The 141,676-nt window shown below is 41.4% G+C and overlaps 4 protein-coding genes across 13 annotated transcripts; 3 read left to right on the top strand and 1 right to left on the bottom strand.

The window, feature by feature from the left end:
- Positions 1-9,240: 9,240 nt before the first annotated feature.
- Positions 9,241-27,679, top strand: sh3rf2 (SH3 domain containing ring finger 2). 3 transcript variants are annotated; one of them, XM_039617022.1, is made up of 12 exons: positions 9,246-9,560; positions 9,656-9,762; positions 9,909-10,335; positions 12,183-12,464; positions 14,585-14,680; positions 15,718-16,101; positions 25,196-25,317; positions 25,465-25,635; positions 25,868-26,142; positions 26,227-26,486; positions 26,704-27,005; positions 27,088-27,679. In XM_039617022.1, exons 3-12 carry the CDS (start codon positions 9,910-9,912, stop codon positions 27,266-27,268), a joined length of 2,499 nt encoding a protein of 832 aa, XP_039472956.1. In that variant the 5' UTR covers positions 9,246-9,560; positions 9,656-9,762; position 9,909; the 3' UTR covers positions 27,269-27,679. The 3 variants fall into 3 exon arrangements, with proteins under 3 accessions (XP_031601159.1, XP_031601158.1, XP_039472956.1); XM_031745299.2 differs by lacking the exon at positions 9,656-9,762 and having other exon boundaries at positions 9,241-9,560; positions 26,704-27,001; positions 27,088-27,264; XM_031745298.2 differs by lacking the exon at positions 9,656-9,762 and having other exon boundaries at positions 9,245-9,560.
- A 4,995-nt stretch (positions 27,680-32,674) lies between these two features.
- Positions 32,675-51,750, top strand: kif3a (kinesin family member 3A). Of its 5 annotated transcripts, none has more exons than XM_039616997.1 (19): positions 32,675-32,851; positions 33,323-33,596; positions 33,749-33,893; positions 38,101-38,185; positions 38,476-38,581; positions 38,872-39,011; positions 39,136-39,333; positions 39,617-39,791; positions 39,890-39,988; positions 40,534-40,611; positions 42,122-42,127; positions 42,640-42,796; positions 42,893-43,073; positions 43,870-43,980; positions 44,199-44,324; positions 49,418-49,471; positions 49,578-49,646; positions 49,760-49,890; positions 50,891-51,750. In XM_039616997.1, the coding sequence occupies exons 1-19, from the start codon at positions 32,846-32,848 to the stop codon at positions 50,937-50,939; spliced, it is 2,190 nt and encodes a 729-aa protein (XP_039472931.1). In that variant the 5' UTR covers positions 32,675-32,845; the 3' UTR covers positions 50,940-51,750. The 5 variants fall into 5 exon arrangements, with proteins under 5 accessions (XP_039472931.1, XP_031601062.1, XP_031601063.1 ...); XM_031745202.2 differs by having other exon boundaries at positions 42,119-42,127; XM_031745203.2 differs by lacking the exon at positions 40,534-40,611 and having other exon boundaries at positions 42,119-42,127.
- Positions 51,751-56,213: 4,463 nt separating this feature from the next.
- Positions 56,214-91,227, top strand: atrx (ATRX chromatin remodeler). Of its 4 annotated transcripts, none has more exons than XM_039616967.1 (34): positions 56,214-56,464; positions 58,616-58,677; positions 58,769-58,818; positions 58,944-59,065; positions 59,152-59,232; positions 59,777-59,886; positions 59,994-60,061; positions 60,173-62,103; positions 62,664-62,733; positions 63,159-63,301; positions 63,406-63,570; positions 63,684-63,798; positions 63,890-63,989; positions 64,289-64,465; positions 66,791-66,932; positions 67,053-67,162; positions 67,416-67,562; positions 67,647-67,824; positions 68,183-68,320; positions 68,418-68,593; positions 68,698-68,815; positions 72,496-72,626; positions 72,890-72,984; positions 73,103-73,242; positions 75,020-75,170; positions 75,255-75,355; positions 76,250-76,358; positions 76,504-76,681; positions 78,066-78,257; positions 85,659-85,808; positions 87,469-87,585; positions 88,714-88,809; positions 88,891-89,019; positions 89,526-91,227. In XM_039616967.1, exons 1-34 carry the CDS (start codon positions 56,449-56,451, stop codon positions 89,748-89,750), a joined length of 6,033 nt encoding a protein of 2,010 aa, XP_039472901.1. In that variant the 5' UTR covers positions 56,214-56,448; the 3' UTR covers positions 89,751-91,227. The 4 variants fall into 4 exon arrangements, with proteins under 4 accessions (XP_039472901.1, XP_039472908.1, XP_039472917.1 ...); XM_039616974.1 differs by having other exon boundaries at positions 56,214-56,468; positions 89,526-89,750; XM_039616983.1 differs by lacking the exon at positions 56,214-56,464 and adding an exon at positions 56,831-57,121 and having other exon boundaries at positions 89,526-89,750.
- Positions 91,228-93,584: 2,357 nt separating this feature from the next.
- On the bottom strand, positions 93,585-99,294 carry fgf16 (fibroblast growth factor 16). Its single transcript, XM_031745294.2, has 3 exons — positions 98,376-99,294; positions 96,881-96,984; positions 93,585-95,080 (listed from the first exon to the last, which is right to left on the bottom strand). The coding sequence occupies exons 1-3, from the start codon at positions 98,647-98,649 to the stop codon at positions 94,835-94,837; spliced, it is 624 nt and encodes a 207-aa protein (XP_031601154.1). The 5' UTR covers positions 98,650-99,294; the 3' UTR covers positions 93,585-94,834.
- Positions 99,295-141,676: the final 42,382 nt, after the last annotated feature.

Below are 141,676 nucleotides of genomic sequence, written 5' to 3'. Positions count from 1 at the left end.
GTGTTTTTACATCCTTCCTACGTCTTCCCGCCCTCATTAGTATCCAAATGAGTCAACCTGTGATTTTCCACCCATTACCCACGTGTGTACCACTCTGTGGCACAGACTTGGAGCTAAATTCCCACTAGGGCCATCCCACTGTGAGGACTGACAAGTGTGTGTGTGGGCTCTCTGCCATATTGGCCCAGTTCCAGTCTGGCACCTAAACCAATACTCATGTGGAGAGTCCACCACAAAAAAATTGCTGTTTCAAAACCCTAGCCTTGAGTTGAAGTGCTTTATAAAGTTCTCAAACACAGAGCCTGCACTAGTGAGGGCTTATAAATCCCAGTCAGCAAAATGTGCGGCACATGTTTGTGTCCAGCATGGAGGAAACTGAAGCTAAAGGAAATAGCATTTATGGAAATTTTGTACGTGATTTCTAATGTTCTTGAAAAGTTCTCCATAATTTAATTTATTGATTTGTTAAAAATGCTGATAGGATAAGAATGAAGTAAAATCAGCTGCAACCACCCTCGATGCAAATGAATGATACAGAGAGGGTTAGCGTCACTCCACGTTGTGCTGTCTGACTTTAATTCAGTTTAAAGCTCTACATAAGGTAAATTTTCAAAGATTACATTTAGAAAACAGTTAACACAAGTAATGCATGCAACATATTCCTGCTGTCACCGGCTAGTCATGCACATACGTTCTTCTCCTGTCCTAGACCAAGTTCATGTTGGACCTCTATCTTCGTACTCTCAAACGATGTAAACAGACTTGTAGTAGTGCCTGAAAAAATTACACATTTCACCAACAGGAGAAGGTAATAATATTGTTTAGTATAAGTAATATAAGTAAGAAATATAAGTAATATATTAGTATTTGGATTTAATGTTGTTTCTACACTTAAAACACTAAGTATAGTATCAGGGTTACATAAATAAAGCATGATTAACTTGGGATTTGTGTATTGGGACAGGGAACATCACATGTGTGGTGTCACTAAGGAAAAAAGTGTGGGATAAACATATCTCTCCTGTGTGAGTGTGTATTTTGAATTGATAACCCAATAAAGATATATATGGAAAACAAACCTGACTTGGTCCATTTTCTAATAAGTGATAACCTTTAATACATGAAACTGACAGCTGTACAAATAGAGACGCTGATTACAAGTTTCTTTTTCCACTGCAGAAAGGCAAAGTTATCCCAAAGCTTGCTGTGTTATTTTCCACTCTGCCCTTAATTAAGAGACCCTTCAGCAGCTGCAAATGTGACTCCACATGGAGTTACATTCACCGTGGAGTTGGAGGGTGTAGGACACGGATTGGAATTGGGCCTTTGAGCCCTTTATGCACACTGTCAGTAAGTCGACATTTCTGTCGACTTGTGCCAAAGGGAAGTACCCACATTTCACAGCACTGTGATGTTAAATATGTTGCAGGGGATGCCTTAGAAAAAAGGCATGAGGAAAAAATGGTAAACAAACGAGGACAGGAGAAGAAAACAACTTAAAAGTTAGAAAACCAAAAAAAAAAGTCACATGAAAGGTTTTTTTTATTACATAGTTTATTTTAAGGCTCATTTTTATTTTATTTTATTTTATTTGTCAGGGACAAAACACTGAAACAATGATCTCATGCTAATTTCCATCTGCAGTCCCTAGGCAGGCAGTAATACTTAAGGCATAAAACAGAAATACATATTCAAGACACAAGATACAACTAGATATAAATATAATGTGATATGCATTTAAAGACTAAAAATCCTCCTGGATTTTAGCCCTACCCATTCATATGTACAGTACTTCCACATATGTGCATAAAGAGCATAGAAATGTTGCATTTCATTTACTTGTTTCAGAATTTCCCTAATGATGATGTTTTGACCACAAAAAAAAGAAACAGATTATTTTAACTTTCATCCTCGCGGTAGAGCGAGAGCCTGGAAGATTAGCCCTTTAAGTTATTGGGTGCTGATGGAAGTACCAAAATAAAGTTAAATAAATGATCTGAAAGCTGCAATAAGCTGGAAACCTTACAATTACATCACTTCATAAGTCATAAAGTGGAGTCCACTTTCTGTTTATACCATTCCAGTCCATACCAGCTCAAACTCAACCTGCACACACAGGTGATGTCATTTAAGCCTTAGAGTGAACACTGGGATCATATTTTGTGCTATTATTTGCCCGTGTTTGTCTGTGCTGGAGGTTGCTGGAGGTTCCTGCTACCCTCCCATATATCCTGTATGTTTTTCAGCTGCTCACTAAACATCCTATTATTTCACTTCCTTCTTGTCACTTTACCTCTGTGAGCTTCATTCGGGCCCATTACCCTAAAAAACCTGACAAAGCCACTCTCCCATGATGTATTATTTATTTTTAGATTAATAACACACATGGGCTGAATAGAAATGTATGATTCAGTCTGATGGTGGGCTACCATTCAGAACTCTTGGTAAATCAGAGTGAAAAACACTCAAACCATGACAGAAAGTGGGTCTGACAAAATGCTATTCTGCTGGTGTGTGTGTGTGTGTGTGTGTGTGTGTGTGTGTGTGTGTGTGTGTGTGTGTGTGGAAGAGCCTTGAGCAAATACATAAACCGCTTCGAGGGACTGGTGATATTTCTCGGTTTTCTGCACCATACAAATTATTTCCTTGGTTTAACAGGAGCCGTGCTCCGGCCTCTAGATGGCATTCAGTGTCACCTTAATCACTGGTGACACACTTGTCATACACCACTTATCCAAGACTGTCACAGGACAGAGGATCCCGACGTGTTTTTTAATATTTTTTACACAGACTTCACTTTTTTTTTTTTTTTAATGGTATCTTCAACTCTCTTTTCGCCAATCATCCACTTAAGGTCAGCCCAGCAGGTAATACCCTGAACAAGTGTTTGATTTGAGGGCTGCATCCCAGATATGTTTGTGATGAACATGCATGAATAATGATGAGGCAGAGGGGAGAAAGGAAAAGGGTTGCGTAACCTATTTTGAAAGCTCCCAGTCTTTCTCCAAAATTGATACCAAGCAAACAGTGTGACACATGTATCTGCCTACTGAATGGGAATTAGACACACACAGAAGCACATCAAAGGGTGTGATTGAGGGGGTTTGTTCCACGGGAGATGAGTGAAAGAAACTCAGCCAGTCATTTCAGATGTGAATTACTTTCATCACCCGCGCACACAGGGCAGGCCATAATAATCATGTTACAGCGTTTACTCGGTGAAAGAGAGTTTTCCCGTTCATGGAGTCTGCAGGGACAATAAACAGAGGCTACTTCTTTTCTTATTCATAGCCCGAGGAACATGCATGCACACAAACCTGCTCGATTTCTGCACTTCGCGGAGCGAAAGGAAAATCTCGTCTCTTACGCTGCTTCACCTTTGAACTGAGAGAACAAAAGCTTTTTGCGTGTCAGTCTACTTAAAGGATAAGGCCGGCATTTTTTTTTAAACAAAAACCAACAGTGTGCTAATCCATTTCCTAATACTTTCCAACTTCTCTTTTGTCTCAGCCCAAAGCCATTTGTTCAATTTAAAAATGTAAATCTTTTTAAAAATAGGTCACAAATATACGCGCCACGTTGTGAAATTCACCGAGTTTCAAAGACGGCCTGGAACTGAAGGTTTTAGCAAACATCACTCAGTTGTTGGGGTTTATTTTACTTTCTTTCCCAGTTTAATACTTTTTTATATTCATTAAGTATAAGGGCTAGAATTCTTACATCCTGCTACAACAGCATGAGCTGTGCAACAAGAATAAAAAGAAACAATAATAAAAAAGGGAAACAGATTTTTACTGCACACCATAGCATACATGATGCAAATGGTCTGGTACTTATGTAGCACTTTTCAACTATTTAAGCACTCACACTGATGCATCAGGAGCAGCTCTCAGTATCCTGCCCAAGGATGCTTCAACTTGCAGACTGTAAAAGCTGGGGATCGAACTATCATCCTTCAGATTAGTAGGTAACTCACTCCTACTCTCTCCTGAGCCATAGCTGCCCTGAGCACACACACACATACTGTATTATTCCTGCAAAGTATATCTCCCTTTAGCAACTTTTAGCTTGAATGGCTTTGCTAAACTTATCTTTGGGGATCTTCTTATGGGTTTTTTGTTTGTTTGTTTGTTTGTTTTTGCTATAACTAACTAAAGTAGGTGTGGAAGAACTAATATAACCAGGGCCTATAGGTCAAAAGTTATTGCCCTTCTTTGCTGTGGGCATTAGACAATTCTGTTATGCTGTTGGGTACATTTGACTGTCATGCTTATGGGCCATTTGGCTCCATTTTGGAGAAGAGTAACAGCAAATCTATTGACATTCATTCATCATTATCCTCTTGAAGCATTTACAGTTGTGTAAGTAATAAGTTGAAGTAATCATTTTCTTAATGATTTCATCAGTCTCACTTTGTTGTGAGGAATTTTGGCCCACTCTGCTGTACAGTGTTGCTTCATTTCATTGAGGTTTGCAGGCATTTGTTTATGCATCACTCTCTTTAGGTCCCACCTCAGCATTTCAATCAGATTCCTGTCCTGACTGTGTCATTGCAACTCCTTGATTCTTTTCATTTTCAGCAATTCTGTTGTAGATTTGCTGCTGTGCTTTGGATTGTTGACCAATTGACACGATTTAGGCCAAGCCAACTGCACGTGCCCTGGTCCTGTGGCTGCTAACAAGCATAAATCATCAGCTGTCCATGAGGTGTATGTTCTGATATGCTCTTTTAGGTTTTCTTTGAATGTGGCGCTGTGCATTAGGGCCAAACATCTCTGCTTTGGTCTCATCAGACCAAAAGACATTATTAATAAAATCTTGTGGTTTGTTCAGATGCAACTGCACTCCTAAGTAGTGCTCCCACATTCCTTCTGCCAGCCTTGCAAAACAGAGCATCTCTGGTCTGTCGTTTTCTATTTGTATTGTCATGAGCGTTAACCTTTAACATGCTAACTGAGGCCTGTAGACTCTCAGATGAGCTCTTGGGTTTCTTGCAGCTCCTGAGCACTACACAGTCTGACCTTGGGGTGAATCTTCTGGGACATCCACTACTGGGAAGATTGTGGCTCTGTGTCAACACACATATGAACGCACCAGACTGAAAAACTGCCCAAACCTCTGCTTTAAAGAAGTATTTACGCCTGCTGATGATCAGTTAATCAAGTGCATTTGATTAGCAGCACATGGCTGCTACTTACCCTCTTAATTCCTATAGAAGCAGTATAGGTGTACTTAGTTTTTCACAGGGACGTCCATGGGCACCAGATCTCAGCCCAGCTAAAGAGCCACAGATATTATTTACCAACATTTTAGGCAGCATTCTCCACCAGCAGCATCAAAACACCAATAGAGGGAATATTTCTCAGCAAACTGCAGCTCTTTTCTTCCAGTACATTTCCAGGGACTTGCATAATCAATGCCAACATGCACTGCAGCTGTTCTAGCAGCATGTGGTTGCACAACAGCATAAAAAAAAAACTTCATGCTTTCTGGAATCTGTTATGTCTTTATTTTGATGATTGACTGTTTCCAAGAAATCACACCTATGCATGATCAGTCATGAAAACTATAGCAGTATGATACGTGAATTTAGGCCTCAATATAACTCAGGGTCTTGCAAAATTGTCCACAAACAATGTATCTGCCTGGAAAACGTCTGCTGAGAAGTGCTGAGAAGTTTTTCAGCAAGAGGGAAAAAGCTCAGGCTTTAGCTAGTTTACAGAAATGCATTGCCAGCATTTTTTCTTTTACATCAAAAAAAAGCCATGAAAATGCCAAAACCAAAATTTGTCACATGCGAGATAAGAAGTTTCTCTGTAGGAAAGAAGTGTTATTAAGGAGGAATGGAGAATAAAGCTGCAGCTCCAACTGCACCAAAGCATGCTTCATGTCCTGCCAGTCTTGGAATACAAGTATAAATGTTTTCGAGTTTTCCAGGATCCTTCTCAAACACACAGTTTCTGATATACCTGCAGATCTTTATTTAGGGGTTTAAATTTACTGGTGCTTCTCGGAGACTCATGGGACCGAGACTTCATATTTTCAGTACTGATTCACGTGTTCTAGTTTCTCTTCGGATTGAATAATGGCCCACAGTGAGGGGGAGGCAGTGTCCTGTTTCAGCTCTTTCATGCCAGCTCAGGACTGGCCGGGAACACAAGGCCTTTTTAGGGACAAAGAAAAGTGGGAAAATAGAGATGAACGGGGGAACAGAGAGCTACTCAGAGAGAAGGAGGCAAGCAAGAGGAGAGAGAGAGGGGAGACGCAAAGGCAGTCCCAAAGGCAGAGAAGAGGCAGCTGGCTCAGAGGTGTGTGCGTCCTATTTTTAGTTTCCCTCATGCACATCTCAAACTCCACACAGCTGCTGGAGCATTTGCACACGCATAAAAAACAAAAACTTCAGCACACCTCCTGCACATCCACGCAACAGGAAGACTCGAACTTCAGGCTGGCTCAGGTGTTTCAGCTGTTACTGGCTTAGAGCTTAAAATCCCGCCAGCATCCCTCGATTTGCGCTTCTGTTAAGTGTTACACGCGAACCCAAAGGTGGGGTGCAGGGTAGAGTCACATGACCCAGAGAGCGCGGCTGATACATACCGCCTGCAGCCTGAGAAGCAAGACAGCCGTAAATAGCCTGTGTCCCATGTGAGTAATGTATGGAGGGGCATGACAGGCTGAGAAAACAGCCAAAGGGGGTCATTAATGACAGAAGTAGCTGGGATGTCACTCAGGGATATCAATAGTGTATTTGTTGTGTCCCCTGCATGCACAAAATATAACACAAGAAAACATTTCATTGATGAAATGCTGTAGGATATCTAAAATTTCCACCTTAATAACGGCTTCAGACTGAGACAAAAACTATTTGCGTAGTTCCCAGCAGAATGGGTGCATGTTCATTTCAAAAATAAAGCAAAACATCCCTGAGCAGAGCCTCGTTTTGACAGTGACTGAAACAATGTCAGAGCAGCAGTAATAAGCCCGCGCATACGTAGGTAGGAGAGCAACTTAGTGCGCTACCCAGAAGTAAGAAAAGAGGTTGTTTCATTTATTTATCAAATGTAAAATATTTATAGGATTCAATCTGCTGGTAGAGGAAGACCAGGCAGAACAAACTGTGGGAGGAACTGTTGTGAAGTTGCTTTGCAGATGGATGTTAAAAATAAAAAATAAAAACATCTGGTGGAGGGCTGCCTGCTGTTCTGCATACATTTGCGTCCTCAATTACATTCCTGGGCTTTCAAGCATTCACGGCTGAGTCAGTCCCAGACCGAGAGTGACAACGCACTGCGGGCCAAAAACATCTCACTCTTTTGTCAGCTGGACTTTCTCTCTCAGACAACTGAAGGGAGCACCTGAATAAAAGAAGGGGGATGTGTCTGTGTGCCATACACAGAAACGCAGACTCGGAAAAAACTGCAGATATTCTGGTTGAGCCAGTCTGACTGGAGTACTGTGTTTTTCCTCCAAACACAGCCGGCGGCCTAATCTCACATCTCACATGTTACTCCGTGGGAAAAAGAGCCGGTTCACTCCCTGTCCGTGGATCTTTCATTAAAGAGTGGAAAAACAGCAAAAAATAAGTCATCAAATCAGCACCTGAGGACTGCCGCAGCTAAGAGAGCCACTAGGTTTTGGGTGGAGGATTAGTTCCCCTCTGAAAGGAAGAAGTTAATTATGTGGCTGTGACGCACCTAAAGTGCTGTTCGATTTGTGGCTAATCCTCACCGAACTGCTGCGCGAGGATTATGCAGTTTCGCTGGTGCCTCATTTCGAGTGAAACTGCTGAAACACATCCTCGTGCATTTGGAAGCACATCTGCACACGTACCACACCGAAATGATCAAACACAGCGGCAGACAGAGGAGGAGAAAGAGCCCTGAAAGAAAGAAACAAAGAAAAAAGTCGAGAGGGTGAAGGCAATGCTGAGGCAGATCACACTCAGTGAGTTAGCAGCACTCTCTGAGCAAGACAGCTTTTTAAATAAAACATGAAAGCTGGAGAAGAAGTCACTACTTTATATACAGCAACTCGTGGCAAGGCATGATATTCTGAGAGACAGGGCAGCCAGCTCAGAGCTGTCCCCGGGGGAGATCCTTCAACTCTCCATCAGATAGACTATATATCAGAACCATCAGACATGATTTCCAGTCCTGCAACATGCAAGGCTCCGCAGTGGAGGCCAGACTGACCGTCGGCTGTAAGGAGCTGATAAGCACTTATGTACTGACTCCCTCTGAACAACTAAACATCTCCTCCATCTTTCAAAGGATTACAGGAGATCAATCACTCACACTTGGGAGTGTTACAGTCATCAGGAGGTTAAGTTTCAGCCCAAGAAAGGAAAAAAGAAAGACCTAAAAATAAACTAAAATCAAGTGCAGTTCTGCATCCCTCATGTCTACACTTATGAGGTTCTTAGGGGGAAGGCCCTGTATCAACACTGAGGTGAGCATGTAAATAAGTCATGGCTAATCTCTCTCCCTCACTTTCTCCTCTTCTCTCTCTCTGTAAAAGCCATATGTACATTTTTAGAATTCCCCGAGTTCTGCTGACGTGAGGAAAGAGATGAAAGATTCATGTTTGTTTAAAAAATTCAAACTGATGTCCTGAACTTTCAGTACACAGCCCACACGGGTGAATTATTTAACACTTTGATGCAAGAAAGGGAATTTGGGGATTTGGGCTGTGCTGCTGTAATCCGAGCAACAATTAAAAGTGGTGACATGTTAACTGTGAACTGCTTCAAATGCCTTTTGGCAAAACTGTGGTGGAGGAAGGGAGTGCCGGTGAATGTCAGATATGCTTGATATTCCCTTTACTCAACTCAAACTGATGTGCACTGCTGTGGCGCTTTATAAACTGCTGCGGAGTGCGGTGAGTGTATGCACCAGCAGAGGGAGCCAAAGTCACACGACTGCGCTGTAAACGATGCCCAGCATTTCCCCTGTTTTGTTTCATCCATGTTTTAATCAATAAAGATGGGCATGCTCAGACGGTTAATTTGAAGAAGAAGAAAAATAATTAAAAGCTTCAATGTCTGCCATGTTTAATTTTAGTGTTTTTAAGGATTTGTTTGAGGCTATGCAAAACATATACAGTTAAAAAAAAACTAAAATAAATATTTTTTTAAATGTAGGAATTGCAAAAGCATTTGTCTTAAAGGAGATTTGATTTTGAACGTCCATTTGAACCCTTTGCATGACATCACCTTGAAATATTCCTTGTCATTACCATGAACGGTGTGCAGAGCTGATCAGCTGTAAAGGGTTAAACTTCAACACTTAGTCATGACACTGAAACCCGAGACTGTTCCTGATGGATGCGCCCGAAGGCGGCTGAGACCTTTTTAGGAGTTTGTTTTGAGTAGAATTCTTCCAGGTGGGGTTTTTTTTTTTAAATGTCGTCATGATATTTGGCACGGGTTTAAGGTAAAGCTGATGCGCCCTTTGTGTCCCGTGCTCGGCGCACCGCGTCTCGGCGACAGCGGGGAAGAAGTTACGCATTTCCAAATAGTCGAAGTTTATGGATTGTCCCTCTGATTGGCAGGAAGCAAACGTGTAAGTACCACATGTGTTTTTATATTCTTTAAAGGGTTTTCTTGATAAAATATGGAAGAACTGTGTTATTTCCTGGTTCTGTCTTACCTGTGGAGTCAGGTGAGCCGACATGACACCTGTGTAAAGCACAGAACACCGGCGAGCAGCTGCGCGTGGGGTGCTCTATTAAGTTGTAGTTCGACCTTATCAAAGCTGTCTGGAGGTATGTGGTGGGACATGGAGTTCTATTGGCTGTCATGTGCGAGGACTTTGGTCACTCGTGTTTTAACTGCTTCACTGTGTTTTGTCTGGCAGTAACTTATTTCACTACGTCATCTTTTCATTCCTTTCTCTGTGTCTCCGTCTCAGAATGGTGGATTACAGTGTTTCCGATGTACCAGAAGCCCTATTCTCAAAGAACAGTTTTAAAATGGAGGAGCTGGCTCTAATGGCCTTGCTGGAGTGCCCTCTGTGTCTGGAGCAGCTGGATGCGTCAGCCAAGGTCCTTCCCTGCCAGCACACTTTCTGCCTGCCCTGCCTGCAGAGGCACGAGGCTGACCAGTACCAGCTATTTTGCCCAGAGTGCCGCGCTCCTGTCCCGGCCAGGACCGCAGAGGAGCTGCCGACAAACCTCCTGCTGGTGCGGCTCCTGGAGGGGCTCAACGGTCCCTCGGGCCCCAGCAAGAACACACAGAAATCCCGCTATGCAGTGCCCGTGTCCCGGGAAAGCTTAACAGCCAGGGACGATAAGCAGCACCAGGAGAGTCCAAACAGAGAGAAGCAGGGGAACAATGAGGTGAGTAAGGCCTCAGCCCAGTCATCTGCAGCTCTATGAGAAACAAAGTGGCACTGTAAAAACAAATATGTTGAAACCCAAACCCAAGTGTTGCACATCACTACTGACAAGTATAATTATTTGTTATTAACACTACACTACACTACAGCCTAAAGGGTTTTACACAGTAGTAAAAATGCAAGTGTTTGCCCTTTCACTTTTACTACCTAACTTTTGAACTTTGGGGATTTTTAATATGATGAAATATCAATCTTGGCTGTAGATAAGATCCTTTATGCAAACTATAGAAAATACTATAATTATCAAGTGATGGAAAAAAAAATAGCACTTTATGCCATTAATCAATAGAAGTGCTGCTGAGTGATACACCCACACACATGCAGGGCAACACGAGGGAAAAACCAACCAGATGATAATATGTGTGTCAACCACATGGAGAGCTGTGCTTGCTTTACTGCTTAGGTATATTTCCAACAGTAAGCAATATTTTTCAACTAATCTCCATACATCTGAAAGTTTGTGGCTCATGCAAAACGGAGTGGGGTCTGACTCATCAAAATGTTTCTTTTGGTGAAATGTGAGTGTTTCTTTGGATCCCTTCATACCTGTGCACATGTTAATGCTGAGATACAGAAACACCAATCCTCCTGATACACAGGAGCTCTGTCATAACTTCTGTCATAACCTCCAACTTTGGCTCTATGGCAGTGATGCAGACTTTGGGGTGCCACCCAAAAAAATTGGATGACAGTTTTATTTGTGTGCAAAATGAAAAACAAAAAAACAAATTCAGCATACAGATTTAGAGATTGCAATAGGCACAAGAAGATGATGAAGAGGAAATTATACAAAGCCCTGTGAACTGACTGTTTCTTATGCATTTTTAAAAAATTAGTAGTATTATATGCATCTCTGCACCACATTTGACACTGTCATGTAATTCAAGTCTGTGAGGATCACAAAGACTTTACAGTCCACAAATCTGCGTTCTCACATGTGTGAGCTATACAGGAAGAGTTCAGTATTCTACCTGAAACCTGATTTGAGTTCAGTTACAGTTAAGAAAGCTGAGCCTGTTTCATTAAACCGAGTTAGTGATCATTTTGGCTTCTTCCGCATGCTGTCATGGTTACAGTATGGGTCAGTCTGATTAACTGTAACCTGATGCTACGATGATTGGGCATAAAGTGGATGTAAACACTTTATCTACAGACTTGATACAAAATCCCCAAACCATCAATTCAAATTACACATATGACATTTTCCACTGGTAATAATCAGTGAAGCTCAGGGTGTAGCCTGCATTTAGTGCGTCCAGAAGTCACAAGGAGACTTGTGAAATTGTTACTTTAAGTATGACTTGAATTCCATATTAATCAGATTTTGTGCCCTCTCAGGCAGCGTAACCGCTTTTGTGCTGTTTTGAAAAAGTCCAAACCCGAGTGTAAACTTGATACAATCTTGAAAGGGGGAAAAAAAGAAAAAGAAAGGATGTGTCATATCAAAGTCATCTGTATATCTTAGTGGTGCATCAGTGCCGGTTCAGCGCAAAATCGTTTTGTCATCCCACAATCTAACTCCTATTAGAAGATGAAGCACAAATTAAATGCAGAGTGTTTGTGAAGCAGACACACCAACTGTCACTTATTTTCTTAAAATGTGTCAGAGCCGGGGATTTTTACAGATGGTTTTTCCATCATGTTAACCACAAAAAAGTAGCTGTTCCCAAAAAAATCATGTTTAAATGAAATTGCAGAGTGCGGGATCTTGAAAACCTTACATTTTGTAAGAAATCTTAATTATTTAAACGTAAAGCAGCTAATATTTGACTTTCTTCCACACTTTAGGCTGCTCACAGAGCATCAGTGTATAGCCACAGAGGTGATCTGTCAGGAGAGCTGGTCCTCACGGCTGGTAACGCTATCACACCAAAACACAAAGAGGATGACAACTGGCACGCCGGCGACAGTAGCAGTGCGTCTGTCAGTGCGCAGCAGGCCGTCAGCCAGACACCTCAGCTGCAGCCCCTCCAGCAGCTCCAAGCGCCAGCTCTGTGCAGAGCACTGTGTGACTTTAAACCAGAAGAAATGAATCTGGAAGACAGCAAATATTTTCTCAGCTTCCTCAAGGTGAGCCACTCAGACTACTGAGTTAGTGCAGAAGGGAAAGATAGTGTTCATTGGGTCATTGTGTGGGCACAATTTTAAACCTTTTAAATAGCATCGGGTTTTACTTCAGTGAACCTCTAGAGTAAAAAAGTATATAGGTTCTGCTGCAAAAACTATGCTATAAGCCTCCGTTTTTAGACATGCAGTTATCACACATGCACTGAAGTTTACAGATCACCATGGCGGTACAAATGGACCAAACTTCACATATTTACTGTGGCTAAAAAGCACCTGTATTTTATTTCTTTATGATTTCAGTAAGCTTCCCAGTAATGTGAAAAAGACAGTTTTCAACGGAGTCTATGCAGTCGGTAATGCTTCCATAGGAATTAAGGGCCAGATTTACTAAAAAGGGCAAAGTAGCGTTTGAGCTCGATCCCCAGACAGTGCTGATGGGTGTGTGCTGTTTTCTAAACACAAGCACAGTTGATTCATTTCAATATCAACTGGTAAAAATGAGACATGCTTTAAATATCTGCAGAATTAGCAGTAAATTGTGTCGCAAATATCAGTAAATGTTTTTGTGCTTGATTTAAATAGTCCCCTCCTTACATTTTGCACCTTATGAGGTCACCTCGTGACCGACATGTTTAACAGCGTCAGTTGCAAATCTCTCTGAGTCCCCCTCTTACAAACAATCATGTTACTGCGCTCTCCCTGTAAACACAGACAGCACCTTTTTTACACCAAAACCCAGTTTATGGAGCAACATATTAGTAAATCTGGTCCAGAGAGCGTAAGCAGCAGCCCTTTGCTGATACTCAAATGTTCTTTATTCATTGATCGACAGCCAGTGTGCACACTGATGCTAGTCTGATATATTCAGGTGTGTGGTAACAGAAAGCCACAATCTTTCCAGGACTTTACACCCAAGGTCAGATGCTCAGAGAAACTACTAAAAAAAAACCCCAAGAGCTAAATCTCAGACTCCACAATGCAATTAGAAAAAGACTGAACAAGTTAGGCTTGTTTGGTAGGGTTGCCAAAAGAACCCTACCAAACAGTTCAGGTTTGCAAAGTTTTATCTGAACAAAGCATAAGACTTTATGCTTTGTTCAGGAGACCAGTGTGCGGATGTTTGGTCATAGTGCACAACACCGTGTTTGGAAACCAAGCACAACATATCAACACAAACACCTCATACCAGCTGTCAAGATGATGGTGGAGAGGTAATGAGAGGCCATGTGGCTGACTGCTAAAGTTTGGCTGAAAATGGGACAGTGATCCCAACCACAGCAGCAAATCTACAACAGAGTAACTGAAAAGAAAAAGAATCAGCGGTGTAGTACAAACTCCAGACTTCAACCTGATTGAAATGCTGTGATGGGAGCTGTGCATAAACAAAGAGTGGGCCAAAACTCCTCTACAATGATGTGAGACACCGATAAAGTCATACAGTCATAGTTTTAGCTGCTGGTTTGACTAGTTGCTTCGGTTTAGATTTCATAGATGCATAAAGGACAGATCTGTCAGTTAGCCGTCTGCTAAGATGTTAGAAGCCTTTTAACTGGTGTATTTACTTCCCTGCTGTCATGGCAGGGAAACAGCAGTTTTGATTTAATGCTTAACCCTTTGAACTTAATCCTGCTTTCTTTTATATTAAACCTGAGTTTGTAGCAATCTATGAATACAAAGAGCGCAGGAAGTCCCCAGCAAAGACTGCTACATAAGGATCACCGCTTTTGTTCTTTTCACTGTTTTCAGAGACTGAAAACTGAGACTTGTGGAAACTGAGGCTCAGACCTCCGTTGCAGCAGTTCTTACTTACCCTGGATTTCTGAGGCAGTTATATAAGGGCCTCGGTGCTTTTGTGCTCTCCATTAAAGCACCCTCGAGCTAGCCTCTTTTTTTTTTTTTAATGCAGGTGTTCAAATGGTTTTTTTAGAGGCTGGCCACAGAAAAGGACAAGGCCTGCAGACACAAAGGGAGCTGATGTCACATGTGGAGAAACACAGGGCTCAGAGAGTTTCCGAGCTGAGTGCTCAGTCTCCGGGGGCAAGCTCACTCTGTTAAATCCATCTTGTGTCCCGTCTTGTGTGTGGTTTTCAGTCTATCTGTTATTTATTTTGTGCTTCATACAGGGAGACATTCTTACTTTCATCAGGCGGGTGGATGAAGACTGGATCGAGGCCAAGCTGGGGGAGAAAGTGGGATTCTGCCCTGAGCAGTTTACAGAGGTGAGTTGCTTTTCTTCCTTGGATGTGGGTTGTGACCTTTTCAGCGCGATCGAGGTCGACACCTGCCGTTAGCCACTTTTCTCCGGTAGTGTAATCAATTGAACTGCAGATGTCGTCGCCGGATGCCATTAATTCCAGGTCACTGCTGGGACGCTAACTTGCTTTTCATTCAAATCTCTGATTTGTCAGTAAATGTCACTCCTGCTCTGTAAAGTGCTGAGGCAGAAAGCTAATCTGCGAAGCCCTGCTGTGTCTGCAGCTGCTCATTAGTTTGTGACTATGCGGCTTACTCAGGGTTGCGGGGATTGCTTAGCTGGCTGACTGTCATTTGTTTTCCTCTGCACTTTCTGCCTCCAGGAATTTACTTCACCCATGCTGGGGGGGGGGGGGCTTGTTCATTCAGTCACTGGGGTCAATGCCTCATTCACTTCCTGTTTACTTTCCTAACTTGAACTTGTCATCTGCTTTGCTGTGATTTCTTCACTAATAAACCCCCTCTTCATATTAGTCCTCTCTTTACATGCATACTTTTATCTCCCACTCACCCGTGTCTTCTCCTCGAGCCCTGCTTCAGTGATGCTCTTTATCTTTCTCCTTTCCACTTTCCTCCTCTCCTCTCCTTTCTGAGCCAGCCTCTTCCTGTGTCGTGCAGCCAGGCGTAAAGACACAGTAATGCTTTCTCTGCTTGGGTGGCATAACAGCACATCACTGTGGGGAGTGAAAGCATTAACCCTGCCAGTGCCTGTCTGACTGCCTGTCTGTCTGCGCAGCTCATTTCTCAGCAGTAGCCAACCCTGCCTGGCTTATTGGCTGGTACTTATCACGCTCTCTGCTGCCTGCCTGTCCAACAAGTTGTAGGGGTGAGTCTAGCGGTGATAAGTGGGTGTATTTAGACAGATGTTTAGCTGGTCAGCAGGAGCAGAGGTTGGCAGGCGCAGGTTAGAGCAAGTTTGAGAGGAATTGTTTTTCTTCACTGAGGATTTTTCTGTGTTACGTTTCTTATTGTGGTTCCTTTTTATGCATTCATCCTATTCCAGCCAAACTCTGTGGCTGCCAAATTGCTGAAGGGAAAGAGTCGGAGGGGGGGGGATCCAGCAGAATTTCACCATCAGACTTCGAGCGGGGGCAAAGACAAGGCCACTGACGCGTCCAATAGGACCGCCCGTTACGGAGTACCTCAAGCCCCAGCTAAGACGCCCGTCATCAACGCGTTGCCCCTCTCCAACCAGCGGAAACAGCCCGCAGCCGGAGGAGGCAACTTTTATCAGACAGGAGACAGCAACAACACCTTCAACAGCTACAACCGTCAGGGTCAGACGCAGCACCTCTCTGTGCCCACTGCCACCCGGGGCCACTCTCATTCTTCCAGAGTGAACTCTCAGCGAAGACGGCGCTCTGATTCGCACAGACACCTGTTACAAGTGAGTCACATAACTCTCTTATTATTCTGTTTTTAATTTTTTTTTCTCCACCTCTGCTGTAATCTTTTAATTAAAGCTGGGTTTGGCTTTGCTCGCAGTGATTTGCTAAAACAGAAAACATGTGGTTGGCAAGAAGGTGAAATGGTTTTCTGTGCGGTAATAAGAAGTGTTTATTTGAGTCACTGATCAAGTTGGCCTCTGGTTAAGGGAGGGGAACCGTGACACTGTAAGCTGCAGGAATGAGTGAGAAAGAGAGATCGACCTTGTGATTAAGTGGTTCTCATTAAGACGAGACACATGTGGGAAAGGGAAACAAAAGAAGTGAGGAGTGGAGGTGAGTGGACCGTAACTTTCGAGAGGTCTTTAATCATGAGTCCTGGGACAAAAGCCAGGATTTTCCCTCTGAGATGAATTATAGTTCCACAGGGTGGGTTTTCGTTTTCTTCTCTCTTCATCTCAGGGACATATGGTTTGTGATGTTGTGCGAGTTTGAATCCTCACAGGGAGAAATGTCAGGCAGGAGAGAAAAGAGGAAATCTCCTCTGATTTGATGGGATTGTTAAAGCGACTCATTAAGTTCTTTTTTTTTTTTTAACTCTGAGGGAGCATAGAAGAAAGCAGGTCAATTTTACTGTCTAAATTAATTATTACCTCTAGAAGACTAAAAGTCATTAACAGTCTTGAAACTGGAGATTTTTGCTGTTTCATTGTTTAGTGAGGCTGGAGTTTGGGAATGTTAGTGTTTCAGGCTATCAGGTTCATAGCTTTTCCGGCACTAACATGATATCTGCTGCATACTTTATGAAGAATGTGTAGCAATATCAGAACGAGGCATGATTGGTAAACATGTCCCTGCACATAGCTTTAACCAAGACAAGAAGAGTTCATTTCTGAGAAAGCTTGTGATAACCTTACTCGGGAAATGACCCAAAAGCTCCTATAAATCATCAGCACGTTGGAGTAAATAACCGGACATAATGCTGTTATTTCACATTAGAAAACAGCGGTGATGTGGCACCAAGTCACGGGGCCTGAGAGTACAGTGCTGGCATGAAACCCTCTGGAAGGCTTAATAATGTAACGCGCTGCCAAATTCCCTGCCCTTCAGAATAGCGATTTCCTTTGATTCCTTTCAAACGTCTCGGCTCTGCCCTGCAATTACACATGTCAGAGCGCAGAAATGCTCAACCTCATGCAGGTTGGAGAGAAACAGGAGAGGAAGGGAGGCGGAGGGGAACGATAAGAAATGAGGAAACGGGGCAATAAGGCAGGAAGAGGAAAAGCTGAGCGGCGGAGAAAATGGTATGGAGCGAGGGAGAGAAACGCGACACATTTTCAGGCTGCGAAAACAAAAAACACATGAAGTGGGAAGAAGGAGGAGGAAAAAATGAGAAATAGATGTGGAGAGTGGGAGGCTCAGAGAGTCCCTCAGTGTGTCTGCTTATCGCTCTCATGCTGATGATGATGATGAGTCACTACTGAAGTTGCTTACATAACAGACCCCTCTCCCTCTCTGCCCTTCCTTCAAACTCCTTCCTCTTCACTAAGCAGGTAACGCTCCCTTTCACATCAGCGAGCCTGTAATGGCAGACGAGCCACGCACTCCCCCCTTTTTGAGGGAGCGGAGGGCCCGTGTCCCTAAAGCTGAGGCTGAGCTCTCCGGTGACCAAGACAGCATGTTTGTGCTATTCTTGGTGCCGCTTCCCATCAGCTCTTACCTCTGGCTCTCGCCTGTTTCTCTCTTCTTCTTCTTTTTTGCAGCTTCCCTCCCACTGTGGATGAAATAATGCATATTAGTGTGAATATCAGCACGGTTATGTAAGAGCAAAATTTAGGATTAATTTTAAAAAAAAGTTCACTCCCCTATCATACTTCACCAGAATATCTTACATCATTGTTATTGTTATCAGCGGTTATGCAGTCAGCCTGCAAAGTGACTGCATAAAAGAGCAGAAATAATTAGGCTGAGTTATTTATACAGCAGCTTTCAAGTGCAGAGAGTCACAAAGTGCTTCCGAAAACATAAAACATAGATTTAAAAGTAAAAACAAGATAAGTGGCAGACGGTTCTCTTCAAACCTCAAGCTTAATCGGAGATAGAAGATAGACAGATAAAAGTTTAGGTAAACACAGATCAGAAGAGCTGAGGCTTTGTGTTTGTGTAGGACTGCAGTCGATCTGTAATCTAGTTCAGTTTGACTGTGCAGAGGTACAAAACAGGAACCCAGAATGAATTCAGATTTTGATTAGTCACACATGATGGATTGTAGGTGACCTGGTCAAAAGCTTAGCAGCATTTTAGGTAAAGTAGATTGTTAAGCTAATGCAGCGAGGAGGGAATTACCTTAGCTTAGATGAAGTTACATGAAAGTATGAATTAATTATTTTAATGCTTAATTTTTACATAAAATCTATTTTTTAGCTTCTTAAATTTACAGCTTTGCTTCTATTTTATTACTCATTCAAGGAAATGAAGGGGAACTGAATATACATTTAAAAATAACCTTCAGTTTACATTTAAGTACATTAGAGAAACACTACGCTTCATTGACATGTGGTTTATGTGTAAGAAAGTTGAAAGGATACTGATAGACATACATTATTATTAGCTACTTGCGCACATCCGAAGCCACTTAAGTAAGGCTTTCCTAAAAGTCAGTTTCTTAGATTGCGACAAATGTGCAAAACCACAGAGGACTTTATTGAAAGAGTAAGAGAGATAAAATCTAAATTCTTACAAGGGGTAGAGAAATGACCTGTAACTACCTATTCTTCCGTGAGTGAGGTCAGGTTTTTGGGGTTTTTTAAGCACTGCCAAATTTTGAAATCAGATCCCATTTTGAGTCTCCCACCTTTGTTTTTATATAAATGAGGAGGAAATTTAAAGGACAACTTGGTTCCATTAAAACTCGAGATAGTCAGCCGTTATTCTGAGAAACCGTCCTACTTTGGCAAATCGTCCTACCCGCATTATAATTTGACGGTGACTTCTGACTAATACAAACCCTAACCAAAACCCTAACCAAAACCATAAGAAATATTGGCAATGGGTTAAAAAAATGAAGTAAATTTGGATTTTGTGTTGTGCATGTGCACATGCGCAGAAACAACGGGTAGGATAGATTCCCAGAACACCGTGTCAGACTCCTTTGAATCCCCTTGCAAATGGAAATTACTGGTGTGGACACTGGGTCCACTGTCACAACACTAGTAAAACTACATACTTTTTTCAGTCGCATACCGGAAAAAAATTTCCGATAAGAAGCGTGATTACATGTGCATCTACTGAAGTTATATATAAATGATACATTGCCCTTGTGGTTTTGCATATATCAGCAAAACCACATGGAGAGTAAATGAACATAAAAGTGTGATTCACTGATGCGATAAAAAATATTCAGTAGAAGCGCATTTTTTAATGATATGAAACATGATCTCTGCATCTTTACGATTTTGTGACACTGAACATGTTCCAGTACCTCCAAGGGGTGGAAACCATGACTTGTTACTGAAGAGAAGTGAGGCATTCTGGATATTCACCTCGCAGATATTGTCACCTAAAGGACTGAATGATGAACTTGCACTCAATGTTATGTGGTAGCTTTTCCGTGATCTTATTTTTGGGGGTTTATGAGGTTTGAATTGTGATGTTTGCATTTCCTAAAAACACTGTGCATCACTCAATTGACTAAAGAATACATGGAGGAGTCCCTAATTGGCTTAATCTCTCTGAATGTGCATATATGTGCAAATGTTTGCATCAACATTGTTTCGCTGTACCTGACGAAGGTCGCACAGACTGACACGTTGCAGTTAAATAAAAAGTAATGGTAAGCGGGACAGTGCTTGGAAGTTATACTATTTTTCTCCACAAATATTTTTTTCCCTCTTCCCTCTTTTTTCCTGTCATTGATTTCCTAAATCTGTTGCTCTATTATTCAGAAATCTTTGACCAAAACAAATTGTACATTTGTAAGAGGCTTTTTTCCCCCTTTTTTTTTTAGCTTATTACAAACCAAAGCATTAATTGGTTACTAAAAAGGGAGATTAGTCAATAATATAAATCATCCTCATCCTCACCCTCTAACTGGCTGTTTTAAATTCAGCTCACGCGTCCCTCTGCACAGCTAATTTACGTTGTCTGATTGGAGTTTTCATTAAACACATCCATGGCTCACACATCCTCAAGCCTGTGTGGCCATGTGCATCTGTTAGGGTGGAGACATAAGCTTAAAAACTGAATAAAAGAATAAAATCCTGAACCTGTAAAGTGGATGAGAGCTAGTGAGTACACTAGGGTGGGGGACAAAAGCTGCGGTCAAGGTTATTCTTCTTTTCACCTAATGTAAAAACTTTTCCATAACAATAAATATGTAAGAGAACATATCCATGATAATGAGTTGACAGGGTTTATACATAACTTCATAAACAAACACTCAAAATAAGATCCAAAGACCTATAAATCAATCTATCAATCAAATGAGGTTTTAAATCAGTCTGCACAGATCTTATGTCTTCACATGTTTAAACAACAGTTCTATGTCTCTTTAAATTAATTATAAATTGCAGTTGTTTTGAATCTTTTTTGGCCTCGTTAATAATTTTTAGCAGGAAAAAAATAGACTTGAATAGTGCAGTTTTAACAAATAAAATGTTAATATTGAAAATGACGCAGAAGACGTAACGGCGTCACACATCTGAGCTGGTTGGATGAGGGAAAAGCCTCGTGTCTTCTATCGTGCCCTTGGCGGGGGGTTGCAGTGAGTGGAGAGCAACCTCAGAAAAGTGCAGCTGCAAGTGATCCCGCGAGGTAATTCCTGATGATGTCGGCGTGATGCCACGGTGACTCGAGATCAAGCTGGATAGAAGTCAAACGTGTCATGTGCTGTTTGGTGGTTTTTGATTCTGTGCAGGCCTAGCACCTTTTGATCACAGTTAAGCATCATGTAATATCCAGCACCGCTAACCAGCTTCAGCTTGACTAGAAGCCTTAATTATCCATAATAACTGGAAACACCTGCCCGGTCAGAGCTTTGTGAATGTTTTCACCTCATATCATAATTTTTAAACACACATTATGACGTGGTGTTGGTAGTGTTTGCTTTTATGGCGCTAAAATGATCATTTCAGAAGATACAGGTTGTAGTTATAACATCATGTGAAATGGGAAAAAAAGTCTTCAAAAAGCCCTTTTTTAATATAATAAAATATATTGTTTTAAAGGCTCCAGAAGTGATTTCCTCATTATTCTTACTAAGCGACCTGGAGTTCAGGCATTTCCATAGTAACAGCACTATTTCAATGCAGAGCTGAGTGCAGAGTAGTTCTTTTCCACAACATGGCAATAAAATGTGCTTTTGTTAGAACAAGGCTGATGACTTTACTGACATTATTTCACAAAGTCACACAGTAGCTCATACTAAGTTCACTTTGGACGGTCATGAGATTAAAGCTCATTATCCTGTGGAAAATATGAATGTGATTTCTACGTCTGGAACCTCACTGCTGAACTATATTTGTAGTATTTACATTTATTCATTATATTAAATCACAAGAGCTCATTAATTTATTTAGGTTTGTACTTTTTGGGCATCCATACAAACTGTCTCACTTCATGTGAGGTCAAAGGATGTTGGCAAAAAGCTGCAGATTAATATCCTGTTAAATTAATACGCTTGTTTGTGCTAGCAGGATTCAGACTGTAGGAGCAAGCCAACCTTTCACTCTAAATAAGACTTTATTTGCTGCCTGACTAATATCAGAGTTAGTCTCTCTGTGTAAGTATCCTTCAATATCCCTCAGCCACTGCAGCTACTGGGTCAGTGCACCTGGCCATAGTGTGACTGCAGTATAAATAAAGCCAGTTCTTTGTGGCTAAAATAAAAACCTAACAATAGAAATAGGACACAAAGTCATGAAAGAGCTGAATAATTTTAGACATTAAGTTATTCTTTGTTGTCAGTGTTTTGCATCTTTCTTTCTTTTTGTCCAAATATAATGTATACTGCTTCTTCATTCATTTAAAAACATGGTTGTTTTCTTTATGACAGAGATGCTCATTCATGGCCTCTCACATATGATGTAAGTCTGTCGCGTCCTCGGGAATCGGTGCACGTAACCTTACTTTCACACTTTTTACTTCTGCCTCGCAGAGCTGCCTTTGAAAAGCGAGACTGTGGTTACAGAGCTGGATGCGTCTGTCAGATGCATCTGTCTTTGTGCTGTTGAGTTACAGTGCAAATGCAGCGCAGAGTGTGAGAGCGCTGCAACATCCAGCCGCATACTGTAATAACAGGAACTCTGAGCCCAAAGGCTATCGTTAAAGCTTCGAGCAGCAGTAGTTTAGTGGTGATGCTGTAAATAGCAGCAGGAATCAGCAGAGAAGATGGGCGCAGCAATGTTATTTCTGCATCTTTGTTTTAAGTAAGAAAGACTAATGTGTTTGATTAAAGGGGGAAAAAAGCAGCACACAGGCCAGGCTTTATAAAGGTTAACCTAACGCACCTTATTAGAGTCATGTTTGACTCACATCCTGCTGACTTCATCACTGTAAAATATCCTTTGCTCTGAGCTTTAAGTAAACAAGCTTTGATCTGTAAAGATACACTGCAAAAGAAGTCTATGTTTACATTTTTCAAAATATGACTAAGAATTTCAGAGGAAAATCCAATGAATCATTTCTTATGTACAAACGTGTGACAGATTTAAAGAGAAACTTAAAGAAATGAGGAGAAATGTAGAGACTGAATGCACTGCATTCTTGGAATGCACCGATTGTGAAATTCTGGCAACATACCAAAGCCATGAATGATTTAGCTTTTAATCACACTCTCTTTGAACACTTGGCACAAACTGATTTGACACAAGAGATAAACATCCACCACTGATATGCCAAATGTCAACTTATTTACCAATGTCCAAGCAAATGAGTTGACATTTAGTTAACACAGCCGGCTTATTGGTGTATTAGATACAAACCAGCAATTTACTATACACAACAACAGGTAAATTAGTGTTAGGAGTGTCAGCTCGCAGAAGGAGAGTAGCAGCTTGGCTGTCAGTCGGAAGAAAGCTCAACACGTCCTCGGCTCCTGTTGTGCACTCAACTTTTGTGATGCAGATCTACTTTTTTTCCCACTGAGTGAAAAGTGCCTGAGTAAAAGGTTCTCAGCTGATAGCCACCTTCCCTTCCTGCTTCCGTGCATGCTCTCATATCTTCAGCTTTTTTACATCGGTCCCCTGCTGCAGAGCCTTGTGTGTGGTGAGCTATGGCAGCAGGTCTTTGTTAATGCACCTTCACACCCTCTCATCCATATTACGTAGTGTCCAAAGATGAGGCGTTGGAGGCGTAAAAGTTACATAATACTATTATACTATACTATTATAATATTATCAGAAGGCTCACGTGCCATTATGCCTGTCTTAAAGGCATAACAAGCAAAGTGCGTAGGCCGCTGTTTAACAACACAACAACATTTAAACCTCTCCTCCCTGGCTCAACGGGGGAGCGAGCGAAAGAGGGAGCGGTGTTGAGCAGAACAAAGCAGTGAATCAGAAAAATCAAACGTTATTTTCTGATTGTATCGCGGCTGTAACGTTCTAAAGCATGAAGAAATAAATGGGCCCACACCTCTGCACACCTCTGCACACCTCTGCACAGCCCTGCGGGAAGGCACTACCTTGGAAAATTTTGTGTGAATGCAGCCAACGTGTGTGTGGCCAGTCAAACAAACACGCTGATGTGCACCTCTTGAGTCCATTATTTTATACGTCCGTGACACAGATTAGCAGAGCAGAGAGCTGGAGACAGAGATGTAGCCCGATTGCTATGTTTTTATAAACTCCAGCTGTTATTAGTCAGGATTACACACTGAGCACAACAAAATAAGAAGAAATTAAAACAATACATTCAGAGATCAGGGTCTCTCCAGATAAAAACTTGTTATTCTTTTAAAAGTGTTTGTTTGCTTTTCATGTTACATGTTTGCCATTGTTCATAAAAAATCAACATCCTGAAGTTTCTGTACTGTTAATAAACATTCTAAAATAGTAAATTATCCTTCTTCTGATCAGTTTACCACATTTGTCGACATTAAACTGTTTTGTGAATTAAAATTGCATTTGGTATAGACAACCATCCCAGCAAGCGGCCCTCTTTGGTGCCTATGTGAGGGGGGTGCTGTGGGCAAACCCACACATCCACAGTATCAGTGTGAAATTTGGCAAAGAGAGGCTCACAGTGGGACCCATTGTGAGCCTGATCATACCCACAGTATGTCCACACAGAGTGGGCTGTCCTACTGGGGCCCAGATGTGCTCTGTGATACATTATTAGCAGAATGTTGCTACTTTTAGTGACTTCTTTATCACAAGGGGTCACCGCATAGACGATTTAGCCAGATTCCCTCACTAGCTTTCCAAGCCCAAATCAGAGACCTTTTGCTTTTTAGTCACAGCACATAACCCACTTTACTATGGAGCCACTTGCTGCAATAAAAGACAAAAAAATCAAATTCTACCAAACATTTAGGCTGTCTTAGAAAATGGAATATGTCCTGATTTCTTTCACTAATTGACTTCTTTTGCAGTATTTTAACAGGATCAGTTTAACTTCCAATTTGAATCGGCCGTTTTTTCTCAGGCTCATATTTCTGACCGCATAATAGAATATGTTCTGTCGTTTAAGTATCTCCATAACGGTCACATTTCCTTGTATGATATTTCCTTATTAATGTGCCAACAAACATGCCTATGCGGGCTCACAATGGGTAGGTGTGGGTGAACTGTGGGGCTGTGTGGGCAGGGCAAGCCCACACTTATCCCAAGCAGGCCCCAACTGGGAGTGCCTAATCATCGCCGACAGCATTTCTAGCCCTATGGAGTCATTATATAGGATTTCTAGGTTGCCCATAGAAATCCTATGAAAGGACCCTATTACAGGTTGCCCCCAGCCCCACTGTTCACCCACACTTGCCCACTGTTGGCCCACACTGTTATGTTTGCTGGGATTGTGATTACAGGATGAATAATAAACGATGTACCATGAGGTGTCCTTTGCTTCCTATATGATAATTTTGAATTTATCCCATTTTAGAGCGAGAAGAAAATGACCAGCGAGACTCCGCCCACAATCTCTATGGCTCTGATGAACCCCCAGATGCCCTCTGCCTCTGCAGACGGCAAAACCTCCTCCACACAGCAGCTCTCCATCAGTGTGTGAGTCACTGTTTTGAAACGTCACGTTGTGTTAATGGTATTATAATGTAGCAGCACATCTATGAGGTGTGAATAAAATAAGAAACAGTTATATATGGCCAAAAAAGGGCTGAATAATCTGGATGTATATTGTTTTTGACTTCTCAGGTGTGCTGTCCTCTACTCCTACAAACCACGCCGACCGGAGGAGCTGGAGCTGAGGAAAGGGGAAATGGTGGGCGTGTACGGAAAGTTCAAAGAAGGCTGGCTGCGTGGGTTATCGCTGAGAACAGGCAAAGTGGGCATTCTTCCCAGCAACTACGTCACTCCTGTGCTCAGGTGAGAGGTTGTGATCTCTGACCCCAGGAAATGGGAGCTAAATTCTATTTGGGTTCAGATAGTAACATAGTGTGGGCATGAAGATGAGCTATTTTGTACACCCATTTATGAATCAGAAATATAAAGCTGCATGTCATGGCCTGCTGCTGTTTTCTTTGTCATATATAGCAAAAATGTGAAAGCAGACATTCATTAATATCACTATCCTAATATTTTTGTTCCCAAACTACAGAACCTCGGCCAGACTGCTGGAGACCAAAGCGCCTAATGTGCCCTCGCAGTACAGCACTTTATCTGCAAAGAAACACACAGCTGCCAAGAACCCTACTGTGGTCCTTGCTCTTGATAAGGTGAATGGTGATGGAGCGATATACTCACCAGGACAGATCCCATCTGTGCCAAACGGAGCACACCATGCAGTGTCGTCCGCTGGGATTGGAAAACCTACCTTCTACAGGGATTCACAGGGTTGGGAGACTGTAAGGCGCATTTTTCACCCACATAGAGGCGAGTGTCAAACAACCACACTCTCTTGGCTTGATTGAATTATGCACTTTGTCAGGTATGTGACGATCTTTTATTTTTTTTCAGGCTCAAATCGCGCGTCCCACATGGGCAGTTCCCACGTTCCCTCCAACTTGCAGCACTTTGCACAACATCAGGCATCTGGCTACTCGCCTGCTCTGCAGAGGAAGAAGGGCAGCAGCTTTGTATCCAATGCTAACATACCGCTGGGTTGGATGACTGATCCAGCAGCGCCCTCTTCTGCTGTATTCATGAAGGACAGGGACATCACTTCCCCTCAGTCAATTCTAGTAAAGCCTGACATGCACAAGACCAGTGCAGAGAAGGTAATGCCATTCTTGTGAAATCAGTGTCATTAAAGTTGATCTTGCTTTTGTATATATATATATATATATATATACTGCATAGGCATGTTTGTTGGCAAATTAATAAGGAAACAGCATACGGGGAAATGTGGCCATATATATGTATATGTGTGTTTGTATATATATACTTAAATCTCGATTCTTTTCATGTGATTTACAGTTTGTTTTATTTCCATAGTCGGCAAAGTCAGTGCGGTTTGTCACAAATGAAGACTCCCCTCCCCCAAGACATCGGACCGCCTCTTGGTCATCAGGAAATCAGGTTCTCTCCAACAGCCGACCCGGGCCCCTTCCTTTAGAAGTGTGGGCCCCATCGCTCACACTGGGAAGGGACGGACCTGGGATTATCCTCAAAGATGGAAAAGGTCCTATTCTCCGGAAAGGGCTTGAAACAGCCATGACAGATTTTTATACCAACCAGAAGCCGACAACCTCACAGCCGACGTTGTCAGCTATGTCAGCACAGTTCAGCCCAAGTAGGTATGTTGGATTTATGGGTTTGGAGCAGTGATTGATCATACAGACTTGAAAGTCATTACTGACTTTTTTTTTTCTCCCACAGACACAGAGTTACCACGACACATTTAGCCAGAACAGACTCAGAGCTCAGTCTGCTTCAAGGAGAGCTTGTCCTCGTCCACAGACCGCGACCTGATGGGCGGGTTCTCGTTACTCAGGAGAGCAGCGGGCAGACAGGATTATTCCAGAGCAGTATTCTTCAATCCCTCGAACGCCTCAGCTGACCGTCCATTCCTTCTGTAGTTCTGTATATTTCTAAATACCATGTTTTAAAACTGCCAAGTGACTTGATAGACCTGGTGATGCGTCTAGAGCTGCAAAGGTTAATCCTGCCAAACGACAATTGGAAGGTGGAAGGTGTTTATTTTTGTTCTGATTTAGAGTATGGGTAAATTCTCTGGAAATATTTGTTGCGTCCTTTAATGTCCGTGCATGTTTGTTTACACATGTACTATTACGAGATTTTGCACACAAAAAAAAAACACTTAACGACTGTTCCTCGTTTTATACCCATGTTACACGCATTTGTGAGTGCCTTTGTCAAAACCCATTAAGAAAGTATTAACTATATTTGTACATAATTAGAGAAATTATGAGGTGAAATACCTTTCTGGTAATAAAGTATACTTCCTTGACATCAGTAGTTTCATGTCGTCTTTCAGATATAGAACTGAAACCAACAATACAAAACAAGAGTAGCATATTGTAGCATGTTAGTTTGGTATATAGTGACCTTGTTCTATTTGTAAACCTTGCTTTGCAGCCTGGATTTTTTTTTAATTTTAGGTGAGCCGGACCAGTTAAATTCTCCTTTCTGTCCTTGTGCAGAGGTTTAACGGTACATTTCATCCTGGAGCTATATCAATACAAGAAAATTTTAAGTAAGCTTTTGTTAATTAACAAAAAAAGTACCTTTAAAAAAAAAACAACAACAACAACTTTGAACCCATTGTCAAAAATCAACAAAAACTGAAATTTGCATAGTATACAGTGAAAAAACAGGAACTTCATTTAACTGTTTCACTTTTTGTGTATGAATGGAAGAGGTCTCTAATAGTAGTAAAAGCTGTAAAACCTGTGAAAAAAAATTTATGCCTTTCTTGACATTTTCCAGAGCAGTCCAGTGGACTGGCTTGGAGCCATTGTTGTGCTTAATCTGACCCCCGTGCTCTGGCAGGTCCTGTTAGGCAGAGAGGAAAGAGCAGAGACAAGCCCCTTTCTTAATTTTTCAGATTCTTCTCCTTGCTTCTGAGATTTTGCACAGCAACACTATAAACTGTATTATAGACTGATAAAATAAAATAAAAAATTCTGGTCTCAGATGTAACACTGGTTAAGATGCTTATAAGTAAACTCAAAACTAAGGTCGCCAGCCTGTTGCAGGGCTAACACAGAAAACGACCTCAACAACCTCTGCAATCTGAGTTTGAGCAACAAAAATGAGAACACAGGTACATATTAGGCCCCGGAAGGTTCTTATCTATATCAGATATTAGGACCTCGTGTTCCCTAGCAACCACTTACTTATGGGGTAAAATGACCTATTTGTAGGAACATTATAAAAGCATCATATCATGCTAACAATTTACACCAAGAAACTTTCATCATGCCTGATTGAAGCTGACATCTATGATAATGCTGCCCATCCTCTGACATCATCACACTCCCTAGCAGTAGTAACTCCCTAGTAGTAACCCAACATATGAGTTAAATCTCTGACTAACCAATAGAGCAGCATGCATATGTACTCATATAGTAAATGCACACAATTTTCCATTTTATAGTTGAAGGTAATGCCCATTTTGACCCATGATATAATGGAAATATACCAGTTAACCTAACCCCACAAGCTGTATGTCTGGATTGTGGGAGGAAGACTCACACAGACACAAGGAGAACATGCAAAAACCAGATAGGGCCCAGCCAGATGGTGGATTCAAACCTCTTGCTTTGAGGCAAGAGCAGCACACCGCCGTGCTGCTCAAGCTTTAAAAGGCATTTTAAAAAGCTATTCGCAGCCCTTTCATAAATTTCCTATATATTTACTGTTTTAAAAATATGGCAACAGCACAGGCTAACAAACCATCTGCTCCTGCAGCAGGTCCTCATGATCATTGTTGCTGTGCAGGTTTCTTTTATGACTGAATTTTACGGGCAAGGGAGGTGGATCTTTGTTCTTAGTTTAAGTCAATTTAAATGCACTCACTTCATATTCACTACCTGGGTAACCATTAGAAAGCAGCAACAGAAATTCTTGTTCTCTACTTTTTTCTATCGCTGTGCTGCAGCACAGAAGAGGTCTTGCAGAAGATATACCCATGTACCGAGCGCAAGTTATCACTGAATTTTCATTTTTGATCGATAGACAGTGCTTAGCAGATACATAAAAGACAGTTATGTTGAGAGTGAGGTGAACAGAAACATGATGATAAGCATTTCGATAGACAAAAAAAAGAGGTCAGGCGGAAAAGATGAGGTGGTGTTTAACAGATTGTTTTATTTATTTATTTTTCAAAATTTATCTGACTCTGAAAAATAAAAAGCAAATACTGACTTGATGAGCAAATATTTCAACAGTTTACTATTTTAATACAGCTAAAAATGTGATATCTGTACAAAAAACATACATGTAGAGTTCAGGAGCAATGATTTGGACAGTGTTTTCTAGTATCAGTGTCCAGGACTTTAAACAGTTGATTAAAAATAAACACGGACCTCACATAAAACACTGATTCCAGAAGATATGCACAGACACCTAGCAGTCTGTGGCGACAAACAGTAATAACGAAACTGCATTTCTCTGAACAGAAATGTGCTAGAGGTCAGACGAAATAGATTATATATACACATCACACTGACTTCACAGCAGAAGGCTGGTGGTGAGCTGCAGCATCGAACGTGCACTTTTTGTGTTCCTTCTGAGTTTTATTTTCTTCAAAGTTTAAAGTCTGATCATTTTTGAGCAAAAACAAAACAAAACACCGCAGGGTTTAAACCACGGTGGAGGCAAAATGCATGTCAGTTCTTGCAACAACAGCTAGAGCAACCACAAAAGAGATGAAAATAGAGATAAAAAATAAAAAACAAGAACCTCTGAACTTTATTCAAATAATGTGAAATGTGTGTGTGTGTGAAAAAATAATGTGTGAAAAATAATGTGAGGGACTTCACTTAGTGACACAAGGCTAATGAAGTAAGCCTATGACTGTCAAATGATGTCAGCAAACAGAAAAGGTGTATTTACTTTTTAGTCATAGTAGTTTTTATAGACTGCTGACTGATTTTGGCTCAGAACACACAGTTGTGTAAAATGCTCCAACAGTGCCTAATTTTTATTTATTTACTTATTAATTCATTTAAAATGGTTCTGAATCTTGAAACTTTTCATTGATTTTACATTTGAAATGTTGACCACTCTATTGTGAAACATCTTATCCGTAAAGGTACAACACTCTTAAGTAAATGTGGTTTCACTCGAATGAAGACTTGATCTTGAATGTAGATTTTTTTTTTTTTTTTTATGTTTAAAAAGGTCCACATAACTATGTTTAAGCCATTTTGATGAATCCAAATTTTAGGAATATCTCTGGGAAATGTAAAACAAATGGCTTGACTGCTATAACAACCACACTGCGACACATTAAATTGCACATTAAATGAAATGTATTTCAGTTTTTGTCACTTATCCTGTTTTATGGAAACAAAAAATACACATTAACACATTTACTTGTGAACAAACTAATGTCGCGTAAACGAAGCTGTTCAAATTTTATAGAATCTAAATGTATTTCTTCGTGTTGGTGTAGCAGTTGTTTACTCATTTTTACCACACAAAGCATTGCACTAGTGTCAAAATGACACAAATGCTGAGGATATGATGTAATCAGAAATTTCTGCTCTGGGATTTACATCAGTCTCAGTGAATTTCATCTAGGGTAAACTAAACATAATGTTAATTAAGGTAATTTTCCATTTTAGGACTGAGCAAAGTGTCAGTTTATGACAGTTAGATCACAGTTCAGATGATACCACACAAAATCTCGATTTGTTTGTCGGTAACAATACCTACACAATCAGTAATCCATCCATTTTTTCTTCTTCTCTAGTTCAGGCTCTTGGGGAAACTGAAGTGCATCCCAGCTGTCAAAAGGTAAGAGGTGGGGTACACCGCAGACAGTTCACCAGTGTGTTGCAGAGCTCACATAGAAAGACAACCTCCACAATCTGAGTTTGAGCAACAAAGATGGGAACACAGATATTAAGACCTGAAGTTGTTTTTTTTAAAATCTATATCAGAGATTAGGTTCTCATGTTCCCTAGCTGTGCACCTAAGACCTTATAAAAGCATCATATCATGTTAGCAATTTTCACCAAGAAACTTTCATTATGCCTGATTGAAGCTGACATCTATGATAATGCTGCTCATCCTTTGACATCATCACATTCCCTAGCAAATGTAGTAACCCAATATATGAGTAAAATCTCTGACTAAACAATTGCATGGACATGTACGCATACACTAAATGAATGGAATTTTATATTTTATAATTGAAGGAAATGTCAAATTTGACCCAGGATGTAGTGGGAATCTACAGTACAAATTATAAAAATATACATATATATATATATGTATATATATATTTCTTTATTTAGCATTTAGAATTTATCCACATTACAAAAATACGGAACAAGAGTTCATTGGATAAGGCAAGAGTCTAATCAGGATTGCATATTTTGAAGGAGAAACAAATACATTCTACATATGGACATGAAAAGGTTACTCTCCAAAGTGTTAAGAGTCCTCAAGGCCAAAATATACTTATCCAATAAGGAAGTATCCAGGAAGTATCCAGAAAACACATTATATGCTGCGATGAATGCACTGCTCAAGTGTCCCCTCTCCCCACTGCCTTTCAGCAGCAAACAGGTCGTCAGAGGAGGCCGAGATGATGATTAAGTTGATTAAGCTTAAAGTGCCAACGCACTTTAAGCACAAGCACTTTTTCAGTAACTTATCTTTCTTGTAGAACTGTGCTCCAAATAAAGAACTTTGTGTTGACAAGATTGTTAGTTAATCATTTACAAATGAATATTGTCTGTATGGACAGCAATTTCCCCTCCAAAAAATGTGCACATGTAAAACTGCAGTGTTAAGCGATGGGATGCGGTTGAAAAATTTGTCTAGAGCCCTGGACAAATACAAACACCAAACAGGGCTGACGCCAAGTGGCATGTAAGATAGATCCAGGAGCAGTTTATCTGGACCTGCTTTTATAGCCTGGCCGGCCTATCTCAGTACCCACCATTGACTACTTATTATCCTCCAACACAGTGAGGACATTACTGCACAAAGGGAAATTTATGCACTATTTGCCCAAATATATGTATACAATGTAGCCAGTTCCTTCCATAGATGAAGTGTAAGCTGATACTGGGCAAGCAGATGGTATTATTCAAAGATATAAAGACGTGTGTGTGTGTGTGTGTGTGTGTGTGTGTGTAGTGAATCACTCTACAACAAAATATTTCCTTATACTTTGCACCTGTACTTGTCTCCGTAACATTAAATTCCCGATGTCATTTAATATTAAACTGATGCAGTTGCTGACTGAACCAGTGACGACCGGTTAGCGCATGCGCAAGCAGACCTGACAACAAGCGATTGGTTGTGAGGTTCTGGTAATATGGGCATAGCTTTGGTATTTTAATGCTTCGGATAACGTAGAGTCAAATGAACAAAGGCTTGAAAAGATTTCATTGTTACTATACGTGCACTGTAATTGCATTTCGGCCTTGTCACTATGCCGGTAAGTCCCCACGCATGTTTGCATTTTTGTTTTGTTTGCAAACTGGGTTCCTCCCTTCCTCTGCTGATGTGATGCTAACCGGTTAGCACAGCTAGCCTAGCCGTTGTTGTTGCTGCAGGATACAAAAACCCCCCGTAGACTCTTCTGACGTTGGCTTTTGCTGGTCACCTCAGATTAGGTGTCCTTAAGTGGTGCTTGCCAGCTAGCATTGTCATTTATATTACCAGTCTTAGCGTATTCCTGCATAGCAAAAAAGCTAGCGGCAAATGCAAAGCAGGTAACTCAAGGATAACCTCACCGTTAGCTAGCTTCTACAAATGTTACCCTCAGATTTAGTCCAAACTAATAAGCTAGCTCCACTGAATCGACCTGACAGCTCTGCCCTTATATCTGTGTTCGTGAAATAAACATTATTGCTGCATAGTAGAAATAACTGTCTTTATTGTGGTATTGTGGTACTTCATTTTTCAGAGCCATAAGCTTGAGAAGCAGGAGGTCAGCGATAATGTTAAGGTCGTGGTGAGATGTCGTCCCCTCAACCAGAAAGAGACGACGATGGGCCACAAACAGGCCGTCATAGTGGACGAGATGCGTGGGACCATCACAGTCAACAAGCTGGAGAACCCCCACGAACCTCCGAAGACCTTTACTTTTGACACTGTGTTTGGTCCTGACAGTAAACAGCTGGATGTCTACAATCTCACAGCCCGCCCCATCATTGACTCAGTGTTAGAGGGTTACAATGGTATATTTAATGACTATTCTCATTGCTTTTTCAAATTAGGAAACCATTGCTGTTCTCTTTATTTGATTGTAAACTTTGCATTTTGGCTTCTTTCTTATTTTCCACATGCATTATTTGAAGTAATGATTTTTATTTTCTGCTGTCCATTTCAGGCACAATCTTTGCATATGGACAGACTGGCACAGGAAAAACTTTCACAATGGAGGGTGTGAGAGCGGTGCCAGGGCTCAGAGGGATAATCCCAAATTCCTTTGCTCATATTTTTGGGCACATTGCCAAGGCAGAGGGTGACACAAGGTAAGACCACATAGGGCTGCTCGATTATGGCAAAAATGATAATCACGATTATTTTCACTGAAATTGAGATCTCGATTATTTGACGATATTTATTTAACAATAACAATGTATTGAATAATGGCTTTAAAGATTGTCAAAAAATAATATAAAATAGTGTGCAAATACTGATTACAGTGCAAATGTTTGCAATATAAAAAATAAATGAAAAATGTAAACATCTATGTTTAGTGAACTTCAAAATACTGCACAATATTTGATCCACGTCTGACTCCGTGAACCCATAATGTTTCCACCAATGTTCCCTCAAATTTTTCATGTGTCTGAGCGAACACACAAACTCCCTGAGCGGTCCCTTGGACCACTGTGAGCGACAGCAGACATGTGCACTGTGGTCACACCAGCATCTAATCCATCCAAGTTACATGGTTTATTAAAATAATCAAATTACAGCATTTACATTTATGTTAGACTACTTTAAAATAACTGCTTTAGCCCACTTACAATGAAAATTTAAAAAATCCTGTTCATGACCTGTGTAGTGTGTTAACACTATTGGAAGTAAAAATAACTTGAACTCCAATTTTGAAAACACAACTTTCTTTCTTTTTTTTTCTTTTTTTTCATAAAGCTCTGACTGGAATTATGAGTCTGTGGTCTGGGAGAGAGTCTGTAACTCTCTGTCTGCAAAATACAGTATATAATGACCAATGTTGGGCAATTAATTATATAGTTACTACTTCAAAAAAGTAACTCAGTTTGGCAAACAACAAAGTTTTTTGCAGCTATTTATTTTTTTTAATGCAGCCAAGGCGTTTTTTTTAAATAAACATTTCAAACTATTTACAGAACAATCAGCTGTTCTGCATCAAATCTGATGCCACACAAATTATTTTTGCCACTCCAAAAAATAATTTCTGTCCACTATGAGATAAAGGAGAACAACAGCCTGATACCTGCAGGCCTGACAACAGATGTATCACTCCTGTAACATTCAGCAGTCGCCTCATTGTTCTGACACACACAACAAAACTATTGACTACACTACACACTAACTACACAAGATTTGCGCTAAACGTCTCAAATCTCTCACATCTCAGAACACCGCCGTCACTCCTAAAACTTCCCCCAGTTTCTTAACAACTAGATGCCACGTTGCCACATCATTTTTTGATTGGTCGACATGGTACTTTTTCCGACCAATAGGAAAGGGTGGGGGGTTTTGGTTTTGTTTTTGCTCACAGGTGGAGAGCGCTTTCAAGCGGTTTCCTTATAAAACGCAGTTTTTACCGTTTCTTCCCACAGTAAATATAAACAACGATAGTATTCAGGAAGAAAACCAAACATTGCATATATTTTTATCATAACTCTGGTTTTACGTGGCCCATCAACACAATTTAAAAACTGGTATAAAGTCCACACTTTTTCCATCAATTGTTCCGTCTGTCCTGCTCACATCTCCAATGGTTGTACACGTTGTCATTAATGTGGCTTCACTGCACATCAGTCACACTGCTTTGCTAGCTAAAACACCGGTGTCGGCACATAAGGACGCTGTCATAGCCTGTCAACGACGTTGATTGGCTGCGATATATCTGAATGTGAATCGCATTATTGGCTGGACTATAGGATAAGGTGGCATCGTTCTAATCCCATACAGGAGCAGCCAGTCACTTACTGACTAACACTGCAAAACAGAATTGTTAAAGTTTTAATTTTAATTTCAATTCAGGTTAGATTTTTTTTGTGCGCAACGCAGATTTTCTGTGCGCAGAGACCGTGCCAGCAGTGCGCAATTGCGCACGCGCGCAGCTTAGAGGAACATTGGTTTCCACACCACTGAAGTCGTTTACCTCTCTTTTCAACCAACGACATTCTTTCTTCAGCAGCCATTATCCTCTCCTCTCCAAATAACTTCTGCTTAGCTTTCCGAGCTTCCCTCGGGTCCTCTTAATTGCTGTGACGCGTGTTCGAAACGCAGAGAGGTGCGCTTGATTTGCCACACGGAGCAGCGCGAGAGTAAAGCACGAGGGAGGTGCTAATAATCGGCTCAGTCATTTTTAATGATCGTTGAAAACCCAGATCGTAATCGAGATTAAAATTCGATTAATTGAGCAGCCCTAAGACCACAATCAGTTTCACACAATTGATCCAGTCAGTTGCAGACAACTTGGCAAAGAACAAGTTACATCTTTAGGACTTTTGTTAGTAGCAGCACTGTCACAACAGTGAATAGTTTATTTCCATTCCTTTAGTCTAATCTACGCAAAAGCCTGACACACTGCCCTTTTATTTGATCCATTTATGGTTAGCTGAAGCCTCATTACAAATTGTGGCTGTCAAGAAGCCACGTCAAAGGTGAAATGAGGTTTTTTGTAACTAGCTTCACATAAACTCAGTGTTTGGTGCAGTGTGATGTTTATGCTCAAGTGTTGATGCATGAGTAATGCATGTGTTTAAAAAAAAAAAAAGAAGAAGAAGAAGAAGAAAAAAGCCTGTCGAATGACCCAACAAGAAGGTCATTTCAGAAGAACACGTAAATCTGTTAAATTAAAATGCCATCATCTCATAGTTCTTAAAATTGGTTTATTCAAAAGGACAAAAAAACATAAGATGGCCACTGGCATATAGAGGCACCAAGGCCGTCATTTTGACCCTATAGAAATAAATATAAAGTAACAGTCACGGGATGCTGGGTTGTCCAGCAGCACATATTATTTTCATACATTTTGATGCTGAGGCTGGTTGGTATATTGATGAGTCAATATACAGGGGAGTGTAGTTGGATAAAAGATTAATAATTACTGCAGGGCGGAATGGGTTGTTGAGGTGGGTCAGAGCAGTGAATGTGTGACAGAACGTGTAAAGAACCGGGGGGGTTCCAGAGTGAGGACTATTAATCTGAGTGAAAACTGGGGTTTAGCAATTGATATGGACGTGTGAATGACAGATGCAGATCTCTGTGCAGTTGTGGATGGTGTGATGAACGTTTACTGTTGTACAGTTATTTATTTATTTTTTTCATTTTTATAGCCAACTATGAGGTCAGTTTTATGTCTGTCTCATAGGCTCGAAGGCTCCCTTTATTTATTTTTTTAAAACCATCTTTATTTTAGCATTATAGATACAACATATTATCCAAAATTCATTGTCAGCTTTTCCTTAATGATGTTCTCCTACAATAATGAAATTATTCAGATATGCTAGCTATTGTCTTGTTTGTTGTCATCTTTATTAGTGAATTCTCATATTTATATTATATTTGTTATCTGTAATTATTTTTAAAACTTAAATCCCCAAAATATAGAGACTTAAAAACGTAATTACTTAAAATTAGAAAAGCTTTGACTTTGCTGTTGTCATTATAGGATGGGGTCAAAATCACCACGCTAGCAGTTTTGGTTGTACCATGTTTAACAATTTTTCTTTTTATTTAGCATCAGATGACGTTATACATTTTGATATTTAATCTGAAAACAGTCAAACACCAGAGGTCTGCTAAATTTCTGATATCATTGCTGTTTAAGGGATTTTTCAAAACAATGACATATTTTAGCGTGCAAAAGGGCAAAAGTGATGTGTACTGTAATGTAGAATGTCTGTGCATTAAAGTGACATCTTGCATTGAGACATGCCCCATGTTAAAAGTAATACAAATATCCAACTAGGTTTGACCTAGGAGGATTTTAACTGGAGTTTCACAGAAAAGTGCTGTAGGTGCACATTCAGACTTCAAGCTGAATTGCATGTCTACAAAGGGACTTTGCAATGCTCAGTGACACAGAACTAATCGACAGTATATTGTGTTGTGTGAGACATTGTGTGTTGCTGCTTTGTTTAAATCAGCTTGTGCATATATTAAAAGCAAAAGATATTTGGAAAAAAGCGTTTTAAACAAGTATTTTTATTTCTATGAAATGAATGAAATCATTCCAATAGATAGCATTTTTGCACCAGCAAGGTGATTCCCAAAGAGCTGTTTGCTGAAAACTTGGAAACTGGTATTCCCATAGATGGAATCTGTTACTATGAATGTGTTGCTCATTTAATGTTTTGGTTTTTTTTAATTCAAATTATTTAAAGGCTCCAAACCTGTAAGGACTCTAAACAGAGCTCTTAAAGGTTTTGACCTAAACTGTTACAGGTAAAACATTAACATTTTACAATTTGAAATCTTAGTGAGTGTCTGATTTGCACTTACCTTCCACAGATTTTTAGTTCGTGTTTCATACCTGGAGATTTACAACGAAGAGGTGCGGGATTTGTTGGGAAAGGACCAGATGCAGAGGCTAGAGGTAACACTGCATTTACAATTAGTAACTTTTAGCAAAGCTGTTCGGATAAAGTTGGCATGAAGGACACTATAGTCTTATCCGTATATGACTAGAGTGTATTATTGCATGGTCTGTACCTTGCAATATAAAGTGCCTTGAGGCAACAGTTGTAATTTTTAAATAGAATTGAATTGAACTGAAACCTTCCAGAAGATGGCTAAATTAATTTGATTCTGTTCAGTGTTTTGCTAGTGTAATTCTGACAGCAGCTTCTCAGCATTGTGGTGTTGATTTCTTTTCTTTTATGACAGGTGAAAGAAAGACCAGATGTTGGCGTGTACATAAAAGACCTGTCTGGTTACGTTGTGAACAATGCTGATGATATGGACAGGATCATGACACTGGGCCACAAAAACCGTAAGCAGAACACAGACAGTACTGAAAGTGAAATAGATGCCCACAAAACTAAATGCTGATCTTCATTCCTCCAAACTGAGATATTTATCTCTTGTGATTAAAAACCACACGTCAGAGTAAAAGGCTCTCACCCTACTTGTAGTAAATGGAAAATGGTGACTACTAAAGAGTAAATGGGAAATATGCAAAAATAACATTTTCAAAATTTTAATTTCAGGTTCTGTTTTAATGTTACTGAATCTGTCACCGTAATTATATTGTCTGGTCAAACCCTATTGTGGTATTTTTAGGGTCTGTTGGAGCCACAAACATGAATGAACATAGCTCGCGCTCCCATGCTATCTTCACCATCACCATCGAGTGCAGCGAGAAGGGCGTAGACGGCAACCAGCATGTGCGCATGGGAAAACTTCATCTGGTTGACCTTGCGGTATGTACTCTTGTACTACTAAAGTAAAGGAGATGATATTGATATTGGGTGTATGTACTATATTCTTACAGTCCATGATACACCTCACTGCCATTAATTAAATATAGACTTTCACTCCTTACAGGGCTCAGAAAGACAGGGCAAGACTGGAGCCACAGGTCAGCGTTTAAAGGAAGCAACAAAGATAAATCTATCTCTCTCCACGCTGGGTAATGTCATCTCAGCCCTGGTGGATGGCAAGAGCACTCACGTTCCCTACAGGAACTCAAAACTGACCCGACTACTCCAGGATTCACTTGGTGGAAACTCCAAAACGATGATGGTACTGCTAAATTTGGAAAGCAGTGTGCTGTTGTCTTTGCAAGGATGGAAGGATTTATTATAATTAAAGAAAACTTGAATTCTTGCTGAAACCACAGATGTGTTTTTGAAAAATACTTTGGTTGATCTGTTTTGCTGTAACACCACAAAACAACAACTAACTCCTGACCTAACTAAAAAGCCAACTAAACCTTAAATTGAGGGGGATTTTTAAAGTATTTTAAGTGTTGAATTGAAAGTTTTTGCATTCATTCCTTTAAATGCAATGCTTTAATTCCCTCCAGTGTGCAAATATAGGACCTGCAGACTACAACTATGATGAGACCATCAGTACCCTTCGCTATGCCAATAGGGCTAAAAACATCAAAAACAAAGCCAGGATCAATGAGGATCCTAAAGATGCCCTGCTGCGTCAGTTTCAGAAAGAGATCGAGGAGCTCAAGAAAAAGCTGGAAGAAGGTAAAAAGCCAGAGCTTGAAGAAATCATTGCACTTTTTGATTTGCATATAATTTTTAACGCCACGTCTTTGTGAAATGCCACTTCGTGGCTCATCTAGGTGAAGAGATCTCTGGCTCTGATGGCAGTGCATCAGAGGAGATGGATGAAGGTGACGATGAAGGAGGGGAGGCAGGAGATGGTCGAAGGAGAAGAAGAGGTAAAAACAGTTGTGAATAAGCACACAGATCGTTCAACCTTACATCTGCTTACAGTGATGATCCGCATAGAAGATGTCTTAGGCCTTATCACTGTCATCATTCTATTATGAGTCAGCACTGAGGTTGCTTTGATGTTGCTTGAATGTTCACAGTCTTCCTTAAACATAAAACCTCTTAGTTTCCCTGGTATTCTCACCTTCTTAAAAAGTAGGTGTTAAATACTCATGAATTCGGTATGTGTTGCAGTGCTGGATGTTTTCTTGATGCTTTGTTCTATTTTTTTTTTTTTTTTTTTCTCCAAATTGATGTGTGTGCATATTTTTCAGTTGGGACTTTTCTACTTGAAATAGTATTAAGCTATTCGAAATTAATAGCAGCCAAACTGTCTGGATGCTGTGTTTGTTTATATGCGTATGTGCACATTACAGAGCTGCAGTTGATATACCCGCAAACTGCAAAACAAATGCTGCTAGACCTTATCTCTCACTCTTTATTTCTCATTGTGGGCTTTGTTGGGTATAGTACTTCCTCTTTTCCTTTACAGACACCAGCAACAACATCAGTTCAAATTTTGACTGCACCTCCACAGTGCCACTGTCCACTGAGGACAAACCTCAGAATAGTGAGTTAGAGCAGCACTCTGCTCACCAACCCACCTGCCTACAAATTTAAGCCCTTTTCACACATGAGACAGATACATTTGCTGCATTTTTGCAGTTTATGCCGTGCACTTTTACGCTTTATTGGCTGTTTTCATGAATACTAGACGCAGTTCTTTGACAAGTCTTGTTCCCATTTTAGTTTCCCTGAACAATGTAACCTTTTTAGACAGATGCTGCTAAGCAGTTTCACTGTAAAGTAAATATGATCTGTAATTATATAGTCTACATTTCAAAGTTTTTCAAAGTTTTTTGCCCTCCGTATTTCCTTATTAGCTTGTTGCAACTCTTCGAATGGCGATTAAGATTAAAATAAAGAATAAACAATAGCTTGTACGCTGTTTATAGTTTTTCTTTTTATGCTCTGTAAACGAGCATGAATGAAAGCTGAATACCAACCTGTCATGTGTAATAAAGACATTTTTTTTCTTCATGCCGTGGATGTAGGTGGTTTTCTTTAGGGGATTTCCTGAGGCCTCGATGTCCCGTCAATGACTCAAGTAATTTGCTGCATTTCCTCTTTAGTGGTCAGCTTACCTAGTTACCTGTTACTATTTTTCACTGTGGTTAATGCAGTTGTCTGGGTTCTGAAGAGTTTCTCAGTTTCTATCAATTTTCACAATTTTTAGTGGAAATTAATATATATTTTTTAATGTCCTCTTTGTGTGTTAAAATCCTTGATCAGTTGATGTAATGGAGAAAGCCTTAAACCTATATTTTTTCCTTTGTTATTATATTTACAATTAGCATCAGGATTGCATTGCTGGATTACAAGGAAGGATGCAATTTTTTGGGGGTGTTGATCCTAGTTTGGTAATTCTACATGGTGTTTGTGGATTACAGGACATGTGTGAAAAGGGGCTTTGTACTATCCTTGACACACTGCCACTCCTGTAGGCTCACAACATAATCCCGCTTCCCGACTGCTCCACACACCTTCATTGTCATCTCCCAGGCCTTGTTAGAGTTTCCATAAAACTGATTGTAAGTTTGTCCGTTGAATGAAGGTGCTCGTGCTGCAGATTCCTGAATCCACTCAGTCCATTAATTTGGGGTATCTGCCCAGCTGGACAACTCTTTGTGAAAGGTTGATGTTATCTGAAGAATATTTTCTATTATTCTTCTTTACACATGACCTGAATGATCAGTTTTTGTGCATGACAGTGCAATATCCTCACTTTGTACCTGCTCAAATTGTGATTTCCTTAAGACCTAATTCACCCACATTATGTTTCATTATGTTTTTTTTTCTTTCATGTGTGTCTTATGACTGGCATCACTAAAAGATGCCTCTCATCTCATCAGCATTTTGTCTTCCACCCACTCCTCCATGTCCTGTATTTTTTTTTGTTTCAATTTATAGAGATGTAAGTCTTTCAGAATCACTCTGTAATGTGTTGCTCTTTCTCTTTCTCCTTCTTCTGGTGCAAATGATGCCTGTCTGACTTGCTATACACCTCTTAATTCAAGAAGAAAGAGGTTGGTGTAAGAGTCTACATGGTCAAACTGTCCTTTAGAAACAATGTTTTTTGCTCACTTAAAATGATCAAGATGGCCGACGCGTGCTTTAGTAGCTTTTCACTAACTGATTGGATAACTGCTGATTGTATAAGCACTGCTAGCATTTTTCTGTTTGTCCATTGTCTGACTGCCACCCTTAATACTTACTCTTTTCATAAGCACCATGATATCATCCTCACATTTCTTATAGTTTCCCTTATTTATAGGTTTTGCATATACTAACAGTGATTATTTAATACTGTGCACTAGCAAGCTAGAAACATATGCACCTGGATCCTACTAGCGTTCCCTTGTAAGGACTCATTCAGAAGACCCACAGGTTTGCTCAGAAACTGCACAGATTAAATAATACTAATGCTGATTGTTAAAGAGGAATTAATCTGCCTTTAAATGATTCAATACCTATACAGCGACAAGTGCATGTTAAACAACCACTAAGGCTCTTTGCTGTCCTATGTGCGTCTGTTCAGGAAGGAAGAAGGTTTCCCCAGACAAGATGGTGGAGATGCAGGCAAAGATTGAAGAGGAAAGAAAGGCTTTGGAGGCCAAGCTAGACATGGAGGAGGAGGAGAGGAACAAGGCAAGAGCAGAGCTTGAGAAGAGGGAGAAGGACCTTCTTAAAGCCCAGTGAGTCAATAAAGAGAAAACAAATTCTATTTTTGATTAAAAATCATTTGTGGTATTTGCTCATTTTGGTAATTGGTGGGCCTTTCAAAATGTCAGGCAGGAGCATCACCTCCTGCTAGAGAAATTATCGGCTTTAGAAAAGAAGGTGATTGTGGGTGGGGTGGACCTCTTGGCCAAAGCTGAGGAGCAGGAGAAGCTTTTGGAGGAGTCCAACAATGAACTCGAAGAGCGTCGCAAGAGAGCAGAGCAGCTGCGGAAGGAACTGGAGGAAAAAGAGGTAAGGATAAATAACGTCATTGAATCCACGCATTATCTCATCCTTTTCTAAAGTTGGCAGCTGATTGTCACTTAAATTATTGAGTCACGCTGTTGACGGTAATGTCACAATAATGAATCAGCATTAACACTTGGGAAATTCTTCTTTACCTGTTGTACCACATTGTAACCAAAATAAAGCAACAAATACATTTGAAAATTAAACCTGTAACCCATATCTGTCAGTTACCCTGGAGAGAATATCTCATGTATGTTTGTTTGCTTGCTGACCAGTGGTTTAAAAAAAACCCCAGCTAAATTAATAGTTTTACCATTTGTTTTTTTGTTTGTTTTTGGGCAACATTTTGCTTCAAAAAACTGCGACGCTTTTGCCACTCATAGTTAACCATTATCCTGTCGTGCTTTACTGAGATGACAGGATATGCTGACAGTTACATTGCTTGTTTTTTAGAGAAATTATTGCATCACTGTGGTTGGAAATATGGTTAGAAGTTAATACTACACACTTTGATGTGCAAATTGATTATGATTGGTGTTCAGATAAAAGTTAGCAAAACTCATGTCCTTTTAGTTTAATGTCTGATTTAAAGATGTTTGAAAGCTTCTTTTTTTTTTTTTAATTAAAAGTGATATTTTGATTTTTTGCTGTTTATTTGTGGCTGTTCCTGCTTGCAGCTCGATGGTATAATGTCCTTTACCATACACACAAAATATATATATTTTTGTAAGCCCAAACAAAAGCTTGCAAAAGTACCTCAATTGTGCATAATCACTGAACCTCATCCCTCTTAAAACAGCAAGAACGTTTGGATATAGAAGAGAAGTATACTAGCCTGCAGGAAGAGGCTCAAGGAAAGACCAAGAAGCTGAAGAAAGTATGGACCATGCTGATGGCTGCCAAATCTGAAGTAAGCTTAACAAAAGGGTTGCACCATAAATGATCATTATTCTTTGAATTGTTCCCTGTCGGGACAGCAGGGCGACCATTATGAGACACTAAAGTATTGCTGTTATTGTGTATGCGTCATGTATATTCAGATTTAATCAAATAGTTCTTTGTGGCTAGATGTATTATCAGTTTAGCAGAAACTGATCTGCTACAATTGTTGTTTTTTTCATTGGTTAGATGGCAGATCTGCAGCAAGAGCATCACCGAGAAATCGAGGGCCTCCTCGAGAATATCCGCCAGCTGAGCCGAGAACTCCGGCTCCAGATGCTCATCATAGACAACTTTATTCCCCAGGAATACCAGGTGTGTGTGTGTGCGTGCATGCGCATGTGTGGGCTTTTAAGAGAAGTCCAGATAACGCAATCACAGTAGAAGTACTGTAATATTACGCATCTTTTTAGTTACAAGGCTAATCTGATACTTGTATTTACCTGTTATTTAAACATACACACATTAAGCGTACATCATCTAAATCTGACATGAATTGAGTGGGGTTGTTTTTATATTGTTGTTGGCTTTATTCATTATAGTTCTACTTCTTCTGCTTCCTCTACATCATTTGTTATAGAGACACAGTTCAAACACTTTGTGCATGTGTTTTACTCTTTTTGAATTATTTAATAATTTTTAATTAATAATTTGTTTTGAAAATCTGCCCTTACTCAAAGAAATGGTAGGTCTGAATTGGACTAATTAACTGTCAGATGTTAGAATCAAAACAATTGTCTTTAACCTGCGCACAGTTTTCAATCTTTAGGCATGAATTTTTATCTTGGAGGCTGAGTGTCCCCACCTTTTACTTACAGGAATTAACCAGCATGCTTGAAAATGTCAGTTTTGATAATAATAGCTGCAAATTATTTATTTAAAGTTATCAAGATGCTCCGATTGTGAGATTTTCAAAATAAAAGCCATTAAGTCAGAAAAAATGAAGGATATGCTTAGAAATATCTAATTTTCTAAATAAAAGCCCATTGTTAGTCTAGCATTTATTTATATAAAATGTTAGAATTTCAAGTAAAATCTTTCCATATTTTTTTTCCAATGTTTTTAACAATGATAAAAAAACGTGTCTCACAGTAGCAACAAACCCCTCAGTTTTTTTTTTCCAGAAATTCCACATATTTGATCGAAATAATGAAAGTTCTGATTATTACTGAACTTTTGTAAATCTTTAATCCTGATATGGTATTAACAATTAGTAATGGGAAATAGAGCAGGGCGATAGGCCAAAAATATTTATCATGATATATATTTGAAAATTTGTGATAACGATATAACTGACGATATAATTGATGTGAGACAAAATACAACTCCACAACTTTACTAGCGCAAAAAAACCCCCATCCATTTATTTTCACTTAAACAAGCAGCTGTTTTTTTTTATATGCATTAAAGCTATATAAAAATTTAACAGTGCAAATGCAAATTCCTTGCTGAAAGTTTAACCAAAAGGCATTTCCAGTGGAAATGGGCTGACATATCCTGAGCACATAACCATGTATAATATCCGCTTAAGTTAAAAAGAGGTGCTTTGCAACATTAAATTGCAGTGTGCCAAATAAAAGAGTCAAATACGTATTTTTCAGACCTCAAGGTGCATGGGATTATAAGGCACATTAAGCGAAACAAAGCAGTCAAATAAATCAAACTTTATTCAGCTCATTCTTCTTGCTTCCTCCACTTCTGTACCATTGATTCATTAATGCTGTAGTCTATCACAGCTGCTCTATTCCTGTGTTGTTGCAGTATATTAATGACTAACCTCATATTGTGGATGGATTATCTCAGTTGTTCTCCTGACTGAAGTTTGGTCCGTTTACAGCATCCTGCCATGCGATTACATTTGTCTCTAACCATCAGGAACCTTCATGTTAACTTTTATCGAGTGGAAAAGTGTTAGCTTTCATCCTGCAGCTTCACTGTTTATGTTATGCTAACATAGCTGTGTCGCTAGCGATCACGTAGCACAACATTATATACCAGCTAGCCCAACTTCAGTAACCCTACAAACGTCACTGCTGTTTAGTTTCCTGTCTTCATGTATGTTGGAAGTGATAGCAGAGCTGTACGTTTGAATTTTTTCAGAAATCTCTCAGTCAGAACATGCTATATCATGCTTAGGTAACTAGCAAAACTAGTGAGCTAACTTCCGCTAACTTCCTGCTAACTTCTAACTCCGTTAAATGTAAGCCTGGATGTTAAACTTCATAGTTACACCTGGTAAAGCAGCAATGCTGATCGTTTTATTAAAGATGAAAGAATTTAGACAGTTTTTAACTCTCAGTGATGCTGCAGTGTTCATTTGACTTTGGGACCTGAAGAGAACGGAGTTTAGGACCCAGATTACTCCCAGATTTACGAGCAGCTTAGTCCGACAAATACGGCAATAACGACGGCCCGCTTGCATGTTCTACAAAAAAATGTGCTTTGTTGTGTATCTGACGGACAAACACCAAACCAGTTCCACATAACTGAAGTGGCACCATTTTTACAAACCAATTCTGGTTCATCCGTTTCACTCAACAATCCGCTTTCTCCCTTCTCATTCTCCGTTGCCGCTGTGCTTTTTGGCCATGTGCGTATGAAAACAAAAGCACTGCGCACGCGCGTTTTACCCATATTCTATCGTGATATTTCATTTTCTTATCGTTGTCTAACATTGTACCGGTATTACCGTGAACGGTATAATATGGCCCAGCCCTAATGGGAAATGGTATTTGTAGGAAGATGCCAGTTGTAATGACATGCCACTGACAGTAATAGTAGCATTTTCCTAAAGATCCGTGGCTTTGTTAATAAGAGCGAGGTTTTGTTACTGCTGGACCTTTATGAATTTTGCCAACCAGCAACAGAGTGGTTGTTTGACTAGTGCTGGGCGATATGACGATATATATATCGTGTGGACGACAGAAAAGTTTCTATCGTGCCATTTGTGTTCTATCTTTTCTATCGTTTCTAACCCTAATTTTATAAATTATTATATAAAATATATCATTAACCCTTTACAACCGGTCGGAGCAGGCACACTCCGTATTGCCTAACTATTTTTAAATCCCTGTAGAACTGGAACCACGTAAGGTAGCGCAATAATTTTTTTTGTATATGAAACCGTAGGAGTTGTACTTACATCTTATTCCATTAGCTTGCCCGAGGTCACGGTTTCCTTCCACATATAGCTTTGCAAAAATTGCATAAAAAGCACTTCCAGCAACAAAAACATAATATTCCAGACTTGCAGCAACAAAAACATAATATTCCAGAAACACGCTTTGCCAATCCGATCAGCTGTTCATAACACTTCCTACGTTGGAATATAAGTCAGCGTGAACTATCGCATGTCCGCCATTACCTGTCCGAAACCGGAAGTGACGTCATTTTCGTGGAAAATGTAGTTTTTTACTTTCAAAGCCTATGTTGGTGTTTTTAAAAGTCATGTTTGACTTTATGCTTTTCTGTATCGTTTCAGGGATGCTTAGAAGTCAAATTACACTGTTGGAAATAGTTTATTTTGATGCACATGCTGTTTTTTTGCAAATTTACATTATAATATTTATTTTCATTTTTCCTGTAGTATATAAAAATTAGTGTATCTCAAAAATAAAGACACTATGAAGACACTCAAAATAAATTTCTCGTGGTTGGAAACTATTTTGTGCAACTTTCTTGTATTCACAGTTTTGAGGGATAAGCCTCTTAAATTTCTCTAACTAGAAATATATGTAAAAAACAAAACAAAAACGATTTTCAATTTTTTTGTAGTTTATTGCACTTTTTTGCAATTTATGTAGTTACTATGGACTTAATGCATACATATTATTAAAATTTGGGCTATAACGGTTGTATTGATGTATAGCAACTTAAAATGCTCCCACAAATGGCACTACAGCATGTAAAATGTAAAGATAAGCTCTGGCGGACTTGGTCTCATGGTAGGTCTTAAAGAGTTAAATAGCCTGTGGCAAATATATTAGTGTTGTCTTCTCACTATACATACTCTTAACTTCATGCAAGAGAAAAATAAAGTATAAAAAAATGATATTTTTCACAAAGAAACTCCGTCTTGTGGTTTTACGACATGGTGCTGCTTTACGTGCACCCGGATTTGCGACATGCTTTACGGTAACTCAAAACAAAGACTGCACCCTCTCCACTTGCTGTTTACAGACTGCATACTTTCCAGATGACCACAGGTCAGGTGGTATATCGTGATATATATCGTTATCGTGATATAAAATAATTCATATCGTGATAAATACTTTTTCCATATCGCCCAACACTAGTTGTGACCAAATAATTATTTTTCACATCTACAAACATACATTTTAATTTTGTTTCATATATTCTAGGAAATTAAAAGAAGAGCATCCAAGCAAGATGTCGTAGAGTAGACCGCAAACAGAGTAACGCAGGGTCAGATTTAATCAGCTTTACTTTGGCCAACACACATCCATAGGAGAAGAAGCTATTAAAGTTTATCTACTAATTTAAAACAGGATGTTTGCGTAGTACGATGTTGTTAGAAAGCTATGCTGTTGAAGTGCTGAATGAGATGTTGTGACAGATATACAAGCCAAATTTGTTTTTACCAAAGTACCTAAAAGACATAGATTGTGTGATAGTGCTCTTCACAGTATGTGTGCGCACATCAGCCGGAACACATAAAGCTGCGTTTGTAATTTGACAAACAAATAATTTCTGTAGGTTTGCCTCTGTACACCACAACAGTGAATTTTCAAACAGTCAATATGTGATTGAAGCGCAGACTTTGAGCTTGAATTGGAGGGGTTTATGAAAATGCGGCAGACCAATTAACGTCACAGACCAGGATCGTCAAGTGCTGAAAGGGCACGGCACGCTCTGATGACCCAGTAACTGCAGAGCTCCAAGCCTCCTCTGCCAGTAATAACATCACAGAAATTATAATGTGCCTCTAGCTATATGGCATGGGTTTCCATGGGCGAGCAGCTCTAGTAGGTGTTGTGTGTAGGTGAAGAAGTATTTTGTCCAAGTCGTGTATCTGTGCACAGTAGATATGAAAAGAGATATCAGATTTCAAAAGTGGTTTAAGTACAATTCAAAATCTAGTAGACATACATGCATTTAAACTGGAAAAGCTGCTTCTTTCTTTACTCAAACATTAGTAATACACTTCCTGTACGATGGCCTTTTTACATGGGAAGCAACATCTACTAGCATTAAACATATTTTCATTGAGAAGCAGACAAACAGGAAGGTTGCATGGCCTTCCAAGTAGCCTACAAAACTGTCAGCTGACCAGTTTTTCTTTGACAAGCAGAAAGAAATGTTACTTTTGCTGTTTTCTCACCATGCAACATATCTCATCTTCAACTTCCAGATAGTACTTCTGATAATCTCTCATGTTTTGCTTGTAGGAGATGATAGAGAACTATGTGCACTGGAATGAGGACATTGGAGAGTGGCAGCTGGTGAGCTCACTTTGCACAGCTAATTCACACACTGGTGTACAGTCTGATCAGCATCTGTTTAAAGAGTTGCACTCCTTCTTTCTGGTGATTTGTATGTGTCTTTTAGAAATGTGTGGCTTACACTGGCAACAACATGAGAAAACAGACCCCTGCTCCAGACAAAAAAGAAAAAGATGTGAGTTGTGGAAAGTTGTTTTTATGTAATCATTGATGTTGTGGATTTTTTTTTTCTTTTCTTCTCTTTACATTGTAATTCTGACCTCTTTTCCTTTCTCCTTGTCACTGTAGCCATTTGAGGTGGATCTGTCTCATGTGTATCTAGCCTACACAGAGGAGAGTATGCGGCAGTCACTGATGAAACTAGAGAGGCCCAGGACCTCTAAAAGTAGCAAGAGTGGCCGTACCAAGACTGGGCGAAGGTAGAGAGCTTTCTACACAAATCAGTACCTTGTGTTTTACCTGTGTAATTTACACACATTTTCCTCGACCATCTACATTTGTCATAGCAATATGTAATACACTTCTGTTAACCTCTTAGTTAACAAATATGAATCTTTGCTTTTTGGTACTTACATGTGATTTAACCCAGTTTGGTTTGCATGGGTTGGACTGCATCCTGTCGGCAAGATGAATGACCGAAATGTTAAAAAAGGAAGGAAAAAAAACTTCCACAATAATTTTTTTAACAGGCCAGCTAATAGCTACCATTAACCAACAAAACCAAAATTTAAACTTGCACCTCTTTCTAATGTTGGCCTCTTATTCCCTTAGTGGTGAAGTTGGATCAGATTATTGCTCCTGGCTGACTGTTGCAATCGCGTTCCTGTGCTTGCTTATCATGGAGAGAGATGGTTGATTTCTACTTAATTTTTCTGTTACCCCAGCTGCAGTTATCACAGAGGAAGATCTTCCTCACGTAGTTACACTGAGGCAGAGTTAAAGTACTAATCAGGTCAAAATGATTGTTTTTTTTCTTTGAGTGTAAGCTTAGATGCAAAAACAGATGAAGTGTAAATGCAATCTTTAGATGCAGGGTTCAGAATAATTTGTTAAACCGTGAGCTGGTTATCTCCATGTGTACTTGTAGGTTAAAAAAAAAAAGCTAGATCAGTGACATTTCTACTCATATTTTATCTTTTTATTTGTTCTTGAGTTCGACTGCATGAATATGAAGTACATGCAGTCCAAGTGAAGAACAGGGTGATCAATTTAAATATAGCGTTGAGTTCCTGAATATCGTTTTGGAACTCAAACGTTTAGCAACTCTTCATAATTAGTGTATTTATAGCAGCTTGATATGAGCTGTAAGCATGATGGTATTAGTCAATATCACGATATGCTGCTTTTCTGAGAACTGAGCAGGCTGAAAAGCTCCTTGAAATGCTTGATAACGTTTATCACACACCCATCTCCGCACAGGAAAAGATCTGCAAAGCCAGACGCTGTGATCGAATCCCTTCTGCAGTGATGACAGCACAGAGGAGAGCCCAAGTTCACTGCAACACTCATGTTACCTGAAAGACGCTGTTGGTCCAGTTTATGACCAAACACTATCTAAAAGATTATCTGCATACTTTAAATAACTCATACAGTTTTACATGTAAAGGAGTTGCACCTGTGATAGGTCTTTAGACTTCTTGGCCTGGAGGACCTGTTATATGTATTGTGGTATTTTTATGTTGCTTTGGGACATATTTCAGCTGCACCATAACCATAAAAACACACATTTCTCTTTTGAAAATGTCTTAAAAATCCTGACAGAAGCTGACAGAAACAGAGCTGTGAGCTTCTAAACTGATTTCCTGCGATGTGACCAACTGATTTGTGTTAAATGGCCCGTGCGGATATTAATGTGTTATGATTAATTTCTGATTGCGTGTGCAATTTCACAGAAATCATTTGGGTAAAAGGTTAAAGTATTTAAATAATTATATACATGAAAATTTTGCTTTATACTCGTTCCTGTAGGTGAGGAGCATGCATGTCAGTCAACTCTTACTGCTATTAGCTAAAATAGGAAAGTCATCTTTTTATTGTCAGATGTCAGGACACTGTGTTATATTATTATAACAAGATACTACATGCATATGGTATGCCTTAGTATAATGCACTAGTAGGATTTTTTGTGAAGATGATTTCATTTCATGGTGTTTTATAGCAGAGGCAAAAGGCTTTTATTTTGTATCATACTGTATTATCATCCTGTCAACTGTTTACAAACTTGCTAAACCACTGTTTGTTTGTTTTTTATTTATTAAATTATTCCACGTTTTATCTCACATTCTGGTTGCTCTTTGTGTTCCAGAATTAAAATGTTAGAAACTAGAAGAGATTATCATGATTACAACACCACACCAGAAACAGCTCAGCTGGCTTTCAGAATGAGTTTCTAAACTGACCTAATTGATGTCATATTTGTTTTTTCTTGCTCTTTTGCATAAAACGACTTTTTACTGAACAGTTTTACCCACAAATGCTTTCAGGGTGTGATTGACCAAGGATCCCCACCGCCACCTGCTCTTTTGATCTCTCTGTGGGACAAACCAAAACACAGGTGGAAGTGATCTTGATCCCTCTTTTCATGATGGCACCACACATGAAAGATGATCAGACATGTTAAACACGTCTGATCATCTGCATCAGCATTCCCAGCCCAATGGTCCAACGATAACTTCATTTGTGAGACTTTTTTTGTATTCTTTGTGCAGGCTGTGATCAGCTGATCTGTTCTGTTGTCAGCCTTGAGGTTTACTGCTCTTTGTGGATTTAACCGTCTGAATTCAGGTAGATATGAGCAAGCATTACATGTGCTGTCACAGCTCCTTACCAGCTCACAGACAGTATCAAAGGTACAGTTTTATGAGTAAAACTACATGCCCCATTTCAGAAGGCAAAAAGGTTTGCTCCTACACCTAACAATGAGCAGCTATCTTATTAAAAATAGGAGAATTTGTTTTAAATTAGACTTAAGTGTTTCAGCCTTTCAGCTTTATCTGTTTCCTTGTAAAAATAAATCATATTTATTCACATTATTTTCACATCATATTTATAGATGGTTGTCAGTGCACTTCCAGTGGTGTCCGCCCCACAGTTCAAGAACCACTGATCTAATCAAAAAGTGATCTTAAACACCACATCCTGTTCTACACTAGTCCAATATAGTACTGATACTACACTAAATTTCCACGTATTTTAATACCATTCACATACCATATTTGAATGGCACAAAATGACAGTGATTCAATTTTTTAGGTCATTTCTTAATATGAAATAACTTCAGGGACACATCATGTACAGATCCACTGTCTAATTTAAAAATCTGGATATCACCGGGCAAAACGGGGATGAAAGGGATAAAAGGATGTGCACAGGGTGGAAGTAGAAGCTGGGGATGACATTGCTTTTGAATTTGATGGAGGAATTATCTCCACGCCGTCAGCTGGAAGCAACGCCAGGCTTCAGCACAGAAGAAATGAACTCGCCAAAGAGCATTTTGTATGTAACAGCAGATTTCAACATTCAGTCACTAGCTGAAGGTTCCGGCTCGTCCCAGTTTAACCTCGATCTACATTGCAGCCATGCAGCACGGCTGCTGTATGACATCCTGCTGGAAACCACAGAGGCAGGCATCATTCACTGCATCAAATCAAAAGTTACAACTGCCGGCTCATGATGATGTGAAACGGGTCACATAGCTGAGTCATTGTCATCTATTTATTGACTTTCAAACTGTGAAAGTCTGGTATTTGTGTCAGTAAATGAACCGGGGGTTGCCCTGCAGAGAGGTGGTTCAAACAGGGATGAGGTGCTACAAATGGGCTATTTCTGCTTTCCTGCGTGGGAAGTGGTCATCATCAAAAGACCGCTTTCTCAGGCAGACATAGAAGCCTACGCTCTACTCAGGGAGGCCCTGTTTGTTTATTTATCAATGACATGTTTTAAAAAACATTTAATAATTTCATAATTTATATTGGTAAGAAGCATGAGACTGATGCGCACATTAATTTAATTTTAAATAAAGAGATTAAGATAGGCTATAAATCCAGTGATCACAAGTCTAATTCATGAACATACCTGGCTGAAGTTCATAATTATCCCATAAACGTTACACACTGATGGCAGTAATGAGTAATAAATACACTAACACACACACAAACACACACAAGCACACACGTCAATAGGTGTAAAAATGAAAGCAATGACAAGTGCACCTTTTTTGTTTTAATTTATTTGTATATAAATAGAAAATGTGAAAAAAGTAATAAATATGTCATTAAATAAGTCCATAAATATATTTACAGTTGCAATAAACTTGAGGACAATTCTTCATTTAATATGATGGGGACATATGATGCTCTTGTTGTTCAAGGCGACGTCAACACAACGCACAATTTCATCCAGAAACTTTTTTATATTAAATTGGCTTTGCGTGTGCAGATGACAGTTTTCATCCTGCAACAAAATCAGGTTGACCAGTTATGTTTCGCACATGAAATTTAGTTGAAGACAGAACTAAACACACATACACACACAAATCTTTTATCATGACATCAGCAATTTGTTGTGTTAATTACTAAAACACAGTCAGTTTTTAGAATTACTGCCATACAAATGCATTGAAAGAAATATGCATCTTTACCTTGCTGTACACATGCAGGGAATGCTCGAGTTTTGTTAGATTCTGATTTGAATAATTTTCCATAGTTTTGGTCAGCGCCTTGTCGGCTAAGCAGAAGAATTTTTCCTGCAAAGAGAAAACAGTGATAAGCACTGGTGCCCAGCATGCTGGAGATGAGACTGAATGAAAAACGCGTGGTAACCGCTGTGTGTTATGGAGGTCAAAGGACACCGTGAAGAGTAAAATATGAAACGTTTTCAACTTACCACACATTTGTCTATCTTAGGCACAGTTAAGTCAGGCAGCTGCAAGGATAATTAAATAAAAATGTCAGTATATCAACAAAGAACATATGGCGTACTAACAGAGAAACATAAAGTTTACTTACATTATCTTTTGCCCTGTTGGCATTTTCTCTAATTTGCTTCAGCTTCAGCCTTTTGTCTTCACACGGGTTGGTTGGTGCTGCATAGACCATCACAGCTACCATCAACAGTGTAAGACACTCGATACCAAAGTTCTTCATGTCTTTCAAAGAGCTCCGGAGCTAGCAGTGTCAGCTTGAGTAGAATAAGGTAAATTCCCTAGATAATCTTACTACTGTTGGTACTTATACAACTCACCCATGACTACGTCACAGGGGGAAAGCACCAAATAAGGCGAGACGATTATTACATGTTCCACTAGTTGAACTCTATCGATTACTAAGAAGTTACCTTTCCTGAAAAGTTTCATCAAGAACCTAACCACCTCATACTCACACCTTCAGGTATATTTTTACCACAGAGTCAGCATCTTTGGTGCGTCCTTTAACAACTGGGACTTTGACTTATCCACTTTAAATGTACAAGCAGAGTTTGCGTGTGGTAGCAAGTAGCATTACTAACATTTATTAGTATTTTTATTAGTATTAGTGTGTAGCCATTCATGTAGCCATTCACAGACTGTGGTGTGTGATGTGTAGGCACATGGGAAATATTTTGAGTCAACTTTAGCCAATCCCACACACATTAGGAAGAGGAAAATGTGACTGATAGAGAAAATTCCTAATAGCCCTAATGTCAGTTTTACTCTGTATAGTAATCCCCCCCCCTCCCCAATTATGTCATTATTAGACACAACAGTAGAGGTATGAGTTTTTTAAAAATGTATATTTAGTTAAAACTAATACAGCGTTTAGCTTTCGTTAACGGTAAGACAAAAATACTCGAATTAGTAGAATTAGTCACAGCCTCCAGCAGTCACACCCAGTGCAGCTGAGAGATAGCTGCAACATTTTTGGTTAATTGTGTGATGTTTTTTTTTATATATGCCGAAGCTCAAGCACACACCTTTTCACAGTTTAAACACGCTCACATTTGCACATTTGTACACTTCTACTTGTTATTTCTGCGCCCTTGCACCGGAGAGGCTGACATCCTTTGAGAAAGGGCCCCACCTTTAGGTATTATTTAGTAACTCAGCTTTAAAGATAGTCAGTGTATTGCAGTAGGCATTCACAAGCTGTTGCTGTCTGAACACAGAAACTAAACACCCATGTGCACTTCACAATACTTTGCTTCTCAACCATTCAAGTAGTTCCTGAAAGATGAGAATTATTTAGTGATTTTACAGCCAAGATTACAAAATAAGTCCGTAAGGCCTGCATGAATCTTGGTTATAAATGGCTAAATAGTCAAACAGGACAGACTGCACCAAATGTGCAACACAGTCATGTTTATTTACTTAAACAATTAGATGCTTGTAAAGCTCAACTTAGTACATTGTCACATTCTAACATTGTGTCATATGTCTTTATAATATATAACTTTTCAGTTTTACTGCTGAAGATTAAACAGTGATTTCCACCCTTTTTGTAGCTACATGTCTTATATTACCTTTCCCATTGTAAACTTTTGAGGCGTTGTGTATTTAGATCCTACATGTATATTTACTTGAACTACTGTCGTCCTCGAGAAAGATGTATAGAAATTGTGTACTGTACACCTTTATCAGTAAGTATGCTTCAACAGAAATGACAACCCAGCCGCAAAAGCAGCTGCAGCTCTTGTTTTTTTATGGAGGAAATGTTTGCTTTCGCTCGGAGGATCAATCAGCTCCGGAGAGCCTGGACCATTCAGGGCGCCAAAGCTCACGAGCCGGTCAGCCAATAGGAATCCGCACAGGATTGAGGCGAGATGCGCCATTTTACTGCGTCCACAGCCATCCGGCAAGATGGTCCCCCTGCTTTGTCTCCCCTAACCGGAGTTGTTTCGGTATTCTCTCGCCTCTTCTCGCTTTCACACCAGTGAAAATCTGCATGCTCGACTGAGCTGGGCTGCCTGGGCCAAAGACAAAACCCGTGTTTGTCAGTCAAGAAATGACGACGGCGAGAAGTAGGTACGAACACTTGTCTTGTTTGTTTAGACAAGTCAGTTTTGCATTGATTGCCGTGCTTGCCTTCGCTAGCGGCGAGCCGGGCCATAGGAGCCTATTTGCTAGTTAGCAAGCTAGGCTAGGCTAGCTCGGTTGTAGCCGTTAGCTGCGCAGCCGGCAATGCTAAAGTTCGCGCACACGCGTATTCAGACGCACACATGCGCATACATGGATGTTTGAAAAAGTGATCAAAATCCTAAATGTGATTGGTTTTTTTTTATTGAGCGGTAGTTTTCGTTGTGTTAATTGGAGGCAGCTAAATGTTGCATTGCTAGTCGGGATGCTATACGAGGCAGTGCCAGTCTGCGGGTAGCGCGCGGGTTGGTGTCATGGCATCATCACAGGGAGAAAAAGGCCTGTGCATGCAGCGGTGCATGCCCATGCACTGGAGCTTGTGTTAACGGCCGAGACTGCAAGGTTGCCAGGGCAACACGGGGGCAGTGAAAAGAAGTAGTTCTGTACCAATAGTAAACGGGCTAATATTAGCAGAGCTGAACTTGGCATCCCTGATAGTCGGCACTTTGTGACTTGTCAAAACCCGGAAAGACTTCGCTGAGGATAAAGAAGCTGCAAATACAGATACGTGGGCTCTTTTCTTTCTCCCGCGGAAGAATTGAGTAAGAATCGTACGGCCGGTCGCTGCTAGCAAGCCCGAGTGATTGTTCACCACATCTCGTAGCATCTAATCAGCACGTTATGATGACGCAAAAGGGCAAAATAAACAGCGGCGGCTCTGTCTGCAGAGCTGCATGCTCCAAAGATGTGTCTATAAAGCATGCAGGTCACAGCGGCATATTTAATTGTACGATTGTGCGGACACGCAAAAGCTGCGATTTGGCTTTTGTTTTCATCAAGAGCTCATTTAGCTGCATTTAGTTCAGTTGTGTAGGAGTTTGTTTACGGAAGACCGCCACTGGAGGGACATAAATGCAATAGGATTGTGTGCACATAAATGTTGGCATAGCTTTGTTTTCATGCTGTGGTGTACTGGAAATAATACGTGTGTATGTATATGTGTGTGTGTGTATGTGTATTTTTATATATATATATATATATATATATATATATATATATGTGTGTGTGTGTGTGTGTGTGTGTGTGTGTATAAAATCACCGTTAGAGAAACAGTTGACCTATCAAACAAATAAAGATTGTTTTGGTCTGAGTTGCGCACTTTTGGAGACATCGGCCCTTTTCCGAATATCATAAAGCTAAATGCCACTTTCCACGTGCTTCTTAAAGCCTCATGAATACACTCATGAAGAATAACGACATAGTTATTAAAAGAACAGCTCTGTTGTTCTCTGTGGCTTTATGTGGGAACTCTTTTTTTCTTTCTCTTGTACTTGTCTACATCCGCCAACCACAGGAAGCATGGACCTAGCAACCGTTACATTTCACCTGAAGGACATGAAAGATTACATCCTGTTACCGTGTGAAGAGCTGGAGCCTCTCATCATAGTAGATGCACAGTGAAAACAAAGAAATAGTAACTACTATAAAACAAGGAGTGGGACTATCCTTTTAAAAAAAAAAGTAAATAGATCACATTTTGGTGTTTTGGCACTTTGAGCACCACAATGCAATTAACTCCAGTTTATTCAAGATATAGCTCTCAATAGCTATAAAATTGGGATGGAGACAAAAACATTTAGTTATTTCTTTTTTCGTCACCTAAAGCAGGGACGTCAGAATCAAAGCCCAAAATTCTTGCCCTCCTTAACATTTTCCGAAGCCATCCAATGGGCTGGACACCCTACCTTAAAGAAAAATTTTATGTGTTTGTCTTTTATATCACAATTTTTTCTGCTGCTGTTGATATTCTTGTTATTCTATATTTATATTAGTGATATGCTGTTGGTCTTGGGCTTTATACAGAGCAGCCTGCAGAGCACCATGGTACAATAGAAGGTCTGAAATGTTTAGATTGAAATTAAAGACAAAAGCTCAGTTTAAATCTAGAATGTGAACATAGATTCATACAGTAAATACATGTAGCTGTACGTTTTTTAAATGTGTTTTTTTCCCCTCTAGTTTCTGTTCTGTCAGATGTAATATGGTACCAGAAAGCAAAGTTTTTTTGTAAGTTTTTTTGCAAATGTTTTTTTCAGGTAAAATGAGTCTGACTGCTTCAGAATCACACCTAGACCAAATGGCAGAAAAGGAAGAGGAGGTAAGTTCACCACTCATTTGTTTTAGACTTTTTAAATGTTTGAAACTTGTTCATTCTCAAGCAATTAAAATATATTTTTTATCGTTGCCAGCCTGGTAGCTCAGCAGAAACTATGAAGCCCTCCTCTTCTCGCAACAAGAGGTGCGGAGCAGATTTCTTAAATGTGTCAGCCTTTTGTTGTTGCTTATGCACTTGTATGCTGTCAAAATAGCTCGCAGAGATTATGCAGATTGAAATGTTAAAGTTGATTCCCTGACTTATTGCAGGAAGCCCACCTCTGTAGCTAAGCACACGGACCAGAATGGGTCCGAGTCCTCAGCCGAAAGTGAAAATGAAGGTGCCACTTCTGACAATCCTTCAGACAGTAACACAGGGAGTGTTTCTAAAGGTATGAACTGTACGAAGGTGTTTCTGAATTTTTATTCAAGATGTCGTGGATGTTTGGGTAGCAAACAGAGCTGTTTTGTTCTTCAGGCACTTTAGTGATGAGGCCAGCTGGGAATGAAAACAAAGGTGCTATGAAGCTCAGAGTGGATTTCAAACAGAAAAAAACAGGTAATGATATTTCTGATTAAAAATGTGTGTTTACAGTGTTTCTCACAGAATTAAATTTGAATTTGGCAGATGTGGTACAAAAAGAGGTGTAATAGTAAACGTACATTGTGACAATAAATAAGGTAATAGAAAACAGCTGCTTCTTCAGTGAGTCTAGTGGATTGACTCGTACTCTAAATGTGCAGCTGGCAACAGTAGACCTGATTCTCCTGTTGCCAACTGCAGTCCACAGAGTGCAGCCACGTGACCTCAAACTACCATGAGAGTGATCTGCCTGGCTTGCATTTAAGTAACTGGAGACAGTAATTTAACTGGTTAGTGTAAGAGTGAGGGGATTGGAATTGTGTCATTCTCTCAGACAGAGGAAAACATTAATATATGCTTGGACAGCTGCTAAAAAAAAATGCTGACTTTTTGTAAAGTGTGTGTGGGGGGAACACTGATTTGTTATGTTGACCGTTGAAAGAGAACCTGGATTTTAAAGTAAATGAAGTGGATTGTGAAAGTGATGTTTTTTTTTTTTTTTTCTTCCTTCTTGCTGTAGATGATACCCTGCAGAAGAAGGTAAACTGCACTGCCTGTGGAAAACAAGTGAACCAGTTCCAGCGTAACTCTGTGTTTGTTCATCCTGTGCTCAAAGTACTTATTTGCAAGGTAGAGACTTTCAGATGGACATTTCACATATTTTCATCATATTATTACAAGTTCTACCATTTTCACTATTTACGTTTTTATATTTACGTTTTTTCCTCTTCCTGCAGTCATGCTACAAATACTATACAAGTGATGATATCAGCAGAGACTCTGATGGGATGGATGAGCAGTGCAGGTACACTACACTAACAAAACAGTGAATTTCTTTTAAAGTAATGTTTGGAGCAGTTTTTGAGGACCTCATTTGCTATTTGGCCTCAAACCATGTTAAATATTTTTTCTCCAGGTGGTGCGCTGAAGGCGGCAAACTCATCTGCTGTGACTACTGCAACAACGCCTTTTGCAAGAAGTGCATTCTGCGCAACCTGGGCAGGAAGGAGCTGTCAGGCATTACTGATGAGAACTCAAAGTGGCACTGTTATGTCTGCAGATCAGAGCCCCTCCAGGATCTGGTCTCCAAATGCAGTCGCATCATGGAGAAACAGCAGCGTAAGCAAAAGAAAACGGAGAAGACGGAGGAACGTGAGAGCAAGAAGCATAAGAACAAAGCAGCCAAAGAGCACAAAGCAGTCGTCAATGGAAAAGAACACACAGAAGACTCGGGGACCATGACATTCTCCTACAAAAAACTGCACATACCAAAAGAACTTATAAAGAAAACAAAAAAGCTTGTTGAAACTACAACTGGGTTGAACAATACTTTCATCCAGTTCATTCAACAGGAAGCCGAGGACCAGGGAGAAAAATCTATCAGGTATCGGCATTTGAAAGCCTTCAAGGCCGTGCTTTCTGATTTGAGAAAAGCTCACAGTGCGTTAGAGGAGGCTTTGGAGCCTGAGTTTAGAAACATGGAGTTGCAGAATGGCAATGAAGGCCAGCACGTTGTTAGAAAAAGCACTAATGTTGAGGCAGTTGCAGAAAATGATACCACGGACAACATTGCAGATTTGGTGTGTGAGAGCGATCCCCCTAAAGAGGTGGATGAGGAGACGCTTCAGGAGCAGGATGTGGAAAAAGATCAGGTCTCAGAGCAGAGTGAAATAAACGATCACCAAACGGAAACTGACGCAACCCAAAGGACAATTAAAAAAGAAGTTCGTGAAGATGGGCTGGTGTCTGCTGGTGAAATGTCCTTAGATCACGATATTATGTCTGTGCCGCCTTCGGTTCCTGAAGAGCTTTTTCAGATGGTGGAGAGTCTTGCAGATTCTACAATGCTGTCACAGGCTGACACAACCTCGGTCACCGATGCTGAGTCACAGTCCAATGGAACCCCAACAGACACTGAGCAGCCCCAGCCCAAGGTAAAGAACCTTATAGTGAAACTGACTCCTGTCCCAGTTGTTACAACGTGTGGGTCAAGGCCATCCAGGTCCAAAAACAAAGAAAAGGGCAGCGAGATGCCAAAAAAGTCTGAAGAAGAATGCAAGGAGGAAGAAAATGCCGCTGCTGATGAAGTAGATGGAACCAAGAGCCCACCACCCAGCCGTCGTTCTAGTAGAGTGAAGACCACTCCTTTGAGAAAGCAGACTGAGAATAAGGACAAGAATGTGTCCTCTGACTCGGATTCAGAGTCAGAGGAAGATGACAAAGACAAGGTCAAATCTTCCAAGAAATCCAGGAGCACTAAAAAGGAAGCCGAGAAACAGGCCAAGGCTTCTGATAAAAAGACAGCTGACTCTGACTCGGATGAAGTTCCTGATGTACTGATGGAAAAAGCCGCAGAAGGCAACAGCACTGATGAGGGAATCGCCAATTCTAAAAAGCGTTCACTCAAACTAAACCCATCCACAGAAGACGCAGAGAAATTGTCCAAACGCAAAAGAAAGTCTGAAGGCTCCGATTTGGACCTTGCAAGTAAAGGTAAGAAGACTACCAAGAAGAAGAAACGGAACGGTTCAGACTCCTCAGACTCTGATGAGAAGGACAGTAAAGCGGGTGTAGCGAGGAGGAGATCTACCCGTGTAAAGAAGCAGGATGACACAAAAGAGGAAAGCAAAAACTCACCTGAGCCGAAGCCGAAGAGGTCCTACGAAAAGAAGCACAAGGGAAAGAGCTCTAGAACATCCTCAAAGCTACAGTTGACCTCTAGTGATGAGGACGAGGAGGAAGAGGAGGCTGAAGGTGACTCTGGGGAGGACAGTGACGAGCAAAAGATCAAACCTATTGTGGAGGATAACGTTTTGGCGGGCAGTGCAGCCTTTATTCAATCCTCAGGTACACCTGGAAGTTTTACAACATGAATTAAATAAATTAAATGTGCTGATGAATGCGCTTCAGGAGGACAGAGATGTTTTAAACTTTTCTTGTAATGACCTGCATGGCCTTCAGTTAGCTACACCTGTGTATGGAAAACTACTTTAACATTTAATCTTTAACCACAGCGGAAACAACAGCATCTTTTTGAGATATTACCATCAAAGCCAACAGTTTTGACCCAAGCCAGTTCATCTTAAAGATATCTCCAGTTTATATCTCCTCAGCCAGAATGATTCATATCAGCAATTTATTTCTTACTGGAACTGTCCAGCTGTAGTAACCTAAATAATTGCAACATTTAGCCCTGACTTCTGTTCAAACTCTGTATTATACTTCCATATACATGGGATAATTTTGATTACTCTCTTTATTCTTATTAAAGTCATCTACAAGTTCATGGAAATATAAAAGAAAATTGTGAAGGAATCATTATAATTTAGCAATTATTTATATTCATAATGTCTTTCATCTGTTTAAATGTTGGAGAGGTTTGCAATAATGTGTGGTGTTTTGTACAGGAGATGAAGTGGACACTAAAGAGGGAATTACTGGGATTTGTGATGATGATGACGACGATCCTGAGAACAGGTACTTATAAAAGAAATTGATTCTGCCAACTAGGCATCAAGTGGGTATCAACATCATTCAGTCCCAACAATGAAACGCAAGGTTTAGCGTTAGCAGATCGAACAGCTACATTTGTCATTTTTGTACATTGCAAACAAAAACAGATAGGAAATTGTTCTTCTTTCATTTCAAATAATTGACACTGTCTGTAAGGCTACACTAGTATATCAGTATTTTTTGCAGTGTTTATAATGGTGTTGTAGTACCAGTAGTATTCAGTTGCTACATTGAAACAAAGGAGAAACTGGTGTTTCAAATGCTCTGATTTATATTCTGTTGCACTATTTTTACAAGGTTCCACACACATGTTTTATTTGTTTGTTCATTTTTTGGGGAATGTTTTTGTAAAATCAGGTTTTTATAATTTTATTTCTCTTTACCTGCAGGATTGCGAAGAAAATGCTTCTCGCCCAAATAAAATCGAACTACTCCTCGGGAGCAGAGAGCTCCTCTGACAATGAAGAGGCAGAAAAGGAAGAGAAGTCCTCCAAGAAAGTTAAAAAAGAAAATGAAGAAGATGAGCAGCAAGGTAGAAATTTGTTAAATAATCCTAGGATTTTTTGTTGTTGTTGTTGTTTTTTGAATAATACTCATTTACATGAACATTTTCAAAACATTTTTCTTTCCATGAAGATGATGAGGATACAGAAGACTCTGGCTCTGATGTCGAAGTGAAGAAGAGTGGCAGACGCCATAAACTGCTTCGTCATAAACTCTCACTGAGTGAGGGTGAATCAGGAGAGGAGAAGGCTGTCGGGAAAGAGAAGAAGAAGGGCAAGAAGAAGTCGGGACGGAAAGGTTTGTTCTGAAGTTATAATTCAGTCTCTGTGCCACGTCCTACTTTAGGTTAAAATATTTGAAGAAGCTGTTAGATGACAGGTTTTTGTTTTGTTTTTTTATTTGCATTTCAGTGGACAGCGATGACTCTGCAGACTCAGACTTTGAAAAGTCTGAGTCCAGCGCAGGGTCGGCCATGAGTGAGGTGGTTAGCGACTCAGACAATGAAGACAAGCGTCGAAAGACCAGGTGAGAAGAAAGAACTCCAATCAGTGATGGCGACTTATTTTACTGCTGGTGGATCCGGACAAATCTAGTATTGTTCTTTTTATTCCTGCAGAGCTGCGAAGAAGAAGGATGATGAAAAACAGAGAAGTTACGCTCAGAAGAAGAAGCGACGCAGGATCAAAGTTCAGGATTCCTCTTCAAGCAATGAGAAGGTGTTTTAAATGCAGTGCACTTGGTGCTTCTGAACTGTCCCAAAGCTTCTTTTTTCATAGTAGGATTACTAGGTAGAGGAAATGGAGCCACGTGAAATTTACCAAGTCAAGTCATGCATGATGCTTAAAATGTTATTTAAACTTACCCTGGAGTGTGTTGTGGGGATTATTGAGGCCACAAACCAATCATGGGGCTGCTCAGCTACTGATCATAGGAAGTGCTTTTTTTTTTCTTTTTCTTTTTTTCTGCGCCTAAGGGCAGAACATCAGAGGGCTGAACTTGATTTTAATTTCCACAGAGTGGAGAGGAGGGCGAGGAGGACCAAGATGGAGAAGGACGCAAAGGCCGAAAGAAGATCCGCAAAATCCTGAAGGATGACAAGCTGCGGACGGAGACGAGGGATGCTCTCAAAGAAGAGGAGGAGAGGAGGAAGCGCATAGCTGAGAGAGAGGCACTCAGGGAGAAACTTCGAGAGGTAAAGATGAAATGTGCGGCTGTTATCAGGAATATAGACTCGATATTCAAAGCCCTGAGCTGTTATAGGAAGTGGAAAGAAAATGAAGAGTTTCCACTGAATATTAGTTGTTAGAGGATCTAATGATGAGCAGTATGTTTCATTATTTGCACTTTATACCAAATCAAATCATGTGTCTTAAGTTTTTCAGATCAAGCAGTTGGAGAGTCTGCTTTGGAAGTTGTAGTAATTACCTTAAAACAAATATATGAATCAAAGATTAAGAAAAGTTAGAGTGAAAAGATGGGCTGTCAAGCTGCTAACTAGCTTGTGATTTAGGCTACGTCCACACGTACCCGGGTATTTTTGAAAACGCAGATTTTTCTATGCGTTTGCACCTTTCGTCCACACGTAAACGGCGTTTTCGGTCACTGAAAACGGAGATTTCTAAAAACTCCGGCCAGGGTGGATATTTTCTAAAACTCCGTTTTTGCATTTACGTGTGGACGAGAAAAACGGAGAAAACGCAGAAAACGCAGCGTCAAAGGTGTGCGCCTTTTTTGACGTCACACTGTGCGCCACGTTGTTGTTTCGGTGAAATGAATTTCTACAATACTGTTACTGTTAATTGTACTCTCTGCAGTGTTTAAATGCTTACATATACACACACACAGTACTGTCCCTCTACACATACGACTCGGTTCTGCTTCTATGCCCCATCTTTGTTTACTATTTCCCACCGAGGCTTCTAGACTTCTGATTGGCCAACATTTCTACACGGTTAGGAGTATAGCGCCACCTGCTGCTTTGGCATATTCCTAGCAGCGTTTTCCTTCATTTCTGCCTTTACGTGTGGACGGGATTATTTTTTAAAACGAAAACGGAAAATCTCCGTTTTCAAAAATACCCGTGTACGTGTGGACATAGCCTTACACTGCCGTGAAACTAACAGGGATCCTGCACTTTCACGGTCGGTGTGTATGCCAATGCAAATTTATGTTTAATAGGCCAATAACACATTTCCTGACCAATCTCCCTTTTACTACAAATTTAAACTTGGCACAAATAGTGGTAGGTTAGAACTCATCACACTGTTTTTGAGTTGGTTCTTAGTGGTGGGAATGCTGCTGCAGTGTGGGTGGTAAATGGTTATGAATAAAGAAAAATCCATAGTGGAATCAAGTCGAATGGATATGTTTTTTTGGTAGAGAAAATAAGAATTACAGTAAAGGGATTTGCTAAACTGCCATGTGGACCATTCAGTCACAGAAATTTAATTGTGATAACATTTTTGTTATTGGGATCTATAGTGTATGGGGTAGACTTTTTTTTTTTTTTTTTGTGGTGCATGACATTTGAGAACCACTAAATCTCTTCTTTTTTGGGGGGGGGGGTGTTCAGTCAGTCAGATGAAACTTGCAGAAATTGGCCTGCTAAATAGAGTCTGACTGCTTCCTGTTGTCCTGTATCTCCTGCTTATGATGTAAAATGTTCCTGGTGTTTGTACCAGGACTCTCTGGCAGCTGTGGCCTTTGAACCACTCTGCTCATCCTCTCTTTTGCCTGCAGTGGCACAATTTTTTTTCTTTTTAAACCTTCATCTAAAAGAAGCCCGTAGCAGTCGGCTGATGGCTGCCTCTGGGAGCAGTACTGCCAACAGTAAGTGGGTTGGTGGAGCTGCTGGTCCAAATCAAACATTTGCTGGAGAGAAGCAGATGTTGGGGAGATGAGGGCCACACAGAACCACAGCATGCTCCACAGCTGTCTCCATTTTTGTTTCTTGTTCTCTATTATCTCCCTGTTGTATTATTGGTGGTTGTGTCTTAGCGTTAGCGTTAGCATGGTTTCATAACAGCCTGTATGTATCCAGCATACAAAGTGCCAGTTGTGGTGACTACATTGGTTGCCAATATTAACGACCCATGTAAAAAGTCAGCCATGTGCTCATAATTCAGGGGTAGCTCTGCTGTTAAATACATTTAAACGACATTTTTAGAAAACGAAAGTGTAACGAGCAGCAGGTTGTTTCCGTAAGTACTTTTTTTATTTTATTTTATTTATTTATTTTTTTTATTAAAATGAATAAATTCGCCATGGTTTAGTCAGAATTGCCAAAAGTACATGATGGATTTTTCTCTTACTTTGTGAAATTAACCATGCATTAGGCTAAACAGGCTTCCTTCACATACACAGACGTAAAGAGAGAGATGTATTTTGTTGGAGATACAAAAAGTGAAGTGAGAAATTTAACATACTGGAAGAATTGGTGATAAATTTCTTTTACTTAAGATGTTATGTCCAGATTTTAGAATTAAAATAATCTTTTTGGCTCTTCTTCATGTTGCAGGTGATTGTGGTGGAGGAGTCTTCCCAGGTTGTCTGCCCCATCACTACCAAGCTGGTGCTGGATGAGGACGAAGAAACCAAAGAGCCTATGGTGCAGGTGCACAGGAACCTGGTGACAAAGCTCAAACCTCACCAGGTTGATGGTAAGGACACAATGCACGGAGAATTTTGAAATGGTAGGAGCTCGAGAAAAAATAAGCAAAGCAAGCTTGAGGTGCTCAGCACTGATGTTTCCTATCCTGTGTGTTTTGTGTCCCTGGCAGGAGTGCAGTTTATGTGGGACTGCTGCTGTGAATCGGTGAAAAAAATTGAGAAGTCTGCTGGCTCTGGCTGCATCCTTGCCCACTGTATGGGCCTGGGAAAGACTCTGCAAGTGAGTTACTTGCCTTATATTGGCTGCGTTCATTTTCACTCTTGTGCAAACTACGCCAGTTGTGTAATGCAATGTTTTTAGCTGCCCCAAACCTACAGAAATGAGCTCCTGTGGAACTTTAGAACAACACAGAGAAGCAGTTGTCAAAATCAGTGCTTATATTAAGAGGCAGTCTGATAAAAGCCCAAACTGAATAAAATTGTTCCAAAGCTCTGTGCTGTGTGTGCAACATTTGACTCGTTTTGTCCTGTAGGTGGTGACATTTCTTCACACGTTGCTGCTTTGTGAGAAGCTCGATTTCACCACAGCACTGGTGGTTTGCCCCCTGAACACTGTCCTGAACTGGCTCAATGAATTTGAAAAGTGGCAAGAAGGAATGAAGGATGAAGAGAGTTTAGAGGTAATGAGTTGCCCTTGTGACCTTTCAAGCCTTTTCTGTTTCCAGTGCGTTGCTCAGCATATTTACCTTTGGTGTGCTCAACAGGTAACTGAGCTGGCCACAGTGAAGAGGCCACAGGAGCGAGCGTACGCCCTTCAGCGATGGCATGAGATGGGCGGCGTTATGATCATGGGCTACGAAATGTACCGAAACCTGACGCAGGGCAGGAACATCAAGAGCAAGAAGCTCAAAGAGACTTTTCAGAAGACTCTGGTAGAGCCAGGTAGAGTGATTTTTACGTTACATGTTATGGACTTAGGTCATCTTTCTGTGCTCCTAAAAATCAATCTTGTGGTCCAAATGATCCTTTTTATAAACTGATATAAGCTGAAACGAACCTTCACTTTAAGCGAGTACATCTCTGGCTGACTGTAGACTCAGTCCTGGGGTTGTTTTTTGCACGTTAGCTGTTCTAATGTGGCCACATGTACCAAATTAGCCAAACTGTTTTCATTTTCTTTTGTTTACATCTGAGCCTGTTACTGGTAAACCCCTTTTTTTCGATGTGCGTGCCATTCCAGCGGTGTGACCTGATCTGAAATTGGCCGCATTAAAATGATCCTTGTGTTCATTTTTACTAGGGCCAGACTTGGTGATCTGTGATGAAGGCCACATCTTGAAGAATGAGGCCTCTGCTGTGTCCAAAGCAATGAACTCTATCAGGACGAGGAGGAGGATTGTGCTGACTGGAACGCCGCTGCAAAATAACCTTATTGAATGTGAGACTTCCTGCTATCATCCATGTGAATCATTTATGGATGATTTTTGTTTAGTTTTTAAAAATAACTTTTCTGACTTTTGTCTCCTCCTTACCAGACCACTGCATGGTGAACTTCATTAAGGAAAACCTGCTTGGTTCAGTTAAGGAGTTTAGGAACCGCTTTATTAACCCCATCCAGAACGGTCAGTGTGCCGACTCCACCCTACACGATGTCCGGGTCATGAAGAAGAGAGCTCACATTCTTTATGAGATGCTTGCTGGTTGCGTCCAGGTATATATTTAAAAAAAAAAAAAAAAAAAAAAATTGTGTTTGAAATGATTCACTCAGGCCTCCTTTGACTTCCTGATTAAATAATGCATTTGTGTTTCCTACAGAGAAAAGATTACACTGCACTCACCAAGTTCCTACCTCCCAAGCACGAGTATGTGTTGTCAGTCAGAATGACTCCAATCCAGGCTAAACTTTACAGATACTACCTGGAGCACTTCACAGGTGAGAACCAAGCTTTAGTGCAGTTTGTTTTTTGCTTTGTTGATGTTCCACAACTCTAAGTTTTAGTCACAACCAGAGGAAAACTCTTTGGTACTAAAATTGTGTTAATTTAACTCCCTTCCATATTTTTCCCATGGTTATACACGCCCTGCTGCAGTGGCTCTCTGCCTCACCAGTGTGGGCCCATGGTGCAGTTTGACAACCACTGCTTTAAACTATTTGGATCTTTGGGGGTTATGAACAGCAGGGACTCTTGTGGCTGCTAACAGTGCTTTCCCAGTGACAAGTCTGATCTGATTGCCCAGACAAAGATTTAGCCCACGCTTAGACTAAAACAAAATTAGGGAATTCGACTGGAAAACATGTATAGGCTAGGACTAGGTTAAATCCTACTGCGGGAGTCCTGTTTCTCTTGAAAGTGCTCTCCTTACTGGATTTGCTCAGACAAGGTTTTTAGATAAATGGAGGGTCTTTCTGGTGGTGCATTGTTAAGTCATTTAGTGGACTTTTCCTTTGAGAGTGTGTGTGTGTGTGTGTGTGGCAGCTGGCACAGTGCCGCAGGCAGGGTTTAAGCCCAGTTTCCCACGTCTCCCTAATGAAGAGCTCTGGGAGTGAGGGAACAGAGGGTGTGGGGTAAGAGGGGAGGGATGTGGGGCATAAAGGAAAGGGAAAGAAATTTCTAGGGAGAAGGGGCCAGAGGTTTTACACCAAAAGCAAAAACAAAGAACAGGAGGGCTGTGATGTAAGAACAGGAGTGTTTGGAGGGATTGTTGATATGTGCTGTGGCTCATTAGGCTGGGTTGTCCACAGTGCACAGCGCTGATGTTGTGACAGAGGATTTAGTGTTTTAAAGTGGTGTCTTCAGACTAAAGACCACCAGTGGGTTGTGGTGGGAATGGCCATAAATATTCTCTCCTTTAATTCCACTGCTTATGTAAAACCGGAACTAACTTCTGACGTCTTGGGGTCAGTGCAGGTCAGCATCCTGAATAGGTACAGAGTTTTAGCAACTGCTATTTGCTCTAGGAAGTAGCTGATGGAGCAGATTATAAGGCTGAGAATTAGCTATTAATCATCAGCTTTATTGTGTTTTTGTGGTTTCAGTGTTCATTCCTTGAGAAGAATGAGTTGCACTTATTGCTTGGTTTTAGTTTTGTCTGTATAATTACTTTGTGAATGCGCTGTGCAGTCAAATTCAAGCAAAGTTTTCAGGCCGTTGCACGTTTTCAGACTAATCTAAAATGGATCGAATTAATTTTATTTTCTTGTCTGTCTGCACACAATACTCAATAATATTCAAACAAAAACAGGTCTTTGGGTATTGTGTAAATGTAAGAAAAATAATGAAAGGGCTAATTTGCAAGAATACCGACCTTTGCATTTGTACTTTGTTGTTGAAGCAAGTCTTGGCAGCCGAGCCGTCCTCAAGTCTTATTAAAAGTGATCTCCCATCCTTCTTGGTAGAAAAATGTAAAAAACTCAACCAGGTTTGATGTGCCGATAATGTGCACGGCCATTTTCAGGTCTCTCTGGACATGCTTAAGTATTTTGTTGATGTCTGGACTCTAGCTCTTAGAGGCGATTTTTATCATCTTGACTCAGGTTGATCTAAATGGTGAGGGAGTTTGCCCTTTTAAGAAATAGAGGGGAAAACATGATGCTATGAGATGACGAGAGCAAATAATTGAGTTAAATTTAATTCATATAGTACCAAATGTTAGCAATAGTCAACTCGAGGAGCTTGATATTGTAAGGTAAACACCTTAAAATAATTTAGAAAACACCCCAACAATCAGACGACCCCCCCCTATGCGCAAGCACTTGACAACAGTGGGAAGGAAAAACTCCCTTTTAACAAGGAAAAACCTCTGGCAGAATCAGGCTTAGGGCGGGGCAGCCATCTGCTATAACCAGTTGGGGTTGAGGGGAGGAAGACAGGATAAAATACAGCCTGTGGAAGAGAGTCAGAGATTAATAACTAATGCAGCACAATAGTCCTGATGATAATCTTTTTCATAACTGTTCAAAAACAGAATCATTTCTGGAAAACATTTTTACAGCTCAACCCAAGCCACTTTTTGTATCTATCTGGCAGCACCTTTTAGGTCATTATCTTGTTGACGTGGACACTTTGGATCTCTCAGGATCTCAGAGTAAAGTTAGACTTTTTTTTTTTTTTTTTTTTTAAACCCATTTTTTGTATGCGTCTGTCCAGCTAATCTCCCACATTATGTAACAGAAAAACTGTCACAGTCAGCCACCGCTGTGTTGGCCTGTAGCAACAGTGTCAATGAGGCATTCCTGTATTGTGGTTTCTACGATACATGCTGCTGGATATCATGACCAAATAATTCAGTCTTTGTTTCGTCAGACAAGACGATATTCCTTCTAACTGTTTGAAAGTCATTAAGGTTCCTTTTGGCAAACTCCCAGCAGGCTGTCATGGGTCTTTTAGACAGGAGCGGCTTCCCCCCTGGCTACTCTTACTATAAAGGCCTGATGGGTCGAGCGCTGACCTCTAATCAACTTTTAAAAGCATCTTGAGGATAATTGATAAAATTAGAGCTCAAATGTGAGTCTCACTCCAAATGCTGTTTTTGCTTTGTTGTTTTTTCAGTATTGTGTGTAGGTTTAAAATTAAGAGTTGAATCCTTTTTAAGATGAGTTGGGATTGCTCAGAGTGGCTCTAAAAGCTTGTCCACTAAGAAAAAAAACTCTGAGTACCAATTAAATATTTTGCTATATCCCCCTCTCACACTCTGGCCAGCATTAATCTGTATTAACTGTCAAATTACTGTTTACCTCAGCTGTGTGAAGCTTCCATATCTGTTTACTGTGGAGGAGTCCAAAACTGGTTAGTCAAAGCTCATTTGTTGTTATGGCCGGCTAGTTGTGAGCAGTTCAGTTACTGGGGAGAATTGCATGTTTAATCTGCTGACAGTAACAAACTGTTTAATTATTACGATTATACAATTTATGCACGTTTTAGACGTGTTGGAGTGGAGTTGAGGCACAGGGTGTGGAAGGAAGATGATGAAGTGGATACAAGGGGGAGAGGGAGTAGTGGTGGAAAAGGTAGAGGAAGAGAAAAGAAGCGGATGATGATGTGGAGATTTCAGAAGGAGGTATAAGATCCAAGGAAGAGGCAGTGCAGTGTCAGTGCAGATGGGAGATTTTGAACCACCATGGACTGCCACTCTTACTTCTCCTTCCATTCAGACCCCGTGTGGTTACAGCTTGAAGGGTTGTAGCTACACAGGGTTAATGCTGACAAAGGTGTGAATTGTGTTTCTAACAATCTCTCATGACCAAAATAATTTTTTTTTTAATTATTAAAAACGATTTTATTTATTTATTGTTTTACATTGTTTGATGACAGGCTGCGAAAAAGTGTAAATTGAAAGCTCTTAATGGATCATATGTAGTTTGAAAGAGTGGTTTGTGATCCTTAAAATTAAAACTAAATTATGATTGGTGTTCTCAGAAGTTTCTTAGTTAAGTTTAGCTGTTTCAGTTTGTCAGGTTTCCTCTTCTTGAAATTCTATTAGATTACAGAGAGTTAAACTCAGTTGCTCCTGTTCTTATCGTCTGTATGTATAAAAGGTTTGAGAGCATGCTGTCAGGTACGTAATGCAAACACACATCCATCTTCCCCCTCATATTCTTTCCCTTGCGTGCAGGTGTGGGGAATGCTGTGGAGGGGGGCAGGGGCCGAGCGGGGACCAAACTCTTCCAGGATTTCCAGATGCTCAGCAGAATCTGGACCCATCCCTGGTGCCTTCAGCTGGACTACATCAGTAAAGAAAACAGGGTAGGGCTGGGGAAGACGAGACTAAACCACAGCAAACACCAACTGAAAAACTAGAAATACATTCCCACAAATTGCGCACACTGTAGCAAAACAATAGAAACACATTGCTGACAGGTCATGCTTCGAGCAAGAACACCACATACTGCTACTGCAGCAAAAATTTTCCCCTTATGCATCGTTTCTGCTGCCCAAGATTGAGCCCTGCGTACAGCTGACCTGCATTGCTGCACAGTCGAGCCTCACACAAGTGTACTTTCCCGCAGGGTTTCTTTGACGAGGACAGCATGGACGACTTCATCGCGTCAGAAACAGAAGAATCCTCCATGAGTCTGACCTCTGAAGATGAGAAGATCAAAAAGTAAAGTCATGTTTGTTATTTATTTATTTATTTGTACAGATATGACATAATTAAACTGCCTTTCTACCCGGGACCTTACTCTTGCTAACCCAGTCTCGCTGTGCCTTCTGGCTAATAGGAAAAAGAAGCAGGGAAAAGGGAAAAAGAAGGGATCTGACGATTCGGACAGTGATGATGTTGAGGTCATCAAAGAGTGGAACACCAGCTCTCGTGGCAGGAACGGCGAGGGCCGAAACAGAGCAGAGCCTGTAGATGAACGTGAGTGTGCAATAACATACTGGGAGGACTACGATTGGTTGGCTGGGTTTAAGAGGGTCATGAACTGTACTGCATGGTTGGAAATCTATATAACATTTCAGGCTCTGATTCGGTCCTTCCTACTCACTAAGTAATTAGTTAGTGGAAGGGGAATCTGTTTTATCAGAACTGACTGCAGGGAACCAAGCACACTACCTGCTTGTCTATGAGCCTAGGTAAAAAAATAAATGAAGCCCATATTGCAGTATTTGCAGCCTTTTTATTTTATGCTGAAGTATAACAGGCTCCGGCCAATCCATTTGCCCTTGTCCTTATTCATTCCCACATATTTAGGAATGATGATTATATTGTGATATCCTTCTGTTTTATTTAGAAATTAGGAGGCTTCACATCCAGCTGCTGCTACAGGCAGAAGCTGTTGATGAGTGCGCCTCTCAGTATAAACAAATATGAAATGCACGCATTTCCATCTCATTCTCATGAACCCGATGTCTCCATGGATGTTTTGAATTCTCTCTTTGAATCAAATCATCCTGGATTAAAGGCTTTAAACACATTTTTAGCTATAATGTGAGAATTTTTATGCCTATTAAGAAAAAAATCAATACGCTAATTAAGCAAAAGTTTTAATTAAAGGTCTAATAGAATGAAATGAAAAAAGTGATGACCTTTTGTACCTAAAGGGTCACACCTGAAAATACCTGTATGTAGGCTGGAACTTTACTGGTTGGTAGGGATGTGCAGCTACTTGTGGATTTGAGTGAGAGTCTAAAATCTTCTGTTTCCTTTAAAGTCAAAGATTCATGGAGATACAGTATATGGATCAAAGTACAGAGCCATCTATACATCACACCTACTGATGCTCTGTCATAGAAACCTGTGAAATGAGGCAGTTTCTGTGCTGAGGTTAATACCAGAGGAGTTTTGGAACTCTGCAGTCTTTAAGTCAGAGTCTTGGCGACTTCTGTGCGGCTTAGTGCTCAGTGAACCGGCTCTGTAGCATTTTGTGGTCTGCTGCTTTGTGGCTGACTTGCTGTGGTTCCTAAACCCTTACACTTTGCAGTAACACCACTTACAGCTAATCGTGGAAAACCTAGAAGGGAAAAAAATCACAAGATGTCTTGTTGCGTTGGTGGCATCCTATTACAGTACCACGTTCTTCAGAAGGACCTGTTCTTTCGTAAATGTTGGTAAAGGCAGACTGCATGGTTAAGTGCTTGATTTTGTACACGTGTGGGACTGGCCGTGACTCCAAAGGTACACTATATCATGCACCAGCAGTTGTACTGCATAATACTGAGTGAGCTGTTTAAAGGTAGCTGTAACAGTCATGTAATGGAAGATGGTCTGGGACAAAATTATGACCGTGCCAGAAATGTTAGGATGATCATCTACTACCCAGGTCCACTAATCACTTAGTCAAAATGTATCAATTCAAAATGATCAGCATGATATTGGCATCATTGTGTTATGCAAAAAAAGCAGTTTTGCATTATATGCAGACCTAGCAGAATTGTGGCAGTAGAAGCTTGTTTGTGTTGTTCTCTAGCTGTTACATGAGTTTGAAATCACTAATAGTATCAAAGTATTAAGTGCTTGGTTGAGTTTACAGACATATTAAAACAAAATAAAAAGAATAATTTTCACACACTTTGCAGCTGTAACACAATAGACAACCATGTAATAGTGGGCCTCAGCTTTGGAAGCTCACTGTCTGTTACAGGCTTGTTGTTGTCAGATGCATGTAGGCTAATCTGTAACTTTGTATTATAAACAGCACGGCCCTCTGGCTCCGCACCAGGAAGTCCCACTGCTGACTGGCACAAGGAGTTTGTCACGGAGGCTGACGCTGAGATCCTGGAGCACTCAGGGAAGATGATGCTGCTTTTTGAGATCCTGCGCATGGCTGAGGAAGTAGACGACAAAGTGTAAGTGTGTTTGTACTGTGTGCAAGCGTAGCCTTTGTCAGTTTGCAGTGTCATTGCAAGGGTTGTCTCTGTGTTTGTCTTTAGGTTGGTGTTCAGTCAGTCTCTCATCTCTCTGGATCTGATTGAGGATTTCTTAGAGTTGGCTTGCAGAGCTAAAGATGAAGAGAAAATTTCTCCATACAAAGGTATGTTTTGGGCATTTTTACATAGCATTGCACTATGCAAAAATGAACCTATGCCCTCTTACTGACTTGCTAGACTTAGCCAAGCACTGTTTAGTATTATAAGCGAGATGAGATTGGCAAGCTCCATTTTGTCCCAAGATTCATTTTTGTGGTTTTACACTGCGCTTTTTAAAGTGACACGTGTGTGTGTGTGTGTGTGTGTGTGTGTGTGTGTGTGTGTGTGTGTGTGTGTGTGTGTGTGTGTGTGTGTGTGTGTGTGTGTGTGTGTGTGTGTGTGTGTGTGTGTGTGTGTGTGTGTGTGTGTGTGTGTGTGTGTGTGTGTGTGTGTGTGTATGAGAGAGAGTGTGTTAAAAAATTTTAACATGAGCCTTGGATAAGGATGAAGCATTTCCATAGAAATGCAGGTTTTCGACTCATAAGTCAACCCACATGCAGCATGTATTCTTACACAGGCTGGTGTACTTATTACTCTTAAACACACACCGACACACACACACACACATTGCCGCTGGTGTAAGGTCATGTTCCTAATTAAACTTCAGCAGCTGTTTTTGCTTTCATTTTGAAAATGATTAGACCTTGACTTTTTATTTGACAAAAATGTTTGCTCAAGGGTTTGTAATTTGTAATGAAAAGATCACAGTGCCGTAATTGGAAACATGCTGAAATGTTGGTTATGAAGGCTGGTGGGAGGGGTTGGGTTGGCCATCTTGAAGGCTAAACATGGCTGGCCTCTAACCAACACAGCCATCTATCTGCTGCCTGTTAATACCAAAACTAAGTCCCTTTGACAAGCAAAAGGCAGCACTGACGCAGACGATGTGCTTTTGAAGTTTCTGTTGAACGTAGACGGCAGATGGCAAATCAGATTTCATACCTCTCGTGTTTGTGAAGGTGAAGGCAAGTGGTACAGGAACATTGACTACTATCGTCTGGATGGCTCTACCAATGCCACCACCAGGAAGAAGTGGGCTGAGGAGTTTAATGACACCAGTAACACAAGGTGACGTCTTTGCTGTGTTTACAAAATGCAAAATGATGACAGTGACTTTACAAAAAAAGAGCATGAGAATCTTAAAGCAACATTTTTGCACGTGACACAGGATATAATTGTGATGCGTCTCCTTTTGTTCCCTTTTCATACACAGAGGTCGTTTGTTTCTCATTTCTACAAGAGCTGGTTCACTTGGCATCAACCTGGTGGCAGCAAATCGGGTCATCATCTTCGACGCCTCCTGGAATCCATCCTACGACATCCAGAGTATCTTCAGGGTTTACCGCTTTGGGCAGCTTAAGACTGTCTACGTCTACAGGTTCCTTGCCCAGGTGAAGTTTAATAAAAATCAATACATTCACAGGTAAACTAGCCTCCAATAACCAGCAAGCAGGTAGTTGGTCTTTGTGTATAGATTTTAAGGGTTTCATGAGTATAAACAGTTTCATGCAAAATTCTGGGAAGTTGTGGGTGTGCTGACTTGAGGCATTGAATCTTGTTAACTAGATAAACCATTGCATTAAGTCAGATAACACTGTACACAAGTATTAGTAGTTTGTTTGCATTTCACATAATTTTTATTTGGTGGAATTCTTTACCGTCTTAGTCCATTTCACTCATAGTTAATCACAGCTCATTCTCTCTTTGTTACAAATTTGGCAGTTTTTTTTTTTTTTTTCCTTAGCCATTTACCAACTTTAGGGAAACACACACACCCAGCAACAATTCTGTGCACAATACTTCTCTACAAACCGAGGTCTAGCTCTCTCTTCGTAGCAAAGAAACTCTTTCTCCAACTGATTTCTTTAGTAGCTGATGGAGAGTGGGGAGCAGTGCATAGACAGAGATTGCACCATACAATTCTGGGGGTTGTGTTCGGGCAACTCTGTTTTACTTTTTGAATTTTGGTTTCACTCTGACCGTTTTGAATTTAGCTGAAATATGAGACACTTTTTCTAAAGTCTAGCTAGTGTGTTGTGAGTGTAAGATAGCTTTAAGTGCTTACCTTTCGATCAGCCAAATGCTACGTGCTGACTGAAGAAATCTAGCATGCTAGTTAGTTTCCTGTGATGGCAAATGTATAAGCGATGTTGGCCGAATTTCCAGTATATTGGTCAATTTTTAAGTTTTCCCTTTTCAAACATTCTAAACAGACAGATTTTTGTTACATTTCTTATGTATACTTACTTATTTACAGTTGCAGAGTGCCCTCTGGTGGACAAACTATGAAACATTAAACCAAAACATTGATGAAGGGCATTTCTCCCATCTCTTTAAATGAAGAGCTGGCAATTTTAATGTATTGACTATTAAAAATAAAATAGAAAAGCAAATAAATCTGGTCAGTATTAGTTAATATTTGCTATCAGGCGAAAATCGTTCGGGTTCTAGTTCCAAATAACTCTGCACCAATTTGTGTTGAGCTGTGATTCTAATATACCTCTGTATGGCAGACCATAGAATTGGGTTCATGCTGGGCAAACTATTGATGACCTAAATCATCATTTTACCTAATTAGGAAATGCAGATTGGTAATGAACTCACTAAACTGTACTTGGAATTCTTGCTGCATTGTTTTGATATTGATGCCTCTGTGTTCATCCAGTATAGGGTAGATGTGATGTGCCTGTGTAATTCTGATTGACTCCTGGGTCACTTGATGTTTTTTAAACCTCCGTTTTTTTTTGTTCTTCTCTTTTCATTCTCCTTTTTTAGGGCACAATGGAGGAGAAGATTTATGAGCGGCAGGTAACCAAACAGTCTCTGTCATTCCGGGTTGTGGACCAGCAGCAGATTGAGAGGCACTTTACAATGAACGAGCTGGCCGAACTCTACACCTTTGAGCCGGACTTGCTGGATGATCCCTCTGAAAAGAAGAGCAAGAAAGCCACACCCATGCTTCCTAAGGTGAAGATGCATATATTGTATGTATTTAGATTGAGAAGGTGGGCTTTCAGTACTGATCTAAGAGTCTTTTTAGAAGTTAAATTGACTATAAATCAGACATGTAATTTGGCTTTGATGAATCATGGACTGAGAATTCATGCTTTTCTTTAGTCTGATCTTTGAAGGAAATGCTGAAAGCAGGCTGAAACCTATTAACAGTAGTAAAATAGCTTTTTTTTTTTCTTCTCCTTCAGCAAACATGGCACAGGATGCTATTATAAATGCCAAGCTTGTTTTTCTCCATACTTTCAGCGAGTAGCTTGTTCTTCCTTTTGAAGTTTTGCACTTCAGTGATAAACTGTTATTTAAACCCAATGCCAGCTTGTATCCTGCTTAGCCTCTTTCTGGGATCTCAGTATTTCTTCTCGTTTCCTTTCATAATCCTGCCCTCGCCTCTTCTCTTCTCCTAATGCAGGTGCAGTGTCACTATTTAGGCCCCCTGGGGTTTAATAAGAACACAGCCCTTACATGGGCCATCCAGCCCAGCACAGCTGCACAGATCTGTCTGTTTACTGCTATTTACTAAATAGTCTTCCCATTGCAACACTCCTGCTGCCCTGCTATAAACCTGCACTCCTCTTTTTTTCATTCATTCCTTGCTGCTTTTTACTTCTCTGTTGATCTTTGAATTACTCCCCTCCTTTCCCACTCATTCCCTTTTTTGAACTCTCTGGGTTTATTCAGATCTGTTTCTTAAGTGGTTTTACCTCTTTGTTTTGGTTTGACCCGGGTTACTCTGCAGAAACTTGTAAACAGACGGGTTTAAAAAAAACCACTGTATATACAGCTTGCATGCTCTTTCATTGGAGAGAAGTCCTTACAGTTCACCTTCATTGGAAATTGTTTTTGTTGTTGTTGTTGTTGTTGTTTTTTTTATTGACATTGACATTGACAGAATAATTTGCATTTGCCACTCTCTTGATGAGTGTTATCAGGTAGGAGCAGTGTGAGATCCCCTCAGTGAGCAGCTGCTATAATTTCTCCCACCACATATATTCCTCTAAACCCAGAGTAGCCTACTTAGAGCGCAGCAGAGCACAGTTGGAGATCTGAAGAGGAAAGATGTGTTCACTGAGCTGCGGCCTGTTAGATGTGTATGATCTTTAACGAGCCCAGTGACATTTATATGACACAGTATTAAAGACGGAGAAGCTGACAAGCTCTTATAAAGCCAACCTGTTTTTGGCCAAGGGGTTAACTATGATGTGGCAGCAGGACTGCAGTATTACGGAAGGAATTTGCCATCTGGAATGATGTGAAGATGAGTCAGACACCCTCCATCATTTTCAGCCAAGAACGAGAGAGCTTGTACTTTCTTCCCCCCATTTCTTCACACTGTGAAGTAGAGGGTTTTTTTTCCACGCAGAAAAGACTTGGGTCACAGAGAAGCTGATATTTAGCCCTTTTTTTCGGGGTGGGGGGGTGGGGGGGGCTCTGCAAAGCTTTATGGATATTTATTTAAACTGACCTTACATCAACCCTCATACTGTACCTATAGTTGCACTTTTACTCATGTACCCACTCTCTTCCATCCACGTCATTTCTTTTCTCTGCCATCTTTGTGACCATCTGCTGCTATGACTCGCCTCTCTGCCTCCAAATGTTCAAAGTGAACTCAGTAAAGTTGTTTTTCTTTTTTTGCCCCCTGGCCTCCCCCTGCATGATGAAAGGTCATTATTTAAACCCCACTCTTAAAGATGGCTCTCTAGTCTTCAGAAAAACTAATTGGAGACAAAGGAAGCAGGCGTGCTTCCCGCTAATGACAAAGAAGCCCCTCTCAGCCCAGACAGGAGATTTTTTTACTCTCCACCCATCTCTTTCTGAGACACTCTTGCCTACTTCCTGTTCATCACATACTTCCATCTAACATGCTACCACTTGTACTTAAAGTTATGCTGGTAGTCTTTGAACAATTTTTATAAAAGTCTCCAGCATCTCGTGCAGATGTTCTCTGCATTGTATGCTCTCGGCCCGGCTGGCGTGCTCTCAGCAGGTCATGGCTACAGTGGTCATTAGGCTCTGCTAGGAACACTGAAAGGCTGTGGGCAGGCTGTGCTCAAACTACAGTATAGACAGGAGCAGACTGGAGCTATAAAGCACACCATGCTTGTCTCATTAGAGGTAGGAAGTCACTTTGACCTTGGAGGGGGGGGGGAAAATCTCCCTCAGATAGTCTTTAAGCATTACATGAATGATCGGTAGTTTACAGAGGTCTTTTGTGATGCTGTTGTTGTAAATTACCTGCCCTCAGTTAGGCCGATCTCTCCTTGGATAAACGGTTACTTTTACGTCCCAGAGTGCTTTTTGTCTGCTTTTAGAAAACATGCCTGAGCTTGTACTGGATGTGGAGAGAGCACTAATTATAGTTACAGCAAGAAATTAAGTGGTTGCGGGGGGGGGGGAGGAATCAAAAGTCATCATCAGACCTCTATTGCTATACTCTGATTGTTTGGGACCACCTTTAGAGACACCGACTTATTTGTCTTTTCTATGATCAATCCTTCTCGGTATGATTGATGCAGTAGGTGTTTGTACAGGAAATCATTTTGACTTTGCTTGTGGCATTGCCAGTCAATGGGCAGAATATTCGTCTGTCATTAAAGGCTTGTATTGGTAAAGTGACTCATTTGAGACTGATCAGTCGTTCATAGAGTTGCACTTAATTTCTCATCACTGCACAGCTTACAAATCACTGTGTGAAGCAGCATAAAGTCTTTCTCTGTATTCTAGATTTTGAGACTGAAGCCGTTTGACTAACCTGAGAGCTGCTTGATCGAAGTGCATTGGCATCTTTATTCTGACTGTAGCCAGCCTTTGGAGCCAATGAATGAATCTGAAAAGAGCAGCACTCTGCCTCCTCTCGTCTCCCACCCGTTTCTCACCTCAGGCTTGTTCAGAGACTGATTCCTATTTTTACATTCTCATCTCCCCCCTCTCAACCCTCCGCTCCAGCTGGCTGTCTCCTGTAACGAACCCTTCACTGCTGCTAGCTGAGGCTTGTTTTTATTGGAATGTGGTATGTTTATTGTCTTTTTTTAGCCCTTTATGACATGCATGATTTTTGTTTCTTTGTTAATTGACTGACAGCTAGATAAATCCTCTGACTTGTGTTTAGGCCCCAGAGGGTGTAAAGACAACATGGGTTTTAAGGGCAGGGACGGCCTCCTGATGTCAGGCACAAGAGCTGCAGTTGAGCACATTTGTGCGGAGAAACGGTTTAGTGCAGCTCGGTAGAGTTGTGTGTCACTGACGTGCAGCTGGTGGGGAGAGAGAGTTTTGACTGGACTGAATGTTTAGGTATTAGAAATATCTCATACGTTCACATTCCTGCTGTTGCAATCCTGCTTTAGCCCCCTTAGTTGCTATGGCCGATGCACCTGTGTGTCAAAAGCAGTTTGTGACACACACACACAGCCATGTCAGTGCATTCAAAAACTCGTGCACAACTTGGAAATAGTTGTTGTAACTGAACAACTGAGAATTCCTTTTGGTCTGCTGCTTTCTTTTCTTGTCTAAGTGTTAAACTTTTTCCCTTTTCATCCTGCATATTTTATGGCTTGGTGGAGGCTTACTATTGTGGCAATGACAGGTATAATAGAAACGTCATTGTCAACATATTAACTGGTCGTTTAAGATGCTGGAAATTGAGTTAACATGCTTGAAAATGTTCTCGGTTTCAGAAAGTTGATAACGTGGCCAAAGATTTGCTGCCTGTTATGTAGGCAGCTCTTTAATGGCGTCATACCTCTTTACAGTTAAGCGCCACCTAAAATCTGTTGGTAAAGCATGCGTAGGCTTTTGTGCCAAGTAGTAAAGTCTACATGAGGCCCACTTATATGGACTCCCAAGTCATCTTTGTGATGTGTGAGGCAGCCGCCTTTGAAAGCTCCTTTACATAATTTGTGAACTGTTGGCAGGAGAGCTGTTTTTATACATGTGCAAGAATTTGGTTTAAAGGATGCATGCATTGGGAAACGTTCTCATGCATTGGTAAATTTAGTGAAAGCCTTGTTTGGTAAGTAGAACATGCAGGTTCTTATGAAAGTACTGATTCAGTTTGCATTTACAGACGCTCTTCCTGCACTTGGATTTGAAACATCTGATTGTCAGGATCTTCTCACAATGAAGCAGTTTGTGTCCTAACTGGGGAACATCTAGAGCTCGCCTGCAGACATTACCTGCCACCTCCAGTGATGCGCCTGAGCAAACGCAAACCAAATGTCTCCCCTGTGTTTTTTTGAAAAGGGAGAAAACATTCAAATGGAGTTGAGTTGGCTGATTTACCGCCCACTCTGAGCATCTGCCCACCCGCAGTCTTTCTCCCCCCCCAGTAAATTGATAGTCTTCCCCATGCAGCTCCGTACGGATGACAATAGCATAGGTCAGGTTACCTACAGTCATTAGTGCCGCCTCAGGATACACGCACACATAGCACTAGGATGGGAGATGGACCGGACCACCCCAGAGCCACTGCTGGTAGGGATTACTTGGGTATCCCAGAATGCACCGTGTTCCAGTGGGAGCGTCTGTACTGTCATTTGACCTGCAGCTCCACTGACCCGTTACTCGGCCAGCAGTCAGAAATGCTCCTCTTTCATTCATTTGGATAAAAACACCTCACATTCTCTACACGCTCAGATGGTAGCTTTGTGAGGGGGTTTTCTTCTCGCCACCTAAACATTCAGGGTAATTACAAATGTAAAAATTCAAATTTTCGAAGACATTTAAAATTATGTTTCTGTTCAGCAAAGCAGTAATATTTCTTTTTAAGCAGAGATTGGCTGTTGGTTTTAACTCTTTTAAGGACTGATGCGAAGCTGTCAGCAGTCATCGTGTACCTTTTGCTATCTCCCCTTCAGACAAGGCAGCAGCGAGATAAAAGCTTTACCACTAGACTCAGTTTTGTGTTTAAATCAGTAAAATGCTGCTGTTTGAGCTGTGCATGCTGCATCCCAAGTGTCTGTGGTGGCCTTGATTGTGACCTTTATTTGACCTCATGCTGACTTATTTTGGCAGAACGAACCATGATGGGTGCCTTTTATCCGAGTCAGACCAACGGGCTCTTCTGTGCTTTTATGTCCTAATTAGAGAGTAAAGCAGCAGTTGAATCGCTGCCTGTGCTGCTGCTCTAAAATGTCTGGTTGTTCAGGGGTGGCCTGGTTTGTCCTGATTGAGTGTGATGGCTGGGAAACATAAACACATGTCAATGAGGAGCACAATCAGGTTCAGGATCCAAGTGTTGGAGGCCATGGTGTGTGCGACTGAGAAACTCTGTGTCCCAGTCTGCTTCTACCTGTTTCAGCCACCTGTTTTTTTTACTCTCTGAAGTCAGGGAGGCTCTTGCATATTACTACTCTTCTTTTTATTTTTGAAATGGTTGCAATCGACTCTTATTTTTATAGTTTTTTTCCGTTTTGCCTTTTTTCTTTCTTTCATTTTTTCATTTTTTTTCTTTTACCCTCCTTTTCCTTACTGCTAACTATATCGATGATTAATTTTGTTTGGGTCGTCTCACCCATTGTCACTGTTCAGCTTGAGAGAACGAAGAGCAGGGCAGGAGGGCCAAGCCCCTCTGTGAATTGGCTCACATGGAGCTTAAATGATGCAACTTCTGTATGACGTCTCCAGATTGCAAGGTTCCAGTTTAATGTAAAGCTAAGTTGAGACAAAGAAAAGCAAACATGCTGCACAGAGAGTAATTTAAACCATGTTTGTGTGAGCGAAGCCTGGCCCAACTCTTAATTTTTCACAGGTATTGTTTTCAATAACAGTGTAGCCATGGAAACCTCAAAACACATGTGCTGAAAAAATAAATGTATTTATCTTTTTATTTTGGTATCAAAACTGAATTTTCCACGTTGTCTTGAATTGTGCATTCAGGTAATTGTTGGAGTTGTTTGACGTGCTAATCTGCTTCCAGTGAAGATTTGATGCCTTAAATGTAGTGTTGGTGTTTCTTGCATTTTAGTAACTTAAGAGGTTTCTGCAAAAAAAGCAGATTCAAGGTGCTGTAGAGAAAAATTAGCATTGCATCTGGAACCCTTTCTGTTTTTAAGGGGCTAAAATGTTGATTTAAAAAAAAATTATATTACTGCCTGCTCAAAGTGACATTTAACCATACGTTATTTAGTTTCTAGTCCTTTAACTCTTAATTCTCTCATGAAAAGCACAATTTATGCACATTGCTTTGGGAGTGTGTGTGCAGCAGAATGAATCCACTTTGAGTGGGTCACAGTCAAAACAAGATGGCCAGGCTTCACTTGGAGTTGTCATCTGTAGCCAGTCCTGTGGAAGTTGGGCAACTCACAGCTTTGCACTGTTGTCTACAGGTTGTAGTTGTTTCCTGTCACTAGGGGGCAGTGTCAAAAATCTGTGGGTTACTCTTTTGTTTGAGCTGCTGTTCTTTAAAACTTAGAATTTTAGTTTCAAATCACTTTTTCACATGCATAAAACTTCTGACCCTAATTGAACTCCATATAGCTGTTGCAGTTAAATCATAGGTGACAAATATTCAAAGTCAAATGTGTGACAAACAGAAAAAACACAAAATCGCGTCGCGTAGCAGCAGTTTGCATCGTCAATTTTGGTGTGTGCACTTCTGTACTCAAAGGAACTGGTAGCTGGTAACGCTACTGGCAACATAAGTGCATATGCTAGTCGTTTCCTGTATAAATGCTTCATGGCTTTGAATTGGCTGTGTAAAAAGACCATGTACACTTTGTATCGATGATGGATCTGGTGTAGCCACTTTGAGTCCACATAAGTTTTGTTTTCCAGTTTAACCACAGGGTTAGGAGAAAAGGGTGTTCTTGTTTCCAAAAACAAAGTCAATATTTAATTGCAGACCAGGTCATGGGAATAACTGTAAGGAGTGAGGTGGATGATAATGTTGCTGAGTTTAAAGAAAAGGCCTGAAGATTGACCGTTCAGGAACATCACAGGTCAGTGGATAAAGACAGAAAGATGGAGATCATGGCCAGAAAAAGAGCTTTAGCTCCAGTCACCTTTGAATGTAACAAGTTAACTTGGAGTGAATGTGGAAAAACTGCCAATTAAGCAAAAGATGTTTTTTAAAAAAAAAGAGAGCTGTTTGGAGCTCACAGAACATTTTTATTGAGAAACACATTGTTTTAATCCAGCAAATATGCACCTCTGTTCATGGGTATTCTTGCTGCATTCTTTGCACATCACATGAAATCCTCTGTAATTAAAAAAGGATTTGTACTTTGCGGTCTGAATATAGAGGAACCTTTAGTGCTCAAGAGGTCTGTGGCTCCTCCACAGTAATCTTTCCTTCCCCTCTAATGATGATGATTTCAAACCCACCGTGACCATATTTTTTCTCATCTTTCCTTGATGTAGGATCCCTTCCTGGCTGAGATGCTGCAGAACAATAAGGACCAGATTGTGTGTTACCATGAGCACGACTCCCTGCTGGACCACAAGGAGGAGGAAGCCTTGAGCGAGGAGGAACGCAAGGCTGCTTGGGCTGAATATGAAGCAGAGAAAAAGGTAGGCGCTGAGCAGAAAAGGCATGCATACAGACGCGCACCAGCAGATCCACCAGATCCAAAATCAAAGGGCCACGTGTACAGCACTTAGGCCTCGGGTCTGTCACTCTCCAGAACATTGACATTAATGTGTGAGGTGAACCAGGGCTCCGCTTTTGTTTGTCGAGATGTGCGAGTTAGTGTTGGATCTGTATAATCCTTTCATCACCCAGAGTAAGCAGATGACAGGGGCTCCCCCTTGCTCCGCTGATGGTCATTTTGGCCCACCATCAGGCTAGTGAGCTGCTGTACAAATCACCAAGGCTGTCTAAGCAGTGTCAGCGCTACTTACTGTAAGACCACAGAGGTTTAGGGACTCCTGTCCTCTTCACACACACAACTGTCCCCCCTCTTCCTTCACTTTGTTGTGGGGCAATTAGTGGGGTTTATTTCGAGATGTGTATATTGTAGGAGAACAAGAGCAGGTCACCTCTACGCCCCTCGAGTAATCCTAGATTCTAATTCACACTAATGATTATTTTTCCAACACACTCTCCCTCCTCTGCCCTCTGTGCCTTAAGCTGATTTTCCCTTGGAGCCTCTTCTGCTTTTCAAGAGAACAGAGGGTTCCCAGTCGCAGTAAAGAGAGGGGGAAAAAAAACTGAGCGAGGTCAAATTTGAGGATTTCAAGTCTGTTCCCATCACTTCGATCTGTCTCTCAGCAAAGGAGCAGAAATGGTCACCGTCATGATCAAGAGGTTGTTCGGTATCGTGTTGTATGCCCTGCTTTGCAGGAGAAACAACTGGAACGTAACCCAAGCTCTGCTAATGTCTTCACAACTTAAGGTTTGGCCTGGCGGCGGCTAGAGAGGGCTGCGTGTATGAATATCACATTTGCAACTCAGGGAAATGGGAAAAACTGAGAATGCGATCGGGAGCCCAAAACGAAATTGAACCCAAGAGCCCTGGTTCTCACTGGGATGACTTCAGCTTGGTACAAAGCTTACCGAGGCTCATGCCATAAATTTAGATTTCAGATACTGAATTTTGGAAGCAAAGCCTAGATTTGGTTTCCGTCTGTGTGAAAATGTATGAAAGGCGCAGAGCATCGGAGGATGCTGCTAAAGTTAAAGAGGTGCGTGTGTGTGTGTGTGTGTAGATTAATGTGTGTTGAAAGTTTTGTACTGTTTAGGTTTGCACACCTGTCTCTGACCAGGTCCAAATATCCCTGCTGGCCCCCAACACACACACAAACGCACAGACACACACCCCCCCTTTGCATACCGGATGGCCAGATTACAGGGCACGGGAAAACCATCTGCAGCAGAGACTCAATTACATACAAACATCGGCATCCTGCTGGCCTTTGCTGGGACGAGACTGTTTACTTCAGGTCACTACTTTCACACACATATTTAATACCGCGGGAGCAGGCTGATGTTGGACAGCTTGTTGCTTTTGGAGTTATTTGTGTAGATATGAAAACTTCATGAAAACTCAACGTGAAGTGAAAACCTCATCACATCAAAGTGCGACTGAAGCTGACAGACAAAGCGGACCGTCGTCTCTCGCCGATTGTTTAGTTTTTCCCATCATGGCCTCAGTGGCTCTTAACACCTGCGTAATTAGCCTCTGCTTCCCCCCTCCTCCTCTGTCTCTTCTTCTTGTCTTTCATCTCTCAGGGTATGTCCATGAGGACCAACTACCAGACGGCATACGCTCACACGGACATGAACAACCCCAGCTACTTCACCTACAACATTGGAGCTTTGCCCTCCATGACCAACCAGCAGCTGGAGGTAAGTAATGAGCTCCACATGTCCCCACTGCTGCCTCACACCCGTCCCGCTCCTTCCCCCCGCAACATGGCGACCCACATTCCTCAGACCCCACAGCTAATTGTGACAGCAGTCCTGGTAGCAGATCAGCCCAACTCTGCCCCACGCTGCTCAACGTCTGCACTATTAATGCACAACAACTGAGGGAGAGATCAGAACTTGTTTTTTTTATGGAAGGAAAATAAAATTTAAAACTAGTATATGCTGTCTTTATAAATAAAATAATCATGTATGAGACATGTATGCGGGAAGCAGCAGACTCTGCAGAGCAGGTTTTGGAGGTCAAAAGTGATTTTGCTGACACGTGCTTTCATATCCGGCACACACAGTATCAGGTCATCTGATTAATGAAAATCTAATATTTAGACTACTTTTGGTTTCCACTGCTGCATTAGACTGTCGCGAACTTTATCTGTCTGCTGTGCGGTGCTGGGCACAGCTAATCAGTTACAGCTTTTTTTCTTTTTTTGTTGCTTGTTGCTGGAAGTGGTGAGACTCAACATTACAGTAAATGTGCGGGCTGTAAATACAAATAATAAGCTAGAAGAATTTCTGTGGAGCTGCACAGATGGAGATGATTCACCTTTTGACATTACACATTTTGAAGATTACCATACATAGGATACAATATCTGGCATCTTTTAAATGTTTTTTTTTCACTTTGCCATCTGTTTGGGAGAGTCCCTTTGCTTTTATTTTGAAGTTCTGCTGCTATTAGCCAACTAGCTCAGAGGCTTCCTGTCTTGTTTCCCCAAAGGCAGCCTGATCAGTCATACTGGCGATATTATTTTTATTAAGCTGCCTCTACGTTCAGTCTTTCATGCTGAGGTTGAAGAGACTGTGTTGGTCTTTGCTGTGAGGTCTGCTCCTGAGCAGGTGGAGAACTGATGCTGTCATGGCTGAAAGGGAACGGCTAACACCAACTAAAATTGTGGATGAGTTGTGATGGATGAGAGAGGCTCACTGAAGAGGCAGCTGAATATATTGCTCTGTTGTTTGTCACCAAGTATTCAAGACAGTGAATACAAGCAAATATCACCTGCCTTCGTCTCATGTGTTTTCTCTCTGCCTTGTTTTGTTTTTGCTCAGGAACTAATAAACCAGGGCCGACAGAAAGTCATCGAAGCTACAAATGCTTTGAAGTCTTTATCACGGGAGTCACTGGAAGATATAATCAGTAGAGTGGTGAGATCTTTGAAATAACTTTCCAGTCACAGATCTGCAGGAATCACTGCACATTATAATGACTGTTACCTCTCACCACAGTGGAAAGAGAACCCAGCGCTTACAGAGAACCAGGTCCAGGCTGTCGCTCTGGGGCGACAGGCCACCGTGGAGCTGGAGCTTAAACGCAGGGAAGCGATCTACAGGGATGTCCTCAACAGGCAGCAGTCGGTAAGAGCCGCTCTGTATACGAGACAGAACAGACAACTGAATGACGCCAACAAATCATCACAGTAGTTTAATTTCATTAGCTTTTTGATGGTGGTTAAACAGGGTAATTTGCAAATTAATCCATTATAACCAAACAGTCAAAAGGCCCAAAATTGGCAATAATTTCACTGTGCATCACAACATGTTGTACTGAGAGGGCTGTAGCGGTTTACCTGCACCAGCCAAGAAAAAAGGTCAGTGTGGGAGTAGTATCTCTGTTTACTGTCTGTCTGTGAAAGCATGAGGCAGTTTGACCCCTTAAAAGCTCGGATTCAGCCTTGACTACAGCTCAGAGACACCACTATATGCGACCTCTGATGTCAGCTGTTGTGCTGGGTTTTAACGAGGACAAGGGACCGCCACGCTCACTTCTTCCTATAATTGTTGTCATTGTGCTAAACCATGACAGAGCAAAGTGTACTTTTTATCTTTGAATTGTGTTAATTTTCAGTGTCTGTGTGTTTCAGTTGATGATGTACGTGCAGAAGCTGATTACCAACAGGAAGGTGCAGGAGCAGCAGCTGGCAATGGCCAATCAGGCCAGCTACCTAAACCAGCTGGCCCTGCAGAACGGCATGATGGGAGCCGGCGGGCTCAGTCAGATGGACCTGCTCACTCTTTACCAGCAGCTCCACGGCCTGGGCGGCCATCAGGGTATGGGCAAAAATCCTGGCCCCTCCAAGGGCCTGTAGGTCAAAATGACTCTATATCACCAATCTCCCCTCCCCTCCTCTCGCCCACCAAACACTCAGCTGCCCAGTCCCAGCAAGGCCCAGTTTTCTATACTGCGAGAACCGCCCCCCCACACACACACAAAAAAAAGCTCAAAACACACAGATGCACCGAGCCTGAGGGTCGGTGAGAGACTGAGATTGGACTGCTGTCCACTGGAGCCTCAAGTGAGAGAGACTCTCAGTGCTTTATTCTGTAACTCACTGAGAGGATGTAATGTATAAATGACTGTGTGAAATGTCTGTTCGGAATTTCAACAGAGGAAAAAGAAAAATGTATATACCGCCTTAATGTTATTCAAGTTCTATATCTTCATTTTTCATGTATTTAAAGTTTTACCCCCAATGCTTTAAGGCATTGTATTGATTTGCCCTTTAAAAAAAAAAAGGGTTTCCTTATTATTTCCAGCTCAGTTTTTTTATACTGTTTTAAATGCCTAACTAACTACACCTTAGTGGGACCAGTATTGTTGGTGACAGGACTCTGATGCAAAGCGCTACGCGACGATGAACTCCAGTAGATTCCTCCACCTTTATCTAGCAAAGCAGACAGCTGTTGGTGCTGCAAGTCCTGCTTTTTATTTCTTTCTTTCTTTTTGGAAGATGGGAGAAACTGATAAAATGGGAAAGGGGAGGGGGGGATTGGGGGGGAAAAATATGGCCTTATTGATTTGCTAAACAAAAAAAACAAAAAAAAGCTCTGTAAAGATTTGAGGTTTGTTGAGAATCTTTTCTATTTCGCTTTTAAGTGTTTACATTAGTTGTCGCTGAACATGGTAACGGAATGCTTGTGTTGTTCAGAAACTGCCTGCCAGTTCCTATGACCCTTTTGTAACGTCATCCTCATTGTCACGTGTCGTCTAGCATAGCACCGTGCGTCTCGTTCATTACGTTCCACTTGTGTTGATCCCCGTGCCTGGGTGAGAGGCCGGGTCTCGCAAAGCGGAGGCAGTTCAGCCAGGTGTCACGGAGGGCCCAGAACTTTTACCCTTTCACTTGTCTTTCAGCGTTTGAAATATGCATTTCCAGATGGGATTGACAGACAGAGTAAAGGCTGGAAATCTTATTATAACTGGCTGATTTGTGTCCTCTGCTTTGTGAGAAATGCTCTCCTGGACACTGTAGTCTCACCAGGCAGGCCCCCAGACTACTTGTATTCTACTTTGGCACATTCATGCTTCTAAATGCTTAAACTGGTGTAGCTGTTGAACATGAGGTATATGAACGTTTCTCACGGAGAGACGACCTGCCGTCTCCGATTGACTCCTGTGTTTGCACAAGGTGTATTTCATAAATGTAGAAAACGTTTTTTTGCCCTCGTCTAAGAATGTTCTTACGTTAGCGAATACACCAACATGATTTGCCATGAATCTGATCTGCTATTATCTTGATAAGTATTTAATATAACATTTAATAAAGTGACCAAAAGGATAACCAGTGCATGTGTTGGAGTCTTTTTTTTTAAGGGATTGAAGTACTTGCCACTGATTCACCTCGCTGAGTTTAAAAAGAGGAATGCTGGTTGCACATTTGATCCCTCTGATTAGCTCCACCTTGATGATTGTTGCATGTTATGCCTTATTAGACAGGAGAGTTTGGGTGGAGACTGATGGGGAATAATACACATGAAACAAATGCACAACTAATAGGCAGGAAATGATTTTGATTACATTTTTGTAAAGCGTGCTTATTTGCTCTCTTGCCAAGTGTTACAGAATTGGTACCACTTACATTTGTCTGTTGGAGTACTGTGCAAAAAGTCCAGAGCCACCCGCCATTTCTTTACATTTGGTTTGGAAATGGGTAAAAGAGAGAGAGAAAAATGAGGCAAAGCAGTTTGTACAGTTCTAACAAGGTTTTTTTAATAACAAGGTGTATGTGTTATAAACACCTTTATTCATTAACACAGCCTGAACTCTCTCAGGCAGCTTTCTTGTATATTCTTTAATTCTTTAAGTCGTCTTCAGGAATAGTTCTCCAGGCTGCTTAAAGAACATTCAAAGCTCTTCTTTTAGTGCTGGCTGCCTTTTGTTCCCTCCTCTGCAAAGATGAGACCACACTGCTTCAATAATGTTGAGGTCCGGGCTCTGGGGAGGCCAATCCATGACTGATAGTGTTTCACTGTGTTTTGTAATCCGGGTGTGCTTTTGCTGCATTGTCAAATGCAGCCCCAAACCATGACAAAGCCTCCACTGTGGAGACACTCACTGTTGGACCTCTTTCATACATATTGACAACAATTTGAACTGAACATTTCAAATTTGAATTCATCCTTCCATAAAAATCAGCTGCCACTGGTTTTCAGCCCAATTCTTGTGTAATTTGGCATCTTAAGAATGGCTTCCTGACAGCCACTGAATACATTTCTGATGAGGCTTCAGTGAGCAGTAGATGGATCGACTGAAAGATCAAATACATCTGAGGTCCTGTTTATGCCTGTGGAACTTTGCTACCATTGCCATTCAGCTAAAGAGGTCAAAAGAAACTAAGTGCATAAATATACCATTTAAAATTGATTGCATGCAAAGTTGTGTGCAGATACAACACTGGTAATTTACTTAAAAATTAAAAGAAAACAAAATATTGAAATGGTCAGAGGTCTGGAGTCCAAATGAAAACAAAAAAAGCCAATAATATGCCAAAGAAGAAATTTAAAAAACCTTCAGAAAACCTGGAGAACTATTACTCAAGACCAGAGAAAAATACAAAGTGGTCTGGCTCCTTGAAATGAGGTGTGGCTCAAGACTTTTGCACAGTAGTGTAAATCTGAAGCTACAGTCAGCAGCTACTTACTGTAGCTTATCATAGCAAAAACACTATAAAGGTGCCGGTGGGGCTATAAGGTTGAATATGGTGTAAGACGTCAACTTACTAGGAGGCAAATTTTCAGGCTTTATGCTAAACTAAATGAACTGCCTCCTGGCTTCAGCCTCCTATTTATGACAGATATGAGAGCGGTATTCGTTTTCTTAACTTATTCTTGGCAAGAGAGCAAATCATTTCCCAAAATTTACGACTATTCCTTTAACAGCTGGGACGCTGATTCATCCTGATGCGGCGTCCCTGTATTTCACACCCACAGCAAAGTGCCTTTTGTCCCACTCTCTTCTCCCTTCAATCTTTCATCTATTTTTCCCCTCTGATGGTATTGTTTTCATTTCTCAGCCTGCCAGGGTTTTCCCCCTGCATGTCTTTGACTTTTCCATTCCCTCCCCCCCAGGGGAGCTTGCTCTCCCAGCTTACAGATATCTGCCAGTGGAGAAACATTACAACTATTGCAGATGTTGAAATGTTGATCCCATCCTCACTTAACTCCAGAACCACCACTCCAGGTCTGCAGCACATCCCCGCTGGTTCTCTGCGCGCCACATGCAGCTGTTTCTGTCCATTGAAAAGACCCGTTGTAGGGCCAGACTTGGAGAGCCCGTGAGGCCCCTGCAGTGAACGACCAATCACTGCTCTTAATCCACGCTGATGTGTAAAGCCAATTAGGGATCCGGTTGCATAAGGAATCTGATTTTGTATGGTGGATGTAGGCTGGCTAAGACCTCATGGAGACAGAGAGAGCCTGTGCACATTACTTGATAATGTAACCCTTCACTTGGTAAGGGGTTTACGAGGGCAAATTGGTATGGGAAAGAATCTGACATTTGGTTTTTGTTTTTTTTTAACCATGTATTCCTTCTCTCTTGGCATTAATGTCAGAGAAAATATGTTAAAGTGATACAAGCAGTCCATCTGAAAGTGAAATATTTTGCCACAATAGGCTGAAATAACAGGAAAGACATGCAGGATTCACATATATCTGGTTTTAATTGGTACAGACTTTAATGCAAGCAAAAATGGTCTCTCACAATGATGTCTCGATAGCAGGACAATTTTATTGTCATGTTTCATTGCAGTTCTTCATTTTTTGTTTGCCTTTTTTTTGGTGTCAATTCAGTAGAATCTGCAGTCCAGATAACTTCAAGTTCATTACAAAATAAAGTCTTTGCAATAAATAAATATATAGATTTACATTTATACTTTATATGTAGAAAATAAATATATTGTACATCTCATAAATAGGAACACCCATATGTACACCTCAGCTGCTTGCATTTTTAATAATGTTCCCCGATGCTCTGAACATTACAAGTCATCATCCTTAAGAAGAAAACCCATTTCTTTAGTCTTCACAACCCCAGTCGGAGAAGTGCTTTTAGCCCGAGCTTGACTGCTTTTTTGCATATTAAATTACCGTAGCTTTTTTGTGTTTGTTTGAATTTAATCTGATGTTTAAACTCGGACCAAGCGAGCGTGATGCTGAGACTTGGGATGTGCAGTAAGTGCAGTTCGATTGATCCCAGAGTCAGAGACATTATTCCCATCCTTTGTCTTTTATTTGAAACAAAACTTGCTCGTAGCTAACTCAAAGACAATCTCGTCACATATCCCAAACTACCACTTAACAAACATGTAGCACAAAGTTTGCACGTCTCTGCTGTATATGTGGAATGTGCTTTCCTTCCCTCTCCTTTACATTTAATGTCGCCATAACCGTGTGCACAATGTGACATCATGCAGGGATTTATGTCCTCAGCTCCTAAAAGTCACTTCTCGTTGACTGTTCCTTGTCCCGGCCAAAACCATCAAGAGCGACCACTCCCATTTTGCCTCTTCAGTATCTACACATGAACCTCTGTTATGCATTTATAGAGAAAACACGGCACCTGATTTGATTTTCCTGATTCAGCCACAGCTGGGCAGTCATGAGGGCCTCCTTTGTCCATGATAGCAGTGGTTTTATAAGAGAGTTTTATCTCCTCTCTGAAGTCCGCCGCAGAAGATGCAAAGATGCGACATCCAGGAGAAATGTCCGTGTCACTGCTGCTGGCAGCAGGCTGAGGTGCAAACATGGTAACCTCGGGTGGGGGGGTGAAGGTAAACAGTTCTGTACCAGGTCCAAAATATCCACAATATCCCTCCCCCGCCCCCTCTTTTTTGTCTTTTTCTTTTATCTCTGTTCCTTCAGAAACAACCAGCTCTCCCAGTGTAAGCACTGGTCACCTGTACTGGAATAAATCCCTGAATTCCTGAGGGATCTTTTCAATCTCCACCGGTCTGGGTAAGAAGTGGGTGAGCTTCTGGTGTTTTTTAGTCCTGCCGCCCTCCCTGGGCGAACCATCTTTGTTTAAAGCCACATAGTAGAAGCGCCCCGTGTCCGTGTGCCTGTACCGAGTTGAAGCGTAGGTGTTGTACCAGTTCTCCTCAAACTGCTCCCTGAACACACATTCTTTTGTCAGCTTCTTCTGCAGGAGAGGAAACAACAGGTTTGAAAATGCAGAAAACATGTGCAAAAAACGCAGTCAAGACTGAGCTTCGCATGCAGATTCCTCTCCTCTTGATGCACCAGCTTACGTCTGTCATTAACTATTGTACACTCTGCACTTAGAAGTGGAAATGAACCAGTGGAAACTCATTTAGGCAGGTGCTCATTATGACAAAAGGAGGGAAGTCATTACAAGCGGATTTTCACTTTACGCTCCGAAGACCTGTTAACCTCTCGTTGTGCATGGAGAATTATTCCCCTCCCTGTGATGCAACGACAACGCCAAGCGGACGTCTTCCACCCCCACCTCTCACACACATGCACACACACATATACAGAGCAGCTTTCAAAGCCTCAGCCTTCACTGACAGAACAGCATGAGCGATGGCTGCGGGTTCAGCAGGTGAGAGCATGCTGGCTGGGTGATGGGTGGGAACAATAAGAGACATCAGTGTTTGAGCTGCTTTCCTGCCAAGACCAGTCAGCCTCTGCTGGTCTGTAAAGAGGGTCGAACCCTGTCAAGTAAAAGGGTTTCAGCAGAGGACCACTTCTGAATGTTTGCTTGCTCTTTTCCCTTTTGAGTTTTCTGGGTAGAAAAGACATCTACAGAACATGAAATATTTCTCATTCTCTGCCTTTAACACACTCAGAAGCCTCTGTGCAAGACTGCCGTGTTTTATTCCAGAAGCAATTTTGTTGATTGGCTGTCAGGCTCTGCTTGGCTGCTGCTGTGTGGTGAAGCTGTTGTCTGTAAACAGCCCAGAGGGCACATGACTGGGCCAGCTCCATCCTAATACACACACACAGACACACAGGTGTGCACATCCTCTCTCAGACACACACACGCAAACCCCATCGGATCAAAAGCTCGTCATGGTCTGGTGGTTGTTGGACGGAAGCGCCATTTTACTCGCTACCCTCCCCTCCCTGGCCCCTCAGACTCAGACATGTCTACATGGCTCCCTCTGTCAGTCAGGTGACTCAGTCAGGTGTGCAATTACCCCCAAATCACCGCCTCCCACCACCACCCCAGGTCAAAGCTCCAGGATGGGAGCCAGACTCTGATAGTATGCAGTAACAATATCTGCACTTTCCACATAATGGCCGTGCTTAAAAGTAGCCTCTGTTCGAAATGCTCGGGGGAGGTGCGGGGTAGTCTGAGCCCTGAGAGGCCCTTCAGGTAATGCCCTGGGACACCTGATACAGGTAAAGCCTCACATACTTCCCCTTCATTGTCTTTATCTCTTCCCTTTCCTCTCCCTGTGACTGCAGGTATGCACCTTGTGTCGGTCGGAAAGAGAGGCTGTTGGAAAAACTACCAGATCTCTCTTCTATGTTTTTTACAGCACTGCAGGTCAAACTCAAGAGCAGGGAGGTGCAATCTCCACCAAATTCACACACAGCTCACATCCAGAGTAACGTCAGCCCTTCCCGTCTCCACTTTGGGAAAATATGTAAATATTTCCGCATATCTCAAAACTAAATGAAGTGGTCGGTTTTCGCTCTGAAAGCTGATTCTCCTCGACTCCCCTCACACAGAAAACAAGTGCATGTAATAGGAAACATACTTGTTTTGTCTGACTGTGCTTTTGCCCATCTGCCGCATATGGGAACCTTGTTAAACGTTTTGATAGCTCTGGACTGACATGTGTTGTAGAAAAAAAGAAAGAGACATGAATGAAGGAAAGTTTAATTCCTTGGGAATGACTAGACGATAGTATATTCTTTAAAAGAAGTTGTCAGTGAGGGGTGGAAGTGAAAGGAGGGGTTTTTGACTCACCGACCCATAGAGCTCTCCTTTCTCATTCATGCCGAGGTAGAGTCCAGCGTCCACCCCTCTGATGCTCACCAGACCTACTGCTATACTTATGAACTCCAGGATACCTGAGGTCAAACACATAACATGGAAACACTGGTGAGAGAAGCCCACAAACTCAGTGTGATCACCCCTAAAGGAAGCAAGCAGCTGGCCTCCTTTAATCTGACTGCAGACCAGTCCTCACTGTCATTTTATGCAAAATCCTGCAGCTTTTCCAGACTTCATTTGAAAATTTGCCGTTTTAAGCCCATTAAGCAATCGACGGGCTGCCTCTCCTTCTACCTATGAGATTTTTAATAGCTTATAAATGCGCTCATCCTGTCTTTGGGACTTCCCCCCGCAGGCTGTGAAGTCGCTTTTATGAAGCTGAGACGTGGGTAACTTGTTTAGTGAACCGCTGACTCGGAGGAAGTTACAATAAAGCGAACATCTACATCAAAGGCCGGGAAACAACTGGTAAAATTAAAAGCCACTGTTGATGCGGAGGTTAGTCAGAGAGGATCCAGCTGCCTGTGCTGACTGGCAGAGAGGCCAGCTTACAGCCACCTGGTCCCCATCTCCGCGACTTCATCCCATGCCAGAGGATGACAGAGAAGATCCTTCTCATATTTTTTTGATGAGGGGTGTGTCCCATACCCCTCTAATCAAAACCACGCAGGTCTCACAAAGACCTTTGCTCTTTAAATCTAAGCGAAGCCAGAAACAAACACGCGGACCACCCATGTCTCTAAAACCGGCTCGTTTTGGCTCAAGTTTGAACATTAAACCTTCTCTGAATTCCGCAGTGGTCACGCTTTAATTTAGAGATATTCAGCCTTTTTTTTCTTATCCCTTTTCGCCCGGCCTGCACCTGTGACGAGTCTGAGCGGATATGAGGCGCAAGACATGTGCGAGTCTGCCCTCTGACCTCGTTGAATTCGCGTGTCGCGCGAGCCGCACAGTTTTTCAACGTTTTATTTTTACAGTTAATACAAACATAATAAAAGCAGGCCACGAGACTAGAATTAAATCAAATACTGTTTTTTTTTTAATGCTATCACATACACACCTGCGCTTCCTGCTGTGAAATAACGTCTGTTAACGAGAGAAAACCCTCTGACCTCCGCGCGCGAGAGTCTGCGAGCTTGTTGTTGCTGTCGCCCCAGGACGCGCGCGCTCGCTGCTTGTTTGCGCCTGATTAGAGACACCTGTGCCCCACGCGCAGCGGGGATTGCCAGAAAAAGGTGTGTGCCCTCGCGCCAGGTGACAGTGACGCACGAACGAGTATTCACCGGGGATGCTCAGAAGAAACTTCTTGATAAAACCCCTTCTTTACCGGGTATATAAGTATGGGGGGGAAGTTTACCCCTTCTCATTTACAGTTTTGGACATAAATGGGGCGTTAAAAATAGTTCTGTAAAGATTAAAAAGAAAATCTGTCTCCAAATAATAGATCAAAGAATAAAGAAATACTGACCAAACCTGCTGTGGTCCTGTCTTGTCCCGTGCACTGTGCCATTGGGGAATATCTCTAGCTGAAAGCCGGTCCTGCAGTAGAGCTGCCGCCGCCTCAAGATCCCTTTGAGGTGGCCGAAATCTGTGGGCGACCCGCGCTGCACTCTGCCTTCAATCTGCCCCAGTCGCTCATTCAGCCCTATGGGGGACTCTGTTACGGGCATAGTCCCCACCGAAGAGAGAGTGGTTTGTAAATCCAAGCCGAGCGTCCCCAGAACACTCACGACCTCTGCCATTGTGTGCACAGCTGTCAAATTAAACGAAGGTATTTTGGGATGTAGTCGTTAATTCAGGAAGGAGAGAAAAGTTCACAGAAGTCCGGTCCATGCACGCCAAAAAGCGTACCACGCAGCGCGCCGTTGCTCCTCCAAATCAGCGCAGTCCTCTCAGTTTATTGATGGTGCTTTGCTGCAATCATGAGTTTGATATCTGTGTTTATCAAATAGAAAGACTCTATTATATACATGCTCCCCACGCATTCTCACATTGGATATTCAGACACAAGCCACGCCTGGCTGGCATCCCTTCTTACGCGCATCAGTTTGCTTTACTTAATGTGCACTTTCAGTCCAACTTTTTTTTTTCTCTACTTGTGATGGTGCCGCTGTCCGTGCGTGCGTGTCTCTGCCCTCTCAGAGAGCCGTATCTGATCCTCCGATCAAATAAATCCAGGTCAAGAAGTATCTTCTTCGCGTAGCTCCTCCGTTTTGCGCTCTGTGGCTGTCGGATAAAACCGCACCGCCTGTTTCAGGGCAGCAAAGTCTGGTAAAAGTTTGTGGTGCGGAATCAAAGATCACCATGGCCAAAAGACAAATGACAGCTGGCGTAAAGCCGAAAATGCACCATAAGTTGTGAGAACTACTTCACCACAAAGGCAATCCATAATGTACACTGACTGGGTTTTGAGTCACACCACAGACTCCTGGAAGCCACAAAGGAAAACCGCAAAGAAACATTCACCCCCCCATCCCGTCCCATCCCATCCCACCACACACACACACACACACACACACACACACACACACACACACACACACACACACACACACACACACACACACACACACAAGATTATCAAAATAACCTGTGCATACTTTCGGAGTAATCCAACCTCCCGCACAAGTTTCAGTGCCAACCACTGCAGTTGGAGCTTTTCACGAGAGCATTTTCTCCACCTCCTCTTGGAAGCAGGTGCTTCCTTGCCCCTCTGCACAACGTTTTCAGTGTGCTCCAGCGAAACCAGGAGCTTAACCACTTCTACTACTGGCAAGGAAGGGGTGCGGGTGGAGGGGGGTGTAAAAAAAAAAAAAAGGGAAAATCCAAATGCTGATGACATGTAGCATTAAATGTGACTGGTGCACTGGTGCAGAGTCTTAAACAGTCACTCTAGCAGCACAGAAAACTTCTAAATACATAAAGAGAGTAAGCACCAAACACCACAGATAGCCATTCTTGTGGAGGATTTTTTTCTGCTTCTTACCTAATTAAGTAAAAGTAGCAATAGTCAGAAGCTGTTAGATGTCAGAGTAGTAGAAGTAGTAGAAAATGTATTAAATTATTGCACTTCCTGCACTAAGTTCCTCTAGGCTGTGCCTGGCCAAGACTGTGCATACTTCATCTTCAGTTAAATTAGTCTTAAAGACAGTCGCATGTTTTAGATGTAAAATAACAATCTGAAAAGCAACTAATAACTACAGCTGTCAAATAAATCAAGAGGAGCACAATATTTGATGTGTGCCATCATGCCCGTGAAAAAGAACACAGAGAAAGTCACAGCAGGACTAATGAATAATAGGTGTAATTTATGGCTCTGAATGGGGATTTTTGCATCTCTTCTGGGCACAATGGCACTACAGGTCCTAACGTGTAGCTGGGCGGGGGAAAAAAAAGGAAAAAAAGAAAAACAAAGCTGTTTGGTGAAGACTGTATTCCTGTTCGAAGATCAAAACGAAACTCCGGGAGCGTTTTAATTAGTTCACTGTTCTTGAGATATCAGTGACAGCGGGATGGGTTTGCAGGGAAGGAGAGGGGAGTGATTACATCAATAACATCATTTAACTATTAAGGTGTGTTGTTTTAGACCTCCCTCAAGCTGCTTTCAGAAACCCCCGTCCTGAGGGGGAGTTCTCACCTCAGAGCTGCTCATCACAGGCAGCAGCAGCAGCTTCCCTGTAGAGAAAGGGGATTTATGACAGTGTCTCACTTCCAATGAACAGTGACGAACAGCGTGTTAAAATCACCCAAAGTGTGTATGATTGTTTTGATGTCACTGTCAGGCTTTAGATGGATCTCTTGGCTTCTTGTTTTTTGGGGCTAATTTATCAGCTTTTGTGGCGGTGGCGTAATCTATTTTGAAGCAGATGTTAGCGGCTTTGAGAGTTTCTCGGAGTGGGATACAGTATGATTGACCTTCCAAAGCATGCAGGCCTTTTTCACTGCTACTAATTATGCCTCCATAAATCTTAGGGGTGTGTCACGGCTGCATTGAAGTCAGAGGAGGGACAGTGGCTTTCAGCTGGTGCAGGATATGAAAGGTGGTAGGGGTGATAAATGCCCATGGGCCTCTGCTTGATGAATTGGGCAAAAAGGGGTTGATGAGGAGTCACTGATGGGCAGGCTTTGTGTGAACAGACACCAGGACCCTCGCTGCCGAGGAGGATGAAAGGAGGATTGGTCTCAGCTAAAAGGGTGGAAGGAGAAGGATTAAAGAAAAGGGGGAAGAGGAGAAAGAAAGTGACTGAGCAAGAATAACAGAACATTAAAAGGAAACACACTTTTCCTCCCTCCCCACGGGCCTCCTCTGATTTTCGCTCAGTGTCCATCACCTCTGCGCAAACCTGAAATCAATCTATGTTAGAATAAAAATGTAGTGGTGGTAAATTTTGATTTCTTCTTCTACTTTTTTTTTTCTTTTTTGGTAGCTATTAGAGCTACATCTGTTGCTGGTCAGCCATATTTTATAGTTGACATGGCAGATTTATGGCTGCAGATGAAAAAAAAAAAAAAAAATCCAGAGTCAAAATGTTCCCATATGCTGAGAACCTGCAGAGGATATAGAAATGAAGATAATGACCTCAAGTGCATTAAGCTACAGCTTTGAAGTTGCTCTCCCATGAGTCACAGAGAGAGAGAGAGAGAGTCAGAATTGAAAATGAAGTTACACTTGCACTGGGAACAGGGGGGCTAATAAGCACCTCACCTGTTTATTTGGATTAGAGCAACTTCTTATGTGTCCTCCTCCAAGAGGTGAACAAAGGCCTGCGAGGAAAAGTAATGCACAGACTGAGGTGTGCTTAATTTGATTATGTATCTCTCTGGAGATGCTTGTCAGAGTCATTATTGAAGTTTAAAGTTTTTCTAATGATACACAAGATACACTTACATGCCCAGATTTAGGTGGGAAGACTAAAGCAGGTCTCATAGTAAACAGAATCAAGCAGCTGCTTAGCTTAGCTTAGCTCAGAGCCGGTCTGGTTGCCTAGGAAAGGCCAGGAGATCAGTAACAACATCATCAACAAAAGTAGATTTTTATTTACAATAATAAATCTAGTGCGCTTTTTGAACCGTCAGTCTCATGTGCACAACATGAGTAAACACTGCCTGCTATCGTGATGTGATACGCGAAACCAGTTCCTGATAGCATGTGCGCTATCCTCCATGTCTGCGTCTAATCCCGCCTTTGAATCACATCTGCGAAAGGACTCATGAAAGGGTTTAAAATGATCAGAAGCACAAGGTGCTGAAAGTGGCGCAAAAAAAAAAGAGAGAAAGGGGAGGAAGACAGAAGAGTCAAGTCAAGTAAAAAAAACAACTTTATTTATCCCCAAGGGGCAATTAAGATATGGAATATGGAGGTAAGAATCACTAGATTGTGAATATAACTTTAATTGTGCCATTAGCGCTTGTTGCTTTCTGCTGTTTGTAGGAGTCTTTCTTCTGAGCTTATTAAATACCTGCAGCTTCTTTGGGGTTACCTGCAGCTGTAGGATCCACACGCAGAATGCCAATCTTACAGTCCGATCGTTTGTTACGCAGCGGACATCTTCAGGTTCTGATATGAGCTCATTACAGCTGTTGGGGGCCACTGCTTTCTGATCTTGCCTAGGGCACCAAAACAGCTAGAGTCAGCCCTGGCTCAACATGAAGACTGGAAACAAGGAGAAACAGATCCGCTGGCTCCATTTCCCCCACCATCGCCTCAGTTCCTACCATGTTATGTCTTGTTTGCTTAATCTCTACAAAAACCTGAGTTTCAAAATAACACAGGGTTCACAGGAGGTTACGTGCTGGACTACATCTTGGCCAGAGTCACAGTGGAGCCTCTTTCCTCTGACGGATGCTCAGTTTAGAAGAAGACCTCCAGCTTCTTATGATGGCACACAGATCTAGGATCAGATTCCTCAAACCCCTCTCAACTTTACCCCAGTGAGGGCATTTAAAAAAAAATAGGCTGACTCAGTATAAGACTGAGGCCTCATATCGCATACTGCTCGGCTAACAAGGCCGCTAAAGGGGTCAGGACCTCCCGTCTGCCTGCACGCAGAGCTGGACAACTGTAAGTGTAAAGAAAGGCTGCGAAGCATAAGCCGCAGAGCAGAGCTACAAACATCCAGAGAGAGAGGGGATATCATCTGTTCTTATTTTACCTTTTGTCAAGCAGCATGTGGAAAATGATCTTCACTGTGAGTTATTTGCAGAGCTGGATTCCATGTTATTTCATTCCCTAGCAGAGACATAACAGAGAGGGTCTCCTCTTTCACACAGGTGGTCCTTCAGCCTTGTTCAAGGGCGCTGTGTGCGCTGGGGCAGGGTTGGGAGAGTACACATTTGGGGGGGGGGGACTAGGGCAGGCGCGTGGGGGGCACAGACAGATGCGAATTTAGGTAATGGTGTAACATTTCAGCGCCTGCTTTCCTTGGCCACCCCATGTAAAGATAGTGTTAATTAATTTGTTTGCTTTGCTTTCAAGCACTAACGAATGGAACCCTGTAGGTTTTGAGAAGCCACTTGTATGCAAGGAACACGGTGTAAAACCAACATTTGTTATACAAATTGCTTACATATGTTCTTGGGAGAGGGGGAAAAAAAGATCCTTGTTATGACACCAACAGAGATGTCCCTTTTTTTTTTTTTAAACCGAAGGGAAAACCTTGGTAGGAATACTTCAAGTTTGTCTCCAACATTTTGGTTTAGCAGTTAATTATCCGTACTCCAAACTTGTGGTTTTTCTGTTTTCATCAGAGGCCTGACTTAACTATAAACTGGAACAATAAAAGTTGTGTTTCGTGGAATAAACTTCCTTCTTATCCATGATACAAGGAGTGGAGTTATAAGTTTTTTCCTTCCTTGATGCTCTTTGGCTCAGTCTTCCTTATCACGAGTGGACATTTACAGCATTATACTGGACCTGATTCTTGCTAATTTAATTGTGCTGTTGCTTTGAGCGAGTCCTCGTCACCCAAGTGATGCTCCACCTGTCCACCCGTGCCGAGGTGTGGTGTATGAACACCAATAACAGCGTTTAAGCTGTTTCTCAGCTCTGCAGGGCTGCGGTCTGATGTTAGAGATTGTATATGCGTGCTCATGATCCTGTCTGATGAGGGAACAAGCCCTCAGAGTGAGACTATTATTCTTACTACAACACAGAGCAGGAATCTAGTCTCAAACAGATGTTAGGAGCCCTTTGTAGAGCCTCTGGCACAGAGCCCAACCCTACCTATCTGCACAGCTATTTACATGGCAATCCAGCTGCTCAGTCTCTCTCCTTTTTCTCTGCTGCTCTCAAACCCTCCCTTTCCTTTTGCCCTCTCATTCTGCCCGCGTCTATACATTTCCATCCCCTCGCTTTCCCTGCCCCCCTTCCTCCCCTCCCCTCGCATTTTGAAATCAAATACCTGCCCTCGTATAAACTTTGATCAATCAAACGTACAAATTTGTTTAGCTGAGGAGACAGTGACATACTGACGCAGGTTCACTCACGCAGAGATGAAAAAGGCCAGGCGTCCCATATCTCAGAATATCTCGGGGGTGACGCAAACCTTTACCCACACACTTTATATTTAGTTGGTCGCTTTCACAGAAAAGCCAAATATATCCACCTCCCCGAAAAACTTTACCTGCTATGTTGACTTATAGTCCTCTAGTCCAAGCAGATGTGGGAGAGACGGATTTATAATGAGAATCATTCCTGGAATCGGAGTTTTTGTTTGCTTTCTCACTAATCTTGTGAGGCGATATAAAATGCCTTCCACTTCTTGCATAGCTAGAGGAAAGCCATTTGTAAAGTGAGTTATTCAGCTTAATTTAACTCATCTGTAAAGTTGGAGCTTTTTAAGGGACCGTGCCCAAATGACTGCAGAGAGTGGGGCCTCGATAACTTCTCCTTCAGTTGGAGAAAAAGCGGCAACAAACTCAGTGTCTAAAATAATAGTGCAGCTATCTTCACTACTAATAACCAAAGTAAATGGACTGATTCTTATTGAGTTCTTTTTCTACTTTGCCTTAGCACTCAAAGCGCCCCCAACCTGTCACGTCAGATGGCCCTGCCCCTCCCTGACTCCTGGTTCTGCCATAGGTTTCTTCCTGTTGAAAGGGAGTTTGTCCTTCCCACCGTTTCCAAGTGCTTGGGGCCATCTGATGCTCGGGGTTTTATTGGTGGGGTATTATTCTAGTCTTTAAATTACAATATATAGTGCCTTGAGGCAACTGTTACTGAGGTTTGGGACTATATAAATAAAACTGAGCTAAATTAGACTATATTGCTAAAAGTATTGAATTTAAGTGACGGTCCATTCTTAATCCATAGGGTTTAATATGATGTTAACCCACCCTTTGCAGCTATAGCGGCTTCAACTCTTCTGGGAAGTCTTTCCACAAGGTTTAGCAGTGTGTTTATTTGAATCTTTGACCATTCTTCCAGAAGCACAATCGTGAGGTCAGACACTGGTGTTGGATGAGAAGGCCTGACTCTCAGTCTTTGCTCTAATTCGTCCCACAGGTGTTCTATCAGGTTGAAGTCAGGACTGTGCAGGCCAGTTAAGTTCTTCCACACCAGACTCGCTCATCCATGTCTTTATGGACCTTGCTTTGTGCACTGGTGTGCAGTCATGTTGGAACTGGAAGGGACCATCCCCAAACTGTTCCCACAAAGTTGGGAGTATGAAGTTGCCTAAAATGTCTTGGCATGCTGAAGCATTTAGAGTTCCTTTCACTGGAACTAAAGAGCCTTGTGTATCAGATTGCCAGATGAAGTCTGATTCATCACTCCAGAGAACACGTCTCCACTGCTCTAGAGTCCAGTAGCAGTTTGCTTTACACCACTGCATCCAACCTTTTGCATTGTGTTCAGTGATATGAAACTTGGACTAAGCTGCTCAGCCATGGAAACCCATTCAATGAAGTTCTCTATGCACCGTTCTTGAGCTAATCTGAAGGCCACATGAATTTTGGAGGTCTGTAGCTGTTGACTCTGCAGAAAGTTGGTGATCTCTGCGCACTATGCACCTCAGCATCTGCTGACCTCACTCTGTGATTTTAAGTGGCCTAACACTTCATGGCTGAGTTGATGTTGTTCCCAGTCGCTTCCACTTACCACACTGGAATTCACTGGAGTTCCTGAGAGTGACCCATTCTTTCACAAATGTTTGTAGGAGCACTCTGCATGCCAAGGTGCTTGATTTATACACCAGGGAATAAGTATATGCCACTTATTCATCTATCTATGCCTAAGTGCATTCACACCAAAAAATGCGTAGGGAGGCATGTAGACTGAAGCAGCCACCAACCCTCTGATTGGTAGGTGACCTGCTCTACTTCCTGAGCCACAGCCACCCCGAAATGCATTAGCAGTTGAGGATGGTGACTCAAATCTTAACATATTAGTGAAACAGAAGTTGTCATGCAACAGTTAGCAAAATTTTGACAGGGGTGGAGAAATGGCCAAACTTTCTTTTATGCCTTGTAGCTCACAAGAGTTGAAAAAAAAGAAATCCGTGATGACAAAAGTTTAGAGACACATCCCTGTAATTCAGATGCATAGCCCTCCCTCCTTTCTTCCCCCTTCTTCCCCCCCTCTTATTAGTTGTTCTACAGCCAAACGTTGCGAGACTCAGTGAAACAAGCGTGGACAGATTCCATTCATTCAACCAGAACTGACTCCTAAGTGTGCTTTCTTTGTGTGGCTCTGTCATTTAACTGCATTTATGTCATTTTCTTATTCCTTAAGGTTTAGTAACAGTCACAGTGACTTAAACGATGCAAAACAGCGTAAAGAGGTTTCTCGCTCTGGGAGGGATCCGGTGCTCATTAACATCAGCTCGGTGGCAGCATTATCATAAGATGATAATTAGACAAGCAGCCTTCATGTAAATGAAAGGAAATGAAATCAAAGTCCACCGGGGCCCTGAAGCTGGCCGGCTGGTCAGTAGAGGGTGCTGATGCTTCCCTCCCTCTCAGAGCTTCAGCCAACATCTCAGATTGCCTCAGAATCATGCAATGTCACGCTATGACAAATGGAGATACATTAGTTAATTAAAGTGGGGAGTTCAGAGCAGGGTGATGCAGGTCGTCTCTCTTTTCTCGCTTTCATTCTTAAACATTCCTCCTCCGTGTCACGATGCGAAAGCGGAGCCGGGTCCAACTCTCCGACTCCCCTGGCGTGATTGGTCGAGTTCTTTCTCAGTTTCTGTAATCAAGGCCGCTTCAGTTTCTGACGTAGTTTTCATTGTTATTCTCCCGTCTGTTGTTGGGTTGGTTGTTGACTTAAGCGAACACTTAGATCTGCTATATTAGTAGGGGTAATTTAGTGTCCTGAGTGATTTACAGTTCAGGCTGATTGTGCGAGCCTGCACCTGAGAACGCACCATTTGTGGACCAAATAAGATTATCACAAGGCATGTCTTTTGCGTGCTCATCGACATTAAACAGTTTCTCCCCAAGAGACGTTTTAATTGACTTCAAGTGATTTTTGGCAAGTGAGAAAACGCCAGAGGAACTAATGGGGGCAGCGGGTTCACTGTTGATGATTTGTATTGGGAGGTTAAAATGGAAAAGAGAGCTCGCAAACTCACTGTTTTCATCTGAAGCCTTCAGCTTCTCCGTCTTTGATGTTACGGGGGTGAATAGTTGTTAGGTTGAGACAGTCTCTCCGCTGCCAGAAACAAGGCTGGAGGCTGAGACAGGTGCACCATGTTCATCACATCCTGATGGAGGAGACTGAGGGCCAAGACGTTGTTCTCAACATATTGGAAGTGTTTGTTAACAGATGGAGACATGTGCTGGCAAACGTTACCTCACTTTGACCAGAAAGAGGGGAGAGAGAGCAGGGACGGGGTAGAAAGCAACATCTAATTTCCAACGGCACGAAGGACGCTGGGATACAAAGACGGGGAAAGAGGAAGATAAGAGAGAAATCAATCAAAAATTTAATTTTAGCATTTGTCCAAGCCCTACAGCTGAAGATAATATATAACACTGAGCACACAAAAAACAAATCTTTATGTGCTTCAACTGTCAATCCAGTCTGAGAGAAAATGGTTGAGACTTTGTTTATTCCCAGGTTTCGACCATAATCTCCAGCTGCAAATTGTGCAAAACCACAAGCAGGTTAAAGGATTTTCCCTCAGGAAGTCTTTCTTTTTAATCCAATGTCTGTCATACTTTTCAAGCAATGTTTTAGCCACATATGTTCCTCCACAGCCTACTCCTCTATCTGTGTTTGTATCACAGCTTTATTTCTCTTGTAAGGTCATGCAGCTACAGCTGGCATCAATATGGCAAAGCTTTTTTCTGTCTGAGCCCAGCGCTGGAAAGTTATGTTCATCGGGCTAATCAGTTTAAAAGATAATGAAAACAGAGATTGTTTACAGAGATTAGGCCCTTGGAAATGGAGTAATCAGTGCTTTTGAAAGGGCACTGACAGCGGCGGGGCTGGATTTCTTGTCTGTAGAAAGCGAACAACGCCGCTGTACCTCCCCATCTCTAACAAGCTCTCTGAGCCCTGATGTCATCACAGATAGAAGATAGAGTACCTTATCCTCCGCTGCTCTCCATTTGCTCGTCTTTGCTGGAATGAAATTACTCAACGCTTAACAGACGGGGCACCTGTCAGCCAGATGTGTTTGAGTAATGAATAAAGAATAGGATGAAGTAAGCGTTTTGACAAAAAATGTCCAGAGAAAAATTAATCACGGGCTTAATTTTTTTTTTCTCAGCCCCATTGTTTAATACGCTGTTATGATTTATGTGGCAATAGATTGATTTATTTCAGGGCTGGAGGCTGGATTACTTTAGGAGAGTCACCGATTCGGAGCTGAGCCGAAGCTCTAGAAATAGTTGTAACATTTCACGCTTTTATATGCATATGGATTATGCACTTACGCTGATTTAATCCATGTTAGACTGAGGCCAACTATTGTCATTTTCTTTCTTTCTTTCTTTTTTTTGGCTGAAGTGTTCAGTCCAGTTCGCATTTTATTCATCGGAGAGACACATGGGGCCCTGATTTAATTGGGGAGGGGTTCCCTCATAAGAGGCAAAAGCAATGAAAATAATTATCAGTATCTCAGATCTCATCCAGTGAAGGGGGGGAACATATGTTTAGGATTTGGACTTACAGGGTTGCCCCCTTTACCAGCCAAATACAACTTGTATCCTGGCCACTTAGTGTATGTATTTATCAACATTTTTCTGAGAGAGAGACAAAAAAAAAGATTTACGGGGGAGATACATGGTAGGGGTTTTGTCCAAGAAGATAGTAGGTCTGATGTGCCAGGACAAGAGGTAGAGCAGCTCGTTTTGGCTCAAGATTTAATGCAACATTTGGCTGTTCTCAGGCCTTTCCTCCTGGGAAGAAGAACCAGATCCCCGCTTGAAACCTTACATTTATTTTTTCTTCAGTTTTTATAATTCAGCATCATGGAGGACACAGACAGAAAACACGTGTGTTTGGTGGCTTTCCTCGCCCTGTGACTTATCAGGAAGACTTCAGGGAAAAGATGTTTCTGGAGAGGAGAGGATGGGTGTGAATCTTTTGTCTTAGCCTGAGTCCGCTCTTGGCCACAACAGGCTGTCAGTTAAGCAGCCCGGGGAGGCTAAGCCCTGTTCCTCCGCCTCTGACCAATGGCTCTGGCATCCTCCGCTCTGGCACGGTGACGTCCTGGGGGAATCTTTATTCTGATCAGAATACGTGGCGGAAAGCTCCTACAAAGTCCCACAAAACAGTGAAACAGAGAAACCTTGGACTGAGCTGCAGAGGCGAGGGGGACCGATCACCATAAAAATGCAATTTATCTTTTATTCTGCTCGGTCACATTGTCCTGCTTTCCCTTGAAGTTAGTTTTCTGTACTTCAACAAAGAGCAGGAGTTATCTTTTTTCCTGTTGCTGCTTCTGCTGTCACATTTTGAACCATTTTGGAAGACTAATGTTGGGGGTTTGCAAAGCACTGAATGCATTCTAGTGGTATCCATTAGCGTAATGCTGGCTGTTTGATTCTGAAGGCGACCCTGACAGTGTACTTGACAAACAGTCGGCTGATCCATTTCCTTCGCAAAGGAGAATGACAGGGGGACTGCCTCTGCTGTGAGTGGCCCCACTGTGTGCCTATAAGCGCTGAGAGTTGGGTGGTCTGTCCATCAGCGGCAGATCTGGGGTTAGGCCTGAGAAAAGCAGCTCACCCATATCACTTTCAAAGCATGAAACCCTAAGCGCCGACCGCGCTCTGCTCACTGCAGCCTTTTACACACAAAGACACCTGTTGTTCCACTCTCATACAAAGGCTTAATCAATCTAGGTGTTTGCAGTCAAACAAACACAAATGCCATGTTGCATTTAGTTTGTAAATTTTATGTGATATAAAAAAAAAAGAAGCAAAAAAAAAAGAGCTGTTTTGCACTTGGCTGGCTGAATTGTCTAGATGCCAAAGCACTGATTACTCAAAATCTTTAAGTTCAGGCCTTGTAATCTTACGAAAGTATGTGAAACAGATATGATTTTCTGCGCCCCATCAATCAGAAGCAAAATGAGTGCGAGAGTAAAGCAGTGCTAAGCTGTAGGTGGCCTCTAGTAAGGTAATAAATAAAGCGGAAACGTCACCCTGGAGGACAACAGGATGTACTTGGTGGACTTTGTGCAGCTCCCACTGAAAAGGTCTTTCAAAACCGCCAAGCTTCTCCGCCCCTGCAGTCCAAAGGGATCATACTAAGAATAACAACCTGCACACGTTTTGGATCCCACCGAACGGATCGATTTGACCCATATTTGCTATGACAAACCAAAACGTCTCCAAACAAGCGGAGGAGATATTTGCTCGAGAAACTCTAGGGTGTGCTTCTCTACTGCCAACATTTATGAGAAAGGCTGTTCTGGTAATTTCATCAGTTTTGTTTGGGCAACAGTGATTGATTGTGTTTCTATTCTGAGGAGCAGTAAGTCAGGGCCAGCAATTACATTATTTGATGTAATTTAATGAACTGATTTGGTTCAAATTACATGCTTACACACTATAAATACCACTGTGACTTTTAGGTATTTTGTAGAAACACTTTCTTGCACTGGAAATATTTATCTGAATAAAACAGGAAGTTGTAATTACATGAAGGTACAATTAAACCTTTACTCATATTTTTGCCCCCTTGTGGCTGACATGAATAAGCTCCAAAGAAAACAGCAACGAGAGTGAGGCAGCAACACTGATAACTAAAAAGAGATGAGGTTTTAAATACGAAGCATTAAACAGTTTAAGTAAAATGGACTTGGAGTTTTTCTTGTTTAGTTTACAATGAGAGAGGCTCATTTCACTCCCGCTGGCTGTTTATCTGATGCGATTTAATCTGGTCGTTAAACAGTGGACAATTAAGATTGCTGAAGAAAGATGGGATTGGTCTCTACCTAAATCTTTCCAGTAGGGCAGAGGCAGATATGAATAGCGGTGGTAATTTGATGAGGCACTGCCTCTCTTTGGGATCACACACTGAGAGGAGGCTTTGTTTACGTGCCAAATGGATTTATGGAATCAAATAGAAGTTTTCATTTCCTTGTTTGGGTCGACGTGTAGGGGATTAGAAAGAGAAAGAAAAATGTGGGCAAAGATAAAAGTAGTTATTAGACACACGGTGGTAGAACAATGACTCTTTGGTTTATTCTGATTTTCCATTTCACTTTGAACGGCGTCTTTGTGGTGAACTTCCAGTTTGGTTCGGGCTGGATTTGTTCACAAAGTTTAGTAAAAGCCGTAGGAATCTAAAAAGCTAATTTGTTTTTTGGTTTCTAACTGAAAGTGTAATTTAGTACATTTATTTACACAGGTAAGAAAACAATAAAAGACATAATACATTACAGATTAGGCTGGCAAGAGAGAGGAAAGAACGAAACAAAGTGAGCTTTTCAGGAGATTTTACACAAATAAATACAATGAACAATCAAAGGTTAATGAGAAAATTCACAATATGCTTTCATTTATATTGTTTTCAGAGATATGCATGGTGAGGCAGGAATTCAGCACTGAAACAGAAATTCTAGATTTTGGCTGCTTGTTCATTAACAATGGATCTGCAACCTTTTCTGCCGGACACCCTTCCTGACAAAACGCTCCTAGGGATCTGTGTCTCTTCCTGGTCATAAATGGAGGTGTCTGTCACATGTTAGGTGAATTTGTTAACCACTACACTATATAACACCCCCCAACCCCCCCAACCCCATTTATACCATTAAAATCAATTGTGAAACAAGTGAAAAAAAGCTGCATATAATGATGCATGAATATCTTTCATTGTAACTGCACCGAAATGTCTCTGATACCCATTCGAAAAGCATCTCATCAAAATAAAAATTTTAAATGGATACATTATTTTGCAAATGTTATTGTAATATTGTCATGGTCCTTTGATCTTGAACCCAGAGTTTTGTATTTTTCTTAGAATAGTGTTTCCTGGTTTGCTTCTTTATGTTTATATTTTCAGGTTTTGGTTCTGTTCATGGTTTCGGCTGGAGTTCCTGTGTATTCCTGCCTCTTCTGTGTTTCCATGTCTGGTTCAGTCTCCTTCTCTGAATTTGTTTTTTGTTGTTGCGTCAAGTCTCCATCAGGGATGTTCCTTTGTTTTGTTATTTCCTGTTTTACTTTGGTAACCTTGGTCATGTGTGTCTCGTGGGGTTTTTCACTTTACTTCCCTTGTCTTGTCTTGTCTTTCGTGACTAGCTTTAGTTTCGTTCTCCTTCTGTCTCAGTTTCCCCTTTGTTTGTTGAGTCATCCCAACATAGCTGTGCTTTCTCTGGTGTTTCCCCATCCATCCATCCATCCATCCATCCATCCATCATCCATCCATCCATCCATCCATCCATCCATCCATCCATCCATCCATCCATCCAGCCAGCCAGCCAGCCAGCCATCATTTTCTGCCACTTACCCAGGTCTGGGTCACAGGAGCAACAGTCTAAGCAGAGATGCCCAGAGTTGTCCTACTCCAATGCCCAAGTCACCTCAACTGGACCCTTTCTGATATAGAGACGTATTGGGTCTACTTAAATGAACAACCTTGTCACCCTGTCTCTAAGAGAGACCCCAGCCATCCTACAGAGGAAGCTCATTTTCACACTTGTGTCCACAATTTAATTCTTTGTGTTATTTTCCACAGCTTTTGTCCACAGGTGAGCCTACACAATCTTCAACTCCTTTCTCCCCCTCACTCATGAGCAAGACACTGAGATACCTAAACTCCACTTGGGGCACCAACTTCTCTCCACTTGTGTGCCTGAATGATACCAAGCGGTATGCTGTCAAAGCCAATTTGCTGCTGACAGGAATACTAACCCTGCAAGACGGGCCAGACTAAGACTAATAATACCCCATGAAGAAGATCAGTGTTACCGAAGAACCAAGACTGGCAGAAAACCTGAGGGTCAGCACCTAGCATTCAGGCCTTAACCCATAGGGATCTGGCTGGTCCTACACCAAAACACAGTCTTGCCCTCCTGTAGGCCCACACCTGGAGGAGGGGTTGTAGGCTAGAGACCCTATCAGTCAGATCCCTGGTTGCCAAAAGTAGCTGTAGTGATAGATTAAAAAAGGCCATGATATCTCGTGGTATTTATTCATAGTTTATTCAAGTTCTGCTTTGTTTTTTAAGCCAACTACTACTACTACTTCGGGTGTCTACCAGATTTAGCAAGTGACCAGTATGTCATAAGACTATAGCAGAGGGCTGCTTGAATACAACCCAGGCCGTTTACTGGGTGTCTTCCACAATCCTTTTTCCCCGGTGGTCTCTACCATTCTGTTATAATAAAGGCTAAAAGCTGACTTTATCTGACTGCTGGGTCCAACAACATATTAAAAATGCAGACATGAGGTTGTATTAGTGTTCTCTTTTAACCTAGGCTAGCATATTTTCCCTAAATGTCCAACTATTTAACTTGGATGTGATCAGTCTGGGATTCTAGTAGTCAAATATTTTGGATGGTAAAGTACAGAATATCAGTTTTAAACAGAACTGCCCTCTTGGCCCTGTCTCTGTAGTTCAGTCTTGTTCACATCTTCTTTTGTTTTACAATGCAGCGCTTGAATCAAACCCGGACTCTGTCTGCCCTTTGTGGTTAAGGGTGCACAGGTTCAAATCTGTCAGTGGGATAAGACAGCAGACAGCTTTTTCAAACAATCTCATTCTATTTTGAGCCATAGAGATTAGGTACATGAGTATGTTATCTGCTTTGTGTTTGCTTGTGTGTATGTGTTCATATTGTTTTTCCAAAACTTGAAAAGAGCAGTCAAATCCACAAGTGGTTTGGTCTCTCTCCATCCTTCACTTGTTCTGAAAGTCTGACAGCATCCCTCTAAAATCCTCTGATATCATGAACTTCATTTTACGTTTCCAAAAACCTCAAACAAATCAACACAGAGTACACAACATCAACTCCATGCCAAGCTCTCCACAGTGAATACAAGACACTGCTGGCTATTGCAAACCAAAACAGCAACTTCATGGGTGAAAAATGGAACAATTTGTCATGGCATTGTGTGTATTTTGACTTTAAACTTGCTCGTATTGGCTTTTGCGTGTGAGGCACAAGTGAGGTTATTAATTATCATGGTCCCTCAGCTCTAGTAAAGGCAACAGCTGCATTTCATAGAGGCAGCAGGCAGCTTTGTATATAAAGAGAGAGACAGAAATAGACCTTTGTGCCTCAGAGTGATGTGTTACTCACAAAATGCCGTTTCATCAGAGAGCTCAAGCAACTGAAGAAAAGAGCAAAGTGAATGTGTGCATGGGTGTGTGAGGGTACAGAGTTAATTGTACCGCTTAGAACTAGTAGGATTTTTTTTTAGTTCAGTAGCTAGTTAGCTAATTGAGCTAACAAAGCTCAATATAATAATAGAATGAGTTTTTGCACCATAGACAGCAACTACAAAGCATGGTGGGCTTTATGGTTCTTATTCTGATTTTCTTATTCAGTCAATGCAAGAAAACCTAGAAGACAAACTATTTAGCACAACTTTTATTGAAGTGAGCAGGTGCCATCTTTGCGTTTTGAACTCAGGTCTCTAACACATGAAAACATGTATTAACATGCTCATTTGTTCCTGATATTTTTGCACTTATTCACTGTCAGCAGATTAGACATGCAACCTTCTGATCTCCGGACAGCTGACAGCAAGCTAGCTAAAAACTAATAGCTAGTTATAAGCTAACATTATGCGAGCTAATGTTAGGCTTGAGTGTACGAAAAATCAAACTTTCCCTGTGACAAACAGTTTGGTTACATTCTGACATCATATGACAGTCTGTGTGTCAGGGTCCAACAAAACTACATCCACTTCATAGACAGTTTCACTAACCCCAGCTAACAGTAGCTAACAGGGGCTAGTTAACAGAAACGAAGATAAGCTAACAGCGGCAAAAACAGCAGCACTTGCTGACATTTGAGGATATCAAATGTCAAAGTGTGTCATTGTTTAGAAGTGAGCATCTCTGTTTCCTCTCACAAAGTACAGCCTCCTCAAGAGTAAATAAGAGTAAAGAGTAAACAAGAGTTAATAAAGGTGACACTTCTTACCTAGCATTGACAGCTGAGGTAAACAGTGGACTGACAGTTTTTCACAGATACAGGATAAAAAGAGTCTAAATGTAGTGTTTTTGATCTTTCTTTGCTGACTAAAACATATTTGTCCTATGGTACCCGTTGTAGCTCAAATCATGGACTTGAATTGGAATGGGTAAGAAAACATAACTCAGCTAAGTCCAATGTGCAATACACTAAAATTCAGCAGTGAAAACAATGTAACATTAAAACAAAGAGACAGCTTCTCCATGTACACTATCCAGTCACTTAAATAGGTGTTATTACATGGACTGGTACTTTTGGCGGGATGGATCGATGCTTTCATGTTGTTTATACTAAAGTGAGACTCGACCATCTGAATGTTGCAGCAGAAATTGAGACTTATTAGACCAGGCAACGTCTATTGTCCAGTTTTGGTGAACTGGTGTGAATTGTAGCCTCCTTTTCCTTCATTCCTGCGGACAGAAGTGGCACCCAGTGTGGTCTTCTGCTGCTGTAGCCCATTGCTTCAAGATTCAAATTGTTTTTGCGTTCAGAGATGTTCTTCTGCATACCTTGGTTGCAATGAATGGTTACCATTGCCTTCCTATCATTTCTAATAGTCTATCCATTCTCCTCTGACTTGAGTAAGTGAGTCCCACTCACTGGATATTTTCTCTTTTTTAAGTTGCTGCCATGTGATTGACTGACTAGCTGTACCTTATAAAGTGGGTTTATATTGCAGTCTAGGTTTTTCTTGCATTTACTATTACTACTTGTTCCTGTTTATAAAGGGTTTAGAAGTTACATAATACTAATAATAATGATTTTTGGAGTGTAAAATTTTCCAAAATTCACTAAGCTAGTCTGCCCATAAATACCTAGCAGTGTAGTCGTGATCACATTTTTTTTTACCCACACATAGCCTGTGACCCAAACATAATGTTGGTCAATGATGTGCCCCTTACTGTTAGCAGTAATGCTAAGTAACTTTACTAGTTATCCTAAAATACTAATAAACAGTGGATGACTTTACCAGGCTGTGAGAAACAGAGACATTGGCCTGGTGGTTTCTATTTGTGGTGATAAGTACATTTCCTTCTGTTGAGTTTAATGTTAGGATGATGGAGACAGAACACACACAGCGGTCGCTTCTTCGGAAGATATAAGCATAACCTTTGAAGTGAGTTGTGACAGTAGTTCATATATCTGGCGATGGTTTTGTCAGGTGGACAGCCCTCCATAAACACATTCCAGAGGTCCAGACATGAAACATTTTCCAGAGAAGGTGGAGAGCAGCAAGGTTAAAATCAGCCTTGTTTAGGTTTTGCAGAGTGATCTCCACATTATAATATTTTACATCTCTGACCTTTGGGGTCTGCAGCTACCGACAGACACATGGCTTTTTCATTGTCCTCACAAAAGCCCATCTTTTTGTCTGCCTCCTCTGCCTGTGCCTCAATCAGAGTCTGACACTGTCCTGCGGATGCACCTGGCCCATAAGGTTTCACTCATACGCCCTCTGCCTTGCAATATTAAATGCTGACAAGAAGTTTAAACTGAGAGGTGCTGTCATCTTTGCAGTATACTATTGTCCTGACAGTCGAATTTCAAAACAGCACGGTCTTTATTGGGGATATCATGTTTTGGGGGATGAACTGCAGGTTTATTTGAGCTGGATGGGCTTCGATGAGGGGGCGAAGTGGAAGAAGTCTGAAGGTGGATGTGACTTCTCGCTTTTAAACTTTGTTCTCTCTGCGCAGGGGCACAGGCTGCAGTCGGTGCAGTCATGAGCCTAACAGATGTGGTCCTGTCTCTGTTCCTCGTCCAGGCTGCCATGGCAGTTGTTCAGTTATTCCCTTTCAGGGGTTCAGTGCAGGGAGTGCAGGTTCAGGCTTTGCATGTGTTTACCCTTAATGCTGTCTGCATGGCTGGCTAAAAACAGCCAACAGCTGATGATGATGCCCAGGACTGATAGAAGTATCAGCTTTCATTAAAGAAGACTCTTTTCACCAGTGGTGTGAATTTAACATTCTTTGAGGCCTACTCTCAGATAAATGAAGGGTTATCTATAGCTCTCTTATTAGAACCACCTTGACTTTCTCTTTCTCTTTCTCCCTCCAACCCACTCTGCCTCTCTAGCGAGTGATTTCATGTCTTTTGTCGGTCTGGCGTCACAAGAAACAGATGTGAGCAAGATTCTTGCTGGTTTCTGTTTTCGATCGAAAACCTGGTAGTTGGTCGAATTGATGACATTTTGTTTGCCTGTGAACATGTTCTTCATTGGATTTATGGAGTGTGTCTGTGCTTTCAAATCACCTGCTGCGGATGTCAAATCAAAGTTGATACTCTCGTGTCTTTGGCGTTGCCGTACAGAAGAAAGCCAGATGCAAAAAAAATAAAAAAGGGGATGGAAAGACATGCGGAATGAAAAACTGCTTTTGTTCAGCGTGTGATTTGTGGATATTTTTTAATCCTCATAAAACAGACAAATGTGTGTCATAGATGCTGCGTTATAATTGAAGTAGAAACAGCATCCATCATTAATTTGTACGCAACGAAAAGTATTATCTTGAAAAATGATTCACTTGAATAAACTCCTAAGATGAATATATCATTAATAAACCCTTTTGCTTTATGCTGGCAGTCTTGACCAAGACTGCTTTACTTTCATCTCTTTATGATGTAGCACAGCATCAAGTGTTCAAAGTGCATTTAGCAATGAAATACACTGACGTTTAATCAACTGCAGTTCGGCTTGTCAGGCAGAAAAAAACAACAACGTTGGATCTAAGTGTTTTCTCCGATTTAACCTGTGGTTAACCTGATAACTCTAAGAGCGGCTCTGGAAAGCACAATGAATCCATTCCCAGCTTCAGAGGCCCTGTCACTTCACATTAGCGCTAACAGTCAGCTGCACCCCGGCCTGCTCTGCCTGGCAATCAGCTCGAGAGTCTGAAACACCTGCTCATGTTAGGCAGTTTCCATGGAATAATGCTGTAATTCCATCAGGAATTGATTGGAATTGGTGGGGGGAGGGGAGAGAAAGGGGAAAGAAATATGCGCCTGCACATACGGTAGACTCGATTGGAAAGAATGCCACTGTTTGTTTTTCAAGCAAAGGAAAAAAAAATGTTTTCTTTTACTAAAAGCGAATCAAAGACGTTTCTAGATATGAATCCAACATGGGTTCAACCAGCTTTGGTAAATGTGAAAAATGGAGAGCTGATCGATCTCGTTTGCTTGAGTATCCTTCTTTATTTATGTGAAATAAGTCAGATGTAAGGTTTGGCCCTATGATCACACTGAAATATTTACCTCTTGTTTGAGAATTGGTGCATACATCCAAGAACTTGAACTCAAAAGTGGAGCGTGGACAGGCAGAGCTAATTACACATGAAGCCTCTCAACTCCTCACACAACTTTATGTCTTTGTGGTATTTCCTGGATCATACACTTAGCTGTTTTTGGAGGACTTGGGACTCTTAGAATTTCTCCCAAAGCCCGAGGAACTCCCTTCTTTTTCAGACACTTTTACAGTCGTCAGGATTTGTTTTGACTTTTCCACAGACGCTAACTGGTTTTCATCAGTTATATCTTTATCGACACACAATTACACATGCGCCATTGTGTCCAGTTTTAGCTCCTGCAGGCCTGTTGCTTCCAGGTTGCACCTCAGATCTGTGGGAAAAGTCTTTCTCTGGCTTGCAAAGTTTTTTTTCCTACCATTTTGACAAATACAAATATTCCCACTCCTTCCAGAGGGGAGGATAAGTGTTGGTGTTCCTGCCAGGGTCGGACACGCTGCAGGGAAGTCGTGATATCAAAGGTTTCGGAGAGCGAGGAAGCACACCTCTCGGGCTCTGGAGAAACACAAGTCTTTACACATTCATCATCCCACAAGAGCACCATTAACATCATCATTCTTCATCCAAGCGACGGACAGAGCTGGATCTCTTTCTCTTTCAGAACATGCAATCTGAATTCCTTCATTCCTTTCAGAGCATCCTTCTCATAACCTCATCCACTGGGCGTTTGTATTTTGTTTTGACAAATTGTCCTTCCGAGCGAATGACAGCCTCAAGTGGTTACCAGAAAAAACAATTTGACATGTGATTTAAAAGATGAAAGATGTCTTCTCAGCCATTATGTGGAGAAGAAGAAGAAGAAAAAGAAGGTTTTTCCATTCTGTAATTTGGTTTGCAGCTGATTTTCTCATGCTATGCATCTTCCATATCAAACGGAACGATAATGAGTCAAATGTGATCTATTCTGATAGCACAATTACTGACGGAAAACAATGCGTGCGCAGTGGAACTTTCCGCCTGATCGAGGCACAGCATGTCATGTTCCCACTGTGCTTGCTTGCTGTTTACTTTGTCTCCTCGACCTGCAAAGACATGAGACACTGTCTTGCTGCTAATACTTAGGCATTCTACGAGCTGTCTCTCTTGAGCCTGTGCACATGGGCGCATGCACAAACAATTTCCCCCCTATGTTGATGGCTGAGCGAGAAAAACATTCCTCAATCAGGAGGTGGAGGAGCCCTGAGGGATTCTGTGTGTGTGTGTGTGTGTGTGTGAATGACAGAGGGAGAGAGACAGGGAACAAGGAGATAAAGGAGTTCACAGTGAGCAAGATAGTGGACACAATCAGGTGTAATCCCTCTGATTGTGGTGCCTATCACACACAGACACACTGTCAAACTCAGAGAGAGAAATAAGAGCTCTTCATTTCCACACCTACATACACACACAAGCAGAAGAGGCATACTTGTGCTGCAGAGCGAGGCCAGGTGGATTACATCAGGACTTGGGTATTACTTCAGGTGATGCCTTGTCATCTGCAGGGTGTTGGTGTTGTACATGGACTTAGGTGAGAAGCATTTTGTCGGGGCGAAGGTAAAACAGCAAAGAAATAAAGATGTTGCCAAGGCAATATCAAGCATGTTCTCTCACGCCTGCGACGGCGTGTGCGGCGGGACTATTTCTGAGGCTCTGCCGCTGTTTCTGCACTGAAACACCTGTGACACACAAAGTGAGCACAGCCTGGGAAAAGCGTGGTTGTGGTTCCCTTGGGCGAGTTGGAGACGAGGGTTGGGGTGTGTGTGTGTGTTTGCCAGCGCAGTGCGGCGTGTGGAGCTGAGAGCTGCTGGGGACCTTGCTATGGGTTCAGCTGGACCTGCAGGATGTTTTTGTAAGGGAGGCGTTCTCCTCCTTTAAAGTCCAAACACACACACACATACACAGGTGCTCACAGGCTTTAGTTCTGATGGCGCAGGGTTACGTGGTCAATGCTGCATGCGTCACTGCGCAATATGTTCGGTATGCAGAGAGCAGGCAAGTCTCAGAGCAGTGAGAAGGCCTTTCCTGTGGCCTCTGTCTGATGTCTGCTTCATGGCAACCAGTCCCACATGCCTTCCCCTCTTTGCTGTAAGTCTGTCTGACGGCCTGTTCAAAAATTCTGGAGGTTTGGTGTGTCCCGCCAGGCCTCAGAGGGACCTCCACTCGCAGGTTTCCCACAGGCGGCGGGAGGAGGTGGAGATCTGACGCTCACAGCCAGTTTTGTGTAGCTACAATAACTGTCTGGCTGTTTCCACCGCCAGGAGGAATAAATAAATAAATAAAGCGAACTGCACTTCATAACATTTTAATTGGCTTTGGAGGCTTAGCTGTGGCTCGCCTGTGGTTACCGCGGTCAGGCAAATATGGAGCGCAGCAGCCACTGGATGTTTTAGGCTCTAAAGCACACAAACCTTCTCTAAGTAACACACACACAGCAGCTACACTCTCTCTGCCTCTCACTTTCTAAAGGCCAGTAGTGTTACACCACAGAAGTTGGCATTTCCTTTGACATAACCACAAATTCAACTCCTTTTTTTCACACTGTGTAAGATTTACTGCACACTGCAGTGAAACATCCATACAAAGCCTCCAATAGCCTGAATTTCTCACACCGAAAAGTCAAATCGGATTTTAAACATGCCCAGTTTTTTTCTGTTCAGCCTCCTGTCCTGCCTGCTGCCTCTCTGTGTGTGTGTGAGAGAGTTATTTGATGTGTTTTGACTTGAGGTTTTAGCAGTGTGAGTGTGTGTGTGCAGTTCGTATAACATTTGGAGCAGTGCTGGATGGGATCCTGTCAGCATGCAGCCTCGCTGTGATGAAACCTGCAAGTGGCATCTGATGATGTCATTACCTGCTGGAGCACATGGGGATGTGTACATGCGCATTTGGTGTGTGCGTATTGCTCGTGTTTGGTTATGACATGGATAAAGTGGTGTTACAGAGTGGCCTCTTAGTTTAGACAAGATGTCATGAAGGTAGGTGTCTGTCTTTCTCCTGTGAAAATGTTTCCTGGTTTCCTGTGCCTCAGAGTGGAGGAAAAGTCTCCAATTAGAGGCCTGAGCTCATGTCACACATCTGCTGATCCCATCCACCTAGCTCCCGGAGTTTCTTTACCTTTTTTATGAGAAAGCCATCCATCCGCCTTCACGCCTTCCAATCCCCCAGCCTCCATTATTCCTGGGAAGTGCAGTGTCACCATAGAAATCAGGAGTGAGAAACAGAAAAACAACACAACAGACTGTGAGGAGAAAAAAGGAGTAGGCTATAATGGGCAGAGAAGTGGGAGAAAAAAACAGAAACAGGGAGGGGGGACAGGAAACAATTGTGAAAATTCTCAAAAGGTCAAAGCAGACAAGTGCAGTTCAGTCCATATTCACCCATTTATTTTGTATTTTGCCTCTCTATACTACCACAATGGGTTTTAAATCAATCAATAAACATGTAATTGGAGTGAAGACTTTAAGCTTTCATTCACTGTTTGTTGAATACGTATATGTAGTTCCTCATTTTCAGAGGCTTAAAGATAATTTGACAATTGACCGACAAGAAGTTTCACAGCTAGGTCAGGCCGGTTCCCTTGTTAAAAAAAAGATCTGGAGTTGATTGAACTTGAATTTCATTGCTCTTCACTGGAACTTTCGATATGAGGGAAAAGAGATGTTGATGTAAGTGAGGTCATCATTAGGCTGAAAAATCAAAATAAAGCCACCAGAGAGACAGCAAAAACGTTAGGAGCGGCCAAATCGGCAATCTGGTTCATTCTTGAAAAGATGGAATACACTGGCCAACACCAAAAGGCCTGAAAGACAACAGATGGGAACTAAAGCAGATGATGATGGAACTTTTTTCATGGTTAAGAAAAACAACTTATCTAACCAAGTCAAGAACACAGATTTCTTCTTGAGTGGAAACGCAGACAGTTTACAACAGGGTGCAAACCACTGGTTACACTCAGTAACAAGAAAGCCAAGAAGCCAGACTTTGCCAGAAAACATATAAAAGCGCCTGCGTAGTTCTAAAAAACCCCCCATGAAAACATGCGTTGGACAGATGAAACCAAGATAGGGGATGGGAAGCAAAAAGTATGGATAATCAGAGAAACAGCTTATGATAAAGAGCATATCACACTATCTGCAGACATAGTAGAGGCAGTGTTATTGTATGGCTACCAGTGGAAATGGGCCACTAGTGTTTATTGATGATGTGATTGGTCAAGGCTTCATGGTGCAAATCGATTAAGACCCAAAGCAATCTGCAAGAGCAACCCAAGAGTTTCTCAAGGCAAAGAAATGGGATATTCTTCAAAGACAAGTCAGTCACCTGATCTAAACCCACTAGAGGAGGCTTTTCAGTTACTGAAACCAAACTGAAGGCAGAAAGTCCACAAACAAGCAGCAACTGAAGACGGCTGAAGCAAAGGCCAGGCAGAGCAGGGTTTTCATCCAAGTATTAAAAACGAATCCTTACATTTAAAATGATGTTAGTTTGTCCACAGTTAGTTATTTTTGAGTGGACTGAGCTTTCATTTCTTCATCTTTACACCATTTAACATTAAATAATCCATTCATATTCATATCTGCTTCTCTTACCATCTCCTCCCATCTCTCTGTCTGTTTGATTATTTGAGGTTTCTTTTTGTTTTTGTATTCACCTTCTGATGGAGAATTTATACAACTGTGGCTATTTAATTTGACTTTGTGGCGCCTGTGGGAGCACTTACAGTCAATTAATATACTGAGCAATAAACAGCTTCACACGTGTATTTAACAGAAAATTCCTCCGGTGTCCTTCATCATAAACCATCGTGACTTTTCCCGAGTAAAAGCTAAATAACAGACAATTATTAGTCAAGGTCCAAGGATTCGCTTCAAGGTTTCTCTGTTGCCAAACTCAAAGACTCTCTTAGTTCACACCTTGTAGTGCTATGAAACATGCTTGTGCTAGTTTTACAGGTTTTGGCCAGTGGTGCTCTGTATCCGCATTGACCAGTAAAAAACCTCAGAGTGCACAGTGGAAAGTCAAGGTAGTTGGCCCGTGTGTGCATTCAGAGAAAGACAGTTAGGATGGGAGAGATACTGGCCCCCACAGCTCACACAATAATGTCACGGAGTGGAGAAATGAATCCATGGAAAAGACACATAATCCTCATTACAAAGGGTTTGGCATGTCTTTTTATGACACATGTGACTGGCAAATAATTATGTATTCTCTAATCCCATCAACCAGTCTGCAGCCAGACTTTTGGAGGCTTAACCTTTGCAGTTATAATGGAATCTCCTGATCAAAACATTCGCTGGCCTCATTACATTACATGAAGTACCAGCCTGACAAATTAGTCCATGCATTGTCCAGTATGAGGGAAACGATTTTTGTGTCTGTGTGAATACACTTGAAGGGGATAATAGTTGGAAAATCATTTGTTTGAAGTTGTCTTGCAGCTGCTTTCCATGGCTTAAGATGGGTTTTTGTTATGGTGGAAGGAGTGAATAAGATAGAAATAAGTGTAGTGGAAATAATACACGGTAAACAACAACACACTGATGAGCTCCCCTGCTCACATGAGGACATGTAGTGTGTGTGCACCATGTGTGCCGAGCGTGTGTGTGCATGTGCATAAGGTGCATGCTTGTCTTCTAGTGTCGTAGGAGATGGGGTTGCCTCTGTGACCCTGTGGACGGCTCCTCCAGCAGCTTGTCAGGGTTGGCGTCTCTTTCCCTGGGACCACTGGCTCGCTTATCCAAATTGCAGTCAAGCTTAAAAAATAAAGAGCCCCTGAGACCCATTTGCATGAGAAGGCAAACCCTGAACCGACAATGCGTCACAAACTCCACACTGACACTTTCACGGCCGATTCTTTTTCTCTTTGTTCATATTTCTCTCTCTGTCTCCACATTGTATGTATATATATATATATACAACTTCCTTTCTTGGGACAATCTGTCTTAACTGCAGCCACCTTCAGTTGCTGCTTGTTTGTGAAACTCTGTGTAGGATGATTTGGTCATTATTTATTTGCATTGTAAAGACATTTCTAACTACCTTTGCAGCATATAGCTGAATCTGAGAAGAGAGCATGGCTCTGTAAACTTAAAAATTCATCCTACTACTTCTATTAGCATTCACATCGTCAATAAACAGTAGTGACCTGGGTCCACTGACAGCCATTCAAGCCTAGGACATAACAATACCTTCACCATGTTTGACAGATATGTGGTATTTTTGAGATCATGAGCTGTTTGTCCCTTTCTCCATGCTTTTCTCTTACCACCATTCTGGTACAAGTTTGTCCAAAGATTTAGTCTAAAATTGCGTAGGTTTTTTTTTTAGATGTTTTCTGGCAAAGTCTAATCTGGCCTTCTGGTTCTTTAGTGTAACCAGTGGTTTGAATCTTGTCGTAAACCATCTGTATTTCCTTTCATGAAGGTTCTCTTCGTCTCTAAGTTGTGGTTGATGTACTACAGAATCTAGCAAGCCCTACAGAAGAGGGGGAAGCATGATGGGAGTGAAGTTTTTTTCAGTTGGTAATTAAATGCACCCTTTCTATGACCTCAACAAACATCAGCAAACACACAAACTGTTTGTGTGCAGTTTGTCACACAGTGCGTTGCTAGCTAAAGGTCCAGCTGCTAACTTCACTCAGAGATGGAGCAAAATAAGAAGGACAGGATGGGAGAGGAAGAGAGAGGTCATAAACCAAGGTAAGGTCTGCTTAGTGACGCCTAAAAAGACGTTGAAGACGTTTTTGTTGTATTTAACAAAGCAGCTTGTGTGCTGCCAAATGGGCCATTATGGGGCGATCGTGGCTCAAGAGTTGGCAGTTCGTCTTGTAATCGGAAGGTTGCCAGTTTGAGCCCCGGCTCCGACACTCTTGGTCGTTGTGTCCTTGGGCAAGACACTTCACCCGTTGCCTACTGGTGGTGGTCAGAGGGCCCAGTGGCGCCAGCATCCGGCAGCCTCGCCTCTGTCAGTGCGCCCCAGGGTGGCTGTGGCTACAATGTAGCTTGCCATCACCAGTGTGTGAATGGGTGGATGACTGAATGTAGTGTAAAGTGCTTTGGGGTCCATAGGGACTAAGTAAAGCGCTATACAAATACAGGTCATTTACCATTTTTAATAAACTAAAAACTTAAAGAAATGTTATGTCCTAATTTCATTGGACTACTGCACAGTGGCTGCGGTGCTCATGGTCACATTTAAGTTACATCAAGTGTAGCAGAGATAAATTTGCAAAGATAGATTCAAATATTTGTATTAAATATTTGTACTAATATTATTTTATTATTATATTAATATAGCATAAGGTTCAGTTACCTTTGTAAAACAAATGTTTAGAATTGTCCTTTAAGGAGCTACTTTTTACTTTCTTACTTTGAGTGCATTTTAGAGCTTGTACTTTTTCACTTTTACTTGAGTAAAAAAGTTGGTTCATTACTTCAGCTTTAACTGGAGTACATTTTAACCCAGGTATCTGTACTTCTACTTAAGTAAACAAAGTCTGTACTTTCCCTCCTCTGTTCATTTGTCATGACATAATGAAGAAAGATAACAAAGTCATGAAAAGTTTTGCCAGTCAATTGTCTTATTACTTTTGAGACTTTAAAGATGGGGGATTATGTATAAAAATGGTTAAAAACCAGTGAATGACTTTTGTCAAACCCAATCAATTATCAACAAATAAAATAATAAAATTCAAGAAGTTACTGCTACATGAGTTACCATGCGTTAACTCATGTTTGTATAGACGGTTAATAAATTCTCTTGTAACCTTTTAGAAATTTCTAATAAGAACCTTTAGTTTGCCAAGTTGGAGCATCCTCTTCCTGCATTTGTCCTTTCACATGACTTTAAAAAGCCCAGCTTTACTGTTTTTGTTTTTACTGAACTGGAATGGGCATAAAATCTTATACCTCCCTCTGATTTTTATGATGGGTTGATGGACTTTCACTTTCAGCACTCATAATCCCGCATCAGTAGAGACGACACTGCGCAGAAGGTAATGATCTGGATCCCATTCTTTTCCAGCATTACATTATGCCATCAGTCATTGCTGTTTCAGCATGAAAACTATTGCTAGCGTAATAAAAGAAAAATGAAAAAGATTCAGTGTCATATTTTTAGAGATGTTTCCACTGAGTCATGACATGCAAGGTGAGCCCTGCATGTTGTTTCACAGCTTGCTAAATAGAGCTAAATAGGCAGTGGCTTTAATTCTGGCATATTTAAAACATGAAAGCATGAAATTGAAAACACCTCACATATTGGTTTTATTTTTTTTATTTTTATTTTTTGGTTTAAAGTTTAAGTTCTAAACTTGTTTGGTCAAAGTTTATAGTTATTCTCTAAATCTTATATTGACAGCAGTAACAAACAGCCTACTCTAACAAGTTCAGAGTATAGAAGAGTGCTCTGGTTCCTGAATTATATTCCTGAAAAAGCCCTCTCTGTTTTTCACATTTTAAAATTTTTCAAATTGTATCCTGGATTCAGTTTGCAAACTCAACTTGCCAGCAGTAGCTGATGAGTTAACACTCCAGCCTCTGATCTAAATATAGTCGTTTCTGGCTCCAGAAAATCAAGATATCAACAGCCATAAAGTGAAAGCTAGCAAAATGTGTAGTCCATAAACCAGTGGGTGACATAGTGCAGCTGCTATGCCCTTACATCTTTTATAGTCAATGGGCTTTGGGCATTACAGAAGACATAAAGCTTTTGGTATTTACTGTGGTTACTTAGAGTCAACAGCTCTTTGCTGCTTTTACCTGGATACTTTTTATGTTGTTGGATCTGTTTTCACATGTCATTCTTTATTTTTTAACATATGGGGGAAAATTAACATAGTCTTTTTCCATCTGCTCACATAATTATATGTGACAAAGATGATTCTCAACGTGCAACCTGCCTTTGGACCGAAATGCAAAGCGATTACTGGAGCAGGCTTTGAAATAAGGCTTGGCTGTGTGGAAAGGAAACATTAAGTCTTGCAGCGCGCAGCAAACATCAGAAACTGCATTAAACATTACAGTCCCATTGTAATTTTACAGCCTGTTTTAGTATTGCTCTTGACTCTAATGTACAAGTGAGGCAATCAGCGTGCGTGAAGCTCACAAATCCAAATGAACTTTGAAGTGTGCATTCATGTAATGAGTTTTTCTTGCATGCCAGGCAGTTAAACTGTGGGAACTGGTGGACAGAGATCATCTAAGTGAGTGGCTGTTTGAGGTGTTTGTGAGCTGGACTGTTCAAGGTTCTGCTGCTGCTCAGACTAGATTGCTGCTGCATGGTTTGCCACAACATTAAAAACCACCTGGCTACTATTGCCTCGAACCTTCTCATGCCATCAAAATAGCGCTAACCCAGTGGGATCTGGACACTGGACCTTTGATGTGTGTGGATACTAAGAATAGGACCAAGCAGGTGTACACGAAGCCCACCTTGAAAGGGACATTAACCAAATTTAAATCAGGTAATTTTTTTTTTTTTTTTTTTGCTTTTTATGAGAATAATAGTGGAACTTTGTGATTACACTCTGTTTGTCTCTATTTATTCATACATACATTATTTTATTTATTTTTTTATTATTTGACGTGACTCTTGGCATGTATAGGTTTGTGTGAGAAACAAATATAAAAGGTTGTGAGTGTGTGCGGTCCTCCCAGTGTACTTCTTCAACACCCTGAAAACCATAAAATGGCCCTCAGTGGAACGAGCCTTCACACTGCCTATCACTCCATTACCAGCCGTGCTGCTCGACTCAGGCCAATGTGCAAAACAGCTGTGGAAAAGGCCTCATGCCTTTTCTTTAATAGAGTGTCCCTTTAGAAATGTTTTTCCTACTCTCCCCCATTTTTATCAGAAGTACAGAAATACCCACCCACTTCTGTCATGTAAGATTGGTTCCCCTCCAAGTATGACATGATGGAGCTCATCTGGATTGAGTTAGGGTGGGGCACCCTGTGGAGACGGAGTGAATGAGAATGTCATTGCTGAATTGATAAAGCGTCGTTAGCATGTTTGGACGCACGGTGTGCAACAAATGCACATCTCTCAGTTAAGATATATGTCGAGAAGGAGCCACTGGAACACGATCATGTGACATTTTTCTTTCAGAAAACGCCTGTTTCCCTCTCCGCTGCACGCTCACTCCTGGTCCTGGCATGTTGCATGTGAACCAAATGCTGCACAAATTTTTACAGTCCTCTGATTTAGAGCCATGTAGGCTGTAAAGCACGGAACACTCTATCAGGAAGGAGGAAATTTAGATATCTTCAGTATTTTGAAACTATTTAATAAATCAAGGATGAGAGAAAGACACTTGCTTGCCACTGCATTAGGTAAATCTGTTTACCTGCTGTCTAATACAAATTTCTCAGTGGATTTAGGAACATGGACATGGTCAAGATGACCTCCTGAAGTTCAAACCAAGCACTCAAAATTAGGAAAAAAGGTGATTAAAGTGACTTTGGGTTGCTCTGAGTATCTGAGAAACTGTTGATCTGCTGGGATTTTTCCATCTCTAAGGTTTATAGAGAACTGTGTGAAAAAGGGAAAACATCCAGTGAGTGGTGGTTCTCTGGGTGAAAATGCCTCATTGATGTCTCAAAAGAGAATGGCCACACTGACAAGAAAGCAATAGTAACTCAAATATCCACTTGTTACAACCAAAGTAGGCAGAAGAGCATCTCGGAAAGCACAACAGAACAGCAGAAAATCACACTGGGTGGCACTCCTGTCAGTAAAAGGAAACTGGTTTCTTGAATATGACAACAAGTTCACTAAATGGCCTCCATAGCACCAGATTTCAATCCATTAGAGCACCTTTGGGATGTGGTTGAACAATAGATAAGCATCAAGGATGTGCAGCAGCTGTGATGTTATCGAGTCAATATGGACCAAAATCTCTGAGGAATATTTCCAGAGTCATTCAGCAAATTCAGTAGAAACAACTCAAGACCTGTACTCTGCATATGCTAGGCTAATTCAGTGTGTAACTGGTTGCACATTACAGAAGCAAAATCTCTAATGAGAATTTCTGTGAAGTCATGTTAAGTAATGAGAATCGCTGGTGTCCTGTATTTGCACTGTGGCTAAAATAGCAACGTTCTGGCAACAGTGTTCTGTTTAACATCTTTATGAGCTGAACTGCGAGGCCAGCATCTGCACAGAAGCAAGGCTAACATCACATGTCATTAGCCTCTGATCATATATCACATACTTAAGCAAGGATGTGTTACCTTAATATGTGCTTAAAGATAATACAATTAGGAAAACTCCAGTATTAGCACAGTTTTATTTGCACAAAAATGCACTACGACTGTTTATTCTTTCTATCATAATCATAAAACAACAGTAGCATGTTTATGAATGTCAAGAATGTCTCTTTACATCATCATTTTTGTCCCTAACCAACTCCTAAAGGAATTATCTAGCACCTAAGTGTTCTGCTGTGTTCACCAGTTAGTCGTCAGCTCTCTCACAGCATGTTCATAGGAGCTTGTGGCTTCTGAGGAGGAAGCTGGCATCAGCATTTAGAGAAAACAGCAATCCCTGGTGTTGAAAAAAGTAGACAGGGCAAAAGTGCCAACAACTTCCTTTCCACAGATGACCTCTTAATGGCTTGGTTGCCTAGCGTACAAAGAGAACATCAACCTTCCTGTGACTGGGAAAAAATGGTGGCTGTCTGGTGATTGCATCAATTTTTTTGTACATTCAGCTACTGACTACAAGTAGTTGTTGTGACCATGTTGATAGTAAGTTGATTTCACAGGTCGTCTGCCTCTAAACAGTTGCAGTCCAATGCAGACTGAGTGCAATCGTTCTCAGACAGGCTGGCCAAGGTTTGAAAATATTCGCTGTCCGACTTATAAACGCAGATAGATCAGCCTCAGATAATATGATTTTCTGTTCATTATACTAAAATGTTTTGCTCCGATTTTGGAGTAAAATACGAGTATTTTTTATATTATGGATGGCCTTCTTTTCCAAGCGTGCTTTAGTTGAAAGCAGAGTACTCAAAATAATCCAAATAAATCTTTTCTGCCTCCAAAATCACAACACGGCTGTAGCTATAATATTAAACTGTAGACCATGAGTTCACCAACCCTTGTGTGAGATTTTACACTGACTGTTTACATCTTTCTGTACAGCCTACAGTAGGGTAAACAAAAACAGTACGAATATGGAAAGTAAAACCAGAACAGTTTACTGAAAGATACTGAAACTTCTGAAGGCAGCTGCAGGGTCAGTTGTGGTCAGAAGTTTACAGACACTCACTGGGGGAATTAATGTCACAGTAATTTTGGGCTTTTAGTAATTTCTTAAACTGTTCGTTTTCTGTGCTGGAATGAGTGTAAAGTGTACAGGTGTAGGATTTTATCTTATCCACAAAGGGTCAAACGTATACAAACAGGCTCAAATAAAGTGGGGCAAATCATTGTTTCATCCTCTGCTGAATTTGTAAGTTTGCTCATATACAAAGAAAACAAAAGTCTCTCTCATTTTTTTTATGCTAGTTTCATTTTAATGGAAAGACACAGAATAAAAAAAAAAAAATCCAGAAAAAATGTACGTAAAAGTTATAAACTGATTTGCATGTCACTGAGTGAAATAAGTATTTGATCCCCTACAACCCAGTCAGATATCTGGCTCCTACAAGTTGGCTGTGTACCCATGTGACACAAAGATTACAATCAGTCAGTCAATCGCAGATACTCCTGATATCAACTCCTTATGTGTAGAAGCCACATCTGCCCACAGAGTCAATTTCTTCCCCTCCAGCATCTCCACCACCGTGGATGAGACCAAAGAGCTGTCAAAAGATGACAGGGACAATATTGTAGACCTGCACATGGTTGGAATGAGCAACAACAGCGTGAGCAAGAAACTTGGTAAGAAGGTGGTAACAGTTGGTGCGATTATTTGGAAATGGAATAAATATAAAATGACCATCAATCGCCTTCAGTCTGGAGCTCTGTGCAAGAGCTTACGTGAGGTGAGGATGATTTAGAGAAAGGTGGTGGATCATCCCAAAACTATATGAGAGGAGCTTATTAACCATTTCATGCATGAATTATTATATTATTAAAAGATTCAAGTGAGCGTTTTTGTACGTTTGAGCCTGTATGAATACTTTTGTTAGAGAAAATAAAAAAAATCCACATTTTTACACCCAATTCTTCAGTCTTTAAAGATGTATGCTGTACAGTCATTCCAGCCTGGAAAAAGAACAATTCAAAGAAATCGCTAAAAGCCCCGAAATTACATGAGAAAACTTCTGACCACAACTATACATAACACCTGCCTTATTTAGTGGTGATGCTTTCATACAGTGTACAGGCTTCAAACAGAGCACTGGTCACTGAGCATTGAGGAAGGCCATCAGATCATTTACCGTGGTCATGTTTCCTCAACTCAGGGTATCTTGTTTTAATAACATTTGTGAGTATGACGCATTTTAAGTTAAATGAAATAGGAAAATTGTGCGCTGAAGAGGGGGTTTATATCTGCATCACGTGGCCTAAGGTGCGGCCAGCCATGCGTCTCAGCCTAATGCGAAGGCTAAAAGCAGAAGAATGCTGTAGGTGTTTGTGGTTTGTTGGTCGTCATTCTTTTCCTGGTTTCTGATTGTTTCCACTTGCCCTTGTGGTGATGCATCATAAATCCCCTGCTGAATGACATTTTCTTTTTGAATGACATTTCCTCATGAGTGATTTCATTATGAAAAGATTTCCACTTTAATCTCCCCAGTGATAGTGTCGCACAATGAACAGTAGTGCATTTGAATTTGCGTAATAAAAGGTGATTTGAACAGGTTGACAGGCCTCTTATCCCCTTCCTTTGTCTCTCTGCGTTACCTATACCAACCCCCCTGAAGGCTATTTAGTGTAGATTTTAGTCCTTGTAACCGTTTGTGTAAGCAGAAGCAAAGCATAGCTGAAATAGCTGACATGTCTTGTTTGATTATGTGAGAAAGGTTCTAATAAGAGACATCAGGCTTGTTTTCCAGTACTGGTGCATGTCGAACACTCAGCCCAGGACCTATCAGGCCCGTTCTCTCGACCGGCTTTGATGCCCGTGCAGAGCAATCAGACTAATTGGCCATGGCAACACTGATGAGATATTTCAGACGGAGAGAAGAAGAAAAACACAGGCTTGGAAAACTGAAGCAATATCATTAATCACAGACTGGAATCTGCTATTAATGGTGTCTGTTTTCTATTAGGGGCCGAACACAGACGTCAAAGATGGGGATTATCTGAGCAGTGTTATGACCCCAGCTGTCCTCAACACGACCAAACACACGGGTTCAGAGTGGAGTGTGCAGAAGAGTTCACACAAACCACGGTCACCAGTCACCCAAAAGAACAAAATAACACGGCCTCATCTCTATCTGTCAAGGTTGCAGCAGAGCACCTGCAGGTGCAACTGTAAAGCTGAGGGCGTCTGTGAGAGCTCTGTATGACGCAGGGATGCCGTTTCTGCTCTGCTTGATATGTCCTGGGCATTCTTTAAATGCTTTAGACACAGCAGTAGTGCTCACTCTGAAGGGTGATGATATAAGCCTCTATCTGATTTAAAACAGGAGTAATCATCCCTCCTTTGAACAAGGCTGTCTCGACAGCTGTGAGTGTTGCACTTTTCCACTTCCTTTTTTTTCTTTTTGTCAGTTGGGTCATTATGAGTATGACATTTGGTCACCACACAAAGTTCATTTAAGCCTATGTTTGCTAATATAGCTACTTGGGGGAAGCACACATGAGCACTGACGTAATTATGACGTTACCTTAGCAAACAGTTTCCATCTAATAGATACAGAACAAGATTTAGCATGTTTGTAACCAACAGTGTTGGTCAAGTTACTTGGAAATAGTAATTAGTTACTAATTACTTCTCCAAGGAAGTAATCCCATTACTTTACTGATTACTTATTTTCAAAAGTAATTAGTTACTTTATTACTTAGTTACTTTTTAAAAAAAATGATACACAACCTGAATAGGTAAGAAAGCAATAGACCTTTCAGCCCAATTCTATTTTTTCGGCATAATCCATCATATAAAATTGAGTCAAATAAAAAAAGTCCCTTTATAAAACTTGTTTTATTAGTTTTAATCTTTTAACTCTATGCATCAAGCAAAAATGAAATTATATGCAACAGTCTTTGACATGAAGAAATTTGTTTACCATTTAAACCTATTTTCTGCATATTCCAGCATATGAAACAAAATCATATTTTGTGCTTACACTCACTCTTTCAAATAGATTCAAGTAAAACACAGCAAAAACTTAATAAAATCAAAGATTCAGCAGCACTAAGTCCTGTTGTTCTTAAATCTATTTTCACCTGTTTAGCAGGAGTGGGGATGTCAGAGGTTTGCCTGGTGCCGCAGCGGTAATGTCAGTGGGGGGATCCGCGGTTTTCTCCGTGAATTTCACATTCCTGTGTCAGCGTGCTCGGTGCTTGCTCAAATTTGAGGCTTAATTTGTCGCTGTAGAAAGAAGTTTTCTTCCCACACAGAGAGTACAGCGGACACTAATGTTTTTGTCACTTTTTACAGAATCAAACTCAAAGTAATGTCAGTACTTCCAAGCTTTAAACGCTGCATGGTCGTACGCTCTCCCGCACTCCATATTATCCATTGTTGACCTACACACGTCTGTTGCTGCCGTGAATTGTCATGAGACACTCTCACAAACAAAATCACGGTTTAGTAACGCAGTAACGCAGTGTCCTTAAGGGAAAGTAACAGTAATCTAATTACTTTTTTTGCAATAGTAACTCCTTACTTTACTTGTTACTTGAAAAAAGTAATCACATTACACATTACTGCCCATCTCTGGTAACCAAGCAGCAAACTACAAAATGAAGTCGATGCCAAAGTGCAAAAAAAATGAAATTTCCTCAGAAGACAGTTTTGGAGAAATTTTGCCCCATCGTGATGGTGACTGGCTGCACAGTAGGTACTGATGGGAATGAGGCTCAAAGTTTGCCGCTGTTTCGTCTTCATCACCGAAGTGAACTGAAAGACTTTTAAGAGCCTCTGATGTCATAGGGTGAGAAACAGGGTACAGCTTGGATGGGTCATTAGGCTGTCACAGGACTAACATATAGAGACAAACAGCCATTCACACCTAAGGTCAGTTTAACCAGTCCCCACGCAGGTTGTTCAGCTGTGGGAGGAAGCCAGCATACTGAAAGAAAACTCCACAGTCTCAGTTTCAAGCTATACAAAAAGGCTCAAAGCTGTAGCTGAAGTCAGGATCTTTTATAAATTATACTCTTGTAGCTAAACAAAGCCATGTTCAAAAAACACCAAAATCAACCAAAAAATTAAAAATGTGATAGCAAACATCTCAAACTTAAGGCTTTAAAACAGTTGCCCAGTAACGAGTGAATGAAGTTCTGCTTCCTCATCCAGCAACAGGCTTTTTTTTAACCTTTTGCAGGTAGAAAGCTTTACATTTTTATCTTTGTTTGTGAGTGCTGAGGTTGGACTGGAATATCGCGGGGCAGGAAACATAAAGCAACGAGCTTAACGGTGATAAAAATCTCCATGGAGCTGAAGTTCAGGTGAGTTCAGCTCCATAATTTCTATGGATTTAATTGATTATTAAAGCAGCTTTAATAATCAATTTACTCAGCACTGAGAATGAGAAGCATAAAAAGCTCCACAGATTGCTGCTCTGAGCTTTTTTTGTTTTTATGATAGCCTTCATTAGCACAAAGGCAGCCTGGCCTCCTGTGTCACATACAGTTCTGATCATCACTGCGGTCCTATATAGCCATTAATCAGAAAACAGACATTCTTCACACACCCCGCTTTACTAAAAAAGAACTACCTCAAGTGGAAAGTTTGTTATGCAAATGTGTTGAGGGACTGCAGGGAGAAGTGTCAAGTGTGATGGATGTATGGCTAAAAATCTAAATATTTCGGCTGCTGTCCCAGCTCCTGGACTCAGTCCTGTTGCACTGTTGCACTGGATGCTTGCTACTTGCCAGAGGGTGGGGAGAGGGATTGAGGGTACACAGGAGCAGCGTGAACCATACCCCTCCTTTCTGTGTCGCTTTCTCTTTCCTCCCCCCATTTGCAGTCCCCGACTTTGATGTAGCACTGTTGGTTGTGCCATATTTTTCTTGGCTATTGAATTCAAATGGAAAATCCAATGTAACAAAGTTCTTGCCACTGCCCAAGTGCATAGATTTAGCTTTTTATGTGACTTTAAAAGATGGAGGAACTATTTGAAGGTGACACTGGCACTCTAATTTCCCCCCCTAATCCCTAACTTAACACAGAGCTCTTTTGCGAATGAGAAGTCTCTTCCACACTCTAGCTAATGCTGGAGCTGTCCTTTGTATGGAGGTAGTGACATCATCACTCCAAGACACGTTCATTATCAGCCACCTGATGACATGTGAGCAAGTTGAATTTGTTGTCTTGGAGACAGAAACACTGCAGTATATACAACGCATATCTCTGGCCACAGGACAGCAAAGCCTGGTGGGATTTTACACGCAAGTCTCACGGCTTGAATTTTGCACAAATGCTTCACATCAGGAGCTTATCGCTAAAACAATAACTGACAAACGCAAAGTGGAGATAAGTTAAGAAAAACAGCAGTCGTGCCACTCTTGGTAGCCTGAAATCAATCCAAGCCAGACGTACAACAGTTGCTCAGAATATTAGGCTTACAAGACGATCCAAGAGCAACATGTTTCTACCCGCTGAGTTACTGTTTTCCATCAATGAATCACACACACATTACGAGGAATTTGTGTTTGCACTCTTTTGACAGTAATTACTTATGTTGTCAAATTTATAATAGCATTTCGGAATTGCATGCCATAGGAGGCATTAGGGTTACAGTAGGTATAGTCTGCAATGTGTGCATCTATGAGCAACGGGAATATTTTGGACTTCACCAACTAGATGAGGATTTACAGCCATGCCGAGACCCGGAGGACCCCAACTAAGGTTCTGTTTGGACCTGCGAGAATCTCTCTCCAGGCAGCTGTTGGTCTGGCCGGTGGCTCCTGACAGCAGTGGGACTGTAACACTGGATCCAGTACAGGGGAGACAGATGCAGCTGCCAGGGTTTACATGACACTGCCAATGGAAAGATGGAGCATTTAAAATAAAATACATCAGTGGAAAGACCAGCAGTAAAACTAGCTTTCCCCTACTGATAAAAGGTGCTGAAAAAACCTGCAAACAAAACAATCTCTTGGCACTTTGTAATAAAACATCACTATAAATTTCTCATTGATTAATGGCTTTCCTGTGGCAATGCTAGGCAAAATTAGAGACGAGACAAGTGGTATTTATAAAATAGATTAATTAATAAAATAATTATAATTGCCATGCTTTGATTAACTCCTTTGTCTATTACTTTAGCCGAGCCTGAAATATCTCAACAGCTATTGAAATGATTGCAGTAAAATGTTGAGCAAACATTCATGGTGCTCAAAGCCTTCTTTTTCCAGCTATATTTACACTCACAGGCTACTATATGTGTCCAGCTGCTCACTAATGAAAATTTTTAATCAGCCAGTGACATTTAGGGATGATCAGAGGGTCAAGATGACCTGGTAAAGTTCAAACTGAGCATCAGATGGGGGAAAAGAAGTTGTTTATGGGATCTTAAATGTGGCGTTGTTTTGTTGGTGCCCGATGGGCTTGCCTGAGTATTTCAGAAACTACTGGAATTTACCTGCACAGGTTGTTCTCTGAAAAAGAGAAAATATCTAGTGAGTGACAGTTCTCTGTGTGAAAATGTCTTGCTGATGTCAGAGGTCAGAGGAGAATGGTCAGACTGCAACGGTAACTCAAATAACCATTCGTTACAACCAAGGTGTGCAGAAGAGCATCTCTGATCGCACAAACAGACGGACTGCAGCAGCAGAAGACCACACCGGATGTCTCATCTGTCAGATAAGAACAGGCTCACCAAAATTGATTTGATTTCTGCTGTGACATTCAGAAAGAAAGGATCTATCCTGCCTTGGATCCATGGTTCAGGCTGCTGGTCGTGGTGTAATGGTGTGGGGGAAATTTTCTTGGCACACTTTGAACCCCTTAGCACCAACTGAACATTATTTAAACAGCATAACCAACCATTTTTTTCATGTTCCCTCTGTAATAACAGATCCAAACACAGAATAAAAAACTGTCCAAAGCTGAATGTTCAACCAGTAAAACCTTAAACCTAAACTTTTGGCTGACAGATATCAGAATCAATCAGAATCAGAACACTTTATTAATCCCAGAGGAAATTATTAGTTATTAATTATTAGTTGCACATACACCTAAACTTCAAAAATGCAGGTTTTAGTCTGCCATTGCTTAGTCGAGTGCAGCCAGTCCAAAACTCTACAGCATGGCTATTAACTGGCACATGCACTCAAGATCACATATCCCCCATACTGGCATCCTTACACTGGCTGCTAGTCAGGAGTGATTTTATTGTTTGCTCGTAGGGCATTGCATGGGTTGGCGCCTCCTTACCTCTCTGATCTTTTAACTTTGCACACTCCCTCTAGACAAGCGAGGTCTGCAGAGCAAATGCTCCTAGCTGTCCCAACGCCTTGGCAGTAGCTGCTCCTAATCTGTGGAACAAACTGCACCTCCACATCAGGTCCTCTCCAACATTAGACACTTTAAAAACCCATCTGAAACCCCATTTTTATTCTTTAGTTTTTATTTTATTCGTGTTTTCTCACTGTATGTCTCTATTTTTAAAAAATCTACATATTTTCGTGTTTTTTGATTCTACTGGCTGTACAGCCCTTTGGTCTACATCTGCTGTTTTCAAAGGTATTATACAAATAAACTTGACTAATGAAAAATTTAGCTGCTGTTGGCGTCATGCAGATTTTCGTTGGTGGTGGCTACAGCTGATTACAACAGTGTGAACCCTCAGGCATGAAGCTGCATTGTACAAACTGAGAGGAAATTTCTTAGCAATATGAGTAACTTCCAAGACACATGGCTTATGTATTATGTTCTATTTTTAAAAGCAATGTCAGCTAATGAAGTGTTCCTGCTGGCACAGGCAGTGATTTGAAATGGCACACGGGCCCATTTTCTGCGCCTGCCTGCCTGTCTTTCTGTCTGTCTCCACTTCAAAGGCATGTATGTATCAGATAGAGCGACCGGTCCAGGTTTCTTGGGGGTGCAGACAAGGTCAACAACATGTGCTATGACTACTAACCAGCCCCCTGCGGCTCCAGACTGCATCTGTTACATTCCTTGCGAAACAGAACAAAACACGGTCACCGAGTCTGTTTTGGTAACCCATAGCATGAAACACATTAGTGCCTACATCGGGAGGCTTTAAATGCAAAAGGTTGGGATTACTTAATGCCATTTACAACTCAGTAACTGTGCCACCTTTGGCTGCCTTCTCTCGCTGAGCTGGGAGCTCTGACTGCATTACTAAATCAATAAGCCCCTTTCCACTCCCATATGCTTTCGATTTGCTCCGTGTACCTGGATCTTTCTTTGTCAGCGCCCCGACGCTCATGTATCTTCTAAATCTCTTTCACCTATGCTTTGTTTACCCTCCTGTCTGCTCCGCGCTCTCGTTGCTCCTCAGCCATCTTGTCCTTTTTTCATCTCTCTCCCACATTCATCCCTGTCTGTTCTATTTATTCCACTCTCACAGTCTGCCTCTCTGTCCCCGTGTGTTAAATTGGAGCATGGAAACAGATTCCCTTAAGTACCTACTCTGGAATCTCCTACACGATGATAACTCCAGACCCTTTCCGTGCAGAGCTGGGAAAAACAGTCAGCCCGAACTCAAATTCGAGTCTCCAGTTTGAGACTTTCCTTGACTATTTTGAAATGTAAATTGCTGAAAATTTAGACGGTGTCACCTCTTTACTCGCTGCGTTCATCGGAATATTTACGAGCATATAATTTTGGATAGAATTCATTTGTGAAGGGTTCAAATGGGGGTACTCATAAATTACTTCTACAGAGGAGACAGATGAGCTGTTGTCACCCAGATTTTCTTTTTATGCCACATTACTGCGCTGCCTGAGATCCGTTCCTTGCAGGATCTGGCTCGGATGGATCTGAGCACATCTGGTACCAGACTGCTTGAGACACTTGAGATGACCTTCCAAGCAGACTCTTAGGTGAGCACAGACAGCGACTAGCTTGTCAGAGAGATGATAAATCAGATTTTCTTCATTGTTGCCAAGTGCCACCTGGATTTTTCATTGCTGCCTTTTATACAGTAGGCAAGGAGTCTGTAAAGTTTATGAATAGTTCCATATCATTAATTCTGAGAGCAGTCACTCTCTCTCTGTCTGTGTATATATGGGCAGAGCAGTGTTTATTCATTAGGATGAGTGACAGACACCAATGGTGGAAGAAGACTGATTCAGTCCCATGTGAACCTGACGTAGTTGCGTCAGTAGGACTGGATCATCAGAACCCAATGAGGCCTTCCACTGTCTACCTCAATCTATTCCCTGCTGCACCATTAGTGAGTAATCTGTTTTCTGAGGGGGACGGGAGATGTTCTTGCTATTGCTCTCATGCGTTCTCACCGCATGCCCGGAATCTGAAACAAGTGGATACAAAACATCCAAAAGGGGAACGTATTCATGAGTACATTTTTCCTTGTATTATGTATATTGTGACTGTGCACCGCATGGAAAGGTGGGCATACAATGCAGGGCAAACAGCTTCTAACCCTGAGAGATGATAGACTTTCCAGCTGGCCTCGGTGTCCAGTGCAGTACTTTGTTTTCTCTGTTTGTATCTCACTGGTGGCACTTAACAACCGCTTCCCTTTCACTCAGTCAAATAAAACATATTGATACAATCTATTGTCATTATGGAAAGTTAACCTTAGGTGATGAAAATGAGCTTAGATATAAGAGGCTTGCCTTTTGTTCTCACTATCTAAGAGGACCACATCAGACTTTCCACTTTCGGTGGCGTAGAGGTGTTTACATTTATACTGACTGCTTCCAAAAAAAAGGGCACTTCAAAGTGACAGAGCTGCTTCAGTGCCCCTTTGATTTCCCCAGCCAATATTACCGTGTGGTTAAACACGCTGTGTTATTTTATCACTTGATGAAATTCAATTAATTGGTTTGATGACAGGCACGGAGATCACGAACAATGATAATGGTGAAAAACAGTTTTTGTTTAAATCCTGCCAGCATCAAGGCAGTGAAAAGAGCTCCACGGACGACTTCAAGGCACACGGTGTGTAATGAAATGCCTTTATTAAAACGCATGCGGTCCTCCTTTGTGGCGTGGCCACTGAAATTTCCATGATTGTTGAAGACACAGAGGTCTCCACCCTTGAGCAGATTTATTTTCACACATGCTGGGTGAGGTGTCTGCAATTCCTCCCTGCCCTGTCATTGTTTGTTCTGCTGTTAAGTGTGAATATGAGCAGAGGCTAGGCAGAAGTATAGCCCTGTTTTGAGGGCTTCTCCTGCTCGGCTGAGTGCCGTTTGCTGATGTCACACCAACTCAACAGCTTTCCAGACGTCTGAGCCCCGCCGTATCCATCGGTGGGGTGAGAACGAGACCTTGAGGCTATGCAGTTGTCCTCGGAGTCTGACGTCAAAATGCAGAAACGCGTGCATTATTCTCCCCGATTCCAACCTGGCTTATTCATACATGCATAATGCATCAGAACAAGTTTCTAGACATTTCTCACCGCAGTGCTTTGGTGTTAATAGGCTAATAGTGGACTGGATTAAGTCCTTTTCTGGGTTGTGTTAAACTAAATTGCAGATGACGTGCGTGACCATGTTCTGTGAAGTCATAGCTGTGTTTTCTTGTACTGGTCTGTCTCTGTAATTACTCCTGTGCTCATGGCTGATTTTTGCACACATACCTTTTGTCTGAATGAGGGCAACTCAAACCAA

The sequence above is a fragment of the Oreochromis aureus genome, linkage group 2, assembly GCF_013358895.1.
Source record: "Oreochromis aureus strain Israel breed Guangdong linkage group 2, ZZ_aureus, whole genome shotgun sequence".
NCBI lineage: Eukaryota > Metazoa > Chordata > Actinopteri > Cichliformes > Cichlidae > Oreochromis > Oreochromis aureus.
Note: the sequence above shows the minus strand (reverse complement) of the source record. Positions and strands in the feature narration are given on the sequence as shown.

Bases quoted from the DNA above. Each gene is read 5' to 3' on its own strand.
- sh3rf2 (XM_031745298.2), top strand. From the start codon at position 9,526: ATGGATTGTCCCTCTGATTGGCAGGAAGCAAACGT. The intron at 16,102-25,195 runs GTGAGTCACATA...ATCCCATTTTAG, and splicing joins CGCACAGACACCTGTTACAA to AGCGAGAAGAAAATGACCAG. The intron at 25,636-25,867 runs GTGAGAGGTTGT...CCCAAACTACAG, and splicing joins TACGTCACTCCTGTGCTCAG to AACCTCGGCCAGACTGCTGG.
- atrx (XM_039616967.1), top strand. The intron at 68,594-68,697 runs GTATATATTTAA...TGTTTCCTACAG, and splicing joins TGCTTGCTGGTTGCGTCCAG to AGAAAAGATTACACTGCACT. The intron at 85,809-87,468 runs GTAGGCGCTGAG...TTCATCTCTCAG, and splicing joins AATATGAAGCAGAGAAAAAG to GGTATGTCCATGAGGACCAA.
- kif3a (XM_031745202.2), top strand. The intron at 39,012-39,135 runs GTATGTACTCTT...CACTCCTTACAG, and splicing joins TTCATCTGGTTGACCTTGCG to GGCTCAGAAAGACAGGGCAA. The intron at 44,325-49,417 runs GTGTGTGTGTGT...TTTTGCTTGTAG, and splicing joins TTATTCCCCAGGAATACCAG to GAGATGATAGAGAACTATGT.
- fgf16 (XM_031745294.2), bottom strand. From the start codon at position 98,649: ATGGCAGAGGTCGTGAGTGTTCTGGGGACGCTCGGCTTGGATTTACAA. The intron at 96,985-98,375 runs GTCAGTATTTCT...GTTTGACCTCAG, and splicing joins ACAGGACCACAGCAGGTTTG to GTATCCTGGAGTTCATAAGT. The intron at 95,081-96,880 runs GTGAGTCAAAAA...CCTCTCCTGCAG, and splicing joins AAGGAGAGCTCTATGGGTCG to AAGAAGCTGACAAAAGAATG.